This window comes from Carcharodon carcharias, chromosome 22 (genome assembly GCF_017639515.1).
Source record: "Carcharodon carcharias isolate sCarCar2 chromosome 22, sCarCar2.pri, whole genome shotgun sequence".
Classification (NCBI taxonomy): Eukaryota; Metazoa; Chordata; class Chondrichthyes; order Lamniformes; family Lamnidae; genus Carcharodon; species Carcharodon carcharias.
This window is the reverse complement of record NC_054488.1, coordinates 55,796,324-55,940,502: the sequence shown is the minus strand read 5'-3', so window position 1 is coordinate 55,940,502 and position 144,179 is coordinate 55,796,324. Positions and strand designations below refer to the sequence as shown.

Here is a 144,179-nt window from a genome sequence, read left to right as displayed (position 1 = left end):
ACCGAGAACCTTAAAGTTCAGTTCCATATTAAGCATTTCACATAACTCACTGACCCATTAAAGAAGTCTGTTTTGCCAGAGGGCACAACAAGATTATTAATTTATAAAGAACCTATTACATTGAGCCCTACACTTGAAGAGTAATTTTTTCACTTGTTGTGGTCAGAATATTACCAACAGAAACAAAACATGGAGCTGGTGAATGTATCAACCATGTCCTTCTACTTACTCTGATTTAGGTGGGAGATGGCAGATTAAGAATGTGCTTGGATTTGGAGTATTACAAGTGCAGGCTTGTGCCGCAGAATAATTTGACTGTTATTCCTCGTCTGCTGCACATATTTATAGTTTAATAAAGAAGAACATCTCATTGAAACATATAAAATTCTGACAGGGCGGCAGACTGAATACAGGGATGATGTTTCCTCTGGCTGGGGTGGGTGTCTAGAACAAGGGGTCACAGTCTCAGGATATGTGTAGACCATTTAGGACTGAGATGAGGAGAAACGTCTTCACTCAGAGGGTGGTGAACTTATGGAATTCTCTACCACAGAGGCTGTGGAGGCCAAGTCACTGAATGTATTTAAGAAGCAAATAGATTCCTAGACGCTAAAGGCGTCAAGGTAGAATGGGGAGAGAGCAGGAGTACGACTTTGAGATAGAGGATCAGCTATGATCATAACGAATGGCTGAGCAGGTTCAAAGGGCCGAATGACCTACTCCTGCTCCCAATTTCTATGATTCTAAGGAAGACTAACATTTGTACCATATCTTTCTCGTCTTCAAAACACTGAACAGCCAGTAAAGTATTTTTTGAAGTGTGTTCACTGTGTAGGAAACACAGTAGCCAATTTGCAGACAGCAAGATCCCACACAAACAGCAATGTGATAATGACCAGATAATCTGTTTTAGTGAAGTTGATTGAGGAACAAATATTGGGCAGGACACTGGATAGGACTGCCCCACTCTTCTTTGGTATGTCTACCTGAGAGAGCAGACAGGGCCTGGGTTTAACAATTCATCTGAGAGACGGCACCTCCAAACACACAGCACTCCCTTGGTACAGCGCAGGAGTGTCACTCTAGATTTTTGAAAGTGAGGCAGCTACCCACTAGACCAAGGCTGACACAGTGGGTGGAATTTGAGGTGAGTTTGGAGCAGGGGAGGGGGGCATTAAATTGAGCTAGAGGGTGCGTGGTGGAGACCCCACCACCTTCCCATCCCTGCCTCGATTAGGTCTGGAGTGGGAAGGTTTGTGGGCTGCCTTATCGACCTGCTGCCAATTGAGGCCCTTTAGTGGGTAATTGATGAGCCATGATGAAGGTGTCCTTCATTGTCAGGCGCTCAGTGCCTGATCGAGGGAGCCGGCATTGGGTGACGCTGACCGCAATAAGAAGCTGCCGACTTCTGATTGGATTCCTGCCCCTGGGGCCCTTGATTCCTCTGGCCACATAGGTGCCTGACTGGAATTTACTGTGGTGGGCCTTCCCCAATGAGTGTGCTTCTCACGGCTCTCCATTCAAAGGGCAAGAGCCCTGTTGCCTGGATTAAATTCCGCCCAGTATGTGGGTATCCTTGTTCAGAGATGATTGGTGCGTGAAGTGAAAAATCCTGCATTGACGGAATTAGCATTGCATTGTAGGGTGAGCCTGGATCATGTGCTTATAAAACACTGGGGTGGGACTTGAACCCACAGCTTCTGTCTCAAGAGGCGAAACAGAGAACATAACAGTATATTCAGCTTGAGTCATTGTGTTAACGGAACTGATTTGTTTTGAATGGAGCTTGTGATAAATCAGTCAGGAGAGGGGATTGAATCCAGCTGGTGATCCTTGTTGAGTTGCCAACACACTCATTCCTAACAATGTCTAGTGAAGAGAAATATTTAAAAGAGAGACTGACCGGCATGTCATAGAGGGCCGGGGCAGAAGTACGATGCTCGTCTTTTCTCTCTGAGCTCCATCAAGGTAGAGAAACGTCAGTGGTCTGGGTTCTCTCCCGGGGTCTTTAAAGAGCATTTTCCCCACCACGCACTTCTCCCATCGGTTTCCCAATTCCAACTTGTATTTATATAGTGCCTTTAACGTAATAAAATATGCTAAGGCACTTCAAAGAAACGTAATCAAACAAAATTTGACACTGACCCACATTGGGTGACTTTAGGGCTGATGGCAAAAGCTTGGCCAAAGAGGTGGGCCTTAAAGGAGGAGACAGAGGCCGGGATTTTCTGGCCTTGCCACGACGGGACCCACCGTGGGGAATATGGTGGGCTAGACAAAAATCCATTGCCTCTTGGCGGGACCAGAAGATGCAGACAGCAGGTGGGGCTGGAAAATCCCAGCCAGAGGGGCAGAGAGGATTCCAGAGTTTAGGGCCTAGGCAGACGAATGTACAGCCACCAATCGTGTAGCGATTAAAATTGCGGAGGCTCAAGAGGTCAGAATTAGAGGAGCACAGATATCTCGGAGGGTTGTGGGGCTGAAGGAGGTTACAGAGATACGGGGAGGGGGTGACAGTCCTGAGTTTTGCGGACATCAACTCTTTCAAACAAGGCACAAACAAGTTGGCATCTCATCGCCAACTTTTTCTAATGTTTGTCCTTAAACACAAGGCATTTTCTCAAGGGACAGTTCAGAATGGAAACCTTTCAAAACTTATCCCTTTAATTATTAATCACAGGAGCATAAATCAGCAGTGTATTCAGTCAAACCCCAGAGAATTCAAAGCACTTTCAGTGAGAATCTGCTGATGCAAATATTTTCTAGGGAATCATTTTGGATACAATAGGCAGTGAGGTGAATCCATTCTGCTGATCGGTGCCCTGAAGCTCTGGATCTCTCCCTGCTGGCTGAAAGGTCTCCCACTCTGGATCTTATTTCAATGTGATAGTAAGTCCAAAACTGTCTGTGCTCCACATATTCCTTATTCATTCACGGGATGTGGGCTTTGCTGGCTGTGCCAGCATTTATTGCCCATCCCTAATTGCCCTTGAGGAGGTGGCGGTGAGCTGCCTTCTTGAACCGCTGCAGCCATGTGGTATAGGTACACCCACAGTGCTGTTAGGGAGGGAGTTCCAGGATTTTGACCCAGTGACAGTGATATTTCCAAATCAGGATGATGAGTGGCTTGGAGGGGAACTTCCAAGTGGTGGTGTTCCCATCTATTTGCTGCCCTTGTCCTTTTAGATGGTAGTGGTCATGGGTTTGGAAGGTGCTGTCTAAGGAGCCTTGGTGAATCCCTGCAGTGCATCTTGTAGATGGTACACAATGCTGCTACTGTGCGTCGGTGGTGGAGGAAGTGAATATTTGTGGATGTGATGCCAATCAAGCCGGTGTCAAGCTTCTTGACTATTGTTGGAACTGCACTCATCCAGGGAAGTGGGGAATATTTCATCACACTCCTGACGTACCTTGTAGTTGGTTGCCAGGCTTTGGGGAGTCAGGAGGTGAGTTCCTTGTCGCAGGATTCCTAGCCTCTAACCTGCTTTTGTAGCCACAGTATTGCAGATTCACAGCCACTGTGTATGTGCAGTTGTGAAAATCTCCACGCCTCAGGAAATTTAAAATTCTCATCCTTGTGTCTAAATCCCTTCGGGAGCATCTTCACACCCGTGACCTCTACCACCGAGAAGGACAAGGGCAGCAGATGCACGGGAACACTATCATCTGCAAGTTCTCTTCCAAGCCACACACCATCCTGACTTGGAAGTATATCGTTGTCCCTTCACTGTCGCTGGGTCAAAATCCTGGAACTCCCTCCCTAACAGCACAGTGGGTGTACCTACACCACATGGACTGCAGTGGTTCAAGAAGGCAGCTCACCACCACCTTCTCAAGGGCAACTAGGGATGAACAATAATTGCTGGCCTAGCCAGCGACAACCAGATCCCTTGAACAAATAATAAAATAATGGATTGATTATTAATCAGTGTAAACCGATGAGGGAGGGACTGGAGGGAGCAGCACATTGTTCTTCAACCTGCTTGGTTTTGAAATATGCTTTGGATTTACTGCTCTGCCTGCTCCACATAAGGACTATCAACATGTGACTTAGAATACCCAGTAATCTAAGAGTACCCAGCAATCTAAGACAAGGAGCTTTGCTAACAAGAACCGCTGATAAGCATCAATAATTACGGCAATGCCTCGGTTTTTAAAATACCCATCCTTGTGTTTTAATCCCTCCGTGGCCATTCTCCCTCCCTATCTCTGTAATCACCTTTGACCCCACAACCTCTTGAGAACAGTTCCTCTGGCTCTTGAACATCTCTGATTTCCATCGCCCCACTATTGGTACCTGCGCCTCCAGCTGCCTTGGCCCAAAGTTCTGGAATTCCCTCTGGAAACCTCTTCTTCTGTCTTTCCTCGATGTTGCTTCTGAAAGCTACCTCTTTGACTTAGCTTTTGGTCGTCTCCTTATGGGGCTCGGTGTGAATTCTGTTTTTGATAACATTCCTGTAGAGCATTTTGGGATGTTTTGTTCAGGAACGGCGCTATATAAATATAAGTTATGCGAGTTGGCCTGGAGATCTGCTGAATCGTATGATTCATTATGACCACATTCAACGTGTGACTGAGGAGTAAATTGGAGCCCCCGCATGATTGGAGCATTTCCGAAGAAGCATCCAGCATCTCGATTAGTCACATCTTGCACTTGTGGCCTTGGCTTTCCTCTCACAGCCTCATTGCCTGGGTTTGAGATGTGCAGCCCTGTCAGTACATGTCGGTGTGAGGTAGCAATAGGTTGGGTACTGCCTGGTGTCTCTCCGCCCCCTCCTCTTCCTCTAACAGCAGGGTGAGACTGGCAGATTCCCTATGGGAAACCCACATGTGGAAGCGATGGAAGCCTATTTGAGTCCAAACCCCAGTAAGGCCGCATTCTAAACATCTGCGTACATGTGCATATGGATATCAGACAGCTGATGCCTGAGACAGACCAAGCTAGGTGGCACTGCATTGTCCATTCTCCTACACGGGCACTGCTATTGTCAGCGAGTTGGGTTGGGGGGGGGGGTGGTTAACAGCTTGGGTTGCCAACCCTCCAGGACTGGCCTAGCATCTCCAGAAACTGAAGATCAATCTCCAGGACACTGACACGTGCAACCCTGGAGAAAAGTCATCAGGACATTAAAAAAGGTACTTTTAAAAATATCTTTGAACATTTCTGTTTACCAGATATAAAAATATTGAAAATAGGGTGAGGGGTGGGGGGTGGGAAAGGCTGTTTGACTGAGAGTCAAGTATCATCCAAATGGGGTAATGAGTCTTTTTGCTTTCCGATTGACATAGGAAGGCAGTATGTCACAAAGATGGATGTGTTGGCCGACTAATGATGGGAGCTTGGGGGCAGAAATACCTTTAATCACAGTTGGCAACCCAATAAACTGCAGAGGCAGTAAGTATTGGAGTGGACCACCAGGATCTTATAGAACCTTCCTGATTTTCATTTCATTGAAATCAATTTTCCCCATTAAATCCCTTCCCCTCCCTGTGTTCCCTCAAGCAGTTTAGCTCATCCTGCGGCCTACAGTGATGGGTTTCTATGTCCAGCCGGACACCCAACTGCCAATGTTCAATGTCTTGTCCTGTTTCTCTCATTTGTTTGTGGGAAGTTATTCATCCGTCACCTGTATCCGCTCAGGAGCTGCAACCTGCAAAATAAATACTGAAGTGTTCAGCTGCTCCAGTGAGGAGTTCCTGTCTGACATGCACAGTCTCTGGGGCTCTCCCACTTGGGAGAACAGCTGTGAAGAACCTGAAGGAACAGGTTACAACATCAACAAGTGGGGGATCCCCTGGAGATTGTGCACCAGAGGACAAGCAGTGCTCACTGAGTGAAACCCAGCAAATCTCATCAACTTCAGGAATGAAGGTGTCTGTGTGTGTGTGTCTGTGTGTATATCTGTGTCTGTGCCTGCATGTGTGTGTGTCACTGCACATGTGTCTATGTTTGTGTATGTCTATGTCAGAGTGTGTGTGTTTGTGTGCGTGCATTTCTGTGTATTTGCATTTCCATACATGTGTGTTTCTGTGTGCATCTTTGTATGCATGTGTCTGTGCCTCTGTATGTGTCTGTGCGTAATAGGGTTGTCAACTTTTGTCGGGTGCATTGCAAGAGCTGTGAACACATCATTTCTGACTGCCCCACCTACACTTCCACCATTGACCACCCAACAACCCAACAAGCCTGTCCTCACAGTACTTGCCTCCGACCCAATCGGAAAGCAAACAGTCTCTTTATACACGATTGGATGATTCCTGACTGTCAGTCAAACAGCCCTTTCTTCCCACCGCCACCCCCCACCATCACCTCTATTTCTATAACCAATAAATTAAAGTGTTCAAAAAAAATGAAATTAAAAGCAATATTTTCTCAGCTGTATCCTGGAGATTAATCCTTTTATTCCTGGAGACCCCTGGACAATCAGGGTTGGCAACTTCTAAAAATAACCTTGATGTTCCGCCAACATTCATTTTCCAGTGAAACCCCACCACTGGGTGGAATACTCAACCCATTGAGTAATGACTGGCAGCCCTTCTGTGAACCACAGCCATTCCCAATTATGCAATTGGGAATGCCAGCTACATGTTTGGATATGTGGAGTTTCTCCCCAGATTTTCCATGTGTTCTGCAGTGGAGCGTAGGATATCTATAATCTGCCATTATTCACTCAGCTCACTATAACTCGTATTCAGTCATTGTGACTGAATGTTATGTAAACTCCAAGAGCCAATAAAAATCATTCATCAATTCTGTGTCTCGCACAATAAACAAGTCAATGGCCATCCTGTTCTTTGAAAGGAGTAATTTGAAGTGTTATGGATGATGAAAATAAGATTGAAAGTGTAACTTGTCATTCTGTGAATCAAAGCAATGAAATGTGCCAGCTGGAAAACAGGGTCTAGATTGTCTGCATACTAGGATCTAGGTCCTCTGTATAATAGATCCAGATGGTCTGTATAATAGGGTATAGGTTGCCTGTATAATAGGATCTAGGAGGTAAATATAATCAGATCTGGATTGTCTGTCCAATAGGGTCTAGGTGCTCTGTGTATTGGGATCTAGATGGTCTGTATAAAATTTGGACTGTCTGTATAATGAGGTTTGGACTGTCTGTGTAATGAGGTTTGGACTAACTGTATAATGGGGTTTGGACTGCCTGTGTAATGGGGTTTGGACTGTCTGTATAATGGGGTTTGGACTGTCTGTGTAATGGGGTTTGGACTGTCTGTATAATGGGGTTTGGACTGCCTGTATAACGGGGTTTGGACTGTCTGTGTAATGGGGTTTGGACTGTCTGTATAATGGGATTTGGACTGCCTGTATAACGGGGTTTGGACTGTCTGTGTAATGGGGTTTGGGCTGTCTATGTAATGGGGTTTGGACTGTCTGTAATGGGGTTTGGACTGTCTGTGTAATGGGGTTTGGACTGTCTGTGTAATGGGGTTTGGACTGACTGTATAAAAGGGTCTGTGTCTAGTGTCTGTATAACAGGGTCTGTGTATAGGGTCTGTATAATAAGGTCTGTATAAGAGGGTCTGTACAACAGGGTCTGTATGTAGGGTTTGTATAATAGGATCTTTATATATAGTCTGTATAATAGGGCCTGTGTATAGGTTCTGTGTATAGGGTTTGTATAATAGGGTCTGTATATAGGGTCTGTGTATAGGGTCTGTATAATAGAGTCTGTGTATAGGGTCTGTGTGTAGGGTCTGTACAATAGGGTCTGTGTATAGGGTGCGCTATGCTGATTATTCCTTTATCAGCTGAAGTAAGCATGACAGAATCACATCTCCTGAATATTGAAGCTATACCTTAAGCAATGTCACAACTAACACAAGGGTAACCTTGGACTGTACCCCTGAGAGAGATTATTTGCTGCTTGTTTCTCTTTTTCAGTTCCACAGGCTGTGCTAATCGTATCAAATGTCGTGGCCATATTTGAGGTTTTGACTTATCTTTGCCACTTACAGTGTTGGAGGAAACCTGATCAAACCTGCTAACTGTGACTAACTGAGAAACTGTTTCCCTTGTCAGGGGAGTGTGGTGGGAGACCAGAACTTGGGGCCATAAATCTAAGATAGTCACTAATAAATCCAACAGGGCATTCAGGAGAAACTTCTTTACCCAGGGAGTGGTGAGAAGGTGGAATTCACTACCAGAAGGAGCAGTTGGAGCGATTATATAGATGGAATTAAGGGAAAGCTAGATAAACACAGCAAGGAAAAAGGAATAGGAGGAGACTGAAATTCACCATAGTCCCAGAGGACCATAGGCTGCTCCCTCATTAGAGAGAAACGACTGGTGGTGAGTTTAACCTGAGGGTCACCGCACCTCAGGCAAGGGGCGAGGTTGAGAAGACAGGGTCTTCATGGTTGACCTCAGCCAATATGGGAATTGAAGATTACAAGATTTTATCTCCGGGTGTGATGTCCAGTAGAGGTGAAGGCGGTAAAGGTCTCGGTAAAGGTGGTGCTAAATGGCACCGGAAAGTTCTCCGAGATAGTATCCAGGGAATCACTAAACCCGCCATTCGCCACCTCGCTCGTCATGGGGGCGTTAAACGCATCTCCGGCCTCATTTACGAGGAAACTCGTGGGGTTCTCAAGGTTTTCTTGGAAAATATCAAGATGGGAAGAGAACCCGCACTGTTAGCATTGCTCTGCATTACAAACCAGCCATCCAGCCAACTGAGCTGAGGGTCAGGAGGCAGCATGGACTCTTTTCTCTGAATGACCTGCTCCTGGGCTGTAAATGCTTCATAATTCTGAGTAATATTGTCAAACTACCATCTCACCTCTACTAATTATTCCTGCCCAATAGGCTCACTGTGTCCATTAAACGAATTCACTGTGACCAACCTGGTTGGGTGTGCTTGTCATGCAAGCTGTGAAGGCAGTGATCACCCTAATTCTCCAAATTAATCCCTTTGTTTGTATAATGTGCAGTCCGGTTTCCGAGACTGGCTTGACCATTACCTCCATTCTTCGTTGCAGCTAGAATATTTTGGCCCAGCCAGTGAGAGGCTGTGCAAATAAAGATATCCAAATTCAAACTAAAATGAGTAACAATCCATGTTAAACTGGCCTATTGTCCGTTACATATTTTCTCCTGTGTTTACAGAAAATGTTACACTTTTTTCCTCAAAACGTTGAAGGTCCAACGAGTTTCAGACTGGGCGTAGAAGTACCAGTCATTCACCAAGAGGTTCAAAGTGAGCTGCTACTGTGGGATGGTGAGCTGCTTCAGACTGGAAACTGCTCAGACCCCATGTCAGTGATTTCACTGGAAAAGCATTTCATTGGCTGTACCCCATGCCAGGTGTGAAATAGAAAGACTTGCATTTCTATAGCCCCTTTCATGACCTCAGGATGCTCCAAAGTGCTCTGCAGCCAGTGATTTATTTTTCAAGTGTTGCCACTGCTGTAATGCAGGAACCGCGGCAACCAATTTGTGCACAGCAAGATCCCACAATGTTGTTGAATTAACAACAGAAAGTGCCGGAAGTGCTCAGTGGATCAGGCAGCTACATGTGGAGAGAGGAACCAAGTGAATGGGCAAGATTTTAACTCACTCAAAACTCAAGAGTTAAAATTGGGTCCAAAATATCAGGTCGGCGATCTTTCATCAAATCCCAAAGATAGTAGATAGTGGCTGGTGGGTATAAGAGTGACATGGGGGTGGGGATAGGGGTCTCTGAGGAAGAAGGTTTTTAGGCAGTGAATGGTAATGGTCAGAGCAGTGAACTGGAAACAACGGCATTCTTCATACTGTCATTGAACGTATTAACCCTAGCCCCTCCCCATTGGCTACAGGACAGGACTGAGATGATGATTGAAGGAGCGAGAGCTTGTAGATGAGGTATTCTCAGACTATGAATCAATTTAGGCCGGAACTCGCTGCCCATGAGGGTGGTGGAAGTGGAGATGATCAGTGAGAAATTGGCTGGGCACTTGAAGGAAATTAACTTCCAGGGCTACAGGTATAGAGCAGGGGAATGGGACTGACTGGATTGCCTGACAGAGAGAGCCAGTATGGACATGATGAACCGAATGGTCTCCCCTGCACCATAATGACTCTATGACTCTATAGCGGTTGGGAAAGTGGGGAGAGCTCCACTGCTTTTCTTCGAATAGTGTCAGTGGATCTTTCCCATCCTTCTGAGAGATTTAACAAGTTCTACAAGTGCAAGTTGGTTCTTTGGCTTTCACTTGGTAGCAGCAAAGATCGAAATGTGTGGCTGACTTGGTTGAGATTCTTCAGCGCAGAACCGTTCCCATACCTCCCCAGTGGCTAATGGGATAATGAATGGCTTTGCTGCTCAGAATAAAATGACAGCGTTATTGGCCATTAACTAAAGTAATAAAATTAAACAAATCAAAGAATCAGGGAGAAGAAAGATCAACATGCTATCCTGAGCAATGCTGATAGCCAGCAGGTAATATTCTCTGGCTGCAAGGCATCGGACTGCGTTCGGCAATACTGAAGAATTCATGTCCTGCTCTGAACCTACAGATTTCAATTATCATCATTTCTCCTTAATGTAAAAATGAACGGCCTAAATTGATTCATAGTCTGAGAATACCTCATCTACAAGCTCTCGCTCCTTCAATCATCATCTCAGTCCTGTCCTGTGGCCAATGGGGAAGGGCTAGGGTTAATACGTTCAGTGACAGTATGAAGAATGCCATTGTTTCCAGTTCACTGCTCTGACCATTAGCCTGAAAAAAGGCCTTTGGGTATATTAAGCACTTAGAGAGCCAGACTTTTAAATGACATCTGGAGCGCTCATGGATTTTAACACATTCTGCAGCTAATTAATGACATGGATAGTACTATAATTGGCAGGAGGGGGGAGGGAAGGAGAGGTAGATGTTGGGTGGATATTGTTGAGAGGCTGTTTCATCCTTTTAGGATTCCCTTGTGAGCGACATATAAGTGATTAGACCCTGTTCATCCTCTAAATCCCTTAGAGATTTCAATCTCTCTTTGACAGAGGTGGGGTGAGGGCTCAGAATTTAACCTGATGCTGCCAGTGTCTTCTAAATGGGTCAAATTTTGGATGCAATGTATCCTGGAGCTGGGGAAAGGGGCATTTTTCATTTCGGATGCTCCCAAAGTCAGATACAGCACAGCTGTTATCAGGGTAAAGCTCTCTGCCCCACATCCAACCTTCGAGCAGCATCCCAGTGGTATTTGCATTTCTCAGACCAGCCTCTCGTGTGAGATCTCTTAGGGGAGATTGAAAATTTGGCAGCAATTAACAGTAAAATTAGGGCAAGATTTTGAGTGCATACTTTTGTCCTCAGCTTATAATTGCAAAAAGCAAGTGTCACGAGAGTCGATCTAAAGATCAAATTAAAAATTCCAACCAATTTACAAGGTCTTGTGGTGCAGTAGGCAGTGTTCCTGCCTCTGAGTCAGAAGGTCTGTGTTCAAGTCTCACTCCAGGACTTGATGACCAAGGAAGGTATATTCATAACATGGCTAATAGGCTGAGTACAAACGTATAAATCCTTCCAGCACACACCAGTGGCAGACAGTAAGTAAGAGTGGGAGAGATTTATGGCCAGTCATGTGACGGAAAGAAAATTGGAGCCTCATCCATCACTATCTCTAGCTCTGGCCACAACATGCATGTAAAATTGTATGTTGCCATAGCAACTTGGATTCCTTGGTTGGGAGCTGGTTGACTCATGTGGCTGAATGACCAGTGTTGATAACATTGGTGCCAACAGCATGAGGCTCGATCGCTGTGCCAGCGGGGGTGGATTGGGCACCTGCCTTCTTGCCCTAACTGTGGTGGAGGTTGTGGTTCTGTGGGTCAGGCCTGCCTTTGGGCAGAGAACGGAAGAAGAAGAATCAATTTACATGAGTGGAAGAGAGATGGAAAATGCATTGACAGTAAGTTTCCACAAGAAGACTCAGGTATTGGATGTAGGATTTGTGTAGTGGTCAGTGCTGCATGACTCCATTTCCTCACAGCACATCACTGTGCTTTTCTAACGTTATTTTGTGACAAATGGTATGTTCTTTACACTGCATCGTACTCCCTGGACTTCTTCAGTTTGCTGCTGTCCTTCAGGGTCTTCTGTTACTGCTCTCTTGAGTGCACTTCCCATTAAAACCACAATCACAATCACACTTATTGTTTTGGGCTGTTTTTGGTTTAAGCTCCTGGTGAGCCAGGAGCCAATCCTTTGTTGAGTTGGAGGTAGACAGTTCTCCTGAGATACTGTGTCTACAAACATCTTGACTAGAGGGGGAAGGGAGGAAGAGGTAGGCAAATAGATAAGGTAATTTCAAATTCTTCCTCATTGTGTCGAAATCAAGGCCTGTCATACCATCTCCGACTCAATCTTGGCCAAAGATTTCAGACCCTTTACAATTCTTTTCCTGCTGGAATCTGCCGGCTTTTAAAACCCAGGCTTGGAGCCACCAAACCATCACCTCTGGATTTACACCTTCTTGCCCACTCTTTTGAAGCTTGATGTTACCCTTCAAAATGACGAATGTGCATCGTTTTAGCGCCTTTCACAACCTCAGAATGACCCAAAGTGCTTCGTCACAGCCAATACCAATACTTTTGTAGTCATTGTTATACTGCAGGAAACATGTTGCACAGCAAGATCCCACTAACAGCAATGAGATAATGACCGGCTCATCTGTCTTTTTTTGTCCACTGTTGCTTTGAGGGGTAGATATTGGCCAGGAGACCCCTGTTCTTCAAAACGGTGCCCTGGGATTGTATACATCTTGGCTCCTCAGCTAAAATTTGCAAATTTAAGAAAAACAAATGTCAGCAATTCCCAGCGTTTATTTTTGTTGTTTAGATTCAGAAGCCATTGCTATTTGATGGTGACATGGGTCACCCTCCTCCAGGCTTATAACGGTTCTAAACTGCAGGTTTAGGAAGAATGTTTTTTCAGAGCCGCAATTCCATTCCACTTCATGTGTGCTCTACCCAAAGGTGGGTTCTTGGCTCATTGTCTGCTGATATTTCACCCTGAGCTGCTTTTCTGCAGCAGGTTTTGTGTTTGGTGGTTTACCATTGCCTTCACTCTAGGGGGAAGGGTGAGAGCCAGGTCCCCAAATCTATCTTGGACAGAATGGGAATTGAACTCAAACCATTGGGATTATTCCAAACCACACATTAGCCATCTAGCCAACTGAGCTAACCAGACCACCCCCCTCCCCCTGGTAGCTCAGTTCATTTTGAGGATTCTTTTTATGCCTAAATGGTGTTGGTTAAAGTAATCCTCAGAGCACTGCTTCCAGGTAAGACAAAGGGAGATATAATTGGTGGAAGGTCCACTCAGGGTTGATGTTGGTAACATTTCTCTGGATGAAAGTCTAGGATGGCCTTCTGGATCGGGTGTTAGAAGGGGAAAGACCATAGATTCCTTCAAGATTCAGAGAGGTGACCTGAATTTGCAGATATTGGTACTTTGTTTTGAGATTGCTGAGCTAAGGTGACCAAAGTGGCTTAGTGGGTAACCCTGTCACCTCGAGTCAGATAGTCATGGGCCCAGAGACCTGAGCATGTCATCTAGACTGACACTCCAGTGCAGTAATGAGGGAGTGCTCCACTCTCAGAGGCAATGCCTTATGGATGTGATGTTAAACCGAAGCTCCGCCTGTCCTTTCAGGTGGAAATAAAGGATACTCTTTGAAGAAGAACAGGAGAGCCCTGGCCAACATCACAGAAGCAAGTTATCTGGTCATTCTCACATTGTTTGTGGGATTTTGCTTTCTGCAAGTTGCTGCTTTTCCTGCAGGACCACAATAACTAGACTTCAAATTGGTTGTAAAGTGCTTGGGATGTTTTGAAAGGCGCTATATAAATGTACATCTCCCATTATTCTGCAATATGTTGTAAACTCAGATTAATTGTTTCTGGTTCTCGGTGCTCAGAATCTTCTCTCCTTCATAAAGGAGATGCCTTTAGGAAGTTCAGAGGTGAGTTGCACCTCACAGGGAGGTACAGTCCATCTCAGACAGATATCAGCCCTAACCTGGGTGCCGGGTAAATCATTGTGTCCCCTGTGATGTGGAGCAAATGGAAAAGACTGAAGCAACAGGCTGGAAAACCATAGGATAAAATGCAGCATAACTATCATTAGATATCAACTTAAACATGCAGAGAGCACAGTTGTAATCATGAGCCATGTAGAAGCATTTAGAACCATTTATCACTTTAAGAATCCTAGGTGACTGTGTATAGGAATGTGATCTCATTTTTAATACCAGGGTAATATGGCATAACCTAAATTATTACAAATAAAGTTTCAGTTATGAACACACTGAATGTCATAAGGCCTCCAATAGCCCTTGAAGGACTCTGCCAGTGTCTCTATTGAATTATAATGTAATGAGCCTATTACAGTGGTTGCCATTAGTGAACATAGTACTGGAAGCAGGCTGCACAGTGGCATGCTTTCTACTGTGTGCATTAAGTTAGAATTTATATCCATTCCATTTGTAAATCTGAAAGAGCAGGATCTGTTCTCAACAAGTGGTCTGAGTTTCTTGCATGTTGCCATTTACTTACCCTTTGGTTGGAAGGAGTTTAGTGGGAGCTGCCTCAGTTATCTCAGTTTGTTCAGGCTCTCAGTGATGCAATCCTTCAGATCGTCAATACTCTCCACCTTGAGCAAGAGGGTAAGTTGCCATCCATTCATCACTGGGACCTGGGTTGACATATTGGATAGAGTGATGAGCTGATTGTAAAGTTGTAAAGGTTCCCCTGTGAGAGAAAGCCCAAAGTACAGAGAATAAAAAGGATTTACAAGCACAGGATATTCAGCTTCAACTGATCTCTTTTTTTTTTCATGGGACATGGGAGTCTGCCAAGGCCAGCATTTGTTGCCCATCCCTAATTGCCCTTGAACTGAGTAACTTGCTAGGCCATTTCAGAGGGCAGTTACATTGCTGTGGGTCTGGAGTCACATGTAGGCCAGACCAGGTAAGGCTGGCAGATTTCCTTCCCTAAAGTGTATCACTGAACTTGATGGGTTCTCACAACAATTGATGATAATTTCAATGTCACCATTACTGGGACTAGTTTTCCATTCCAGATTTCATTAATTGAAGCCACTATGGTGGGATTTGAACCCATGGCCCCTGGGGGTTAGGCTGAGCCTCTGGATTACTAGCCCAGTGATATTATTAATACCCCACCATCTCCATCACCGTTGGTGCTTATGTTCCACACGGAGCCTCGTCCCACTCTATCTCCCCCATTCAGCTTATGGCTCCAATCCTTTCACCTTCATCCAGCTTCCCTAAAGGACAAAACATTCTATAGTTTGACGGAAACTATTCCTGCTGAGTGTACGATGATGATTATTGTCAGAAATGGAAACAAAGTTATTATGTAGCAGGCAGGGTACTCTTCACAGATTGAGGTTAGGATTTGTTGCTGGAGCGGAGGACTTTGCACACATTTTATTTAACCTATAATTACCTTACGCTGGCTGTGTGTGCGGGTGCAAAGTGGAGAAGTCTTGCATTGTCATTCCTCCTTGATACGTCCAAAAACTACTGGAACGTAAAAGTGGCATTGATTCCAAGTGGGAAGAGGGCATAGTCTGAGCTAGTCCCAGGAACAGAAGTGATTAGATAGGTTGATTTAGCCCCGTGAGGATGAAGGATTGGCGATATAAGTCAGAATGCTGTGTGATTTGGAAGAGAACTTGGAGGCAATGGTGCCCCCATAGCATTGCTGCTTTTATTCTGCTTGGTGATAGCAGTCACAGGGGAGGGAGGTGCTGTCGAAGTAACCTTGGTGAGTTACCAAGAAAATGGTTCTGCCCGATACATCAGAGTTTAAGTGCAGACGCCACAGACTGTTGGTGTCAAGTGGTGGTCGCCAGCAAAATCTGATTGACGAGGCCCTGAAAGAAGACCATCAGCACAGGGAAATGAGATGACACTGGACATGACCAAAGTGAGGGATGTTCCATGATGCCTCTGTTCTCTCCTGAGCCCGGTATAGATCTACAAATAGCAGAGGAGATAGCCAGACCATTTACTGAGCGCACACTGCAAGAAGCAACAGGTATCGGAAACCCACTGGCATCCCAGGAGTTGTACAAAAGGCTGAAACAAACCAAAATGCTATTGTGGTTTCCAACATTTACTCAGTTTCTCATGTGTGGTCATAACATGGAGCAAAGGGGCTTGGCTTTTTCTTTTGTTGATGAAGGTAGTGAACAAAATTGTGTAATCGGGATCCCATTATATTATTTTCAATGATCTTTCCATGAAGTTGAAGGACAAAGCACTCTATTCCGGACTGTAATTCAATTAGTAAGACAACAAGCCTTTGGTGATCGGAGGTGAAAATACCAGTGGTGATTCATGCAATCTAACCTCAATTTGGTCCGTTTATAATGTGGTCTTTTCACATCCCTGCAAATGTCTCAGATGACAGTGCCTTTGCAAATGGTACATCCTGTCATTGTGGAAGATTGTTTTGATACATGGAGATGATGAGCTCTGCATGGCTCTGTACATTCAGAATAGACTCCGACATAATGATGACAACACCTTTTTATCCTGGTTATGATAACTGGGCCGTTCTTGGAACCAGAGGTAATTTTACAAGCCTGCCTTGAACTGTCTGCAGGTGTGGGGCTTTGGTTGCCCACCTTTGGGCTGCCAATTGGTGGGGGGGGTGGGGGTCATGCATCAGTCTGTGGGTGAGACTCCAGCCCAATGATACCGACCACAATTCAGGTTTTTTGCCATAATATCAACCAGCCTAACTCAGCAAGGGTGGGAAGGTCTTTGCAGCCTTGGTTCCCAAGCTGGGTTATTGCCTTGGGTTCAACATCACCACCCACTCCTGTATTCCAACATTACTATCCCTATGATCAGAAGAGGGCCAATATCTATCAATAGGCAGGTAACTGTAATGAGGCAACAGGGTCAAACTGGGAAACCTTGTCTCTGGACTCCAGTTTACTCAAATATATTAAGCACCACCCAGGAGAAAGAAGCATATATCATATTGTGGCTCAGGCAGTAAACCTACAAACACATTTATTTAACATTAAATAGATAAGTGAGCAGTTTTCAGCATTCTTACAATAAGTTACACATATTGCTTTTGGAACACCATGTACTCGGAGGTTTATAACAGTGGGGAAGAGTGTTCAGACCGGAAGTTTATTTATCCAGGCTTTTAAAATTTATTCAGCGAATGCAAATCCTCGAAGCCAAGCGTTAGCCTTTTCATTTGCTGAGTTTAAGACGATTAGTCTGCCACTTAGTCTGTAGAGGGAACACTCCTCGGCAATGTGCAACATTGTTGGTCCTTCCACAAGTACCTGAGGGATTTGCACTGAGACCTGAGCAGTGGAGGCTGGCTGCACAGGAGCCCTGGCCTGTCCTGAACCTAGTTAACAAGGAACACTGTTGCCATGGAAGTTCAAAGCCTGCCATTTGACAGATGGGGTTTGTCACCAGGAACTTGTTTGTGATTCCCCTTCCCCACCCTATCCCCTCACCCACCCTACCCCTTACCCATCCTACCCACTTACCTCGCCCATCTACCACCCACCCACCCCCCCCCACCCCCCGCCTTACCCCTTTACCTTCTCTCCGTAGCTTTTCAAAGCAGCTTTGGGACTTTAAACTTTTTACTTATCTGAATAGGATAGCTAGTGCCGTAAGAAGGTAGCATAGCCTCTGTGCTGATTCCCTTTGCTGATGTCTCTGAGGTTTCCTGCGCTGAGTCACTTTGGAAGGAAACTCTGTGGGAAGATTGTCCAGAAAAATCTGAGGAAGGTAAGTGTGTATATTTTTGTCCGATCAGGGTTGGAAACAGGGGTTCTGATCCTGATGAGAAGATTTGGGCCATTAAATACAATAAATACTTTTCCCTTTTCTTTTGAAAATCTCAAGGAAACCTGTCTGTTTGTGACTTTGGCAGTCCCAGCACATAAACAGTTAAACATTCATTGAATTGGCAAGCACATCCTTTTATAAAATACCCTGTTGTAGTCAAACAAGGAATGAGAAAGGAGAGGAGCCATGCTACCCCTCCCCTTTTCTTTTGTTCTTTCATGGGATGTGGGTGTTACTGACAAGACCAGCATTTGTTGCCCATCCCTAATTGCCCTGGAGTTGAGTGGCTTGCTAGGCCATTTCAAAGGGCAGTTAAGAGTCAACCACATTGCTATGGATCTGGAGTCACATACAGGCCAGACCAGGTAAGGACAGCAGATTTCCCTCCAGAAAAGGCATTAGTGAACCAGAGGGGTTTTTACAACAATTGATGATAGTTGTCATAGTCACCATTACTGAGACTTGGGCTTTCCATTCTAGGTTTTATTAACTGAGTTTAAATTCCACTAGCTGTCATAGTGGGATTTGAACCTGTGACCACAGAGCACTAGCCTAGGCTTCATAGACTCTATTGACATTACCACTACACCACCATCTTCCCCCACCTGGTTGTGACAGTACATAGATATATATAGGACATGTGCAAAATGCATAGGAATGTGTATTCCTGCCTAAGTACATTATCTGTGCATATGTGTACCTATGATTGGGCATGTCACTCCCTTTCCCATGACAATTAACATTTGAAAACTCAACAAATGGCTGATTATTAACTGGCATAGGTGGGCTATGAAGTGGTTCTTGCTATTGATGCCCACATTTCTGAGCGACCTCTCCTTCGACCTGTTGCTCTTGTGACCACATTAATGGTGTTTGTGAGACCTGTTATGTCTGAAATGGATTTTCTAATTACAGAGTCGGAGGAACAGCTGTCTTCAGAGAGCTGTTGACATAAGTTATTAGGAAACCTGATGTGATTTGGTTCAAAAACACAAACCCTGAGAATCAGGCACTGGCACAGGCTGCAGTCTGTTATCTGCACCATACCTTACAATAAACCTGTAGCACTGAGAACTCCAAATAATCCCAGATCATTCTGTTCTTAATGAAAACCCAGCCTCACATATAGTCATCCATCAGCTCAAAACTTTTGCAATGTACAGTTTTACAATATCATTTTTATCAGTAGTGAATTGGCTTGAAAGCAAAGGATTAGCACATTATCCTTCACCGAATCACAGGCTGAATACAGCACAGAAGAAGGCATTCAACCTGTTGGGTCTGTGCTGGTTCTCCGAAGGACATCCTGATACATCTGGGGGTCATTTCTGAAACTAGCCACAGGTTGATGGTGTAATTTTGCCTCGAACTGCCAATGTCACCCACCTCCTCAAAAACCAACCCTTGACCCCTCTATTCTTACAAACTACCATCCCATCTCCAACCTCCCTGAATGTGTTTCCATTTCCCAAATCTCTGCTATTTTCCTTCCTGGAGCTCCATGCTTGAACCTTTCGAATCAGGTTTCCATGCCTGCCACAGTACTGAAATGGTCCTTATCAAAGTCAGAAGTGACATCCTATGTGACTGTGAGCAGGCTAAATTATGCTCATGCTTCTCGATCTGTCTGCAGCTTTGACACAGCAGACTGCACCATCCTCCTCCAACACCTCATACTGTTGTCCACTGGGTAGGACTGCTCTCACCTGGTTCCATTCTTATCTATCTAATCATTGCCAGGAATATTCCTGCAACAGCTTCTCTTCCTGCTCCTGCACAGATACCCCTGGTAACTCTCAAGGATCTATCCATGGCCCCCTTCTATTTCTCGTCTACATGCTGCCCTTGCCGACCCCATCCAAAATCACAACTTCATGTTCCACATACGTACTGGTGACACCCAACTATCTTGCCATCAACTCCCTCGACTCCTGCATGGTGTCTCATCTGCCAGGTGCTGCTTGTCCAACCTCCAGTACTGAATGAGCATTAATCTCCATCAGCTAGATATTGGAAAGGCTGAAGCTGTTGTCTTTGGTCCCTGCCAGAAGTTCCGTTCCCTAGGCCCCGACTCCATCCCTTCCCCTGGCAGCTGTTAGAGAATTAACCAACCATTCACAATCTTGGTGTTCTATTGATCCTGAGATGAGCTTCTGACCCATTTGTCTCAATTCTATGACATTTGAGCTAATAAGTGTAAACTTTGAGACAAGGTGCTTCTTTGAGTGGCATGTTAAGCTGTGACAATTTGATGTGACAGGCATAGGTTACAAGGAAGACTTTTAGACTGATAGACTTCCAGTAGCCAGTCTCACTCTTCCCTCGCTCTATCCTTTGCTGCTAAGTTGGGAGGGACAATAAATAGTGCAGATAAGAGTAGGATGTTGCAAATGGTCATAGGCAACTTAACTGAGAGGGCAAGTCTGAAGGTCATCTGCTCTGGACCCAAGGAAACTGGAGCATTTTCTAAATGGTGAGAAACTGAAAATTGTTGAGGAACAAGGGAATTTATGGTTCCAAGTACACAAATCATTAAAAACTGATAACAAAAATCAATCAAAGCTTAGGAGGAGGTTAGTCTTTCTGTCAAGTGAGGTGGAATAGAAAGGGGAGGAAGTTATACTTCAGTTGTACAGAACATTGGTCAAATTCCATCTGGAGTAACCACTGTGCACCACACCTCAGGAAGGATATATTGAGCTTGGAGTGGGGGTGGAGAGAGAGTGAGGGGAGTGCAGATTCACCAGATGATATTGGGGTTTAAAGGATTAAATGATGAAGACAGGTTACATATACTTAGTTTGTATTCCCTTCAGCATAGAAGATCTAAGGGGGAATCTGATTGAGAAAAGGATTTGAGAGGGTCGATACTAATTAGGGTAATCAAGATCAAGGAGCTTAATCTTCAGAGCATTTGGTGGACTAGTAATCCAGAGGCCCAGGCTGATGCTCTGGGGATATGTGTTCAAATCCCACCATAGCAGCAGATGGAATTTAAATTCAATTAATAAATCTGGAATTGAAAGCTAGCCTCAGTGATGGTGACTATGGCAACTACCATTGACTCTTGTAAAGACCCATCTGGTCCACTAGATGTTCTTTAGGGAAAGAAATCTGCTGTTCTTACCTGGTCTGGCCTACATGTGACTCCAGACTCACAGTAATGTAGTTGACTCTTAACTGCCCTCTGATATGGTCAAACAATCAGGGATGGGCAACAAAATGCTGGCCTTGTCAGTGATGCCCACATCCCATGAAAAAAAATGGGTTAGCTCATTTAGGAGGGATATCGAGAAGTAAATTTTTTTTTACACAAAGGTTGTGGAAACCCAACAGGCGAGTTACAGATCAGCCATGGTGTAACAGATCAGCCACGGTGTAACTGAATGATAGAGCAGCCCTGAGGAGTTGAATGGTCTCCTTATATTTCTAAAGTCTCCATGGTGTCCATCCCTCTCCTCCCTCTCTTTTCCACTTCACTCTGGTCATGGTATGGTATGGTACGGTATGGCACATTGTGGGTGACAGAGCTACTGTGCGACCATGTGTTCCCCTGACAGGGGCTGCATTCTGATTGAGGAGTGATCCAGTCAGGGTTGCAGGTCTCCAGCTAGCAGGTTCAAGGTGTTGGCTACGAGGGTCCATGGGTTTGCTTAGGGTAGGAGCATGGGGAAGTGTTGTAGTCCAGTCTTGGTGCAGAGATCACGATTGGCGATGAGCTCTGGGTTCAGGTTCCCCGCTATGTGCTCCTGACGTATGAAACACCCTGCCGGCGGATCACAATTGTAAGACCTGAAATCTGTCTGCAAGACAGATCTATCTTCCAAGTATCAAAGTTCCTCCGTTGGAGACTGGAGAATTGAGACAGATCATGACAAAGAAAACATCCACAATTTCCCAGGATAATTTATGATCATTGCATCATCCCAGAGTGACCAACACCAACTCTTATGAAATAAAATAAGGGACACTTTAACTGGGAACCGGGGGGAGGGAATGGGTGCTAATGACTATGAGAGTGGGGGATTGAGGTGGCTATATGAGGGGATGGGAGGGGGAGCTGGGGGGGAGCGGGAGGGGGGTTAGAGGGTAGATGCGGTTTCTGGTGACCATAACTCCCCCCTGCTGCTCACAATAAGAGAACAAAGAGGCAAAGGCAAGAAGAGTCTCCCAGGCTCAATCTCCCACAGACTGTCCTAGAAATATTGGACAAAAGGCGCCTTTAAGGGACATGGGGACAGTCAAAATAAAGGAAAATCCCATACGACATGGGACAGTTGTCTGCCGGTATCATTCAGATGGGGCTTCCTGCAGCGGAATTAGTGAGGGAGGAGTCTCGGACATTGGAATTCCAGACTTGGATCAGAAAGGCATTTAGCTGAATTCCAGCTGAGAACGTTTTTCCTTCAGCCAGGAATAGGCTCCGTGCTAAATGGTTATCCTACACTGAAAAAGAGAGAGAGAGGGATGGAGCACAGATTTAAAATGCATAGAGGTCCAAGCACTTTCCAATAGTAACACAGCAACCAGCAATGTGAGTGAAAGAGAGAGAGAGAGGAGGAATGAAAGAAACAGAATATTTGCTCAGCTATGCTGCTGATATTTCTCCATTTATTTGGAGACCAAGTGTTTATGATACAAGTAATATATTTGCCATTGTCCGGAACCATTCCTAATATCTTTCCAAGTTACACAGTTACATGTCTCCTTTTGCAGAACGATTTATGTCAGTCGGTAATTGCACAAAGTGCGGTGTTTATACATGACTGGAATTTTAATTGCCACTTGCCATAACATTTCGACTTTCCGATATAAATAAAGCCCTTAGAAGAGAGGCATTATCATTTTAGTGATTCTAACTGGACCTTATTTTGACATAACCAGCATTCTCTGACTGAAGTTATTTGATCTAAGATATTGTCCAGATGCCTTTTGGATTTTCTTGCATTTTGTGTAAACTATACAGGTCAGGTAGCTCCTCCAGTGACTCATTTACTAATTGCACTAACATAATTTCCACTCGCCAGGATGCTTCCAGCTTTGTTCACTATCTGTGTTGTCAGGGCAGTGATAGGTGAGCTCTCAATAGTGCCACCCCTGGGCTAAAAACAAAGAAGGAAAAATCTGAAATAAAAACAGGAAATACTGGAAAAACTCAGCAGGTCTGGCAGCATCGATAAAGGGAGAAACAGAGTTAACGTTTTGAGTCTGTATGACTTCTTCAGAGGAAAAAAATCAACCTGGGTTCCTGCTCCTCATTATTTTCCTGTGACTACATCTTAAACACGTCTTGCTTGTTGTAACCATCCTTCCTGGTCGAATAGTCATTGCCCCTCTCTGTCCGGACGTGACACTTGTTGTACAGTAAGATACTAGAAGATGGTGGTGGCCAATCAGGATGCATCCACCTCCCCCCACACCCCATTCATGAGATAATGTTTCCTCCAGAGGAAGGCAGAGCAAACTACAACCTTCTCCATTCCCATTCCCACTCTGACCTCTCTACCCTCAGCCTGCTACGCTGCTCCAGTGAAGCTCAAAGCAAGCTCAAGGACCAGCACCTCATCTTTCAATTAGACACTTAACAGCCTTCCAGACCCAACATTGAATTCAACAATCTTAGATCAGAAGCACCGCTCCCATTTTCACAGACAGCTCCTCTTGGTGATGGTTCTGCTGGAACCATTTACAACCCCTCTAAACACATCATGGTTTTTATTCTTGTCCCATTACCATTTCATTTCGTCTTACCCCTTCATCCCTTTTGTCATTTAGTCCCTCCTGCTCTCCACCCTATCACAGATCTTCTCTTTTGTCCTCTCCTCCTGTCTCCACTCACTTCATTTCTGGACTTGCTTGAGCCTATTACATCTCTATCCTTTTCTAGTTCAGATGAAAAATCAGTGACTGGAACGTTGGGCAGAATCTCGAGAGGCTGGGAAGATGGTGAGATCCCCACGTCGCCTCTTTTTGAGAAAGCCTGCTGCATCTTGCTCCACTCAGGCACTTTGACAGGCCAGCGGTGGACCTTCCCCGGGATTGAGGACCCTGCGGGCGAAAGTTCCGGCTGCCGAGAGCTGCTGGCCAATCAGAAAGTGGCAGCTCTCCTGTACTCAGCAGCCGTTGCCTGTACTACGCCACCCGAGGTCTTGGGTTAAGGAGGGACCCAGGCACGGGTGAGTGATTGTGGGAGGGGAGGTTGCAGGGTGGGTGTCTCAGGGTGGGTGTCATTCGGGAAGGGGTTGGGGTGGGCAAGGGGGTTTAGCAGAAAGGATGGGGGGTATTATAAGTGGGTTGACCCCCTCTTCCCTCCATCAGGCACTGAGTGCCACTGGACCCCACTGGAAGCCTGCAAGCTAACACACCAGGGTTTGTACCCACATGGTGAGTACCCTGCCTGTCATTGGGTTAATACCAGCAGCTGCAGGTATTTATCGGCATTAATTGGCCACTTAAGAGCATCAGTTGCTGGTGGGGGTTGGATGGACATCCAGGGGCCTTCCCACCCCAGACTTAATTTGGGGGGGGAAGTGGGAATGTGGTGAGGTCCCCGCCCTCCCACCTGATGGTGACCCTCTATTATCAAACGCACCACGGCGGAGAGCGTAAGATTCTGCCTGGTAAATCTGTTTTTCTCACCCCTGCTGCTGCCTGACCTGCTGAGTATTTACACAGCCAAGGACAGGAAGGTCAGAGTGGGAGCAAGGTGGAGAATTGCAGACTGGACAGCGGGTGCTTTGCAAAGCGGTCACCCCCTAGTCTGTATTTGGTCTCCCCAATGTAGAAGGGACCACATTGTGAACAGTGAATACAGTATACTAAATTGAAAGAGGTTCAAGTAAATTGCTGTTTTGCTTGGAAAGAATGTTTGTGGCCTTGGATGATGGGGAGGGAGGAGGTAAAAAGGGCACATGTTGCATTTCCTGAGCTTGTATGGAAAGGTGCAGTAGGAAAGGGTTGGAGGTGATTGAGGAATGGACCAGGACATCGCAGAGAGAACGATCCTTTGGGAATGCTGAAAGGAGAGGGAAGGGAAGATGTATTGGGTGGTGGCATCACACTGGTGACCATATCAGGCAATTTATTTAAGCATGTGGGCCCTTTAACTATTGTTGGGTAGCTGCCCATGCAGTAGCTTAAAGAGCCCATCGTGTGTGCCGACCCGTGAGAACATTTGAGTTACTTTGAGGGAACGTTGACGCTGGGAGCTTTAAAATGGAAACGTGGCTGCCATTTTTGTGACTCTTTCCATTTTTTACCCCATTTCATTGTGAGGGCCTGAGGGAGGTGTTAACACCCAAATCCCCACGTTGGCCCAGCTTTCTAGCGCACTTTGTGCTTTCTGAAACTGTTAATGTCATATGACCATTAAACCGTACACGAGCTGGAAGGGATGAAATGAGAATCTGGGCACCATGCTCCCATTGTTTATTCTCGGTTTAAGCAATGGGTTCATCAGAGAAAACAACCATCTCTCTGTGAGTTTAGAAGGCAGACCTAAGATGCTTTAAGAACCTTGTGACCCTGAGGTTGTAAGCCTGAACCTTCGGAAGACCATAACCAGATTTTGACCAACTGTTTTCAGTAGCATAAATCAAGGGGAACCTCAAGGCAATGTCAGGTGAGGCACATTCATTGCAACAGCTTAAATGGAGAAAAAAAGCCACAGAACAAGCTGCGAGTTGCTGACCTCGGAGAAAGAAAAGGCAGCTTCATCCAGAAAGGCAGTCCTGGAAACAGATGAACAGTTTTATTCCTTGTTTAATGTTGTTTGTGGGGGTCTTGCTGTGTGGATGCAAACATCAGTCTCTACTTCACAAAGCAGTTCAGTTTAGGTGAACCACTTTGAGGCAATTTCTGGGGCAAATCAATATCAATACAAGTCTGTTTCCTCTTCATTCAGAAGCTGGATCTGCTCTCCTTAGGGCAGAGAAGATTCGGGGGAGATTTAATTGACATTTGGAAAGTTATGAAGGGTTTTGATAGACTAAATAAAGAGAAACTATTTCCAGTGCAGAAGGGTCAGAAACCAAAAGGCAAATATTTTTAAAAACTGGCAAAAAAAAGGAACAGAGGGACATGAGTATTGTTTTTTCGGACAGCAAGAGATGCTGATCAGGAATGCACAGCCTGAAAGGGTGGTGGAAGCAGATACTTTAATCACTTTTAAAGGAGAGTGATATATCCACTTTGAAAGGAGACATTTGTAGGGCTACGAAAGAACTGGAACATGGGACAAATTGGATAGCTCTTTCAAAGAGCTGGCACAGACATGATGGGCCAAATGGCCTCCTTCTGTGCTGTATGATTCTGCGAGAATCCTTCACATTCACCCTCTGACCAACTTTTGCTCTACACCTGCTATAGATTCTGCTTTTTGCCCTTTTGTTTTAGATTTTTAGCATTTCTGATCTTTTTCCACTGCGACCTTTTCCTGTTCCTCTCTGGGCCATTGAGAAAGCCAGGATGATCGACGATGGGCCAATGAAAAAGTCAGGATGATCAACCATGGGCCAATGAGAGAGCCAGGATGATCAACGATGGGCAAAAAAAAAAAAAAATAAGGGGCACTTAGTTGTGTTCGGGCGTGTTGGCGATTCAATGTGAGCATGGGATGGGGAGTATGTGAGACTGCGGGGGTGGGGAGTTGGTGAGACTGTGGGTGTGTGGGGGTGGGGAGTTGGTAAGACTGTGGGGGTGTGGATGTGGGGAGTTGGTGAGACTGTGGGTGTGTGGGGATGGGGAGTTGGTGAGGCTGTGAAGGTGGATAGTTGGTGAGACTGTGGGGGTGGGGAGTTGGTGAGACTGTGGGTATGTGTGGGGGTGGGGAGTTGGTGAGACTGTGGGTGTGTGGGGGTGGGGAGTTGGTGAGACTGTGGGTGTGTGGGGGTGGGGAGTTGGTGAGACTGTGGGTGTGTGGGGATGGGGAGTTGGTGAGACTGTGGGTGTGTGGGGGTGGGGAGTTGGTGAGAGTGTGAGGGTGGGGAGTTGGTGAGACTGTGGGTATGTGTGGGGGTGGGGAGTTGGTGAGACTGTGGGTGTGTGGGGGTGGGGAGTTGGTGAGACTGTGGGTGTGTGGGGGTGGGGAGTTGGTGAGACTGTGGGTGTGTGGGGATGGGGAGTTGGTGAGACTGTGGGTGTGTGGGGGTGGGGAGTTGGTGAGAGTGTGAGGGTGGGGAGTTGGTGAGAGTGTGGGGCTGGAGAGTTGGTGAGACTGTGGGTGTGTGGGGGTGGGGAGTTGGTGAGACTGTGGGTGTGTGGGGGTGGGGAGTTGGTGAGACTGGGGGTGTGTGGGGGTGGGGAGTTGGTGAGACTGTGGGTGTGTGTGGGGGTGGGGAGTTGGTGAGACTGTGGGTGTGTGGGGACGGGGAGTTGGTGAGACTGTGGGTGTGTGGGGGTGGGGAGTTGGTGAGACTGTGGGTGTGTGGGGGTGGGGAGTTGGTGAGACTGTGGGTGTGTGGGGGTGGGGAGTTGGTGAGACCGTGGGTGTGTGTGGGGGTGGGGAGTTGGTGAGACTGTTGGTGTGTGGGGACGGGGAGTTGGTGAGACTGTGGGTGTGTGGGGGTGGGGAGTTGGTGAGACTGTGGGGGTGGGGAGTTGATGAGACTGTGGGTGTGTGGGGTTGCAGAGTTGGTGAGACTGTGGGTGTGTGGGGATGGGGAGTTGGTGAGACTGTGGGGGTGGGGAGTTGGTGAGACTGTGGTGGTGGGGAGTTGGTGAGACTGTGGGTGTGTGGGGACAGGGAGTTGGTGAGACTGTGGGTGTGTGGGGATGGGGAGTTGGTGAGACTGTGGGGGTGGGGAGTTGGTGAGACTGTGGGGGTGGGGAGTTGGTGAGACTGTGGGTGTGTGGGGGTGGGGAGTTGGTGAGACTGTGGGTGTGTGGGGGTGGGGAGTTGGTGAGACTATGGGTGTGTGGGGACGGGGAGTTGGTGAGACTGTGGGTGTGTGGGGGTGGGGAGTTGGTGAGACTGTGGGTGTGTGGGGGTGGGGAGTTGGTGAGACTGTGGGTGTGTGAGGGGATGGGGAGTTGGTGAGACTGTTGGTGTGTGGGGACGGGGAGTTGGTGAGACTGTGGGTGTGTGGGGGTGGGGAGTTGGTGAGACAGTGGGGGTGGGGAGTTGGTGAGAATGTGGGTGTGTGGGGTTGCAGAGTTGGTGAGACTGTGGGTGTGTGGGGATGGGGAGTTGGTGAGACTGTGGGGGTGGGGAGTTGGTGAGACTGTGGTGGTGGGGAGTTGGTGAGACTGTGGGTGTGTGGGGACAGGGAGTTGGTGAGACTGTGGGTGTGTGGGGGTGGGGAGTTGGTGAGACTGTGGGGGTGGGGAGTTGGTGAGACTGTGGGGGTGGGGAGTTGGTGAGACTGTGGATGTGTGGGGGTGGGGAGTTGGTGAGACTGTGGGTGTGTGGGGACGGGGTGTTGGTGAGACTGTGGGTGTGTGGGGGTGGGGAGTTGGTGAGACTGTGGGTGTGTAGGGGTGGGGAGTTGGTGAGACTGTGGGTGTGTGGGGGTGGAGAGTTGGTGAGACTGTGGGTGTGTGGGGACGGGGAGTTGGTGAGACTGTGGGTGTGTGGGGGTGGAGAGTTGGTGAGACTGTGGGTGTGTGGGGGTGGGGAGTTGGTGAGACTGTGGGTGTGTGGGGGTGGGGAGTTGGTGAGACTGTGGGTGTGTGGGGATGGGGAGTTGGTGAGAATGTGGGTGTGTGGTGGTGGGGAGTTGGGGAGACTGTGGGGGTGGGGAGTTGGTGAGACTGTGGGTGTGTGGGGGTGGGGAGTTGGTGAGACTGTGGGGGTGGGGAGTTGGTGAGACTGTGGGTGTGTGGGGACGGGGAGTTGGTGAGACTGTGGGGGTGGGGAGTTGGTGAGACTGTGGGTGTGTGGGGGTGGGGAGTTCGTGAGACTGTGGGGGTGGGGAGTTGGTGAGACTGTGGTTGTGTGGGGGTGGGGAGTTGGTGAGACTGTGGGTGTGTGGGGGTGGGGAGTTGGTGAGACTGTGGGTGTGTGGGTGTGGGGAGTTGGTGAGACTGTGGGTGTGTGGGGGTGGAGAGTTGGTGAGACTGTGGGTGTGTGGGGGTGGGGAGTTGGTGAGACTGTGGGTGTGTGGGGGTGGAGAGTTGGTGAGACTGTGGGTGTGTGGGGGTGGGGAGTTGGTGAGACTGTGGGTGTGTGGGTGTGGGGAGTTGGTGAGACTGTGGGTGTGTAGGGGTGGGGAGTTGGTGAGACTGTGGGTGTGTGGGGGTGGAGAGTTGGTGAGACTGTGGGTGTGTGGGGGTGGAGAGTTGGTGAGACTGTGGGTGTGTGGGGACGGGGAGTTGGTGAGACTGTGGGTGTGTGGGTGTGGGGAGTTGGTGAGACTGTGGGTGTGTGGGGGTGGAGAGTTGGTGAGACTGTGGGTGTGTGGGGGTGGGGAGTTGGTGAGACTGTGGGTGTGTTGGGGTGGGGAGTTGGTGAGACTGTGGGTGTGTTGGGGTGGGGAGTTGGTGAGACTGTGGGTGTGTGGGGACGGGGAGTTGGTGAGACTGTGGGTGTGTGGGGGTGGAGAGTTGGTGAGACTGTGGGTGTGTGGGGACGGGGTGTTGGTGAGACTGTGGGTGTGTGGGGGTGGGGAGTTGGTGAGACTGTGGGTGTGTGGGGGTGGAGAGTTGGTGAGACTGTGGGTGTGTGGGGACGGGGAGTTGGTGAGACTGTGGGTGTGTGGGGGTGGGGAGTTGGTGAGACTGTGGGTGTGTGGGGACGGGGAGTTGGTGAGACTGTGGGTGTGTGGGGGTGGGGAGTTGGTGAGACTGTGGGGACGGGGAGTTGGTGAGACTGTGGGTGTGTGGTGGTGGGGAGTTGGTGAGACTGTGGGGACGGGGAGTTGGTGAGACTGTGGGTGTGTGTGGTGGTGGGGAGTTGGTGAGACTGTGGGTGTGTGGTGGTGGGGAGTTGGTGACACTGTGGGGGTGGGAAGTTGGCGAGACTGTGGGGGTGTGGGGGTGGGGAGTTGGTGAGACTGTGGGGGTGGGGAGTTGGTGAGACTGTGGGGACGGGGAGTTGGTGAGACTGTGGATGTGTAGGGGTGGGGAGTTGGTGAGACTGTGGGTGTGTGGGGGTGGGGAGTTGGTGAGACTGTGGGTGTGTTGGGGTGGGGAGTTGGTGAGACTGTGGGTGTGTGGGGGTGGAGAGTTGGTGAGACTGTGGGTGTGTGGGGACGGGGTGTTGGTGAGACTGTGGGTGTGTGGGGACGGGGTGTTGGTGAGACTGTGGGTGTGTGGGGACGGGGTGTTGGTGAGACTGTGGGTGTGTGGGGGTGGGGAGTTGGTGAGACTGTGGGTGTGTGGGGGTGGGGAGTTGGTGAGACTGTGGGTGTGTGGGGGAGGGGAGTTGGTGAGACTGTGGGTGTGTGGGGGTGGGGAGTTGGTCAGACTGTGGGTGTGTTGGGGTGGGGAGTTGGTGAGACTGTGGGTGTGTTGGGGTGGGGAGTTGGTGAGACTGTGGGTGTGTGGGGACGGTGTGTTGGTGAGACTGTGGGTGTGTGGGGGTGGAGAGTTGGTGAGACTGTGGGTGTGTGGGGACGGGGTGTTGGTGAGACTGTGGGTGTGTGGGGGTGGGGAGTTGGTGAGACTGTGGGTGTGTGGGGGTGGGGAGTTGGTGAGACTGTGGGTGTGTGGGGGAGGGGAGTTGGTGAGACTGTGGGTGTGTGGGGGTGGGGAGTTGGTGAGACTGTGGGTGTGTGGGGGTGGAGAGTTGGTGAGACTGTGGGTGTGTGGGGACAGGGAGTTGGTGAGACTGTGGGTGTGTGGGGGTGGGGAGTTGGTGAGACTGTGGGTGTGTGGGGACGGGGAGTTGGTGAGATTGTGGGTGTGTGGGGGTGGGGAGTTGGTGAGACTGTGGGGACGGGGAGTTGGTGAGACTGTGGGTGTGTGGTGGTGGGGAGTTGGTGAGACTGTGGGGACGGGGAGTTGGTGAGACTGTGGGGGTGTGGGGGTGGGGAGTTGGTGAGACTGTGGGGACGGGGAGTTGGTGAGACTGTGGGTGTGTAGGGGTGGGGAGTTGGTGAGACTGTGGGTGTGTGGGTGGTGGAGAGTTGGGAGACTGTGGGTGTGTGGGGGTGGGGAGTTGGTGAGACTGTTGGTGTGTGGGGACGGGGAGTTGGTGAGACTGTGGGTGTGTAGGGGTGGAGAGTTGGTGAGACTGTGGGTGTGTGGGGACGGGGAGTTGGTCAGACTGTGGGTGTGTGGGGGTGGGGAGTTGGTGAGACTGTGGGTGTGTTGGGGTGGGGAGTTGGTGAGACTGTGGGTGTGTGGGGACGGTGTGTTGGTGAGACTGTGGGTGTGTGGGGGTGGAGAGTTGGTGAGACTGTGGGTGTGTGGGGATGGGGTGTTGGTGAGACTGTGGGTGTGTGGGGGTGGAGAGTTGGTGAGACTGTGGGTGTGTGGGGACGGGGTGTTGGTGAGACTGTGGGTGTGTGGGGGTGGGGAGTTGGTGAGACTGTGGGTGTGTGGGGGTGGGGAGTTGGTGAGACTGTGGGTGTGTGGGGGTGGGGAGTTGGTAAGACTGTGGGGGTGTGGATGTGGGGAGTTGGTGAGACTGTGGGTGTGTGGGGATGGGGAGTTGGTGAGGCTGTGAAGGTGGATAGTTGGTGAGACTGTGGGGGTGGGGAGTTGGTGAGACTGTGGGTATGTGTGGGGGTGGGGAGTTGGTGAGACTGTGGGTGTGTGGGGGTGGGGAGTTGGTGAGACTGTGGGTGTGTGGGGGTGGGGAGTTGGTGAGACTGTGGGTGTGTGGGGATGGGGAGTTGGTGAGACTGTGGGTGTGTGGGGGTGGGGAGTTGGTGAGAGTGTGAGGGTGGGGAGTTGGTGAGACTGTGGGTATGTGTGGGGGTGGGGAGTTGGTGAGACTGTGGGTGTGTGGGGGTGGGGAGTTGGTGAGACTGTGGGTGTGTGGGGGTGGGGAGTTGGTGAGACTGTGGGTGTGTGGGGATGGGGAGTTGGTGAGACTGTGGGTGTGTGGGGGTGGGGAGTTGGTGAGAGTGTGAGGGTGGGGAGTTGGTGAGAGTGTGGGGCTGGAGAGTTGGTGAGACTGTGGGTGTGTGGGGGTGGGGAGTTGGTGAGACTGTGGGTGTGTGGGGGTGGGGAGTTGGTGAGACTGGGGGTGTGTGGGGGTGGGGAGTTGGTGAGACTGTGGGTGTGTGTGGGGGTGGGGAGTTGGTGAGACTGTGGGTGTGTGGGGACGGGGAGTTGGTGAGACTGTGGGTGTGTGGGGGTGGGGAGTTGGTGAGACTGTGGGTGTGTGGGGGTGGGGAGTTGGTGAGACTGTGGGTGTGTGGGGGTGGGGAGTTGGTGAGACCGTGGGTGTGTGTGGGGGTGGGGAGTTGGTGAGACTGTTGGTGTGTGGGGACGGGGAGTTGGTGAGACTGTGGGTGTGTGGGGGTGGGGAGTTGGTGAGACTGTGGGGGTGGGGAGTTGATGAGACTGTGGGTGTGTGGGGTTGCAGAGTTGGTGAGACTGTGGGTGTGTGGGGATGGGGAGTTGGTGAGACTGTGGGGGTGGGGAGTTGGTGAGACTGTGGTGGTGGGGAGTTGGTGAGACTGTGGGTGTGTGGGGACAGGGAGTTGGTGAGACTGTGGGTGTGTGGGGATGGGGAGTTGGTGAGACTGTGGGGGTGGGGAGTTGGTGAGACTGTGGGGGTGGGGAGTTGGTGAGACTGTGGGTGTGTGGGGGTGGGGAGTTGGTGAGACTGTGGGTGTGTGGGGGTGGGGAGTTGGTGAGACTATGGGTGTGTGGGGACGGGGAGTTGGTGAGACTGTGGGTGTGTGGGGGTGGGGAGTTGGTGAGACTGTGGGTGTGTGGGGGTGGGGAGTTGGTGAGACTGTGGGTGTGTGAGGGGATGGGGAGTTGGTGAGACTGTTGGTGTGTGGGGACGGGGAGTTGGTGAGACTGTGGGTGTGTGGGGGTGGGGAGTTGGTGAGACAGTGGGGGTGGGGAGTTGGTGAGAATGTGGGTGTGTGGGGTTGCAGAGTTGGTGAGACTGTGGGTGTGTGGGGATGGGGAGTTGGTGAGACTGTGGGGGTGGGGAGTTGGTGAGACTGTGGTGGTGGGGAGTTGGTGAGACTGTGGGTGTGTGGGGACAGGGAGTTGGTGAGACTGTGGGTGTGTGGGGGTGGGGAGTTGGTGAGACTGTGGGGGTGGGGAGTTGGTGAGACTGTGGGGGTGGGGAGTTGGTGAGACTGTGGATGTGTGGGGGTGGGGAGTTGGTGAGACTGTGGGTGTGTGGGGACGGGGTGTTGGTGAGACTGTGGGTGTGTGGGGGTGGGGAGTTGGTGAGACTGTGGGTGTGTAGGGGTGGGGAGTTGGTGAGACTGTGGGTGTGTGGGGGTGGAGAGTTGGTGAGACTGTGGGTGTGTGGGGACGGGGAGTTGGTGAGACTGTGGGTGTGTGGGGGTGGAGAGTTGGTGAGACTGTGGGTGTGTGCGGGTGGGGAGTTGGTGAGACTGTGGGTGTGTGGGGGTGGGGAGTTGGTGAGACTGTGGGTGTGTGGGGATGGGGAGTTGGTGAGAATGTGGGTGTGTGGTGGTGGGGAGTTGGGGAGACTGTGGGGGTGGGGAGTTGGTGAGACTGTGGGTGTGTGGGGGTGGGGAGTTGGTGAGACTGTGGGGGTGGGGAGTTGGTGAGACTGTGGGTGTGTGGGGACGGGGAGTTGGTGAGACTGTGGGGGTGGGGAGTTGGTGAGACTGTGGGTGTGTGGGGGTGGGGAGTTCGTGAGACTGTGGGGGTGGGGAGTTGGTGAGACTGTGGTTGTGTGGGGGTGGGGAGTTGGTGAGACTGTGGGTGTGTGGGGGTGGGGAGTTGGTGAGACTGTGGGTGTGTGGGTGTGGGGAGTTGGTGAGACTGTGGGTGTGTGGGGGTGGAGAGTTGGTGAGACTGTGGGTGTGTGGGGGTGGGGAGTTGGTGAGACTGTGGGTGTGTGGGGGTGGAGAGTTGGTGAGACTGTGGGTGTGTGGGGGTGGGGAGTTGGTGAGACTGTGGGTGTGTGGGTGTGGGGAGTTGGTGAGACTGTGGGTGTGTAGGGGTGGGGAGTTGGTGAGACTGTGGGTGTGTGGGGGTGGAGAGTTGGTGAGACTGTGGGTGTGTGGGGGTGGAGAGTTGGTGAGACTGTGGGTGTGTGGGGACGGGGAGTTGGTGAGACTGTGGGTGTGTGGGTGTGGGGAGTTGGTGAGACTGTGGGTGTGTGGGGGTGGAGAGTTGGTGAGACTGTGGGTGTGTGAGGGTGGGGAGTTGGTGAGACTGTGGGTGTGTTGGGGTGGGGAGTTGGTGAGACTGTGGGTGTGTTGGGGTGGGGAGTTGGTGAGACTGTGGGTGTGTGGGGACGGGGAGTTGGTGAGACTGTGGGTGTGTGGGGGTGGAGAGTTGGTGAGACTGTGGGTGTGTGGGGACGGGGTGTTGGTGAGACTGTGGGTGTGTGGGGGTGGGGAGTTTGTGAGACTGTGGGTGTGTGGGGGTGGAGAGTTGGTGAGACTGTGGGTGTGTGGGGACGGGGAGTTGGTGAGACTGTGGGTGTGTGGGGGTGGGGAGTTGGTGAGACTGTGGGTGTGTGGGGACGGGGAGTTGGTGAGACTGTGGGTGTGTGGGGGTGGGGAGTTGGTGAGACTGTGGGGACGGGGAGTTGGTGAGACTGTGGGTGTGTGGTGGTGGGGAGTTGGTGAGACTGTGGGGACGGGGAGTTGGTGAGACTGTGGGTGTGTGTGGTGGTGGGGAGTTGGTGAGACTGTGGGTGTGTGGTGGTGGGGAGTTGGTGACACTGTGGGGGTGGGAAGTTGGCGAGACTGTGGGGGTGTGGGGGTGGGGAGTTGGTGAGACTGTGGGGGTGGGGAGTTGGTGAGACTGTGGGGACGGGGAGTTGGTGAGACTGTGGATGTGTAGGGGTGGGGAGTTGGTGAGACTGTGGGTGTGTGGGGGTGGGGAGTTGGTGAGACTGTGGGTGTGTTGGGGTGGGGAGTTGGTGAGACTGTGGGTGTGTGGGGGTGGAGAGTTGGTGAGACTGTGGGTGTGTGGGGACGGGGTGTTGGTGAGACTGTGGGTGTGTGGGGACGGGGTGTTGGTGAGACTGTGGGTGTGTGGGGACGGGGTGTTGGTGAGACTGTGGGTGTGTGGGGGTGGGGAGTTGGTGAGACTGTGGGTGTGTGGGGGTGGGGAGTTGGTGAGACTGTGGGTGTGTGGGGGAGGGGAGTTGGTGAGACTGTGGGTGTGTGGGGGTGGGGAGTTGGTCAGACTGTGGGTGTGTTGGGGTGGGGAGTTGGTGAGACTGTGGGTGTGTTGGGGTGGGGAGTTGGTGAGACTGTGGGTGTGTGGGGACGGTGTGTTGGTGAGACTGTGGGTGTGTGGGGGTGGAGAGTTGGTGAGACTGTGGGTGTGTGGGGACGGGGTGTTGGTGAGACTGTGGGTGTGTGGGGGTGGGGAGTTGGTGAGACTGTGGGTGTGTGGGGGTGGGGAGTTGGTGAGACTGTGGGTGTGTGGGGGAGGGGAGTTGGTGAGACTGTGGGTGTGTGGGGGTGGAGAGTTGGTGAGACTGTGGGTGTGTGGGGGTGGAGAGTTGGTGAGACTGTGGGTGTGTGGGGACAGGGAGTTGGTGAGACTGTGGGTGTGTGGGGGTGGGGAGTTGGTGAGACTGTGGGTGTGTGGGGACGGGGAGTTGGTGAGACTGTGGGTGTGTGGGGGTGGGGAGTTGGTGAGACTGTGGGGACGGGGAGTTGGTGAGACTGTGGGTGTGTGGTGGTGGGGAGTTGGTGAGACTGTGGGGACGGGGAGTTGGTGAGACTGTGGGGGTGTGGGGGTGGGGAGTTGGTGAGACTGTGGGGACGGGGAGTTGGTGAGACTGTGGGTGTGTAGGGGTGGGGAGTTGGTGAGACTGTGGGTGTGTGGGTGGTGGAGAGTTGGGAGACTGTGGGTGTGTGGGGGTGGGGAGTTGGTGAGACTGTTGGTGTGTGGGGACGGGGAGTTGGTGAGACTGTGGGTGTGTAGGGGTGGAGAGTTGGTGAGACTGTGGGTGTGTGGGGACGGGGAGTTGGTCAGACTGTGGGTGTGTGGGGGTGGGGAGTTGGTGAGACTGTGGGTGTGTTGGGGTGGGGAGTTGGTGAGACTGTGGGTGTGTGGGGACGGTGTGTTGGTGAGACTGTGGGTGTGTGGGGGTGGAGAGTTGGTGAGACTGTGGGTGTGTGGGGATGGGGTGTTGGTGAGACTGTGGGTGTGTGGGGGTGGAGAGTTGGTGAGACTGTGGGTGTGTGGGGACGGGGTGTTGGTGAGACTGTGGGTGTGTGGGGGTGGGGAGTTGGTGAGACTGTGGGTGTGTGGGGGTGGGGAGTTGGTGAGACTGTGGGTGTGCGGGGGAGGGGAGTTGGTGAGACTGTGGGTGTGTGGGGGTGGGGAGTTGGTCAGACTGTGGGTGTGTTGGGGTGGGGAGTTGGTGAGACTGTGGGTGTGTTGGGGTGGGGAGTTGGTGAGACTGTGGGTGTGTGGGGACGGTGTGTTGGTGAGACTGTGGGTGTGTGGGGGTGGAGAGTTGGTGAGACTGTGGGTGTGTGGGGACGGGGTGTTGGTGAGACTGTGGGTGTGTGGGGGTGGAGAGTTGGTGAGACTGTGGGTGTGTGGGGACGGGGTGTTGATGAGACTGTGGGTGTGTGGGGGTGGGGAGTTGGTGAGACTGTGGGTGTGTGGGGGTGGGGAGTTGGTGAGACTGTGGGTGTGTGGGGGAGGGGAGTTGGTGAGACTGTGGGTGTGTGGGGGTGGGGAGTTGGTGAGACTGTGGGTGTGTTGGGGTGGGGAGTTGGTGAGACTGTGGGTGTGTTGGGGTGGGGAGTTGGTGAGACTGTGGGTGTGTAGGGGTGGGGAGTTGGTGAGACTGTGGGTGTGTGGGTGGTGGAGAGTTGGGAGACTGTGGGTGTGTGGGGGTGGGGAGTTGGTGAGACTGTTGGTGTGTGGGGACGGGGAGTTGGTGAGACTGTGGGTGTGTAGGGGTGGAGAGTTGGTGAGACTGTGGGTGTGTGGGGACGGGGAGTTGGTCAGACTGTGGGTGTGTGGGGGTGGGGAGTTGGTGAGAGTGTGAGGGTGGGGAGTTGGTGAGACTGTGGGGGTGGGGAGTTGGTGAGACTGTGGGTGTGTAGGGGTGGAGAGTTGGTGAGACTGTGGGTGTGTGGGGACGGGGAGTTGGTGAGACTGTGGGTGTGTGGGGGTGGGGAGTTGGTGAGACTGTGGGTGTGTGGGTGTGGGGAGTTGGTGAGACTGTGGGTGTGTAGGGGTGGGGAGTTGGTGAGACTGTGGGTGTGTGGGGGTGGAGAGTTGGTGAGACTGTGGGTGTGTGGGGGTGGAGAGTTGGTGAGACTGTGGGTGTGTGGGGGGTGGAGAGTTGGTGAGACTGTGGGTGTGTGGGGGTGGAGAGTTGGTGAGACTGTGGGTGTGTAGGGGTGGAGAGTTGGTGAGACTGTGGGTGTGTGGGGACGGGGAGTTGGTCAGACTGTGGGTGTGTGGGGGTGGGGAGTTGGTGAGAGTGTGAGGGTGGGGAGTTGGTGAGACTGTGGGGGTGGGGAGTTGGTGAGACTGTGGGTATGTGGGAGTGGAGAGTTGGTGAGACTTTGGGTGTGTGGGGGTGGAGAGTTGGTGAGACTGTGGGTGTGTAGGGGTGGAGAGTTGGTGAGACTGTGGGTGTGTGGGGACGGGGAGTTGGTGAGACTGTGGGTGTGTGGGGGTTGGGAGTTGGTGAGAGTGTGAGGGTGGGGAGTTGGTGAGACTGTGGGGGTGGGGAGTTGGTGAGACTGTGGGTGTGTGGGGGTGGAGAGTTGGTGAGACTGTGGGTGTGTAGGGGTGGAGATTTGGTGAGACTGTGGGTGTGTGGGGACGGGGAGTTGGTCAGACTGTGGGTGTGTGGGGGTGGGGAGTTGGTGAGAGTGTGAGGGTGGGGAGTTGGTGAGACTGTGGGGGTGGGGAGTTGGTGAGACTGTGGGTGTGTGGGAGTGGAGAGTTGGTGAGACTTTGGGTGTGTGGGGGTGGAGAGTTGGTGAGACTGTGGGTGTGTAGGGGTGGAGAGTTGGTGAGACTGTGGGTGTGTGGGGACGGGGAGTTGGTGAGACTGTGGGTGTGTGGGGGTTGGGAGTTGGTGAGAGTGTGAGGGTGGGGAGTTGGTGAGACTGTGGGGGTGGGGAGTTGGTGAGACTGTGGGTGTGTGGGGGTGGAGAGTTGGTGAGACTGTGGGTGTGTGGGGGTGGGGAGTTGGTGAGACTGTGGGTGTGTGGGGGTGGAGAGTTGGTGAGACTGTGGGGGTGTGGGGGTGGGGAGTTGATGAGACTGTGGGTGTCTGAGGGTGGGGCGTTGGTGAGACTGTGTGTGTGTGGGTGTGGGGAGCTGGTGAGACTGTGGGTGTGTGGGGTTGGAGAGTTGGTGAGACTGTGGGTGTGTGGGGGTGGGGAGTTGGTGAGACTGTGGGTGTGTGGGGGTGGAGAGTTGGTGAGACTGTGGGTGTGTGGGGACAGGGAGTTGGTGAGACTGTGGGTGTGTGGGGGTGGGGAGTTGATGAGACTGTGGGTGTGTGGGGGTGGAGAGTTGGTGAGACTGTGGGTGTGTGGGGGGTGGAGAGTTGGTGAGACTGTGGGTGTGTGGGGGTGGAGAGTTGGTGAGACTGTGGGTGTGTGGGGACAGGGAGTTGGTGAGACTGTGGGTGTGTGGGGGTGGGGAGTTGGTGAGACTGTGGGTGTGTAGGTGTGGAGAGTTGGTGAGACTGTGGGTGTGTGGGGTTGGAGAGTTGGTGTGACTGTGGGTGTGTGGGGGTGGAGAGTTGGTGAGACTGTGGGTGTATGAGGACCGGGAGTTGGTGAAACTGTGGGGGTAGGGAGAAGGGGGACACGCTTGGACAGCCCCAAACACAAACCACCAAATTGCCATGTCTGATACATGTACGGACACAACACCTGCAGAAACAGAACCAACCTGGGCTGAATTACGGAACAGTTCCAGAAAATCCAGAAAAATTAGTTTGGGGAAAGCATGGAGTTTTAGGGAATTTGGATTGAGGGATCATCTACTCGGCACGTCTGACTGAAGATTGTTGTAAATTCTTCAGCCTTATATTTTGCACTGATGTGCTGGGCTCCTCCATCATTGAGGATGGGGATATTTTTGAAGCCTCCTTCTCCAGTGAGTTGTTTAATTGTCCACCACCATTCACAACTGGATGTGGCAGGACTGCAGAGTTTACATCTGATCTGTTGGTTATGGAATCGCTTAGCTCTGTCTATCACTTGCTGCTTATGCTGTCTGGCTTGCAAGTAACCCTGTGTTATAGCTTCACCAGGTTGACACCTCATTTTTAAATATTCCTGGTGCTGCTCCTGACATGCCCTCCTGCACTCTTCATTGAACCAGGGTTGATCCCCTGGCTTGATGGTAATGGTGGAGTTGGGGATATGCCGGGGCCATGAGGTTACAGATTGTGGTTGAGCACAATTCTGCCCACATAGCCTCATGGCTGCCCAGACTTGAGTTGCTAGATCTGTTTGAAATCTATCCCATTTAGCACAGTGGAGCAAATCCTCAATGTGAAGACTGGACTTCGTCTCCACAAGGACTGTGCGGTGATCACTCCTACCGATACTGTCATGGACAAGATGCATCTGCGGCAGGCAGGTTGGTGAGGATGAGGTCAGGTATGTTTTTCCCTCTTGGTGGTTTCCTCACCACTTACCGCAGACCCAGTCTAGCAGCTGTGTCCTTTAGGACTCGGCCAGCTTGATCTGCAGTGGTGCGACCGAGCCAATCATGGTTTTCAGTAAGGGGTTGGGCAGCAATGTGGAGTTGAGGTAGAAGATTAGCCATGAGCTTGTTGAATGGTAGAATAGGCTCAAGGGCTGAATGGCCTACTGGTCCCCCCTTTTTTAGGTTCTCCCACAGACCCTGTGCAATCTCTGTTACTGTAAACTATATGCAGCCCATTTCATGTTCTTCCACAATAATTGCACCTATGATGAACTCGATCCTGCCACCTCATATCCAGTTAGCCATTCAGCGCTACATCTTCAGTTCAAACTTCAGCCCCTGCTCCCCAGGCAACATTTTTCACTGTCCTACTCAGAGTGACGTGAACCCAGGCATCTGTACTTCATGTGATCTGTGCACTTTCCATATCCCGCAGCAAGAATAGCAGCTCTTGGAATGCAGGCTGAGATTAAGACAGAATGGGCTGATTGAGAGACATTATGAAGGTGCCAGATAATTGAATCTTAAAGGGGCTTTTGCAGGTCACTTGGTTGGTAGCAGGCATGGTTAGATTTTGAGATTAATTGTCATGTTCCATACGTATAGTGCCTGATGACTGGGCAGTGGCAGCATGGGTATGGATTTGGCTAAGAGACAGAAAGCAGAATGCTGTAGTTTGTCTTCAGGAGGACCTGGACTAGGGAAATAGGTGGTTGTAGTTTAACACAGAATGGTATGAAGTGCTGGATTTTGGTAGGAAGAAGGAGAGAGGAAATATGAACTAAATGATATAATTTTAAAATGGATGCTTGTAGTAATTATGGTTTTACTTAGTGTGTAATGTATCTTTAAGAAGAATATTTGTTAAGGAAGATCACATGATCTATATTAACCAATGGGAGAGTAGCGCAGGCTTCCTCAGCTGGAGTTGGAGTTGAAAGCACCCGTGTAGTTGCTGCTGAGTATATTGTAAATAAACTTAACATTTCCACCCAAGAAGTGTCTGTAGATCAACTCTAGCATTAACAGCACAACTCTGCCACCCTACAACAAACTGGCAATGAGGATAAAACAGGATTGAACAGAAGAAATCAAGTTAAAAAGAAATTGGCACTGTACCTCGCCCAGTGATTGTGAATAGCAAACTCCATTTAAATTGAAGAAGTTATCCCCTAACAAAATACCACAGTTTGGGAGAATTGATCCTTTTGAACCAGCCACAGTCGATTGATCTCAATACATAAAACACCTCACGTTCTTTTTTTCAAGCAAACGAGATTATGGAGGAAGAGAAGAGGTGAGTGATCCCCTTAAGTACTTATGGGAGCAAAACCTACAGTTTGATTCGAGTTTGACAGCACCCAGTGCCCCAGATTCGAAGAATTTTGATGAATTGGTGGACCTCATGAAGAGTCATTTTCAACCCAAGCCCTCAGTCACGATGCGGAGGTTCAGGGTTAATTCATGAAATAGAGCCCCGGGTAAGACAATTGCGATGTTACCAATTTGAAGCAGCTAATAGAACATTATAAGTTCGGTACGACTCTGAACGACGTGCTCAGAGATCGTTTAGTGTGTGGTATGAAAAAAGACACTATTCAGAAAAGATTATTGTCCGAAGTGAATCTCGATGTCAAGAAGTTGCTAGAGATAGTGCTGGCCATGGAGAGCACAGTAAGAGGTTCAAAAGCAACACAAGGTGTGCAAAATGGAGCTGTCCTCCACATTGGGAGGGGAGCCTCAGCTGAAAGACACACAAAAAAGCAAGACCCCGCCGGGAAGCAGGAAACAGCCCCCGCTAGCTGAAGAATAAAGAAAAATAACTTAGCAGCGAAATTGAAAAATAATTTTAATCGAGGTGGAAACAATCAGTCTTTTAGCGATTGGCAGTTTAAAAAAATTGAATGCTACTATTGTTACAGAAATGGACATATAATGAGGCAGTGCAAGGAAAGATTCAAGCAGGCTTGTAAACAAAAGAAGAAACCCAATGAAATCTACAATGTAGAAGAGTCTGAAACAACAAATTCAGACACTTACTCATTTAATCTGAAAGTTGGAAAGACAGAACCAATATTTGTCACAGTGAAAGTAAATGGCAAGCCTGTTAGAATGGAAGTGGACACGGGAACTTCCACTACAGTAATTGGGGAACATACCTTCAGATATTTGAATAATGGTGAACATCAATTAAGTTTAGAAGAAACAGCCACCAAGCTAAAAACATATATGGGTGAAGCCATTCAAGTAAAAGGCATAAGCAGAGTAATTGTCCATCATGGAAGCCAATTGACAAAGCTGATGGTGGTAGCAGGTGAAGGGCCAAGCTTCCTGAAGTGAAATTGGTTAAAGGAGTTTAAGTTAGAATGGGCTGAAATTTTCCAGTTGAGAGCAAGTGGGCTACCAGAGCTACTTAGAAAGCATACCACCATCTTCAAGGATGAACTGGGGAAAATCCAGGGCCTGCAGGCCAAGATTTATGTGGATCCGGAAGCAACTCCTCGCCTCATGAAGGTGAGATCGGTGCCATATGCCCTGCGAGAAAAGGTTGACATTGAACTGAATAGACTAGAGAAGCTGGGCATTATACAGCCTGTTCAGTTCTCAGAATGGGCAGCACCCATTGTCCCCATCCTTAAACCCAACCAAAGCATCCGAATTTATGGAAACTACAAACTGACAGTTGATAAAGTATCTAAGCTAGACAGACACCCCATTCCAAAAATCGAAGACCTGTATGTCAAGCTGGCAGGAGGGACAATTACACAAAGCTTGACATGAATCATGTTTATCAACGACTAGAGTTGGATAATGCCACCCAGGAATTTGTCACAATTAATACCCACAAGTCATTGTACCAATATACATGATTGCCTTTTGGTGTCTCCTCCGCTTGTGCCATCTTTCAGAGAACAACAGAAAGCTTACTGCAGGGACTGCCCCAGGTTGTAGTCTATTTAGACAATGATTCATGACAGGATTAATTTGGCAAAAAAAGTATTTGGCAAACTTAGAAGAAGTCTTAAAATGTTTCTTGCAAGCTGGAGTGCGTTTAAAAAAAGAAAACTGCCTGTTCCAAGTGAGAGAGGTAATCTATTTGGGTCACCAGGTAGATTCACAGGGACTCCATCCGACTGAGGAGAAAGTGGGAGCCATAAGAGAGGCACCTGCACCAAAGAACTCCTCAGAGCTCAAATCGTTCCTAGGAATGATCAACTTTTATGGGCAGTTCTTACCCAATTTGTCTACAGTGCTGGCCCCCCTGTCTTCTCTACTCAAACAGAACCAACGTTGGTCTTGGGAGGCACCTCATAAAGGGGAAACAATTGTTGCACTCATCCAATCTATTGCATTATGACCAGTCGAAAGAATTAATGCTGACATGTGATGCACTTCCCTACGGAGTGGGAGCAGTGCTCTCTCATCGGATGGACAACGACACAGAATGGCCAATAGGTTATGTATCAAGAACGCTCACCACAGCAGAAAAGGGTTACTCACAGATAGAAAAAAAAGGCTTGTCCATCATGTTTGGTGTCAAGTTTCACCAGTATGTACACGGCTGCCATTTTACAATTATTTCAGAGCACAAACCATTGCTGGGATTATTTAGTGAGGACAAGGCTATACCACCCATAGCCTCAGCAATAATACAACAATGGGCTTTAATTCTGGCAGCATACAAATGCACTTTCATACATAGGCCTGGCAAATGCCAACGCCCTTAGTCATTTGCCTTTACAAGAAAATGATGAGCACGTCCCAGTTCCACAGGAACTTGTTTTACTGTTAAATTTCTTAGTTGGCTAACCGGTATATGCTCGGCAGACCAGAGACTGGACAAGTTGGGACCCAGTCCCTTCTCAAGTACAAGAGCAAGTGCCAAATGGTTGGTCACAGGAGCCCGTATCTGACAAAATTAAACAGAAGACATGAAATAACCAGCCAGGATGGCATCTTATTGTGGGGAGCATGAGTTCCTTCAAAGGGAAGGGAGTCACTTTTAATGGAACTACACAGTGCCCATCCAAGATAGCACACAGCTATCTATGGTGGCCAGGGATGGATAGTGAAATAGAGAGTTTAGTAAAGCACTGTGTGCAATGTCAGCAACTGCAAAAGTTGCCAGTGACAGCTCCGTTACACCCATGGGAGTGGTCAGGTAGACCCTGGGTGTGGTTACACATTGACTACATTGGGCCTTTCCTAGGAACAATGTTTCTGCTCATTCAAAACAGTTGGACGTATATGAGGTGAAGTCACCAACGTCGGCTGCTACCATTGAGAAGCTACGTCAGAGTTTTGCCATTCATGGACTACCAGAAGGAGTCATTTCTGATAACGGCACAGCATTTATGAGTGCTGAGTTTCAACGGTTTATCAGCCTCAACGGGTATCACTCATGTGAAAGCCGCACTGTCCCACCTTTCCTCAAATGGACTGGCCAAAAGAGTGGTTCAAACGTTCAAGGCAGGCATGAAAAAGCTAACTGGCGATTCCTTGGCAACCAAGCTAGCAGGCTTTCTTTTTCATTACAGGACTACCCCTCATATGACAACAGGTGTCACACCTGCGGAGTTATTAATGAAATGCCGTCCCAGAACGAGATTGAGCTTAATAATGCCGAATTTAGAGGGGAAGGAGGAAAGGAGTCAGGGAAGCCAGAAAAGTAGACATGACCGGCATAGTCATGAGAGGAAATTTACAGTGGGAGAGCAGGTATACGCAAATAACTTTGGGGAAGGACCAAAGTGGTACCTGAGTGAATTAAGTACAGTGACTGGGCCTCTATCTTACCACATGGAGGTGGAAGGGCGGATCATCTATAAACCATGTGGATAATTTAAGGAAGAGAGAGACAAATCACCAAGATTTGGTTCCACCAATGACCATGACCAAGTCTAAGTTTCCTGTTCAGCGTACTCAACCCAATACAGACATGGCTGATTTTCCTGTAAGAGTTGAGGATACAGAACTGCAAGTGCCCCACTGAAGCACCTGATGTTCAGGAAACTCCGGAAAAAAAGGTTCCTGACAAAGAATCTGAAGTTGTGGAGCTGTGACGTTCACACGTATCAGGAAACTACCCGAAAGACTGAACTTCTAAATTCCTTACCCAGTGTAAATATTATGCCTTGAAAAATATGTCCTTGTAAATATAATATGTGTAACCAAGTTAAAGGGGGAGGAATGTAGAAATTAAGGTTTTATTTAGTGTAATGTACCGTTAAGAATAACACTTGTTAAGGAAGATCACATGATCTATATTAACCAATAGGAGAGTAGCACGGGCTACCTCAGCAGTCAGTGTAGAGATAGAAAACAAAAACAGAATTACCTGGAAAAACTCAGCAGGTCTGGCAGCATCGGCGGAGAAGAAAAGAGTTGACGTTTCGAGTCCTCATGACCCTTCGACAGAACTTGAGTTCGAGTCCAGGAAAGAGCTGAAATATAAGCTGGTTTAAGGTGTGTGTGTGGGGGGCGGAGAGATAGAGAGACAGAGAGGTGGAGGGGGTTGGTGTGGTTGTAGCGACAAACAAGCAGTGATAGAAGCAGAATATCAAAAGATGTCAACAACAATAGTACAATAGAACACATAGGTGTTAAAGATAAAGTTGGTGATATTATCTAAACGAATGTGCTAATTAAGAATGGATGGTAGGGCACTCAAGGTATAGCTCTAGTGGGTTTTTGAAAGGAGATATGGCTGTGAAAGCGGGTTTTAGTAAACACCTTGTCAAACACTAGGAGAGAAAGAGATAGAGTTGGAGTTGAAAGCACAGGTGTAGTTGCTGCTGAGTATATTGCAAATAAACTTAATATTTCCACCCAAAAAGTGTCTGCAGATCAACTCTATCATTAATAGTATAACTCAGCCACCCTACAACAATGCTGAAATAGATATTATTTGGATATATATCTATGAAGGTGGCAGAACAAGTTGAGAGGGCTAATAAAATACATGTGGGACACTGCTTTAGAAAAACAGGCTACTAAAGCAAATAAATTATGGTAAACCTTCATAAGACACCAGTTAGACCCCCAGCTGGTGTATTGTGTTCAATTCTAGGCACCACAACTTAGGAAGGATAGTTAGGCAATAGAAAGGGTGCAAGAGGAGATTTACTCGACTGGTACCAGGGATGAGGGACTTCGGTTATGGGCAGACTGGAAAGGCAAAGAGGTTTAAGGAGGGAATTCCAGAACCTAGAGCCCCAGCAGCAGAAGGCAAATCAGCCAATGGTGCAGCGATTAAAATTGTGGATGTGCATGAGGCCAGAACTGGATGAGTGCAGAGCGATCTGGGAGGGTGTGCGGCTGGAGGAGATTACAGAGAAAGGGAGGGGTGGTGAGGCCTTGGAGGGATTTGAAAATAAGCACGAGAGTTTTAAAATTGAGTTGCTCCTGGACTGGAAGTCAGTGAGTACAGGGAGTGTTGGGTGCACAGGTTGTGAATTCAGAACAAGAACCCTCCCTGGCCCATGACCAATTAAAGGGAACTATCACACCCTCACAGCTAAAGCCTGGCTGGGATAAAGCTACTTAGCACAGGCTGTGAATCCACCCTGAGGCCTCCTTGTTATAGGCTCAGAATCCACAGCTGGTCATCTTTTAATGAAAAAATAATCCGGCCTGAATATTTTCACTCCATCGTTCACCAGAGAAATTTTCATCCTTGCGAAGATTCACTAACTGAAACATTAAAAGCTCCAGAACCTTCTGCTTGACTTAGATGGTTAAGGAGGTGAGATGCATGAGGATCGGAGATTTAGCTTTTTACACCTCTTGGCTAAAAGCTTTTAGTGAACAACTTGTCAATGTTAGAAACCCGCAGACACAGAGTGTTATCCTAAGCTTTTAGCTACTTGTTGACTTCACAGCTCCTGGGATTTCATTCTGACTCAGAAAAATATTTCCTGCCCAGCGCTATTTGCTAAACTGTACTTTAATTTTTTCCTAGGTACCAAGTATCATCTCCTCTCAGTCCCAATTCTCGAATGTTGAATTTCAGCGGGTGCCAGCAAGCTTTTAATCCCAGAGGAAGAGAGTAGAGTTTCAACCTTGGAGTCACCAGACTTGGGCCTGTTCCTGTCCTCATCCACCTACAGGCATGTGCCTTCCGACTGGAATTCCCAATTCCTTCAGGATTGCCCCAACATAGACAGGAATTGAAAATTAATTCTCCGGTCACCTTTGTGAGTGGCCCCGGGGAAAAAAATAATCGGGGCATTACATTTATTTCAATTCTTTTCAACTCTTTTGTTTATTAGTTACAAAATGCATTGGACATGGAGGAAGAATCTGTCTGACTGGACAGGGCAGTTGGAAATGGGTGGTTATGCTATGAACCTCCAGGAATATATCCAGCAGAGGTGGCATCCCCACTGTTACAATCAGAAAGCCAATTTGTGAAAGATAGTACTGGATCCAGTCTTTACTCAGTCTGAAATTTATTTACAGAGAGAAAGGTCACAAGCATACACCTCCTAACTCAATCACCCCACAGTTTCTGTAAGTGCCCCTCTATACTCTTATTGTAAAACAAAAAACAAATATATGCTAATTAACCAATTGAAAGCCTCTTAAAAGGGGCACAGTAATAAACATGAAAACTTTCAAAAGGAAACTTAAGATGTTAAGTTAAAATGTCATTTCCGGGGATGATTTTGTTCTCCAGCCCCTGCAGCACCTCCCAGCCACAAGTGTCCCTTTATAGTTTATTCTCTTCTGAGTTATGATCTCATGATGATGGGGATTGTGCATGTGTGATATTAATCTCTAATTTCATTGGCTTATCAAACACGTATTGAACTGTTTACAAAGGGCCTTCAAAAAGCAAGCAAAGAGGCACTCGACTCCAGCCACCCATCCTGCCCACCTCCAACTTGCCCACTTCCAGTTTTAACAGGAGGGCGAGGGGGTGACTAATCTGCTCACAGGAGGTGGGTCCAACATTCAAATCCATTGTGGTGGTTGTGGGCCTCAGCTGTAACAGGTTTTAATTTTTAACTAATGCCATCAGTTTTCCAGGGGCTAAGAGGAGGTTAGAAGGGTGGATTCCATGGGGAAAGTGCCTTTAACGCTCTGTTTGTGGCCGAGGGGGAGCAGGAATATCTCCTCCCCACTCAACAAACTTACCTCTGAATCCCCCACCTCCATGACCTCTGAGTACCTGTCCCCACCATCCTGCTGACCGAGCACTCCGTCATGACCTCTGACAACCCCACAGCTCACCTCTCTGCTGATCTACGATCACCCAGTGATCTCCGACACCTCTCACACTCCGCCCTCCGCCACCATCCACCCTGCCCCTGCCTTCTCCCCACAACCCCCCCCACCCCCCACCTCAGTATTGATCTCAAACTTCCCTCCTCGATGGTCTGAGTTCTTTCCCCACCTGACTTGCCTGGCATCGGCCCCCTAGCTGCTTTCCTGCTGCAAATCGGCTGCGACTAAGTTGTGTGCACTTTTGTCTCTGAGTCAGAAGGCTGGGAGGTCAAATTCTGCTTCAGGGCTCGCTCGAGCACAAAAATCAGGCTGACGCTCCCGGCGCCAGACTGAAAGAGTGCTACACTGTTGGAGGTTCTGCCTTTCAGATGAGACATTAAACCGAGGTCCTGTTTGCCTTCAGGTGGGTGTAAAAGATTCTGGGACACTCCTTTTTTTGAAGACGAGGAGGGGAGTCCTCCCTGAAACCCTTGATAGTCATCACTGTAACAACTTATCAGGTCATTATTACAGTTTGTAGGATCTTGCTGTGTGCAAATTGGCTGTTGTGTTTCCCACATGACGTTGGCGATTGTACTTCAAAAGTATTTAATTGGGTGTAAAACCCTTTGGAATGTCCTGAAGCTATGAAAGGTGCTATATAAATGCAAGTCTTTCTTTCTCTTTCTATTCGATCAGGCTGGCTGGCAGGAATTGTCCTGGAAAAATGTAAAAGATGGTCCTGTGGTTAATTCCTATAGGATGCTCTGGAAACCTTTACTTCTGTGGTTCTGCTCTGAAAATCACCCCCACCCCTATCCCCACCATCTCTTGAGCATATACTAGGTCTAATTGTTCAGACCTGCACTGAATACAATTAGCTGACTTGCCAATCCTCACAAATTCATCACCAGAGACACAGTTTCAGAGTGTCACTAGTGATCTTGTGCTCATTGAGGCTTTTAAATCTCATGTTTTTTTTTGTAAGTGGAGCCACAAGGTGAAAGCAGAGTAATGGAGCTAGGAGCTGGATCAGAGCATGCTCGATAGCCTCGAACAGGGTGAGTGAGTGTCCGACTGAGATGAGGGGTGGTGTATATTTTATATCTCAGATCAGTGCAGTGATGACACTAGTTTTTAATGTGTGTAACAGGTTTTAGTCACAGTGCTTTAAAATGTCTACTCCATGTTTCAGGCCTGGCTTCCAGCTCTTTCTCCAGTTTCGTTTACTTTATTCTGAGTCCACACCCAGGCTTAACCCATCAAGCACAGTGAGTATCAATAGTAAACAGACTCACATAGTGAAACAAACGGGACAATTGAACGTTACAAGGGGCAGGAGCTGATTATTGCAGCTAATAGATGCTGTGAAAAGCGGCCGCATGATTCAGACAGAATGTTCTGGTGCTATTCCCCATATCCCTTGATTCCCTGAGAGACCAAAAGTCTGTCTATTTCAGCCTTAAATATACTCAATGATGAAGCATCCACACTCTGGGATAGAGAATTCCAAGATTCACAACCCTTTTGAATGCAGAAAATCCTTCTCATCTCAGTCCTAAAAATCAGCCCCTTATACTGAGACAGTGCTGCCTGTGTTCTATATTCTCTGACCTGGGGAAACAATCTCCCAGCGCCTGTCCTGTCAATCCTTTCGAGAATCCTGCGAGTTTCAAAGAGATCACCTCTCCAGTTCAAAAACAGAATTACCTGGAAAAACTCAGCAGGTCTGGCAGCATCGGCGGAGAAGAAAAGAGTTGTTGTCTCCCCAAAGCCCTGTACAGTTGTTGCAAGACTGCACTCCAATCCCCTTGCAATAAAGGGAATTTGCCTTTCTAATTGCTTGCTGGACCAGCATGTTAACTTTCTGCATTCCTTGTACCCGCACACCCAAGTTTCTCTGAACACTGACATTTAGAGATTTTGCACCTTTTAAAAGTATTCTGCTCTCCGGTTCTTTTGACCAAAGTGAGTAGCACCTCACACTTTCCCCACAAAAGTACAAGGGGGAAGAAGAGAATTTTAGGAGGTTTTTAGCTGCAAACTTGTCAAAGAAAATAGAATATCCCCAGAAACCTGCCTCGTTCATTAACTCCATAAACCAGAGATACTAGACGGTAAACATGACTGTTGATGCAGAAAGCATAACTGATAACAGGTAGGATCTTTTTGGGAGTTTTTTTGTAAAGCATTTTCAGAGGTAGCAATATAGTTTTTGCAAAGAGTTGTTCGAAGTTAAATAAGCCACTTATAAGAGGCTTATAAATCAGCTGTCAATCTATAATGGCTAACGTTTGATAAAAATAGCAACTCATGACTTTTAATGCAAATCTCTTTGATTTTCACCAGTGTGTCTCTTGATCTTTGAGATGGTGGGGTTGCCATGTCTGAATTACTGACTGAGTCAGACACAAAGCTCTTGTTGATACATATTTACTGTCTCACTGAGATAACCACCCTGTCCCCTCACAGTATCTCACAGAGCCAAGCTTCAATTTATTCTGATGTTTATTTACTCAATTCAGGCTACTCTTTCAAAAGTCTGTCCCGTCTGTCAGTTCTGGAAGTGAGACAGATGGGATTTACTGTGTCTAAATAGTTCTCAAGTTCACATTTACTTTGTCTTTTTATTTACCTGTGGAGCTGGGGGCGGGTTTAACCAGGGTTCCAATGCACACACTGTAGACCTTACCCCGAAACTTGAAAAAAACAACCAGAACTTAGCTGTGCAGAAGTCTGTGACTCTTCTGTACCAGGTTGCTGACAGGGTAGATGTGGAGAGGATGTTTCCTCTTGTGGTAGAATCCCGTACTAGGGACCACTGTCTGAAAAGAAGGAATCGCCCATTTAGGACAGAGATGAGGAGACACTTTTTCTCTCAGAGAGTTGACAGTCTTTGGAATTCTCTTCCTCAAAAGGTGGTGGAAGCAGAGTCTTTGAACATTTTTAAGACAGAGTGCGATAGATTCTTGATAAGTGAGGGGGTGAAAGGTTATCAGGGATAGGCGGGAATGTGGAGTTGAGGTTACAATCAGATCAACTATGATCTCATTGAGCAGGCTCGAAGGGGTGATTGGCTTACTCCTGCTCCTAATTTGTACGTTCATATGTTCATGCACTGTCTTGTTTAGGCACTGGACTGAGCTTGGTAAACCAACATCATTAGACAAAGTGGGCTGATCAGAGTGATAGCATAATTAGAATTTCACTGGTGCATGCCTCATCTCAATGGCAGAGAGGGCCCTGTTTTACCCCTTCCAGATCTCTGTGCTCTTCAGTCTGGTCTCTTGCACATCCCCAATTATTGCTCTACCATTGAATGCCATGCATTCAGTTAATATGCTGAACCCCCCTCTCTAAACCTCTCTCTCTCTCTCTCTCCCTTCTTTAAGTTGCTCCTTAAAACTGATCTCTCCTACCTGACATTTGTTCACCTGTACTAATAACTCTTTACTTTTTAATTTGTTCATGGGGGATATGAGCATCACTGGCAAGGCCAATAGTTGTTGCTAAATCCTAATTGGCCTTGAGAAGGAGGTTGTGAGTTCCAGTGTCAAATTTTGTCTGATAATGCCCTTGTGAAGCACCTTGGGATATTTTACCATATTAAAGGTGCTATATAAATGCAAGTTGTGTAGGTTTCTGATGTTCCCTTACTTAATTCATGGCCATCTGGGGGTGGGGTGGCAGAAGATGCAGTGGGGAAGTGGAGGAGGTTATTAAGTATCCAGTCCCAATGCTCCAGTCACCATAAGCTTAGGGCAGACTCAGTGGAGCTGCTGACTGGGGGAATTTTTAGGTGTTTGGGTGTAGATCCTTATTCAGTGATCCAAACATGGATTGAGGTTTGTTCTGGAAGCGTGGAGACAAAAAAGCAGCAACTGGTGCCCCTTTAATTCACACCCACTCTCCCTGTGCTGTTATTGTGGCGTGTTTAGTCATAGTCTCTGAGGGCACTGCGCCTCAGGAAGGATATATGGATGTTTGCCTCAAGGGAGGATAGCTCAGATTCACCAGAATGTTACTGGGGCTTAAAGAGTTAAGTGGTGAGCACAAGGCTTGTATGTCCTTGAGTGCAGATGAAGAGGTGATCTAACTGAGGTGGTTTAATTGAGGTGATCTAATCGAGGTGTTTACAGTGGTTAATGGAGTTGATAGGGTATAGAGAGAAACTATTTCTTCAGGTGAGAGAGTCTAGAACAACTGGGGACATAACATTAAAATTAGAGCTAGGCCCTGCAGGGGTGGTGACTGTGGGGGAGGGGAGGGGGGGGGGGTGGTGGTTTGAGGGGGGGTGGTGGTTCGGGGGAGAGGTGGTGTTGCCAATTGAAAATTTCAAAACAGTGATCAAATGAGATTTATTCTATCTGATCCCCCTTGGTTGAGGGGTCTGTAATGAGTGGGCCTAGATTTAGGGAGGGGAGTCAAGGGGAACTTCCTTCATTCACAGGATGTGGAACTCACTGCCTGAAAGTGTGGGTGGAGGCAGAAACCCTCATCACATTTAAAAAGTAGTTGGATATGCACTTGAAGTGCCATAGCCTACAAGACGATGGACAAAGAGTGGAACGTGGGATTAAGCTGGATGGCCACTAGTCAGCTGGCATGGGCACAATGGCCAGAATGACCTCCTATGTGCTGTAAATGTCTATGATTCTATGAAACACTTGTTAGGCCAGGGTATTACTGTGAAAGAATCCAACTATAATTAAAGAGTTATAAGATTAAAAAGAATGATTCTCCTATGAAATAGGGATTAAAAATTAAAAGCAGAGTTTGTCTGCTGGACAAAGGTTTTAAAAGTTTATAAACATGCCTTGGCATAATTTTCTGCTCAAGGACAACAACATCCTGTGGCATAGAATATGGCATATCCTCTAACACAAGGCAGTCCTGAAAGCCAGCAACTGGCCTCAACATCACCTTAGCAAGGCATTGATATATTATAATACAATAATCTAACAGTGGATAACCTTAAGGATGACTCTGAATAACTTGTCAACTGATTCTGAGAACTGAGTGTAGTAACCATTGTCTACACCTCTTAGTATCCTGTTTACTTGAAGGATGTTGATGAAAACAAAGGAAGCTGTCCAGCATGTGTGCTCAACACACTTCCTGATGGTTCAGTTCTTTTATGGTCGAAATATTGGAGCCACACAGTAGGATTTTTAAATTTGTTGGATTCATTCCAGCATCTCTCAAGGTAAAATCATAGCGCCTATAGTGTAGTGATGATAGTTCTCCCCTTAATTGTGATGGAGGTATCTCGCTGGAATCTATAGCTTTGTACTCAGGGATTTAAGGTAAATAGTACTTTAAATATTGATAGATATCTTAAATATCTCTCTGTAACATTAACAAACTTGGATTCTCTATTAGAAACAAGATTATACTTGCCTTTCCTAGAACTATCAAAGTTGTGATTACTATCAAGTGAATTGGATGTTCAGTTCTTTAACAAACTTTTATATAATTTAGAAAGTATACTGTCTCATATAGTCTTCCGTACCCAAACTGCATGTCTATGGGGTCTACACAGCCTATGGAAGGAAAGAGGACTGATGCCTTTTCAGACAGACTCCTCCAGGACGTGTTGAGTGAATTGAAATAAGAAAAGGCCCGCTGGTCTTGGTTTGGTGAAGCATTCACCTCAGCAGGCACCTGGCCAAGCCAGAGTCTTTATGAAGTGAAGGCAGAGGAGCTGAAGATGGGGGTTCTGTCGTGTGCTGGACTAGATTCACAAGAGGCCATTCACAAGGAGTTTGTCATGTAAGCATGCATTGTCATTCTCCCTTGTTACTGTTCTATGTCAAGGCAACACCATGCACTCTGACCTCCGCCATCTGCAGCCTCATACAGAGTGCTTGGTCATCTGAATATCAAAGCCTTGGAGAGGAGATTTACCAGACGGTAAGAGGGATAAGGGATTTCAGTTATGTGGAGAAACAGGAGAAGCTGAGAGGGTTAAGGGGAAATTCAGTAGAGGTGATCAGAACTATGTGGGGTTTTGATGGTTAGAGAGGGAGCAGAAAGTTTAATAACTGGACATCACAGATTCAAGGTAATTGGTGAAAAACTCAGAAACTGGAACATGTATAGTCTATGCTGACTCTCCAGTGAGGTACTGAGGGAGTCGTTGTGCTTTGAGATGCCACCTTTCAGCTGAGACATTAAACTGAGGGTCTGTCTGCTCTATCATGTTTGAATATGAGCAGGGGAGCTCTCTCCCGTGTCCTGGCCAATATTTATCCCTCAACCAACATCACTAAATCAGATTGTCGGCTCATTATCTCATTGCTCTTCTTGTGATCTTGCTGTGCACAAACTTTCTCTTTACTGCACTTTAAAGAAAAACTTCATCGAGTGTAAAGCACTCTGGGGGTGCCCTGAGGTTGTGAAAGGTGCTATATAAATGCAAGCTTGCTGTTCAATGAGACCAATGCAGTTGGAACACAAAACAGACGACTCTCAGGTCAATCATGACCAGTAAAAGCTCTGTTCTTTTTTTATTTTCACAAACATGGTACAAGGGACTAAACACGACATGTCTTGGTCTGTCTCTCTCTTATTTCTTGGTTTGTTTAAACGGCAAGTAGACAACAAATGAACTTGAATCAGTTCACATGAACTGGTAGGACATCAGCAAATGAAAGAGAAACAGGAGAGGGCCTGAGAGAGAAGGGATGGAGTCCTCCAACACCAGACGCCCATCTTGTAAATATTGCCAGCCAAAGATATCTAAGGGTGGGCTAAGTGCAAGGCATTGGAACATCAAACGCAGGCCAAGCTGGTGAACACGCTGGTGAAGCGATCTCCCGCAAAATTTACAACATACATTCAGGAGGACCATGTCAGATCCACAACCAGCCCCAGAACTTCATTCAGAGTCCGGGCTAGCCAGGTCTGTTCAATGTGAGGAGGGCAGTGCAACCACCAGCAATAATACAACTCTACTGGATGAGAAAGTCTGCCTGAGAGTATCACATACAAAAGTATTTATGTCATATATATATGTACAGCTATTTACATGTTTATATAAATTAAATTGTGCAAATAGGCTTTAACAATTCATAGATTTTGTGTTATTTTATACGCACATCTCCAAAATCCAGCCGATTCGGAATTCATTGCACATTTAATACACTTGAGCATTTGCCGTACAACTTTAAAACCAAAATAAACTGACATTAAACTATCTATAGTGGCCCACTTTGTTATCAGGTGGGGCTACCTGTGTTGCTAAACATCGTACCTGACCTCAATATACAAAACATGTAACAAATTCAGCCATTAATTGAAGCAAGACAGCTACATGTGGCACTATGCAAGGCGTTGTAATGAAAAAGTGTGTGGGGATGTGAAGGGTGACTGCTTATAGCCCATGTTCTCCTCTCCCCCCACCCCACTCCCCAAAGGCATGCATTGCAGTTAAAAATAATAACCTTACAGTCCAATTCATAAATCTACAGATTAAAGACAAAACATTGGAATATAAGGATAAGCAAAAGGTTTTCCAGGATTGAGTTGCTCCTAAAAGGGATAATTACAGTTAGCTTTCATTTGCTTCCTGAAGCTTTCCTGTTTAATCAAATGCTAACCCATCCTTTATAAAGGGTATTGCACAGAGGAATCCTCTGTCTAATCTCCACACACCTCTGAAGAACTGGTTCACCACTTGCTGATTGGATTTAATTCTGCATTTGATGGGGAGGGAGGGAGGGGGGAGGGGGATGGTGGTCATCAGGCACATGCGTCATTGAGAAAGCCAAGCGTTCTTGCTAGGCTGTGCAAGGTGAGCTTCTCAATTCAGACCCCGTCTCAGTCCCCGCTGATATAACTCTGTTCAACTTTCTGCCCAGCAGCATGGCCCACTCGTTCACTGATCTGGGTTTCGAAACAAAAAGTGCACGGGCTCGAAATTCCAAAGTCACCTCCCAGGTTCCCTGACCTGTGGGACATTCCTGGGGAAAGCCACCTTTCTGTTCAATATGCTCTTGCTACACCTACCCTCCCCCTCAACCCCCTTGCCCCTTCCTGCCACTCCCCCCCTATCTCCTGCTTCTTGCTGAGGTCCAGCTGCACACAAGCAGTTGATCCTCACGTGTGCTAAATCAGCCAAAGGAGGCCTTGTGGCTCCTCAGAGGATCCATCTCCACAAGGAGCCATTGGGCAGCAATCAGGAGTTTGAAACCTCGGTTGTTTAGCTAAGGAATGGCAAGGCAACTCTGCACCAAGGCTTCAGCCCTCTAACTGTGGAACCTGTTACCTTCCTCAATCTTCCCTGCTCCTATAAGTTCAGACTTTAAAAATCCAAAACTCGGCATCGCTAATTTACCTCATCTCCTTTATGGTTTCCACAAAGGTCTTTCACTAGGGATGAAACTGGCCAACTGCAGCAGGCGGAAACCTGAACCTCCAGGATTATATGGCTCAGTTCCCATGGAAACTCTGCTGAGCCACCACCTGATAGAGTTATTTATGGCACAGAAAGAGGCCATTCAGCCCATCGAGTCTATGCGGCTCCCTGTGGAGCAACCCAGTGGCTCCCACTCCCAGCTCAGCCCCCATAGCTCTGCAACTTTATTTGATCATTACTATTAACTTCTGAACCCTCTTCCGGACCACCCGCAGTTTACGATGGTCTGGGGACAGTGTCTGACTGTGAAGCTTGTTCTTAGGAGACTCAACTCCAACCAGGGGGAGTGGGAAACAGCACAGAAGATTAGGAACTGCTGAATGGTCTACAACAGCCCTGGTTAGATGCAGGATTCCAAATCCCGGAGTTACTATTAAACATTGTTATCAGGTTGGAGTGCGGGTAAAATCCTGTGAGGGTGCAGAATGCCAACGTATGTTATAATCCACGTCTGATTTTTAAACTATAGCTACTGGAAAGCAAAATTGAGCAGGGTGTATGAGGGAGGGTTGACCCATCCCTACGCCATCACTGATGTCAAATCTTAACTCCAAGGAGTCAAAGAATGTTGAAGCAAGGATGAGATCCTGGGTCAATAACTTGCTCTGTTAAGTGACATCTGTTAGTCAGTCACTGCTCTTTATATTCAATTATTTGAGTGGCTGCCCAGTTTGGACACACTGGGGAGGGGAGGGGAGGGGTGGGGGGTGGAGGTTGTGGGATCTTAAGTTGATGGGGTAAGGAATCGCCACTAAAGGAGGGTTAGGCTGGCATTTTGGGCCTAGCTTTGCTTTCCTTTGAATTCAATAAAAAGGATTTTCATGCAGTCATTATACTGAGCCCTCAGCCCACAATACCAGTGCCACATTGGGAGATCACCCACACTTGACACCTATGCCCCTCATGACCATGTATTTTTCTTTAACATCTCAATACAATTTTTCTCAGATTCTGCTTGTTTCTTGCAATAGGCTATTTGTCACTGGTTAGGTTGTTGCTGGTGGAACAGCAGAAGGCTTGTTTCAGCCCCTTCATTTTCCTAGAATTTTACACCACAGAAGGGGGCCATTTGGCCCAGTGTACCCATGCTGGCTCTTTGAAGGAGCTGTCCAATTATTCCTATTCCCCCTGCTTTTTCTACACAACCCTGCAAATGTTCTCCTTTTCAAATATATATCCAGCTCTGTTTTGAACGTTCCTATTCCATAATCTCTTCAGGCAGTGCATTCCAGATCATTATCAACTTGCTGTGTAAAACATTTCTCCTTATCTCGTATAACAATCACACCCCCATCCTCTCCACTCCCCACCTTGCACTGTGGTCCTTTTGTCAATTATCTTAAATCCCTGTTCTCTGTTGACTGGTCCTCATGCCAATGGAGACAGTTTTGCTGTATCCACTTGTGTCAAAATCTTTTATAATCTTTAACCACCTCTAGACACATGGGAACATCACCACCTGGAAGTTCCCCTCCAAGCCACTCACCGTCCTGACTCTGCAACTATATCACCGCCCTTCACCATCGCTGGGTCAAAATCCTGGAACTCCCTCCCTAACAGCACTGTGGGTGTACCTACACTACATAGATTGCAGCGGTTCAAGAAGGCAGCTCACCACCACCTTCTCAAGGGCAATTAGGGATGGGTAATAGCAATGCCCACATCCCACAAACGAATAAAAAAAGCTCTTCTGTTTAATAACTTGTTATTTGATCATCTGTACCACTAGGCTTCCACTCTTAATGTCTGGGAATCTAGGCATTGAAATTACACATAAGAACCTAATGTGTTTATGTGTGTGCGTTTGTGTGTGTTGTGCATGTGTTTGTGTGTACGTGATAAATATTTTTGTACTAATATCCCACATATCCTAACTTCAAAGACATGTGTCTTACTCTTCATTGGTTTTAGTGAGAAACTTGCTTTACAGCCAGGCTGCTTTCTCACTGAAGACAATGAACGTTACAACCTCTTGGAGTTTTAAGGAGCTGGACATGGAATAACTGGAACGAGCAGTGCAAATTTCATCAATCCTCAAATCACCCATCACCAAGAAATCTTCAATATCTTCATATTCAATGAAGATTTGTTGGATTTCTTTTAAGACAGGTAGACTTTGTTGCATTGTAATATTACAATGTAAAAGTTTTGTTTTCAGTTTTAAGAAATTGCCAGGGTGGGGGTGGTGGGGGTCAATATTGAAGAGGAACATTCACAGTTGGAATGGGGGTGGTGGAGGTCTTTAGTGAAGAGGACTATTCACAGTTGGGATGGGTGTGGTGGAGGTCATTAGTGAAGAGGAACATTCACAGTTGGAATGGGGGTGATGGAGGTCATTAGTGAAGAGGAACATTCACAGTTGGGGTGGGGGTCATTAGTGAAGAGGACTATTCACAGTTGGAATGGGTGTGGTGGGGGTCATTAGTGAAGAGGACTATTCACAGTTGGAATGGGGGTGGTGGAGGTCATTAGTGAAGAGGAACATTCACAGTTGGGGTGGGGGTGGTGGGGGTCATTAGTGAAGAAGAATATTCACAGTTGGGATGGGGTGGTGGGGGTCATTAGTGAAGAGGAATATTCACAGTTGGGATGGGGGTGGTGGGGGTCATTAGTGAAGAAGAATATTCACAGTTGGGATGGGGTGGTGGGGGTCATTAGTGAAGAAGAATATTCACAGTTGGGGTGGGGGTCATTAGTGAAGAGGACTATTCACAGTTGGAATGGGGGTGGTGGGGGTCATTAGTGAAGAAGAATATTCACAGTTGGGATGGGGGTGGTGGGGGTCATTAGTGAAGAAGAATATTCACAGTTGGGATGGGGGTGGTGGGGGTCATTAGTGAAGAGGAATATTCACAGTTGGGAGTGGAGTCTTTTTGCACATGTGTAGAGGTTCAGATATAATTCCATGTGCATGTCAGCTCTGCTATACTTCAGCACGTTAAATAGAAGCAAAGTTCAACTCTAACCCTATGTATCTTCCTATGTCACCCATACATAAAGGCCAAACCACATCGAACACCTTGTTCATATGAAGCTGACTTGTTGGTCAGTAACACACATGCATACACACACACACAAACACATAAACAAACAACACCTGTAGATTTAGCCAAGGCTTGGACAGTTAGCATTACAGCATTAGGTTAAGGGAAATCTGTGCATCAAGGTTAAAGTGGTTCCTCTGTGTCCTTGTTGTAGCCACTCCCTGTCTAGTTCCACCCTAGGCTACCAAATAACTTAAATACCACAGTCCTTTTCTTTGAGAGGTGGTAGGGATTTTAAAGGTCAATTAGAATCCATCTTCCTCTTCAGCCATCAGTGCTCTGTAAAGTGCCATCTTAAAGCCATCCACCATTACCCGTTAGGCAGATATCGCTTTTGATCACCATTGCCTGAATTGTTTTATTAATGCAACATTTTTTCAAAAAAAATAGAGTTGTGAACTTCAGCCACGCAGCCTGTCTCACACACACAGCAGAAAGATTGTTCAGGAAACAAGGTGAAGTCAAAAGGTACGTGCCCAAGTTTCCTTGAGGTTTGTCATCAAGCATTCCACGTGATGAAAATCGGTGAGCTCCTCTCTGCTTTTCATTAAAAATGACATGATTTCCAAAGTCTTGTCTTGGGCTCACAGTCAGATCCTCCTCGTGAATGTGGTCATGGTGTGTCTACCCTTTTAGCAATTACTCTCCACCAAGCACAAGGTCTTGTGGTTTGTTTCTTCAGGGAATTCGTAGCAATGTAGTTTCTCCTTCAGGGTTATTTGTTCAGAGGATGGCTCCACCTTTTCATTGTAAGGAGGCGCAGGTTCCACAGTATGGTTGGATTCACCGGTCCCATTGTGATAGTTGCTGACCAGCTTGTGTTTCTCCAGGTTGGCACTCCCGTTCCTTGTGTGCGGAGGCTGACTGTATGTGTGCCTGTACTCTTCTTCAATGTCTTGCCCCAACTTCCACCTTTTCCATTTTTTGAGGAGTTCCGACTGCACCTACGATTGGGGTGATCAAAGCAAGCGAGAAGTAATATTGGGTTAGGAACAGGAGAAATACCAAGAGAGAAAACTGCGCGGGAGTGAGGTGTCAACTACCGAGAGAGGAGACTGCGCGGGAGTGAGGTGTCAACTACCGAGAGAGGAGACTGCGCGGGAGTGAGGTGTCAACTACCGAGAGAGGAGACTGCGCGGGAGTGAGGTGTCAACTACCGAGAGAGGAGACTGCGCGGGAGTGAGGTGTCAACTACCGAGAGAGGAGACTGCGCGGGAGTGAGGTGTCAACTACCGAGAGAGGAGACTGCGCGGGAGTGAGGTGTCAACTACCGAGAGAGGAGACTGCGCGGGAGTGAGGTGTCAACTACCGAGAGAGGAGACTGCGCGGGAGTGAGGTGTCAACTACCGAGAGAGGAGACTGCGCGGGAGTGAGGTGTCAACTGAAGGAGGGCAACTAGTCAAAGAAGAATGGACATCCATCAGACAACATGAGACCCACAAGAGTAAGGGCGTACACATAGAACTTTCCTCAATTTGCCTTCCAGCTTAATGTAATGTAGAGTATTAGCTATTGAATAACAGGAGTTTATTCACCCCCCCAACCCTTCAGTGTCTCAATCTCTACTTTCCTGCTGCAATTGGTCCCTTGCAGCCAGACACCTCCATTTCTGGACCAATATAAGACGTTTTATGAATCAGTAAAGACTCCCCATCATTTTAGTTGCTCACACTCTCAAACATCAGCTCCTCTGGGTACACCGTGCATCTGATTCACAATGTACATCTAGGAGTTGGCACTGGAAACACACATAAGCCAAAACTGTGTGTCATTCAGACTCATAAGGCTCTCAGCCTCAGTTCAGTTGCAGAGCACACTTTTTTAAATTCATTTATGGGATGTGGCCATTGCTGGCTGGGCCAGCATTTATTGCTCACCCCTAATTGCTCCACAGAAGGTGGTGGTGAGCCGCCTTCTTGAACCACTGCAGTCCATGTGGCGTAGGTACACTCACAGTGCTATTAAGGAGGGAGTTCCAAGATTTTAACCCCGTGACAGTGAAGGAACGGCGATATATTTCCAAGTCAGGATGATGAGTGGCTTGGAGGGGAACTTCCAGGTGGTGGTGTTCCCATGTGCCTGCTGTCCTTGTCCTTTCAGATGGTAGCGGTCATGGGTTTGGAAGATGTTGTCTATAGAGCCTTGGTGAGTTCCTGCAGTGCATCTTGTAGATGGTACACACTACTGCTACTGTGCATCAGTGGTGGAGAGAGTGAATGTTTGTGGAAGGGGTGCCAATCAGGCGGGCTGCTTTGTCCTGGATGGTGTTGAACTTCTTGAGTGTTGTTGGAACTTCAGTCATCCGAGCAAGTGGGGAGTATTCCATCACACTCCTGACTTGTGCCTTGTAAATGGTGAACAGGCTTTGGGAGTCCGGAGTTCAGTTACTCACCACAGAATTCCTAGCCTCTGACCTGCTCTTGTAGTCACAGTTTTTATGTGGCTGGTCCAGTTCAGTTTCTGGCCAATGGTAACCCCCAGGATGTTGATAGTGGGGTTTCAGTGATGGTAATGCCATTGAACGTCAAGGGGTGATGATTAGATTCTCTCTTCTTGGAGATGGCCATTACCTGGCACTTGTTTGGCACGAATGTTACTTGCCACCCCAAGCCTAGATATTGTTTAGGTCTTGCTGCGTTTGGACATGGACTGCTTCGGTGTCTGAGGAGTGGCAAATGGTGCTGAACATTGTGCAATCATCAACGAACACCCAACTCTTGCCTCTGAATCAGAAGGTGATGGGTTCAAGTCTCACTTCAGGGATTTGAGCACAAGACAGATACACCAGTGCAGGACTAAAGGAGTGTTGCACTGTTGAAAGTACTGCTCCCCTGGATCAGATTTTAAGCTGAGATGCTGCCTGCACTCCTAGATGGATGTAAATATCCCATAGCACTATTCTGAGAACAGGGGGAATACAACCAAATCAACACCACTAACACTGAATATTCGATCGTTTATCTCATTGCTATTTATGGGATCTGCCTGTACACAAATTGGCTGCCACATTCCCCTCCAGTTCTGCTTCATAGAACATTATGGGATGTTTGAGGGCACGCAGGGTGCTATAGAAAAGCAGACTCTTTCTTTGTTTATCTCACATTGAGGATAAGAAAGCCTCTGCCTGGGGTATATTCTGCCTCCTTGTTTTCTTGGCCAAACTCATGCCATATACCACGCCGGGTAAGAGGGATGGTAGCAAACAAGATACCTCACTGACAACCAACCTCACCCCTCTCCCCATTCCCCACTCCCACCCTCTCCATGGGAGGTACACTTGACCTCAGTTCAACAATCCTTGACAAAGCTACTGGGCAACTGAATGCCATTGAGTTTGAGAAAGCTCACCTTCCAGAACCTATCTAAATTGACAATAGCGCATAAAGGCCATCTTACCTCCCTGTTGACGAAACAGTACAATATGGCAACCAGCATACCCTGCAAGGGAAGAAGGAAGGTTGTGATCAATATCTTTGCTAATCCTGCTCAATTGTATAGTGACAAATATATTCAAAGTGTAGGCTGTCTTGCTGGTGTAATGGCCAACTGTGTAATCTGAAGTAGTATAGGGTGGGAAAAGGCTTGTGTGCATCATAAACCCTGGTGTAATTGTGTGGATGCCATGTTCCTGTGCTGTAAATTCAATGTAAATCTATGTATTTGCTGTGACTAAATCTATTTCTACAGAAGATTGATAGGTCTTACAAATCTACACAGAGGTGGAGTTTAGATGAATGAGAGACGATCTCATTGAAACCTGCAAAATTCTGAAGGGGCTTGATAGGGTGGGCGTTGAGAGATTGTTTCCGCTGGTCGGGGAGTCTAAAACACAGGGGCACAGTCTGAGGATAAGGGGCGGGTCAATTAGGACTGAGATGAGGAGAAATTACTTCACTCAAAGCGTTGTGAATCTTTGGAATTCTCTACCCCAGAGAGTTGTGGATACTCCATTGTCGAATACATTTAACACTGGGATAGACAGATTTTTGGTCTCTCAGGGAATTAAGGGATATGGGGAGTGAATGGGAACATGGAGTTGAAGCCCAAGGTCAGCCATGGTTGTATTGGATGGTGGAGCAGGCTTGATGGGCCGTGTGGTTAATTCCAGCTCCTATTTCTTTGTGAGGGGTCATTGTTGAGTAACTTCTCTCGAAAGAATCTGACATTGCTGCCCTCATCCAGACAGATTTGGCAATGAGGGGAATACTGCCTTTCTCATGCCATTGTGGCTCTCCTTAAATTTTGAACTTGGACAGTGAACACAAAACTAGGATATGCAGGATAAAAATGAGCAAGCCTCAAACGAGAGCTCAAGGTGAAAAGAAACTGTTTCAATAATGTATGGATTAGGAAACAGGCCCCAATGAGGCCTGGGGTAACAGCAGACTCAAGGGACTGAATCACATTCAGTCCGAGTTCCCGCCCCCAATTGTTTGGAAGGCTCTTTGTTGGAAGTGCAGGCATGTGGACATGAGCTAAGGACATGACTCATTTGCTTATGAGGCAATGCTACATTAATGAGGCTTGGCAACTTGGGTTAGGTACTGGACAACTGCTGGCTAAAGAGAAGCTGCACCATAGAATAAACCACAGAATCATGCAGCACAGAAGACCACCATTCGGCCCATTGTGTCTGTGCTGGCTCTTTGAAAGAGCTATCCAATTGAAAGAGAACCATTCTCCATGGGAAACGAGGAGGAAACAGCAAGGAATAGACCTGGGGTAAAGCTGCCACGTCACGTGATAGCCTACCTTTAGATTAAAGGGGCCAATGGGCCCGTTACACACAATAACTCATCCAACCAAATCTCCTCATGCGATTGTCACAGAAACTGTTTAAAGAGAAAGAGGTTGAATAACTGGACCAGATTCTGATCCTGTATCCATTAGGTGGTCTTGTGGTGCAGCAGATCATGTCCCGAGCCAGGAGCTCCCGGTTCAAGTTCCACCTCAGGACTTGATGGCCAAGGAGGGCACATTCATAACGTGGCTAAACAGGTTGAGTAACAACTTATAAATCCTTCCAATGCACACTTATGGCAGACAGTGAGAGCAGGAGAGATTCTGGGTCAACCACGTGATGGAAAGAAAGTTGGAGCCTCTATTGGTCACTATTGATAGCTCCAGACTACAACATGCATGTAAAAGTACCCGTTGCCACAGCAACTCGGACTCCGAGTGAACTGCGACACTCCAACGCCCATTAGTCAGAAAGGAAAAACAAGCAAATCACAGGTGATTCTAAAGAAGTAACAATACCTGAAAGGAATTTAAAAACAGATCAAAGAAAAGCTTGACATGTCGAAGTGTACCCTGGGCATGCTCGTCTGTGATAAAGGCAAACACCACCTCGTGAATCCCCAGCAAAGGAATCAGGGTTAGCGTAGACTTAGCCAGTCTGGGAAGAAAGAGGAAGTAGGTTAGACAATCAATGAGTGTGTTGAGCAGAAGATCAAACTAAGCTGAAGTGGGATTCCCATCTCCTCCACAATGGGTTTTATTTTTGAATATCTTCGTACACACTTTTCTCCCTTTGGGGAGTAGTGGGGGAGGTGGTGGAAGGATCCCTGGCTGATTATCTGCCCTGGAACCAAACCATAAACGCTCCTTCGGTAGCCAATCAGTCCTGGAGTGAGACTTGAACCCAGAGCTCAGAGGGAGCAATGCTACCGACCGCACCACAAGATCTCCTTTTCCCACAATGAGAATCCCGGGATGTGACATGTTATTCAAGTCATCAGCCTTGCTGCAACGGGTCTTAACTTTGCTCTCCACTGTAACCCGGGATCTCAACCCATACTTAAAAATGCTCCATCTCGTTTGGTATCGCACCCGTGGAAGGTTAAAGCCTCCCACAGATCAAGCTTTACTGTAGCGGGCATCCTGCTTACTGCACTTGGGCATAAATGATCAGCGATCACAGAGGAAAATTGGATGGAAAGGATTGCACATCTGTACCGGAGCCCGAACATCTGTACCAGTGACATCACCGCTCGAAAAAAATCAGGTTAAACTTTCTGTTACAGCATGGGAGGGAAGGGGAGGGAAGGGAAAGGAGCAGGAGGAGGGAGAGAGGAAGGAAAAAGGGGAAAAAAGAGAGGAGGAGAGAGATGGATGAGAGAGAGAAACCATAATGGAAGGGAGGGCCGAAGAGGGGGTGGGTCGAGGAGGAGGGTGGGACGAGGAGGGAGTGAGGGAAAGAGAAGGAAGGAAGGAACATGATGGTTGAGTGGAGGGTGGAGATGGGAAAGGGGGTGAACATTAAAAGAGATGAGACACTGGGGAAGAAGCTTACCTGAATTTGTAATCTGTGTACCTCATCTGGTGAGCTCGAAGTTTGGAAACTAAGATATGAATAATTCGGATAAAAATGAAGAAATTGATCTGAAAAATAAGAGAACAGAACACCACAAGAATTAATGTTGTTTTGACTTTTGAATTTTTACAAAGTAACTTGTGACGAGTGGTCAAATGTTGTCCACAGTACCAGTATAGACAGCAAGATGGGAGAGCGGATAATCCACCAGTAGGCCATGTTTTCATTTGTTGTCCAACACCTAGAGATAAACAAAGTGCTGGTGAACTTTAACATCAGAACTTTACCAAACAGGAAACATTTGTGTCCTCTCCAGAAACACCTTAAACCAGCTTCCCTACTCCCACCACCAACTAGGTCATCAACTCCACTTCTCACAGTTTCTTCCACTCCAGCTGGGGGTAGATGAAGCTTTGAACTCAAACTCAAATGATTGTTTGATTCCCTGCATTAGTTTGGTGTCTTTTTCTATAGGGCTGATACTTTGAACAAATGGTAAAGATCAGCGCTTGCAGTGGGCACATTGGGTGGGAGATCAAGGTGCTGCAGACCCTAAATTCTCCGTGATTTTCACACACTGGTCCCCACAAGTGTCAATCCTTTCCAGAATGTTCTGATCAAGGATCAATCCCCTCATTGTCAATGTCCTATTAATCACATTGTTAAGGTTTAATGGCAATTATATTGTTAAACAGGTGATGGGTATTTGTACACCTCCGACATGCCTTGGTGTGCCCTATTGCCATCCGGCAGCGGGGGTCCCCAATGGAGGCAGGAGTCCTCCCCCTTACAATCCTGCACAAGCATAGGTTGCGTCGGTTCATAGGCTCCCAAGATACCTGCGTTTTTTGTGGTCTTATGGAGTCCGTGGACCTGGTGTATATTGGGTGTCATAGGCTGCACTTCCTTTTCAGTCATGTAAAAAATTTACCACTTAATGTTTGGCTGCACTGCAGTCCCACGCTCCTAATCTTTGGGTACCTGGTGCAGAGAGGGAGGAGGATCTCCTCGTGAACCTGCTTCTGGGGCTGGCCAAGCTGGCCATCAACAGGTCCAGGCAGCGGGTGATTGAGGGAGTTGTCCGGCCCGACTGTCTGTCCCTCCTCCATGGCTACGTTTGCGGCCGGGTGTCCCTGGAGAGGGAGCACGCGGTGTCTTCTGGCACGTTACAGGCTTTCTGTGACCAGTAGGCACCCGGGGACTCGTTTTGGTTTGACCATTATAAGTTCCTTTGCAGTTTTGTCTTTTGTTGCAGTTTCTCTTTAAGGGGTTCCCCCTTTTATTTGTTCATTTAATTTTTCGCTAATTTGTTAATTTGTTATTTTAAAATGCCTATAAATGGGGATAGCTGGGACACTGGCGGGTTGGAGTGGTGTTGACTATGAACTAAGTCAAGAAACTGTATCCGGCAAAGAAAGCTGCTGTGTCTTAGTTTTAAATTCACCAACTGGTGTGGATCCAGTTAACACTCATTCCTTTTTTTGGAGGGGGGTAACCAGTAATTGTGGCACTGGATACATTTGAGGGGAAGAAGAAGGAGAATGGAATGGAAGGATATGTTGATAGGGTTAGATTTAGAGAGGTGGGAGGAAGCTTATATGGAGCATTAAGATCAGCATGGAGCTGTTGGACTAAATGGCCTGTTTCTGTGCTGTAAAAGTTGTGTAATGCTCGTAAGAAGATGGCAAAACTATAATTGATGTTTCTGTCCATGTCATGAAATGGAGTTGAGGTCAATACAACCAACCTCGCAGCCTCTATACACCCTCCAACCCCACATGATTGGGTCTGTAACATTTACTGAAAGTGTGAAGGTAAACCTCTCCTATAATGACCAGTAGGTATAAACACAGTGGGCGGGTGCACATTCTGCCCTTTCACATCTAGGCCCAGGGTTCAGATTCTACCTCTCCTGCTAGGATGAGAGGCTCCATCGCTCTCCCTCTGATGACCATCACAGGTCCTGAGTGAAACTTCGATTCCCCTCAGCGCCCCACGTTAATCGTATCTAGTTTCATATGGAAAGATCAAGATTGAGTTGTCTGCAGGAAACAGGTGACCATTTGTAGACACATGGTCCCGGAATGTACACTCGTGTCATGGGTCAACTTACCCGGTATTTTCATATAAATACTTGACGACCACCCAAGGTACAACGAATAACACTGGTGCTCCTGGAAACCAACATAAAATAGTAGAACCTGGGTTATTGTAGAATCAAACCAAGAATGTTTTGAAAGAGAGTGTGTTAGGTTAACCTGTTCTCTCTATCTGGTCTTAGAAGATGATCACTCATGCTTATATCCACTTAATCCTTCATTTGCAAGAATGGGCAGTGATTGTCAACAGGTGATGGACAGGCATTCAGTGGCAACCCCAAATCTGATCTCGCCTGATGCCCAAACACCTGTACTTTCCAGATGGGTATTTGGCTGGCGATTGTGAGCGGTTGTCCTAGCTGATTTTTCCTCTCACTAACCTGGGAGCACCGAAGCCAGTAATGATCCCTCCCCTGCTCTTTGGCTCAGGTCCGCTACTCAACCACAGGCTGGAATGAACCCCAGATCTCCCCAGTCAAGAGGTGCATTTACTGAGCCATAAGGACAACCCATGGTGGACATTGCTATCTCCGCCATTGGTTCCTGGAAACAGAGGGTTCAGGAAAGTGAGGCGCTTGCTCTTGGGGGCTTGGCAGTGCTGATATTCACAAGGCATTCCCTTAGAATGAAACAGAGCTGAAGTCATCCACCCTAGGTATGGGGAATTGCAAATTCCAACTAGTCAGCTGGTGGAGAGAAACGTGAATGTAAGGATCAAGAATCCAGGGACATAACATCGGTTCACTTTGAAGTTCTGAAAGTAACTCCGGAATTGGTCCCGATAAAGCAATCTGACTGGTGAACTGTTAATGGCTACCCCCGACCCCACCCCTCACAACCTCCCCACCCCACCTAAACATCCTCAGATAACAATACTGTAAACAAGAATGAACTGAACACCCACCCCAACCAATGCATAAATAAATATTGAAGTAGCTCTTTTCAGAGAAGACTGCAATCACCAGCAGATTGTGTAAGTAAATCCCTTCGATCAACAGCCAGTAGTAATTGGCCCCAATGCAATACTGCATGAGCACTTGAGCTGTTCTGCATCCTGCTGCAGTCTGTTTGAAGGAAAGAAACATGGATGAGAAATTACAGAATGGGTGTGTAATAGTAAAATGTCGACTGAACTTCAATTTAGATAAATGTGAAATAACACATTTTGCCAAGAGACGAAGGAGACCAAACAATCCTTGGAAAATAAACCTCTAAATGGGGTAGAGGAGCAAAGGGATGTGGGAGTACACTAAAAGTGGCAACATAAAGATATCAATCAAAACACAGGGGTTCATTTCTCGAGGGATAGAATTGAAAAGCAGAGAAGTGATATCAAACTTGCATAGAATCTTATTTAGACCACACTTGAACTGTGAGCACTTCTGGTCTCCATACTAGAAATAAGAAGCACTTGAGAAAATGCAAAACAGATTTACAAGAGTGTTACAAAGCTGAGAGGTTATATCAATCAGGAATAGATTGTGCAGACTGGGGCTCTTTTCTGTAGAAAAGAGGAAACTGAGGGCTGACCAAATAGAGGTCTTAAAGATTAAGAAAGAGTTTGATTGGGTAACAAAGAAAGGGTGTTTCCACCTGTTGGGGAGACCAAGATTATGGGACATAAATAGGAGACAGTGACTAACAAATCCAAAAGGGAATTCTAGAGAAATTTCTTTACCCTGGGTGTGGTTTGAGTGCAAAACTCGATATTACAAAGAGTAGTTAAGGCAGCAAAGGTCAAACAACAATTCATTCAAGGGGTGGGACGAGGCTTGTGTGGAGCATAAATACCAGTGCAGCTGAACGTTCTGTTTCCCTCCAGTCTCCTCCCCAAAACTGGCCCAGCTCCAGCCTCAGAAGACCTACTGCAAAATTATGACATTTTCCAATACCCACACCAGCTATCTCACTGGCTTTCCTTAGGGAATTCAGTGCCAACTGCGAACTACACCACAGACAGTTTTAAGCTTCAGGTCAATGGAAGGAGAGATTCGCCCTGTCAGTCTGGACTAACCCAGCTCTGAGAAGTGATAGGAGTGTACTGACCATCAGCATCAACCCTTCTCCATGCTCATTTACTGTCAATAAATTAGATCACTTTGTAGGCCAATTCATCTCAACAATGGAGTCACCTCTTTAAGATATCATTATACTCTCCATTTACTTATTACACTGGGGGGCAGGGTTTGGAGCTGTTTCATATTTTCCTGCAATCAGAGTGAATCAGGTTCCACCATCATTTCTATGAATAATGGTCCCAAACCTGCTGGGAAAATGATAGCGAGTTCAGGGGACTGATCCAGCACAACTTGTGAATCTCCAGAACCTGCTGGTAGATTTATGCTGCTCAGCCATTTGTTTTACACAAACTGTCTCCTCCTCGACCTCCCTGTTATTTCTAAGGACATGATGAAGTTCCACATCAGTTGTCCAGTAAACACATCTCAGAAACTTAGCTCATAGTTAGCAGGATTAATACATTTTTAACGTGACAATTGTTAATGCATTTAACAAATCTCCACTCCAGAAAGGGAACATCTCAGACTGTGGAATCTCATTCCTGCATGTGGTAAATTTTTCTTGGAGAATTTTAAAATGTCTTACCTTTCCTTTCTGTCATTTTTCTCTCTATCTCTATATCTCTCTTAGTCCAATCTTTCATTCCCTCTTTTTATTTCTCTTTCTGTACCTGATTTGACTAAATCACCCTCCTTAAAATAAGAACATAAGAAGTAGGAGCAGGAGGAGGCCATTCAGCCCTTCAAACCCTCTCCGCCATTCAATGCGATGGTGGCTGATCCTCTACTTCAACACCATTTCCCTGCACTATCCCTTGATGTTTTTAATATGTAGAAATCTATCGATCTCAGTCCTGAACATGCTCAATGCCTGAGCCTCCACAGCCCTCTGGGGTAGAGAATTGCGAAGATTCTCTTCTCTGAAGATTCTTCTCTGCTGTTCTTATTCTTTCTCATTGGTTAAGGGGATATTTATTCAGTTATTTTGTCATTTGAATCACTGGATGTCGATGAATTCTGTTGTGGTTAAAATGACAACACACTGTAGCTAAATATTTCCATTTGATTTCAAAACCCCTTCCAATGACCAATGCACAGCTCTTCATTTGTCAGAACATTGGAACGAAACATCCTTTAAGTGTTATTATAAACGTTGATGGGACTCCTCACTGCCCAAAAAGAGATGACAATAAATAACATTTTCTCAAAATGACACAGCAGTTCTTTAAAGCTGCTAAACAGTTTCTAAAATAAAAAGGAAGAACTTGCACAACATCAGGACATCCCAAAATACTGACATGGCAATCAAGTACTTTTCGGAAGTGTAGCCACTGTTGTAAGTGTGGCAGTGTCTTCACACACAACGAGCTCCCACCAACAGTTACATGATGATGACCTGATAATCTGTTTTACTGATTTTGGTTGAGGGATAGATGTTGACCAGAAAACGTGGAGGACTCCCCACCTCTTCTTCAAAATGGTGCTTCCACCTCAAAGAGCAGCGAGGCCTCAAGTTAACACCTCATCCAAAAGGCAGCAGCTCTAAGGCTTTCCAATTAGAACTTGGGGGGGCAGTGACAAAACCCAACGACACAGGTTTTGAGGTTGTGCCACCACCGATTTAGGAGCCTGTGTGAATTTACAACAGTTACCAAGTAGCTCTGTTTCTGTTTAGCCCACCCAGATTAACGGCCCTGACTGAATTGGAGAGGATATTTAATCCAGGCAGTCTGTTTGTTGTCGTGTTTATTTATAAAAAGGCATAAAGTTACATCCAATATCTATTTGCCAGCAGTGTGAAAACAGATGAATGAAATATTATAAAGGATGTGATATCAATGGGGGGGGCGAATAAAGTCCAGTAAATTGCGGAAACTAAATCCAGCTCAACAGATTGGCCGCTAGTGATGGATTAGAATTATTTTGGCATGCATCGTGACGGAAAGAAACAATCTTCGACGTTTTCTTAGCATGTTCTGTGTAAACCCTTTCAGGATTACAGCCACCCTGACCTAAAATGGGAGGAGAGTTTGGTGGAATAGGGAGAAAAAGGGAAGCAAACAACATTCCTCACAGCTGATCACTAAGCAGCTTTGGCAGCACAACTAAGAGCCTTGTGCTCTCCGGGTACCTCTGGAGATTACCGCCAATTGTACAATCTTTTTTTCCATAACGAGTGTTTGGCTTGGTCAAACTGAGGACCGTCAGTGCAGTGAAAACTGGTCCACAATTTCCAAATTTGATCATCCAATATCAGCATTGAGCAATTCAGGTCTGTGACAGTGTGGTTTTAAACACAAGGGGTAAATTGGATAAATCTATGCTCCGAGGTTCTGGCTGGTAAATCCTGCAATTGTTTCGTTCTTGAATTCCTAATGTGTTGTCCATGTATGTGAAGCTCTGCTTGAGGAATGCAAATTCATCAAGGGGGAGGGGATAGCTTTATCCTAACAACACCAAACCCCCAGCCAGACGGGTATCCCCTGGGATCTGGTGAATCGTTGGTTTTATGCTCCACCCAATACCCATTATTGCTGACCTCAATGGGGAGTAAAACCTGGCAGGGTGTAAAACTTGAATTGTGTCCGATTCCTGACGGGTGTAATAGGTTAAAATTACTGCCAGTAAACCTACCCTGTAACCTTCTCTGCACCAACAACATGTAACAAACTAGGAAAACACTGGCCAATTGCGTCAGTGTGACATTCTAGATCCCACACCCAGCCATCCTTTTGACCTTCTTCCATGAGATTGCCAATTTGATGTCAATTTAAGGACAGTCTCTCGCTATGGACTTTTGTTTATTTAAACTGGATGGAAGAATGCCCAACATCACTTCAGGCAGGGCCCTGATGGTCAGAGGCACTCTAAGTTAATTCACACCCCGAAATGCAAGGAGATACCTTACTACCTTGACAATAGGAGTTCTATTGGGCAGCTTTAGTAAGAGTTCTCCAGCACTTTAATGGTCTGTCATTATATCTCAGTACACGGGAAACAGAGTTCAAGCAGACTGTGTTTCATTCCTTCATTATGGATGTACTGGGACTGAACTTTTCAAGTAATCCTGTATTAAGCATATGGTTTTGTTTGTTAATCATTATTTTCTTAGGCTAACCACACAGGATCATTGTGAAAGGGATTTGAAGAGCAGGAAAGTATTTTATCTGGTTAATGAGTCCTTTTATTTTTCTTCTATCCCCTTTCTCTAAGCATTGATGGCAGAAAGAGGTCATTGGGACTAGAGGTGCATTGGCCAATTTATAATATTGCTTTGGATAATTTTCCCCATTTTCTCCCATCTCCTCCTTCTGAATGTTGGGATTCAGAGGATGCTTTCATCTATGCTGGTAGCCCATTGGCACCTTATCCAAGTAGACTTTGTTCCTGCGTCATAACTAAGTCCATCTTCACCCAAAATCCATGCCTGTGCACTTCCTAGCAGGTATCATTGGGACAATGATCGGGGACAGTGGGAATGCTGGCTGCTCTACCTCTTCCTAGCTCAGGGAACGGCTGATGTTAATTGAGGTCTGCTGCATTCCGATTCCACATGGTCTGGACATCGAACGGGGGACTACATTGGTCACATGACTCAGGAGCAGGCTGTTGTTGCAGTTAACCACTATGTAGAATTGACTGGGCCATGGGCAGGAATGGGGTAAGATTAAATACTTGGTCTTGTAGAGGTTAAAACCAGATATCACATACTGTCACAATAAACTGACAAAGAAAATCCTACAAAATAAATCAAGGTCTTGCCTCTGGTACAAAGCCATAGGGGGTGATGCATGCTCAAGGAACAGCACCTCATCTTTCTCATGGGCATGTTCCAGCCTTCTAAACTCAACACTGAGTTTAACAACTTTCACAGAACCTCTACCTCCATTATGTTTTATGTGTCTTTTTGCTGGTTTGCTTTATCCCCTTTAGTTTCTTTCTTAATCTCTTTTCATGAGCCGCTGCTATCCTGACATTCACACCTCATCTAGACACATCTTTTGTTTCTTTACCTGTTCTATTACCACTCCTTTTGGCCTTCCACCATGAAACCTTCTGCCATTTCATCTCTCCTGCCCTCCACTCAACTGGAGGCCTTCCCTTTTATTCTTCTTCCCCCCACTCTGCCTCCCCCCCACCACCCCCCCCCCAACACCCCCATCCCCCACTTCGCCTCGCTCCCACCTTTCACTTGCTCAAAAACATATTACATTCCTATCTTTTCTCAGGTCTAATGAAAGGCCACAGGCCTGAAACATTAGCATGATTGACGTTCCAAACATTACAAAGTGATATTGCTTCCTCTAACCGCAGTGCAAAATCTTCATCTTACATTAACTCTCAACTCTGCTTCTCTCTCCACAGATGCTGCCTGATCTTTTGAGTATTTTCAGCATTTTCTGTTTTCGTTTCAGATTTCCAGCATCTGCAGTATTTTGCTTTGAATCAGTTCTCTGTCCCATAATCCAATACTGAATACTATGAGGGTTAAGTTAACCTTTGGCCATAGTGTACAGTGGGTGACACTGGATTGTTTCACATCACTTCTGATGTTCCTTTCTGTCAACCTCACTGCAAGGAGGATGGGGAGAAATGTAATGTAGGCGGCTGTCCCAATATTGCCAATGTTGCTGGGTATTGGAGTAATCCCCAGTGACTGTAGCATCCTGTCATTGTGAACAGCCTCCACCTGTCGTGCCACATGACACACATCTGACAACTTAAACAGGTCCCAATTCCAAACTCTAACTTGCCGAATGATTTTCTGGCTTTGCTATTTACAGTAAAAAATAACCCAGTAGACTGTGTCATTCCCAGGGCCTTATACATCACAGTATGATGACCAAACATCTGTCTAGAGGGCTCATTACAAGAGAAAGTTTCCTTCCCTTATTCCAACAAATCAGCAGGGACCTACCTCATTGTTAAACCAGACTTTAATGTCAACATCCTCCGTGATTTGCTTGTACTGTGTTTTAAAAAGCGCGTCTTTAATGAGGATCGAGATGGCCCGGAGGATGAACGAGGCAAACAGGTTCATGTGGATGTAGTTCCTCATACAGTGAAGTTTCCTGCAAGAAAGAAATGGAATATTAACAACAATGTCAGGTAGGAATTGTTCAGCCATCAAAAGGATAAGTTTTAGATTAGGCCGAAGGGACAGATTCTTTTGGCGACCTTTGTGTGAACAAAGGTTAATTATGTTTGTGATGGGAACTGAACACTGTCCCATTTTTGTGAAGACTGTGCTTCCATTAAGGATGCCAGGATTAAGTGTAGGACAATTAGATGCAGAGTAAGAGTGCCTTTGCACTAACCCCAACACCAGAACATGCTCTACTGCACAATGTGATATTCTCCTATTAACCACACCTCTCTTGGAGTCATCTGGCTGCTCAATGCTGAATTGCTGTGCCCTCATATGCATATGGTCATTTAGACTCTTACAGTTAGCAGAGAGAAACTTTGACCGTAGCCCTCTGGCCTGGGTAGAGATCTATGTACTAGAGGTGAAGGGTCAGTGTACTAGAGGTGAAAGGTCAGCATTAGGGGTAAAAGGTCAGTCTACTTCAGGTGTGATATTTGAGTCCATCACCAAACTCTAACAATGTCGGTTAGGGATCTATACCTTACTTTGGACAATAATTAACAGGGTTTTAATGAAAGTGTGAGCCAGTTCTTACCCAAATCCCACCAGAATTCCCAAGGCCAACACCAGGGTTCCTAGGGACAGTGAATATCCCACCGTGTACATAATCTTGAAGCCATGCAAAATCTTCCCCTGCTCCTGCTGAAAAATGACAAAAATATCGATTACTAAAGGCATGAAGGGGGAGCAGAGGAAATTGCCAATTCCAGAATAGGCCTGACACAGTTAAGGGGGAGTAAGTGGGGAAGATGTCCCCTTTAATAATTACAATGAAATGGATTACAGATTACTGTCGATATCATGATGGATAGGTACCAGAGGATACCTGAGGAACCTCAGGTAGAGAAAGCAAGAAATACATTTCAGATAAATTAACCAAATCTTTTGCAGAGAGATGGGAGCGGAATCTAAAGAATACAACACAGGATGGTACGGGGAGGAGGCCATTCAGCCCATCATGCCACTGTTGGCTCTTTGAAAAACCAATCCAATTGGTCCAACTCTACCCTGCCCCATCCCCTTGACCAGAAATGAGACTGTTCCTTTAAAATATGATTGGGTAGAAATTTGGCTCTAAACTGGTAGTTTCTCACTGAACACCTGTTTATAGTCCTGGCCCAATACTTGGTCCCATTAATGTCAATACATGAAGACCGGGCCGGGATTATGTCCATCTTGTGCTGCCTCCCAAGGTGAATTGCTGCCCCTGTGCACCCTTGAGAACATGCTACGATTCCTATAATTGTCCAATTATTCCAACAGGTACCCAGTGCCAGGATTTTGTGCTGTTCCCACCTGAGCACGGTCGTCCTTGGGATCATCTTTACATTGGCTACTGTCCCTCCAGGGCTGTTTAATGGAGTCCATCACCCAGTGGCCATCAGGCCCACACTTCCGGAACACAAAGCCACCCTGCACTGTAAGAGAGAGAAATTAGTCATCGTCTCTTCATTAAAGTCTAGTGACGGAACACTGACGGGTGTGGGCTGGAAGGCTGCAAACACTTAGAAGGACTGTTTCAATGATGAACTCGTCTTTCATTTGCAAATGCCTAGAGCGTGTTGTAAGTTTTAAAGTTCAGGAGTCACAGATTACCCAAAATAGGCAGTCAAGGATTTTGAGGTAGCTTATTAAGAAGCACCGTTTGGATATGCTGCATAGACTAAATAGACAGGAAACCCCCGACAGGTGGGAGCAGTTCACTGAGCCCAGAGTACAAATAGACAGATGGTGCAGAGCCAGGGTTGATCCTTAGCTTGTGGTGTAAGCCTTCTGCTCCTTAGCCAAAGTGTTTGGAAACTCTTCCCCCCCGTCCTCCTCAATCTTCTCTTGTCTTCCTCCAGCTGCCTGACAGGGACTACCCCAGCCTCCGAGCACCTGTTAACACACTTTATCTCTAGGGGCTGGTTGTTTACCCGATATCAATCGTTCTAAAAGTTCTGGGCAATAACTGCAGGGCAGGTACCCAAGGTGTCACCAACACCACCCCACCCCCTCCATCCATCACTTTAGTTCAAGGTCATCTTTTTGTTTATCTCATGCTGGGATCCATTGGCTAGCCGTTACCAGACACTGGTATGGATAAGAAGGTACCAGGTGGCATCCCACTGGTTTTGGAATGTCAGTATGGAAACCTGAACCAGGCGACCTCAAGACTTCTAGGGACTGTTTCTCTAGATGGAGAAGAAAAAATACTTTTCTTCCAGATGGTCTCATTCAATGCTGACCGTAAGAATTCTACATCACTCTGAAAAGCACCATTTCTTACAGTGTGAATGGAAAGGGGAGGCTGAAAAGGTTCGATTAGCCCATTTTATTTCTTTGGTTGATATAGCCTGGGGTGTCACTGCTCCAAGTTTATCCGACTTCCATCCAAGGGCTACGTATGAAAGCTCTCAGTGAAAGGCTGTTACCTGTGTTATACCACGGCAAGTACCAGGGACAGGAAACATTCACAATCGTATTTGGGAGACCATCAGGCCAACAGGCGTACTTATCAAAGGTCCGGTTACACACGACACCTGCGGAAGAAAGATAAGAGACTTGCTCAGGGAAGGTTAGTGGAGATTAAAAGAAACTGATATTAGCCGTAGCTCAGTTGGTCGCCCTCTTATGCCTGAGTCAGAAGGTGTGGGTCCAAGTCTCACTCTAGAAACTTAAACGCAAAATCTAGGCTGCCACTGCAGTGCAGCGTTGAGGGGGTGCTGCACTGTTCAAAGCACAATCTTCGGGATGACATGATAATCCAAGGCCTGGCCTGCCCTCTCAGGTGGATGTAAAAGATTCCATGGCACTGATCAAAGAAGAGAAACAGGGCATCCTCCCTGGTAACCCGGTCAATATTTATCCCACAACATCACAAACATGATAATAGCCAACGTCTGGTCATTATCACATTACAGTTTAGTGGGAGTTTGCAAAATGGCTGCCACATTCCCTACATTAAACCAGTGATTCCATTTCAAAAAAAGACTTCATTCAGTAAAGGTCTTTAGGATATCCCAAGATTATGAAAACATAATGTATAATTGTAATTTGTCCTTTCTTTGAATAGGCACCAAAGAGCTTGCAGTTTAATCATCTGACACATGGGCTTCTCCCAGTCCCAGCCTCAAACTCATCCATTTCCATTCATTCCCACTGTTTAGCATCCATACCGCACAGCTTGTTATTATTCCATTCTCCATTCATTGGGATTCAATGGGACAATGTGCTGATGGTGTGAATTGGACTCCCAATTCCCTGGATTACTGGACCAGCAACATACCAACAGCAGCAACTTGCCAAGGGTCCTTCATCAGCACCTTCCAAACACATGACCTCTACCACCTAGGCCAAGTGCAGCAAACACATGGGAATATCACCCCCTGCAAGTTCCCCTCCAACCCACTCACCATCCTGACTTGGAAATATATCAGCCATTCCTTCATGGTCACTGGGTCAAAACCCTGACACTCCGTCCCTAACAGCACTGTGCGTGTACCTACACCACATGGACTGCAGCGGTTCAAGAAGGCAGCTCACCACCACCTTCTCAAGGGCAATTAGGGATGGGCAATAAATCCTGGCCCGGCAATGTCCACATCTCATGAACAAATGAAAACGAGAACAATACACTAATCATTATCATCCTTGGCAACAATAGACACAAGCAATGCCAATAACAGAAGAGGACAGGCATTCATGGAAACGGGGAGTGTAATTGATGCAGGGGACATGCATGCTCTTAACTACCATGGCCCTGATTTCAAGGAACTGGAAACTGCAAAACTATCCAAGGTAGCAGGACAGCTTAACCCTTTAAGCTGCCCTGGGTATTGGAATTCTGCAACAGCAAGAAATTCCCCCTCCTTCCACTCTCACCTCCCCTCATATTATGAGGCCCAGGAAAACTGACAGGAGCACAACCCAAGTGTTTAACTAGCGGTGACTCCAGCAACTTCACTGCAGCTAACCACAGGTCATTGAGAAGAAGGTGGCCGGTGTACAGAGATGAAAAACTGGGTCCTCTTACCCCCCCGAGAACTCAAATGGCATCACCAAGCAAATCCCCCTTTGTACGGGGTTTGGTGGGGGGGGGGGGGCGGTGTGTGTGTGTGTGGTGCGGGGTGGGGTGGTGTTGGGGGTGGTGGCGACTTTCCTACCTTTTGGCTGAGAGGCCCGGGACATGTTTCTCAAACATTCATCAGAATATCTTTGCCACTTTTCCACGGTGTTCTCCAGAACTTCAACTGATGCCCTCTGCAAGAAAGAAATTAGAGAAGATTGCAAATGCTTCCAAGATGGTGTCTGGATGTAGAAACGAGGACTGGCTTGTAGGACAAATGGAGTGGGGTACACAGTAACACGAGGCACCATTGATAGACTGAACCCAGTGCGAACATGGACTTCCTAAAGGCCATTCTCATTCTTCCCCAACGCTCTCATTCCCAGCGTAAGCCCTGCTCCCAAGGAACATTCCAACTAGATCCATTGTTCAGCACTCTCAGTCTCAGCACAAGGTTCCTGTGGTGATATGAAGGAGAGAAGGAGAGCAATTGGCAGGTTGGAGGCAGGCAATCAGAAGAGGCAGCAATCTGAACCCATGAATTTAGCCTTGGAAGCAAAGCCTACACAGGTTGCCAGCAAGCAGTAAGGAGCCAGTGCCTGTGGGGATGTACAATGACACTGGCCCAGTCTCTGGAACTGTACCCCACTGTGAACCACAATTATAACGTGGTAATCCTAGGAATTATCATATATGCTCATAATAAAGTCAACCTCATGTAAAAATCAACCCAATGATTTTTGACCTTAAAAAACAAATTTTTCATATACCTCTTGTAAAAGTTCACTTTAGAGTTTCAGGAACCAAGATCAGAAATTGCAGAACCAAAGTATAATCCTGGAGATATTCCATGTAAATGAATAAATACTAATAAAAATAATTTAAAAAAACAGTAAGTGCCACTTGAAACATTTATATGTTTACATTCTGTTTTTATTTATTCAAATTCTTAAACTGATCAGATTATGAATGATAATTAATATGAATTCTTTAGTGGTGCTGGTTTGTACTTTATTCCATTGCAATGACCTTCTTGAGATTTCACTTGGACATTGCATCAAGAACACACGCTAACCTCTCAAAAATATTATCCATGTAAAAGTCGACCCCATGACCTTTGGCCTAAAAAACTGGTCTCAAAGATTCGATGTTTACATGAGTAAATACGGTACACCCCTTGTGAGCCAGTGGCGGTGGGACTGTACCCACCACCCCCCCACCCTCCGACCCCCCGCACACTCCATCATGGGTAGCGCCGGTGGGTGTGTTCCATAAAACCCATGAACCCTAAGGAGTGACCTGGCACCAATTCCAAGGTTTGTCCTTTCCCCCTTTCCACTGTGCATCTCCCATGAATTGCGAACAGAATAACAGAATGGTAGAATTCGCCTACACCCCTCTGCCCAAAGGGCCATATCACAGGCACAATTCAGAGCATGAATTTGAGAAAATCCCACACAATTGATAATGGCGCTAATAATATATTTTGCTGGTAAATTACTATCATTTTGAGCTTCGAGATTCTCATTAACATCCGTGTCATCTGCTCAGGCTGGTAATAGATGACCCAGGATGAGTGAACAATGTCAGCCACACAGGAGGACTTGGAGTCAATCCGTGGCTGCGATAGGAGTTCACCAGGAGGGATTTTAATGTTCTGTATCTCTGCTGACCTAGCTCATCATAAGGCGACAGTAGAAACAGCCTTTTCAATATTTGGAGGCCAATATTTGGAGATCAGGGCAGCCACTCGTTAGCTATCCTGACTGTGGTGTTTTGGGGTTTTTAAAAAAAATTTCTTTCTCTATGGGAAGGATTTGGGAAAAGAGTTACTTTCAATGCTGGGTAATTAAAGGCCACGGGGGCTGTATTTTAATGTTTGCATTTGTTGCTAACACTGTCCTACTGTCTTATTCCATTACGCCATTGTGAGCGACAGAACAGGCAGCTGCCAGGACCAAAAATGGCGCTGCTCATATCATCACGGCTATATGGTGGCGGTGGGTGCGAGGATTGTCATCAGATGCCTGGGGGAAAGTGACAGTGACCTCGGGGGCAGTACATGTGGAGAAGATGGTGACGTCTGGGGTCAGAGGTTCTGACTCCAAGGATTTGCCTGCAGACTGACTGCCTATAGGCTGTCTGTTTGCAATGAACTATTGCCAATTTTTCTTATCAGCTGAGACACAGATCCCAGGGTGGGGATGGAGGGGTTGGGAGGGATTTCCAGGTGACAGGGGTGGTTAGGGTGGTGTGATTTTAAGCCTAGTCATTCATTAGGATCTTGAAGGGATATTTGGCGTTCCTTCACTGTCACTGGGTCAGAATCCTGGAACTCCCTCCCTAACAGCACTGTGGGTGTACCTACACCACAGGGACTGCAGCAGTTCAAGAAGGCAGCTCACCACCACCTTCTCAAGGGCAGTTAGGGATGGGCAATAAATGCTGGCCTAGCTAGCGAAGCCCACATCTCGTGAAAGAGGAAAAAGATACAGCACCAGTTTTACACTAGGATTGAATTTCCTGCTCAGTTTACACATGCGCTATTCTGTACAAAGGAGAAATATCGAGTTTTGTTTCAAGGGATTGGTTACACACAGGCTGCATCTGCTGTCCCACAGCAACTCATTTAGATGATGCTGGATTACAAAGCCCCCTTTCCCTGCCATGCATTTTCTCTCTGTTTGAACCTCACTGAGTCTCCTGTAATTAAAGGGCTAAACTGTTCTCTTTTACTGTCACTATTCTTGCTTAGTCTACTAGCAGCAGGAGACAGGCACCACCTGGGGCAGACTGGGAGAAACACAGTGAGGCCGCTTCCAGGACATTACTGACATTCTGATGAGGAGAACCAGTGCACACAGTGAAATGGTTTTAGTCCCTCTCAGCCAACAGAGGATTAATATTTCAGACTAATCCACGATATATTGTACGCTGTCTAAATATTTTAAACAACATCACCTCACAATTGTGAACACTTACACCTTGCCTGAGCGACACAGGACACTCTCAGAATAAAGATGTTAATTATAGTGGGTAGCCTTCCCTTTCAGTCAGAACGTTCAAGAAACAATGCAGATAATGAACATGTGTTGGTTCATCAACCTGCAATATTAACTCTGCTTCCCTCTGCACAGATGCTGCCTGAACTGCTGAACAATTTCCAGTGTTTTCTATTATTATTTCAGCTTTCCAGCAGTATTTTGCTTTTGTGATGGGCATATAATCCAGGCAGGCAATTCAATGTAGTACCAGGGGAATGCTGCACTGTCGGAGGCGCTGCATCTCGGATATGGCTTTAAACCATGGCCCTGTCCACTCAGTTGCGTGGACTTCAAAAATTGCGCGATGGTATTTTGAGGAAACCCAAGCCCACATCAGTAAGCAAAAAAATGATCGTGATCACATTGCTGTTCATGGGATCTTACTGTGCACAATTTGGTGCATGGCAACAACTACAGTTCAGAGAAAGTACTGCATGGGGGCAGGGGGCGGAGGTGGGGTGTTGGTTTACTGAAACCCTGACCATTTCTTACTTCACCACCAAAAACAGGTTGATTGATCACTATTCTCATCTGTTAATGGTGGGATCTTGCTGTGCATAGACTGACTGTCGTATTTGCCCACACTTCAAAAGTACCTCGCCAGCTGTAAAGCGGCTTGGAGTGTTCTGAGATTGTGAATGATGCTATAAATGCAAGTTTGCTCTTCCATCTTAGTTAACAACACCTGTGTCAAGAGCTACCTGATCCATGTCGGTGACATTTAACATGTTCAAACGCTTTTCCTCTGTCCACCAGGTTAACATGGGTGTACGTTCCATCAATTTGGGAAGGCCTAATTCACTCATAAAATGGCAAAAAGAGGAATTTCGAACAAAAGAGTTAAGCCAACTTCACCAACGCTTCTAGGATTTTGATGTCTGACCTATCCAACCACTGCATTATATGGCTGTGGTTTTATAATCCAGCCGAATTTTGGTTGCTTTCCAGCAACAGAAAATTACAGACTTTGCAACAATATTTCTGATAACGCAAATCAGAGTTTTGACTAAGAAGTCAATTAGACTTGCAGTCGCTTGGCAGTACGTAGTTTAAATATGGATGAAGGGAGAGACATGTTGCAGAAGCTGTTCATCTTCCACTTATCAGGACAAACACAAGAAACCGAATTTCAAATGATCGCAATTTTTACTGCGGGGGTGAAAGGTGCTGATTGGATTGGCCAACCAATCAGCAACCTTTTTTCCCTGTGGTATACATTGTTGTGATTGTTTGAAATTTGGCATTCCTGTGTTTGTCCTGATGAGTACAAGATGAGTAGCTTCAGCCGACATGTCTCTCTTTTCGGCCTTATTCAATTAAACTTACTATTGTGCATCTCCTTTTGCCATTTTTAGATCTATCCTCAGTTCCATTTTAATTCTTCTATGTGTATCTGTATCCCTGGGCTCCAAGGTATAGATGACTTGTGCTATATGACAACAAACCTCTCGGGACACTGATAGCACTGGTCTCAGGTGCCAATTGAGTCAGGTTGCCAACCCTCCAGGATTGGCCTGGAGACTATAGAAAAGGAAGATTCATTTCCTGGACACAGCTGCAAGCAAAACCCAGAAGACAGATCATTGGATGGTCAAATAAACAGTGCATATTTTTTTCATTTTCTTTGCACATATATGTTTATTGTGGCAAAAGGGCTGTTTGATTGACAGTTGAAAATCGTCCAGTTGGGGTAATGAAGACTTTCTTTGTTTTCCAATTAACCGTGGGAAGGAGGGGCCCTATGAGCATCCGTATGTTGGGTGTGGGGGCGTGGCTTGGAGACAGGAAGTCATCTGTTGAAACAGCCAGGAACTTGGCCAACTAAAGTTGGTGAGCCTACCACTGGAATCCTGGGATAGATCCATACTGGTGGTGACAAAAGTGGCAAAGGATATCTTTTGAATATGGAGGCTGGTGGGGTGGAAAGTGAAGACAAAGGGAAGCCAATCTCTGGCCACAGATTTGACTGCTAGGCTTCTGTTCATCTGTGTGGACATCTGAGGGAGTGGAACAATGCTATCTTTGTTGTCCTGAGAGAAGGCAAGATCCTCAGAGCCAGGAGAAGGTGGCCAACCACTAGCAGCATCACCATCTTCTCAAGGGCCAACTAGGGATTGGTTGGATCCACTGTATAATCAAACTCCTTCCTCCCATGGTTCACGACGATATACTTCAAGTCAGCAGGAGACATTAGATGTTGGAGTGTAATGAACAGGCTTTATTCATATACAACACAGGTGATCAGTCTCCAGCTATACTGACAGTAGCATTTAGACCCCCCGGTCTTTCGCGCTCTCTAACTTATTCCAGAAAATGACACTCCTTTGTACACCCTAGTTTGCTTACACCAAAGATACGGGTCACAGGTAAGATCTCATGATGTATCAGTTCCTGAATCCTTTGAAAACAGTCCATTTACATAAAGAGTCTTAAAGTTTTACTTCAAAGATACTTCCCTCAACCATATCCTTGACCAATCAGTTCTTCAATCCTTTGATGAGTAGTTATATTAATAGCTTATCTTCCTCAATATCTTGTCTATGTAATAGTGAATGGATCCCTCTGCCTGTTTTTATTATAATAGCCACTAAAATTATACTTCAATTGCTCCCAGCCGATATTGTCACCATCATTTTTTCCCAGCTGAGGCATGTACACTTTACCTGTCTCTAGGACACAGGAAAGCGACAAGAGCAGGAGGCCATTCAGCCCCTCCATCCTGTTCTGCCATTCAATAAGAATCATGGTTAACCTGTGACCTAACTCCATATACCTTCGCTCAATATCCCTTGATTTAGCATCAAATACCATTTGTGGAAGAGAGTTCCAAATTTCCATCACCCATTTGTGTGTAGAAGTGTTTCCTAATTTCACTCCAGAAAGGTGCGGCTCGAATTTTAGACCAAACCCCCCGACCCCCCCTCCCCCCGTCCTGGGCTTCCTAACTTGGGGGGGCTATAGGCTGCAGTTTTCCAGTCTCAGGAAATCCTGGCCACAGTTTCTGTCAATCTGTCCCCCTTAATATCCTGAAAATGTTGATCCATTCACCTTCCAAGTTTCAGCGAATGCAACTCTGTGTAATCTTGCCTCCTAATTTAACCCTTGCAGTGCAGGCTCTTAGGAAATGTTTTGCTCTAGGTTTGGTTATAATTCTCCAGGTCAGTTTGATTATTCTCGCTCAGGTCTCCAAGATGCTGAAGATAAATGCCAGTCTTGCCAGTGATTCAAGAATGAATATTAAAAAAAAATCCATTGACAGGGGCTCTGGTTGCACGTTAGTACATTGATACATACACGTTAGCCGGCACTGGAGGAACACTGTCAGACAGAGTTCACTCATCACAGACCAAAGCCACAGGTAAATAGCAAGGATTTGCTTTCAAGTACCATCAATTTAGATGTACGAACATATGAACTAGGGGCAGAAGTAGGACATTCGACCTCTCAAGCCTGTGGCTGATCTGTTTGTGTTTCGATTTCCACATTCCCATCTACCTCTGATAACCTTTGATTCCCTTGCCTAACAAGAATCTATCTCCCTCTGCCTTAAAAATATTCAGTGACCCCACCTCCATCACCTTCTGAGGCAGAGAGTTCCAAAGTCACACAACCCTCCGAGAGAAAAAACTTCTCCTCATCTCTGTCCTAAAAGGGTGACCCCTAATTCTAAAACAGTGCCCCCCCCCACCACCTAGTTCTGGACTCACCCACAAGAGGAAACATCCTTTCGATGTCCACCTTGTCAAGGCCGTTCAGGATCTTGTATATTTCAATCAAATCACCCCTCACTCTTCTAAATTCCAGTGGAAACAAGCCCAGTCTGTCCAACCTTTCCTCATAAGACAACCCACTCATTCCAGGTGTCAGTCTAGCAAACCTCCTCTGAACCTTCTCCAACACATTAACAAGCATGCTTGCCTAACCAGCCTGGGCTGTTTAGGAAGAAGATGGTGTTCTTACCTGAAAATTCATGGACAATGCTACAAGGAGAATAAGGAATCGAGCCTGTGACATGCCTCTGCGGTGCTGCCAAAAACCATCGGTGCGTCTGGGACCTCCTGCAAGGTTCAGTGCTCACATGGAGTGGCCGGGAGTACGATGGCTTTTAGCACAGCCTCCTGAAACAAAAGGGGTCGTAAGTCAACCAATCAATCACAGGCAAACTCTATCTGTAGAGGATACCAGGAGCAACCAGCCATGGTGACAGACTTATACTGTGCTGCAACACACGGTGAGCAAAGTATTAAATTTACTAAATTTTAGTAATTCTTTAACTTTTCTTGATGAAGATCGAGTCCTCCATCTGAGTGCCACACTGAAGGGGAGGTGTGATCCATACATGAGGGAGGGAGAAGGGTATAGGGTGTCAATTATAGAATCATAGCGCAGCTTAGAAGGAGGCCATTTAGCCCATTGAATCTGTGCTCGCTCTTTCAAAGAGAAGTCCGGTTAGTTCCTGCTCTTTCCCTATAATCCCCTCAATTGTTTCCCCTTCCCCAAGACTCAGGTTTAGAAGACTTCCTGTGTCTGTGGAGGCATGAGGCAGATAAAGCACATGCTTATGTCTGCCTTCCATAGCTTGTTTTTTTTCCCAGAACGGGGTCACTAACCTAAAGCTATAGCCTGAAGGGCGCCACCCTACATCAAACCCAGGAGACTCCCCTGCTCATACTGCCAGCTACTGGCATGTTGGAAGGATTTACAGGTTCACAATCAACCCTGTTTGGCCACATTATGGGGAAAAGGCAGGAAAGTAATCAGATCTGCCATGGTCTCATTGAATGGCAGAGCAGACTCAATGGGCTGAATGGCCTACTTCTGCTCCTACGTCTTATGGCAATGAAGACGCCTTCTTGACCATCAAATCCCGGAGTGGGACTCGAACCCGGTGCTTTTGGAGCAGAGGCAGGGATGATACTCACAGTGCCACCAGACCTGCTCTCCCCTTCAAGCATTTAACCAATTTCCTTTTGGAAGTTACTATTGAATCTGAGTCCACCACCATTCTTGGCAGCTGATTCCTGAGCACAGCAGCTCAGTGTGGGGAGGTATGTTTTCCCCATGTCGGTTATGATTCTTTTGCCAATCACCTTAAAGTGGTAATTAGAGGAGGAGGAGGTATTTGTAGATGATAAACAGTGGCGCAGACCAGTTGGGCTCAATGTCTGTTTCAGTGCTGCAGATTCTAACTCACTGAACCAGAGTCCAAGTTTTAATGTGGTAATGACACTTTAGTTAACTTACAATATTTTTACGTGGTGTAATCTACACCCCTGTTATTCCTCCCCCACTTTGGTCTTATATGGATTGGACCTCACCCACCCTACCACACCACCCCCCCAACCATCCCCCACATCATGATCAGGGGCAATAAGTTAATTAAGTGAACCAAGCGAATTCATGCGCCTTAGAGAGACCCCCACACTCTGGAGAAAATGGGATGGAGAGAGATCATAAACACAAAAGTTAATTAAAGATTTTCTGAATGCACGTTTTCATTTTCAGTTGGCACATTACCATCAGCAGGAACATCCTGTGATCTCATCAACGATACACTAACAGGTTACAGCTCTCCCAAATGACCGAATGTGTTCAAACAGGCAGAGCCTGTGCATCATCCCGTTGGGCTATAATCAGGCATCACTTGACCTGCATGGGGCCCACTGGTTAATGGGGACCCCTGGCCCGGACAGCTACAATTGTTCCATCGCTTTACGAGTCATTGAGATGATCCTGTTTCAATGTATTAATGGCTTACAGATACAAAGGTGTGTGTGTGTGTTGGGGTGGGGGGGTGGGGGGGGGGGTGGGGGTGGCGGAGTGTAGGGGGGCAGTGGAGTGTGGGGCGGTGCAGGGGGAATGGTGGTTGTGGTGGTGGAACACATCACCTATGAGGAATGCCTGCTGGAAGCCTGAGCAACAGACAATGTAAAGCTGCTAAAAAACCTGCAGTCCCTTTAAACACATCTGTAATAAAACTAATAGAGTCTGAAGTGAGCTCTTGCCTCCTTCATGACAACCGTGACTCCATTTCAAAAGTAATTCATCAGCTGGAAGGTGCTTTGAGATGTCCCGAGGCCATGAAAGGTGCTATAGAAATGCAAGTCCTTTATTCATGTAATTGCTTCACTTTGACAGTACAAGCTGCCACCAGTATTGGGGAGCGGCTGTGACCCCATGAAGCCCATGGTGATCGGAGACATCCGTCTCCAGGGAATTCCGCATTCAGCGGCAAAACTGCAATACGGGAAGAGAGCAGGCTTGCCGCTTTCTGCTGGAAACATTTAGATATCCTTCAGCTGTAACGCAGTCTCGACCTCCCGCTGTACAGCCACCTCCTCTCGCCTGCGAGGCTGCAGACACAGCGCACATTCCGGCAAAACTGCTGTGCTGCGCCAATCACTGGTAAGTGGGTCCTTAATTAGCCTGATTGCATTCCCACCTCTGCCAGGTAGGTTACTAACACCCCTGTGTGTTAACATGATCCAAGCCAAGTTGGCAAAGTCAAAATCAAGACACGGAGCTTTTCTTTATTGAGAGAGTTTATTGTCTTGTTCAATCTCACAGCTCATCTCCGATTCCACCCAGTGTCCCAGCTGTCCCCTATTTATATGCTCTTTTAATATCTCATAAAATTAATGAATGATTTAATCAACTAATTGAAAGCCACTTACAGGGGGCGCCGTACCAAATAAACAAAACTTTAAACGGAGTCTTAATAAATGAAATGAGAATGTTGTTACAGAGAAAGCTTGCCATCTGATGGGAGGCCCTCTATGGAGGTGTCCTCCCCCTTTCTATCAGGGACCTGGGTTGGAGGGTGTTGTCCCTTATAACCGTAGGATGCACAGGTTCACGGACTCCCAGGACACCTGCCTTTTTTGCGGTCTTGTGGAGTCTGTGGACCATGCATATATAGGGTGTTGTAGGCTGCATTCCCTTTTTAGTTACCTGAAAAACCTGTTATTAATGTTTTGTTTGCACTTCAGCCCCACGCTCCTGATCTATGGGCACCCGGTGTGGAAGGGGGTTGGGAAGGAGGAGGACCTCCTCGTGAACCTGCTCCTGGGCCTGGCCAAGTTGGCTATTAACAGGTCCAGGCAGCGGGCAATCGACGGGGGAATCCCGCCTGATTGTTTGTCCCTCTTCCGCGGCTACGTTTGCGGCCGGGTGTCCCTGGAGAGGGAGCACATGGTGTCTGCCGGCACTCTCGAGGCCTTCCATGCTCGGTGGGCACCGCGGGAACTGGGGTGTTTTATTGACCCCTTTAATCACATTTTGGTTTAAAGTTGTAAGTTTCCTTTAAACTTTGTTTTTGGTTTTACAGCTGACCTGAATTAGGGGCTGTGCCTGATTTATCCCTAATTTTGTTAATTTAGTTTAATTGTTTTAACTCGAAAAGAGTTACAGAGAAAGCAAGAGGAGGCGAGGGCACATTAGGCAGCCAGTCAAAGTTTTTAGTGCAACATCCTCCCCCATCACCACCCCCCCCATCCCCCCCCACCCCCACCCCACCCCCACACCCCCACCCACCCACACCCCCATCCCCACCCACACCCCCACCCACACCGCCACCTCCATTGCTGCCTCCGCAGGGCTGGGAAAATTCTGTGCATTAATTGTAGTTACAGTACTCATTCCCTTGATGAATAGAACACTCAATCTAACTGCTCGGTGTTAGACAGGGACTGACAATTACTTCTTGAAAAATATTACTTCAGTAACAATCTAACAAGACTTGTTCACCTTCCCTGCTACCATCAGTCCAAGATGCCAAGCTTCCTTTCCTCATTTGACCTGTCTTATCACTGATAAAGACTCACATCTGAAATATTTCCTAATCGTTCTCTTTCAGATGCTGGTTCCATACCTTTCCTGCTTTCTGTTTTCAGTTGCTGATTTCCAACATCACTGGTCTGGCCCTAGCTGGAATATTGGGTTCAAGCCTCTCAGCAGGTACACATCAGGAGACGACATGGGGAGGGGGAGGAAGGGGAGTTTACTGGACTGGGAGCAAGGATGAGGAGCTCCTGTCATTTGGGGAGATTGAAGAAGCTGGGGTGGGGGTGGGAGATTGTTCTCCTTCCAGCACAGAACATTAAGGGCAATTTGTTAGAGGTGTTCAAAATCATGAAGGTTTTTGCTGGGATGAATGAGGAGAGATTGTTTCCAGGAACAGAAGAGTTGGTAACCAGTGGGCACAGATTTAAGAGAATTGCCAAAAAAAAAATCAGCAGCGCCACGAGGAGAAATGGTTTTATTCAGGGCCTTGGTACAATCTGGAACGTGCTACCTAGAAGGGTGGTGGAATCAGATTCAACAATAGCTTTCAGAAAAGAATTGGATAAATACTTGACGGAGGAAATATTAGCAGGGCTGTGGTGAAAGGTGGTGGTGGGGTGGGGGGGAACTAATTGGATAGCTCTTTCCAAGAGTCAGCATAGGAATGATGGGCTGAGTGGCCTCTCTCCGTGCTCTTTGAGAAATAGAAGCAGGTGTAGGCCATACAGGCCCTTGAGTCAGCTCTGCCATTCAATATAATAGCTGGACTTCTACATTAACTCCACTTTCGCACCCTATCCCCATATCCCTTGATCTCCTTAGTGTCCAAACATCTACTGAGCTTTGGGTGGGATCTTCCAGCCCTGCCCCATCACTAGGATCATCCGGTCCCGCTGAAAGTCAATGGGCCTTTGGCTGGGCTGTCGAATCTCTTGCAGTGGCTCCCACCATGATGGGGCCGGAAAGTCTCGGCCTTAGTCTTGACTATATTCAACGACTGAGCATCCACAGTCCTCTGGGGTAGAGAATTCCAAAGGTTCCCCACCCTCTGAGTGAAGAAACTTCTTTTCAACTCCGTCCTAAACGGCCAGCCCCTTATTGAGACTGTGAATGTGTATTCTAGACTCTGCAGCCATAGGAAACAGCCTTGCAGCATCCACTCTGTTCTGTTAAGCATCTCTAAGAATCATATACATTTCAATGAGATAAAAACAAAAAACTGCGGATGCTGGAAATCCAAAACAGAAACAGAAACAGAAATAGCTGGAAAAACTCAGCAGGTCTGGCAGCATCGGCGGAGAAGAGCACAGTTGATGTTTCGAGTCCTCATGACCCTTGTTTACATTTCAATGAGATCGCCTCTCATTCTTCTAAACTACAGAGTATAGGCCCATCCAACTCAAATTCTTCCCATAGGGCAACCCTGTCATCCCAAGAATTAATCAAACGAATCGACTGTTGCACTCCCTCTAAGACAAGTATATCTTTCCACAGTTGCCCACAGTACTCCAGGTGAGGTCTCACTAAAGCCCTGTACAATTGCAGCAAGAATTCCTTGTACTAATCCCCTTGTAATAAAGCTAAAACACCACGTGGTTTCCTAGTTGCTTACTGTACGTGTACGTTAGCCTCCTATGGTTCATATACATGGGCAATTAAATCCCTCTGAATTCCAACATTTACTAACCCATCACCTTTTAAAACACCATCTTCTTTTCCATCCCTCCCACTAAAGTCGATAATATCTCACTTCCCCGCAGCGTTTTACATCTGCCACCTGCTTGGGCAGACACATAGCCAGTGTATATCCTTTGTTTCCTCTGTGGCCTTAAATAAACCAATAAAAGTACCTCAACAGTGTTAGTCGTGTAATTAAGATGTCCTCAATATGTAATCAAGCAGATGCCAATTGCTGCAATCACTACTGTCTCTGTTGTTCCCTGCACTGCCAGCATGCTTTCCTACAGGTAGTTTAGTCATTTAGCCATCTTTCAATTAAAATGCTTAACTGCAGAGAGGGAACAGATGGAGCCTGCTCCCAGGCCAAGCTGTTTCTTGCTGGAAAACTCATGGTCTGACTTAACTGCAGAAGCACGGGTCATTTCATTTCTGCTGCTAGCCAAACTTCAAGCCCCGCTCTCAGTCACTGTTTAGTGTCTGTAACGCGTACGCTTTGTCCCCTGCTGTTTATTTGTTGCAATTTCCTCACTGTGCAGCTGCCTGTCTGGCCAAACTTGTATCTTCCATCTTTCCAGCCAAATTTCCGGGCCACAGGCACAGTTAGCTGGTGACATTTGGCTCCACCATCAAATGGCAGGAAAAGAAAGATTAAAGTTTACAAGACTGGGGGGGGTCAAGGAAGTATAGTTTGACTATCTGATATGAAGAGGACAGATTATTAAACTGTTATAGCAGCTTATAATGGACAGAAGCGTGTTCTATATATTCATGCAGGCTGAAGTGAGATGCAGGCTCAGGACTGTTAACATACAGAACAAAGCAAACAGGCGATTGCTTACTAAAAGAACGATACTCATTACATAGAAGATTTAAAAATAAAATTCTTGGGATGTGAACGTCACTGGCCAGGCTGGCATCTATTGTCCATCCCTTCTTGCCCTGAGAGGCTGGTGTTGGGTTGCTTCATTCTGCAAACTGCTGAAAGGTAGGTTCAGATTGATAGAATTGACTGCCTTGCACTTAAACCAGGGTATGCTAAACAAGGGATAAATGTTGGTTGAGTTAGACTAAACAGAGGATTATGCATCATTTGAATGCATTCCTCACAGACCAATGCAGTAGCACATCAAAGAGTTCGGATGAGGTTAGAAAGATTACCCAGCTGTCCAAATTTATAACTATTTCTTCTCATTTTCTGCTCAGGCAATAAGCAGTTGCATCCATGTCAGGAAATGATCCCATTCATGCTTCAGGAATAGAAAATGCCCTTGAGTCCACCACGTAAATTAAATAGTGTGTTAGGGGGTGGGGTTGGTGGGAGATGGGGGTAACGTTATAGTCTTTGAGGATAGATAAACCGAGTGGTTAAAAGGCTTTTCTCATCTTGGGTGTGACTGTAAGAGAGTTACCTCATATTGGAATTCAGATATAGGGCAAGAGTCACAAGAGCGGAGACAAAAGAAAGTTACTGTTGACAAATCTTGGAGAAGGCTCAAAGTCCACAATAGAGCGTGCCAGCCAAGATTACGGTGTGGGACTCAACCAAGGATTATAGTGTTGGACATTCCCAAGACTTAGGGTTTGAAGCACTTGCAAGGTTTATATGGCATGTGGCGCTGTCCACGCCTATAGTGTGTGGCGCTGTCGACGCCTATAGCGTGTGGCGCTGTCCACGCCTAAAGCGTGTGGCGCTGTCGATGCCTATAGCATGTGGCGCTGTCCACACCTATAGTGTGTGGTGCTGTCGACGCCTATAGCGTGTGGCGCTGTCCACGCCTATAGCGTGTGGCGCTGTCGACGCCTATAGCGTGTGGCGCTGTCGACGCCTATAGCGTGTGGCGCTGTCGACGCCTATAGCGTGTGGTGCTGTCGACGCCTATAGCGTGTGGCGCTGTCGATGCCTATAGCGTATGGCGCTGTCCACACCTATAGCGTGTGGCGCTGTCGACGCCTATAGCGTGTGGCGCTGTCCATGCCTATAGTGTGTGCCGTTGTCAATGCCTATAGCGCGTGACACTGTCAATGTCTATAGTGTGTGGCACAGTCAATGTCTAAAGTCTGGGGCATTGACAAGGCGCAGAGATTTTTTTTGTCTAGAAACAATGTTAAAATTGATTACTTTAAGATTGGAAATAGGAGGAATACGAGCAAAGGCCAAAGTACAATAAGAGACATAAATAAGACAAATCTGGATAACAGTAAAGGAATTAATAATATACCCAATGTAAAAATAATACGTGTGGAAAAACAAGGAAAAGTGTGAGAAGTTAAGAATTGTCAGAAAAACAACCTGTGCAAAGGGCAGAGCAGAGATTGGTAATTAAATCCTAATCCTCTGTAAAACCTGTGTGGCATTAGGAATAAAGCAAGTGAATTAGAAGCAGAAATTCAGCTCAAAGGTTACCATGCACATTTACAGAGTCCTGGCTACAAGCTGGGCATGAATAGCAGCTTTAATGTTCCACACTATAGGGTGTTTAGAAAGAACAGGGAAATGGAGGAAGGAGGGGGAGCAGCAACATTGCTAAAGGGCATAGCAGTTAAAAGCAAGTATGTCAACATGGGTGAGCAGGCATTGAAAACACTGGGTCGAATTAAGAAACAGCAAAGGATTCAAGAATCTGGTGAGAGATTGTCTACAGATCCTGTGACAGCAGCACTGTAGGAGCCAGGTGCATAGATATATAGATCAGAAAAGTTTGTAGCAAAGGCAAAATGGTTACAGTGGGGGATTTTAATTTTCACAAGGCTGGTGGATGAATGGCACCATCTCGATTCAGAAAGGGAATGAGTTTCTCGAGTGTTTCCAGAGCAGTTTTCTCAAGCAATGGGTTTTAGAAGTGACATTTGAGTCAGGCCATACTAGATTTGGTAATCAGTAACCAGCTAGAATGAATTAGTGATCTAACAGTGAGGGAGCATCTGGCAAACAGGGACCATAACATGATAGAGTTCGATGTTAAATTTGAGGAGGAGAAAGACTGCCTACAAACAAAGGTTATAAAGTTAAGTGAGGCTGACTTTGAAGGAATATGACATGAGCTGAACATGTTAAGCTGAGCTGAGCTGTTAAGTAAACCTACAGAGGAAACAGCAGGAGGTATTCAAAGAAATATTGAGTACAATCCATATAGCCTTTAAGTGCAAAATCTTTACTTGTACAGTCAAGCTATACATGACCAACAGAGGAGGGAAGAGGCTGTATAAGTAGTGGCTCACAGAAATGCCTCACAAGGAAAGTGGTTATCCAGTGAAGTGGGAGAAATATAGAAAGAATAAAGGGGTATAAGGTATATTAGAACCACAAAAAGGAATATGAAAAATGTACAAGTAATATAAATACTAGTTTTATACATTTTTAAAAGTAAGAAACTGACTGAGGGAGAAATGAGCCCTTTAGAGACAGATGCAGATGGTGTGATAGATAAAAATGTAATGGCAGGAACAAGCACTTTGTATCCATTTTCACAGTAGAAGAGGGTAAATTACCGTTGATATTTGGAAAAGTTGAAGGTAATATCAAGAGGAGGAACCAACTGGATTCAACATTTAGGATTTCGGAATGGGCAACAAATGCTGGCCTTGCCAGTGATGCTCACATCCCACAAAAAGGATTTTTAAAAAATATCTGAAAAAAAAGCAACAGAGGATAATGGGACTTAGGATAGATAAATATCCAGGAGCTGGGTGCTGCTGCATCAGCTGTAGTCAGAAGGGTCTGGGTTCAAGCTCCACTCCAGGCATTGAGGCACAATCAAAGCCCATTCAGTAACTGCACTTCACATGAATTGGAGCAAAGGGCTTTGGGTTGATTCCGATACATGATATTAATACAGGTCCCTCAAGGATAGGATTTTTAGGTCAGTGGACAAACATGATTGGTAGGGCAGGGAAGGACAGGGATTGGACTGCCAGCCGTGATCACGATGTCGCACTGGCTGGTCATTAATCGGCTAGCCAGAGTGAAACACGCGCTGAGAATCTCAGCACTGCCAGGGGTGGGGGGCAGGAAGAGGGCGGGCACTGGTGTCAACGCGGGCACAGACGTAGGCGAACACTGACAGAAAGTCCCCTGAAGGCAGAGAGCTGTCGCCTCAGGGAGCTGAAGACCTGAAAAGCGTTAAATAAAGTTTTAAAAATCAGGAAAAAATATGTGCAAGTATCACAATCAGTCACCTGATAAAATCACACTTGATAAAAATGCTGTCCATAGATATTTATTTTTCTTTTATTTAATAATGGAAACCTCATCCCGCCCGTGGATGAACTTCCATAAAAAATGTACAGGCCGCCTGGCTGATTCACCCACCCGCCAACCATAAGATTGGGTGGACCATGAAAAATCCGAGACAATTGCTCCGTTAATGGGCTCACTTGCCCTCTTAATTGTCGGGGGGGGGGGGGGGGGGGGGGTGGGGGCTGCACTTCCGGCTGAAATATCCTGCGAGTGCGGGATGACTTTGGGATGCTCACCTAACGTCATCTCGCGCGATTTCATATCCAATCAGGTCGGGCGCATGCCCACACGCCAAGCTAAAAAGTCTGCCCTAATATGTAGTTTTAAGCCACCCAAATCCTATGGTGGACACAAACAGGTATCCTCTGCATCATAATAATAAAGCTTTAACAGGAGTGAAGCGTGTGGCGTGGCCAATAACTGTTGCTTAAAATGAAATAATTTAGTCAATCCAACATAGCAATGGAGTAAGCATTGACTTCACAGCAGGACAGTCAATGCCAATATTGTACCAATCGTTCACCATTGCAAAGTTATATGAGACACCCAGACAATAAAAGAGTTCTCAAGCTCCTATTAATTTGTGGCATTTGAATTCAGTCAATGAAAGCTTATAGCTTGTTCTTCAATAGTAATGATGTGAAATAACAGGCATTGAATTTGATTGTCATTTCAGAATCATAACTTGTTCTGACAGCAATCACCATGCTGCTTCACTCTAAAACTGTCAGACCGCTAATACAATATCTCAAGAAAAGCTTAACATCTTTGTTTTTGATTTGCAGGGAAATGTTGGCATTTCAATTAAAGAATAAGATTCTCCCACCAAGTGCGAGCATTGGGAATTCTGGTACCGTTTCAACAGCTCTCATCCTGAGATTTTCCAACCTCAGGAAATCCTGTAAAGGTCACTGGTTTCTGTACCCAACCTCCTGATGTACCCTCCTTGTGCATGTAGCTCTGGCTGGAAGCCAAATTTGGAAAGTGACCCCTTAAATGTCTACATCTGGAACAGACCACTGGGGAAGACATTTTGCTACATCCTGCTAACTGGAAACAGAGGCTTTACCACTCTCCTCTGTCTGGCTGAACTTGTTCTCTCAGTGAACAATTTCTCCTTAGCTTCCTCCAAATAAAAGGTATGGCTATGGGTACCCACATGGGCCCTAGTTATACCTGTCTCTTTATGGGGTATGTGGAACATTGCTTGTTCCAGTCCTTCTCAGGCCTCCTCCCACAACTCTTTCTCCGATACATCGATGACTGCTTCGGTGCTGCTTCATACTATTGTCTGAACCTGGAAAAATTTATTAATTTCCAAATATCCAATTTCCACCTCTCCATCATTTTCACGTGGTCCATCACTGACAGTTCCCTTCCCTTCCTTGACCTCTCTGTCTCAATTTCTGGTGATAGACTGTCCACCAATATTCATTACAAGCCTACCGACTCCCACAGCTACCTTGACTACAGCTCCTCACATTCCGCTTCCTGTAAGGACTCCATCCCATTCTCTCAGTTCCTTCGCCTCCGTCACATCTGTTCGGATGATGCCACTTTCCAAAACAGATCTTCTGACATGTCCTCCTTCTTCCTTAACCGAGGATTTCCACCCACAGTGGTTGACAGGGCCCTCAACCGTGTCCGGCCCATCTCCCGCGCATCCGCCCTCACACCTTCCTCTCCCTTCCAGAAACATGATAGGGTCCCCCTTGTCCTCACTTATCACCCCACCAGCCTCTGCATTCAAAGGATCATCCACCGCCATTTCCACAGGGATTGTTCCCTCCGGGACACCTTGGTCCACTCCTCCATCACCCCCTACAGCTCAACCCCCTCCCACGGCACTTTCCCATGCAACTGCAGAAGGTGCAACACTTGCCCCTTTACTTCCCCACTCCTCACCAAGGGCCCAAGCACTCCTTTCAAGTGAAGCAGCATTTCACTTGCACTTCCCTCAATTTAGTCTACTGCATTCGCTGCTCCCAATGCGGTCTCCTCTACATTGGAGAGGCCAAACGCAGACTGGGTGACCGTTTTTGCAGAACACCTTCAGTCTGTCCGCAAGCATTACCCAGACCTCGCTGTCGCTTGTCATTTCAACACTCCACCCTGCTCTCATGCCCACATGTCTGTCCTTGGCCTGCTGCAATGTTCCAACACAAACTGGAGGAACAGCACCTCATCTTCCGACTAGGCACCTTGCAGCCTTCCAGGCTGAATATTAAATTCAACAATTTTAGATCATAAACTCTCTCCTCCACCCCCACCCCCTTTCCGATCCCCCTTTTTTCGAATAATTATTATATTTTTAAAATATATTTTTATTTTCCCACCTATTTCTATTATTATTTTAAAATTTATTTCCAGCCATTGTTCTATCTCCACCTTTTAGCCTATTTTGATCCCTTCCCCCCACTCCAGCCCCACTAGGGCTATCTGCCACTTGCTCATCCTGCTTTCTACCCTTAATGTCACCATTAGCACATTCCTTAGCTAATATCACCACCATCAACACCCCCTTGTCCTTCTGTCTGTGACATCTTAGGCAATCTCTCCTTTGCCTCCATCTATCACTGGCCCTCTATCCAGCTCTACACCGGCCCCCCACCCCCACCACCACCCTTCAACCAGCTTATATTTTACCACATTTCTATCCCTCTTTAGTTCTGATGAAGAGTCATACGGACTCGAAACATTAACTGTGTTCCTCTCCGCAGATGCTGTCAGACCTGCTGAGTTTTTCCAGCTTTTTTTGTTCTGGTTTCAGATTTTGCTTTTATCTTTATTCCATTGGCTGCATATTCCATTGGAAGCAGAGGTGTAGTGGTATTGTCACTGGGCTAGTAATCCAGAGGCCCAGGGGAATGCTGTGGGGAACAAAAACAGAAAACGCTGGAAAAACGCAACAGGTCTCTCCAGCATCTGTGGAGAGAGAAACAGGGTTAACGTTTCGAGTCCGTATGACCCTTCTTCAGAGTTCATGACCATCGTGCTAAATGGGATAGATTTCAAACAGATCTAGCAACTCGAAACTGGGCAGCCATGAGGTGCTGTGGGCCACCAACAACCACAGAATTGTACTCAACCACAATCTATAACCGCATGGCCAGGCATATCCCCAACTCTAGCATTCCCATCAAGCCCAGTGAATCAACCCTGGTTCAATGAAGAGTGCAGGAGGGCATGTCAGGAGCAGCACCAGGCATACCTAAAAATGAGGTGTCAACTTAGTACAGCTACAACACAGGACTACTTGCATACCAAACAGCATAAGCAGCAAGCGATAGGCAGAGCTAAGAGATCCCACAACCAACAGATCAGATCTAAGCTCTGCAGTCCTGCCACATCCAGTTGTGAATGGTGGTGGACAATTAAATGACTTACTGGAGGAGGAGGCTCCATAAATATTCCCATCCACAATGATGGGGGAGCCCAGCACATCAGTGCAAAAGAAAAGGCTGGAACCTTTGCTACAATCTTCAGGCAGAAGTGCCAAGTGGATGATCCATCTCGTCCTCCTCTGGAGGTCCCCAACATCACAGATGCCAGTCTTCAGCCAATTCGATTCACTCTACGTGATATCAAGAAGCGGCTGAAGGCCCTGGATACTGCAAAAGCTATGGGCCCTGACAATATTCCAGCAATAGTACTGAAGACTTGTGTTCCAGAACTTGCCACACCCCTAGCTAAGCTGTTCCAGTACAGCTACAACACTGGCATCTACCCGGCTATGTGGAAAATTGCCCAGGTATGTCCTATACACAAAAAGCAGGACAACTCCAACCCGGCCAATTACCACCCCATCAGTCTACTCTCAGTCATCAGTAAAGTGATGGAAGGGGTCAACAACAGTGCTATCAAACAGCACTTGTTGGAGGTCAATCATCTCAGTTCCAGGACATCACTAGAGGAGTTCCTCAGGGTAGTGTCCTGGGCCCAACCATCTTCAGCTGCTTCATCAATGACCTTCCTCCCATCATAAGGTCAGAAGTTCAGCACCATTCACGACTCCTCAGATACTGAAGCAGTCCATGTCCTAATGCAGTAAGACCTAGACAATATTCAGGCTTGGGCTGACAAGTAGCAAGTAACATTTGCAACACACATTGCAAGGCAAATAACCATCTCCAACAATAGACAATCTAACCATTGTACCTTGATGTTCAACGCCATTACCATAACTGAATCCCCCACTATCAACATCCTGGGGTTACCATTGACCAAAAACTGAACTGGATGAGCCATATAAATACTGTGGCTACAAGAGCAGGTCAGAGGCTAGGAATCCTGTGGGGTGAGTAACTCACCTCCTGACTCCCCAAAGCCTGTGCACCATCTACCCGATGGAATACTCCTCACTTGCCTGGGTGAGTGCAGATCCAACAACATTCAAGAAGCTGGACACTATCCAGGACAAAGCAGCCCACTTGATGGGCACCACATCCACAAACATTCACTCCCTCTGCCACCGATGCACAGAGGCAGCCGTGTGTGTACCATCTACAAGATGCATTGCAGAAACTCACCAAGGCTCCTTCGACAGCACCGTACAAACCTATGCCCACTACCATCAAGAAGGACAAGGGCAGGAGACACATGGGAACACCATCACCTGGAGGTTCCTCTCCAAGCCACTCACTATCCTGACTTGGAAATATATGGCCGTTCCTTCACTGTCGCTGGGTCAAATCTTGGAACTCCCTCCCTAACAGCACTGTGGGTGTACCTACATCACATGGACTGCAGCGGTTCAAGAAGGCAGCTCACCACCACCTTCTCGAGGGCATTTAGGGATGGGCAATAAATGCTGTCCCTTCGGCCCATTGAGTCTGCACCTACACGTGAGAAACATCTGGCCAACTACTTAATCCTATTTACCAGCATTTGGCCCACAGCCTTGAATGTTATGATGTGCCAACTGCTCATCCAGGTACTTTTTAAAGGATGTGAGGCAATTTGCCTCCACCACCCTCCCAGGCAGCGCATTCCAGACCGTCACCACCCTCTGGGTAAAAAACTTTTTCCTCACATCCCCCCTAAACCTCCTGCCCCTCACCTTGAACTTATGTCCCCTCATGACTGACCCTTCAATTAAGGGGAACAGCTGCTCCCTATCCACCCTGTCCATGCCCCTAATAATCTTGTACACCTCGATCAGGTCACCCCTCAGTCTTCTCTGCTCCAAAGAAAACAACGTCTGCACTCCCTGGAGGAACCAGCACCCTCATCAGCCTCCAAAATGGAATACTGATTTGCGAGCGGGACCCCAAGGGACTCCTGAACTGCCTGCCTATTTCTCTTGGACTTCCTGGTGGTCACCCATTCCCTTCCTTCCTCAAGTCCCTTCATCTGTGGTGTGACCACCTCTCTAAACGTGCTATCCACGATGTTCTCAGACTCGCGGATACTCCACAGTGTCCCCAGCTGCCGTTCTAACTCTGAAATCCGAGCTTCCAGGAACGGCAGCTGGACACACTTCCTGCACACATGCTGGTCCCGGGCACTGGAAATGTTCCTGGCTTCCCACATGGACGGCGAGGAGCACACCACGGCTTCGAGCTCTCCTGCCATGACTTATCCCTTTAAATTAAACCTTTTAAAGTCAATTACTCTAGGCCCTTCTTTCCTGATCCTCATTTCTACATAATATACAAACTATAAACCACAAAAAGACCTTAAACTATAAGCAATAAAAGTAGTAAATAGTTACTCGACCTTACCCACTACTTACCAGTCATTTCTCTCCCTTGTAGCCTCTACTGCTGCAGCAGGGCAAGGCCACTCTGAAGATTTAAGTAGTTGGATAGCAAAGAAAAAATGCAAAGAGCACCTCTTCCCCTCTGCACCGAATTCCTACTGTGCATCCAAATTGCCATTACCCACACTCACTGTGGCTGTGCCTCACTCAGGATGAGCTCTCTCCCCTGCTCGTATGCAAGCTCACTGTAGCAGAGCAGAAGAGTTCTCCTCTGTGCCCTGGCCAATATTTATCCCTCAAGCAACATCACTAAAAATATTATCTGATTATTATCACAGTGCTGTTTGTGGAAGTTTGCTGAACACACATTGGCTGCTTTGTTTTCTACATTACAACAGTGACTTCATTGGCTGGGATGTCCTGAGGTTCTGAAAATTGTTACAAAACTGTGAGTTCTTTCAAAAGGCTGTGGATACTCAAACAATTAGATCTTTCAAGGCTGAGATTGACATATCTTTATAGGGCACAGACATCAAGGGATATGGAACATGGGCATGTCATTGAAGTTGAGCTACAGATCAGCCATGATCTACTTGAGTTGAAGAGCAGGCACAAGGAGCTGAATGGCCTCCGCTTCTTATGTAAACTGTATTGTGTACTCACTCAACAATCACCTTACAACAGAACCCTCATTTAACAGTCAGGATTTCACCCTCTCTCTAGTCTAGGAGTAATGAGATCACAATCCCCCCTCCCTCTACCCCATGGACAATGATTGTTCCTTTGCCAACTCTTAGAGTATCAGACCCTTGGGAGATTGCACACTGAATTCATGGTCTTCCCTGAACTTCAAGCTGTCATTCTCCAGCGCGCTTAACTAACTGAGCCCTTTGGGCTGACTCCTGTTCTGTTCAATAGATTTGGCTGAGTCAAGTGGAGTAGGTTTCTTATTGTAAGAGAAACAAAGTGGCAATTGATGGCTGTGTTAAGTTGTGTACATTACTGTATTGCATTTCAACAGTATTAAGTGCAGTCTCCGAGTGCAAAGCAGTGTGCTTGTCAAATAAATCCACTTGTTTGTGACATTTAAGTCTACTGGCAGGAGAAGATGTGCCAAGTGAAAATGAGAGGTAACTTTTGCCTGTGCTGTGTGTGTTTTCTGGGGCCAGTGAGGTGCTAAGTGTTAAAGAGAAAGCATGCTGATGATGGATTACGGCCCACTTTCTTTTCAAAACAGCCCCTACCTTTTAAAGAAGAGAAGATAATCAGCGGCCAGATCAGTGAGCTGTCTGTCTGTAGGCCTCAGCTGGAATCCACCTCTGCTTTATATCGTGAAGGGGGATGGTAGGCAGCGAGTGTGAGTGGGGGATGGGGCTCGGGGTGGGAGGTGGGGGCTTGGTGCTGGGTGAACCTAAAGAAAGGAAGGAACGTCCTTCAATTAAAACAAAAGGAGAGGGAGGGAGGAGGAACCAAGTTGTACCAAAGAGAAGTTGAACCCAAATCCTGAGGAAGGATCTAGAATCTACCAAGGACCCTGTGAAGATGCGCATGTTAACACCCACCAAAGACTTAAGACAAACCAATTCAGTGAGGAGCCAGCTCAGTGACGGTGATAAGTAGAAGGTCTCCTGTCAAAGGGCCGAATGAAGATCAAACTCAATGTCAACCCTAACCATACCCGATTCTCCATAGCTGGTTAACCCCTTCAAGAGCCAATGGTATAATCAGAAAGAATATATTATATACTTTATATATAATCAAAGCTCCTGTTCTGACAGTCTATCATAGAAACATAGAATGATTACAGCACAAAAGGAGGCCATTTGGCCCATCAAGTCCGTGCTAGCTCTCTTCTCTGCAAGAGTAACCCACCTAATCCTACTCCCCCACCTTTTCCCCGTAACACTGCAATTTTTTTCTCTTCAGACAATTATCCAGTCCCCTTTCGAGCCACAAGTGAATCTGCCTCCACCACACTCTCAGGCAGGGCATTCCAGATTCTAAACACTCGCTGCACAGAAAGTTTTTCTTCATGTCGCCATTGCTTCTTTTGCCACTTACCTTAAATGGGTGCCCTCAGGTTCTCCACCCTACTGCCAATGGGAACCGTTTCTCCTTTCCTACCCTGTCCAGACCCCTCAGGACTTTGAACGCCTCTCTCATATTTCCTCTCAACCTTCTCTTCTCTGAGGATAACAGCTCCATCTTCTCCAATCTATCCTTGTAACTGAAACCTCTCATTCACTTAATCATACAGTGTCCCTTCCTCTCAGCCAGAAGCTCTGGTTTTGAGGCCTACTCCGGGGCTTGATGGTCAAGGCAGGTGTATTTGTATCGTGGCCAAACAGGTTAACTATCAACCTGTAAATCCTTCCAACACATGACAGTGAGAGGTGGTAAGAGCAGGAGAGATTTTTGATCAGCTATGTGATGGAAAGAATGTTGAAGCCCCTACCATCACTATCCATAGCTCCAGACGACAACATGCATGTAAAAGTGCACGTTGCCACAGCAACTTGGACTTAGGGTTGCCAACTGTGATTAAATGTATTTCTGAGGGTTTCATCATTTGATTGCTCCACGCTCCAGCCATTAGTTGGCCAACACATCCATCTTATGTGACATACGGCTTTCCTACACCAACTGGGAAACAAAAGGACTCTGCCCAATTGGATGATGCTTGACTGTCAGCCAAACAGCCTTTTTTCCTATTTTCAATATTTTTATATCTGGTAAGGAGAAGTGTTCAAAGAAAATGAAAGAAAAAAAATCTTCAAGAAAAACCATGCTTTTGAATGTCCCAATGATTTTTCTCCAGGGTTGCACACAGCAGGGTCCTGGAGATTGATCTTCAGTTCCTGGAGACTCCAGGCCAATCCTGGAGAGTTGGCAACCCTACTTGGACTTCCTGATTGAATTGTAACACACACACACACACACACACACACCGTCTTACACTTATGACTGTTGCTTTTTGGAATTTAATGATATCTTTTGCTTTGAATAGGTAAATTAACAGTACTCAATAAAAAACATATATTTACTCTAAGTATAGCCTTTCCTTTCTTCTCCTTGAAGCATGAAAATGAGAAAGACGCATGTGGTGCACCGCCTCTTGGTATAAAGCTGAACTCTGAACTAAGGTTACTCATTATTTACATGGAGAAACACAGCTTTGGGAACCAGGCTGCGTTTATAGTTGCCGCAACACTAGGGGGAGTACTTCCTGCACATGTGCAGATGCAGTCCACAGCCAGTGATATCCTGCCTGGCTCTCTAATTCTTTATTGATAAAATGAGAAGAAAATGCGGCACCTTAGGGAGAAATGAGAGTGCAGCAGAATTTACACTTAAACGTAAATAATGAAGTAAGAAAGCTATTTAAAAATCAATAACAAATGAATGTTGGAATAGATCCAGACTGATACCAGCAAAGAGGCATCTTGACCTCATACTTCCAATTTATAATCTTTTAACGAGTTGGTAAGAATCAATATGAATGTATTTTGAATCAAATGTTATATAAAAAAAAAGCCTATTGCCCAACGCGGGGCTCAAAACTATAACCCTGAGATCAGGAGCACCATTATTTATTGACAGCCACTAGTCAGGCTAGCGTAGGAACTCACTGCACTCTGCTTTACTGACTTGTTCACCAACTATACACACCCTGCAGTTAGACAAGTCAACTCTATGTACCAGTCCCGTGCTCGGAAAGTGGTGAAAGCGATGCTATTCTTTCCCTTGGCGAATTTCAGAGCTCAAGTGTCCGTGTAGTTGAGCTGTTAAGAGGCAGAGAGGACCAACTTTCAACCAGGACACCCAATAAATCTGAAGGAGAGAGCTGCTTAAAGCCCAACTGTTGACATGCCATTTAATGTGGTTAAAGTCGCTCGGAACCATCTTGGTGGGAGAAGCTGCGCGTGTGCTGGTGGATCCAATGCAGGCAGAATGTGCATATGCAACCGCTCCTGGCACCTGGTCTGACGGCATCAGGAGTTACATTGATAGAAATACTGCTCACTTCAGTATCTGCTGGCTTCAGGCGGATTGCTGACTCACTGAAAGTCAATATAGAGATACCTCATTCCAAATCCTTTGCTGATAAACTGAGACAAAGGGCATTAGATGATCATATCGATCATGATTACATTAACAGCCATTCACAGGTTTGCAATTAAATGGGATTTTCACCCACACACATGCAGTTACAACGAAATTCAAATCCATCCGTTCACCTAGATCCGATCAAAATGTCAAGCAAATCGAACGGAATGAAATCTAAAGAGTACCAAGAAATTCTTCTGAAGTATATAAACCCAGTGAGTTTTGATGATCTGGAATGCGCTGCCTGAAAGGGCAGTAGAAGCAGATTCAATAGTAACTTTCAGAAGGGAATTGGAAAAAATACTTGTAAAGGAAACATTTGCAGGGAAAGAGGAGCAGAGTGGGACTAATTGGTTAGCTCTTTCAAAAAGTCAGCACAGACAATGAAGGGCCAAATGGCCTCCTCCTTGCTGTGTAATTCTGTGGAGTGATCCTTCTGGATCCCAACTGTAAAAGCTTGTAAAAGCAGCTGGCAGGATCCACTATTAACCTTCTGTGTACTGTGAGCAGCAAGAAGGAATCCAATAATCTAATTAGATCAACAATGCTTCATTTTTGTGTCACATATGCAACCAGGTTCACAATAAAAACAGAATTACCTGGAAAAACTCAGCAGGTCTGGCAGCATCGGCGGAGAAGAAAAGAGTTGACGTTTCAAGTCCTCATGACCCTTCGACAGAGTTTGGAAAAACTCAGCAGGCCTGGCAGCATCAGCGGAGAAGAAAAGAGTTGACGTTTCGAGTCCTCATGACCCTTCGACAGAACTCTGTCGAAGGGTCATGAGGACTCGAAACGTCAACTCTTCTTCTCTGCCGATGCTGCCAAACCTGCTGAGTTTTTCCAGGTAATTCTGTTTTTGTTTTGGATTTCCAGCATCCGCAGTTTTTTTGTTTTTATCTCTAGGTTCACAATGGATCAAGTATCCTGTGTAAGCAATGTCTGTGATGGGAAAATAAAAATTGTGAGATAAATGTTTCTTTCTGGCCACTAAGTCCCAGTTGTTTACATTCCCTACAGCTCAAAACTTTGCCTGCACAACTAAGACCCACTTCTGGGAGCTCACGTTCAAGTGAGACAGTCACTTGTTGAAATATACTATATTATCTTTTATCTAACTATTTTCCAGACACAATATATAATAAGTTGTGTATATGCAGTTAATAATGGAGGAACTAATGATACAGAACTATATGGCTGAGAAATCTGACGATTGATTGTATCATTCACACCAGCGAATGGCATAATTATTCCTCTCAGTCAAATGACTCAAAGCAGCAAGCCCATTTGATCTCTAATTAAGTGAAGCAGGCAGCACATGATGGCACTGTACCCCATTTCGCTGCAGAGACCAATGTAGTAATTTAATGCGTTAGTGTTCATAAAATGTCAAAATTCTCATGCTTTGTTCTCAATTTCCTCCAAGCCTTGTACCCCTTATCATATCAAGCCTGTCACGTCCTCCACCCTTAAACCCTGCGAGATCTCTATGCTTTTCTAATTCCGGCCACTTGAGCATCCCCAATTTTCACTGCTCCACCTTTGGTTGCCATGCCTTCAGCTGCCTGGGTCCCACACTCTGGAATTCCCTCCCGAAACCTCTCTGCCTCCTTATCCTTTCTACACCTCTTTTAGATTCCCCGTAAGACCTGTTTGGTGACTGGTCCTTATGTGGTTTGGTATGAAATTGTGTTTGCTGATGCTCCAGTGAAGCGTCTTGGGACATTTTGCAACTTTGAAAGTGCTGTATAATTTCAACTAGCTGCTGATGTTGTAGGTCACCTGCCTGAAGTTGTAAAGATTAATAAGGTGTAAAACTTTACTCTAGACCAAAGAAATTATCTTAATAAAATCGACCTAATGTGCTTCTAATGGTGCTCTGCTTAGCCCCATTAGCTGAATAAGGGAAAAGTTTTAACAAAAACGGAAAATGCTGGAAAAACTCAGCAGGGCTGACAGCGTCTGTGGAGAGAGAAAGAGAGTTGACGTTTTGAGTCCGTATGCCCTTCTACAGAGTGTCATATGGGCTCAAAACATTAACTCTGTTTCTCTCTCCACAGATGCTGTCAGGCCTGCTGAGTTTTTCCAACATTTTCCGTTTTTGTATCAGATTTCTGGTATTCACAGTATTTTTCTTTTATCTAAGGGAAAACTTTACCACAGGCTTTAATCTGTTTCAACAGCAAATAAAACAGCTAGCATTTTATGTGTGGTTTCTGTCTCCTTTGGTGTTAAAAATGTTACAGTCTGATTATGTTAACATTTCATCCAATAGATTCAAAACTTTTAAAGGACCAACCACTTCTACACAGTTTACAAACGCAGGCAGCAAAAAGATCTTGTACATTGGGAGCAGTCTGTGCCTCACTCCACGGCTTGTGTCTCATTCTACCTCCCAGGCTTCCTTCATACAACAAAACACAATCATATTCTTTTAAGACTATTTTTGCTTCAAACAGCAGCTTTTTTGACATGGGAAAAAAAATTCCCTTTTACGTTTGCAAGATGTTTGACAACATCGTCAGCCCTTGTTAAAATCTGCATGGGAGGATAAACAATAAATTAGTTATTGATATAAAGCTCATCAATCATTGGCTACTTTGTCATTCCAAGTTTCTAACTCTATATTTAGTCAAAGCATTTTGGAACACAGTGAAGAAGCCCAGAAGCTTGAGGCTGACGATCTTAACCCTTTAATCAACCACTACTATATGAGAAAGATCTCCAAACATCTCTTTCCCAGTCTCCATGGTTCTCCCACTCTCCCCTCCCACCCCTTCCCCACTCCCACCATCCCTCTCCAAGAGCTGAAGATGATAAAACAGAGAAATGCTCCTTAGATTGCCAATCTTTCTCTAATTGACACCCCCCATTCCCAGCCTTCTGGCTTGGTTTTTTTGATGTTTGGATTGTTGGTCCACCTCTACCCCTTCCTCCTCCCGTCATTCTAATCACTAAATATGACACCCGAGTCAACTCCTCATCCTCTCTGATTCCTCACTGTGCTGAAATAATCACTCATCGCAGTGCTCCTACTCCAAGCTACAGTCTCCCAACTTTGCACCTCACTCAGTCTCTCCTACTTGCTAAGATCTGTAGATTTTAAAAACTCACCCACAGTGTAATGTAAGCAGCTTCTCTTTTACACTTCCCAACCTACAGGCCTTAACTCTTCAATCCGATTGGATTTTTTGAGTTAACAGAGATAATTGTAATGCAGTAGGTGTAATTTATCTGGATTTTCAAAAGGCCTTTGATAAGGCACCTCATAATAGATTAATGAATAAGGTCAGAGAATGTGGAGTCAGGGGACAAAGGGCAGAATGGATTGCTGGCTGGCTTGAAGACAGAAAGCAGAGATCGGGAGTAAAGGGGAGTTATTCAGAGTGGCAGAAGGTGGAAGTGGAGTTCCACAAGGATCAGTGCTGGAACCACTGCTGTTCACAATTTACAGTAACAATTTGGACTGTGGAGTCAAAACTACATTTTCTAAATTTGCAGACGACTCCAAATTGGGGGTGGGTGTGAGGGGGCGGGGGAGGTAGTGGTAGTGAAATAGTCAATACTGAGGAGGACTGCAACAAATCACAGGAGGAATTAATAAACTTGCGGAATGAGTAAATAATGGACAAATGAAGTTGGACACAGATAAATGAGAGGGAGTACATTTTGGTGGGAAGAATGGGGCATTGCTTATTTCTTGGAGGGTGAGAGTCTGGGTGGAGTTCAGGGACAAAGGGATCTCGGAGTAGAAATACATCAAATTGTTGTACCACAGCTTAGCAAGATCAAAAAAAGCAAACTAAATACTCAGTTGTATTTCTGGATAAAATTGAAAACAGTAAGGAGTGACCCTCAGTTAGATCACACATCAAATACTGTGTGCAGTTCCGATCAGCGTATTATTAAAAGGATATCGAGGCATTGGAGAGGGGTTTTACAAGGGCAATATTAGAAATGCCTGGGGCAAAAATGTGAGGAAAGGATGACAGGCTGGGCCTCTCTTCTTTTCAAAAAGAATGGCTGAGGGGAGACCTAATAGAGGTCTTTAAAAATGATGCACGGCTTTGATAGAGTGGATACAGAGAGAATGTTTCCTCTTGTGAGGAAGAGTATAACTAGAGGCCGTCAGTATAAGATAGTCACCAAGAAATGCCGTTCAGAAGAAACTTATTCACCCAAGGGATTGATGAGAATCTGACAGAATGGCTGAAACGATTAGCTTAGATACATTAAGGGGAAGTTAAACAAGCATTTGAGGGAGAAGGGATTAGAAGGTTATGATGATTGATTTAAATGAGGAAAAATGGGAGGAGTCTTGAAAGGAGCTGAAACACTGGCATGGACAGGTAGGGTTGAATGGCCTGTTTCTGTGCCATATATTCTATGTAATCCTATGCAAATTTTTATCCATAACTCTGCTACCCATATCCTAACTCATACCAAACCCCATTCACTCCAGTACTTGCTGACCTACATTGTATCCCTATCTGGCAACGCCTTGATTTTAAAATTCTCATCTTGTTTTCAAATCCCTTCATGGTCTCATCTCTCCCTATCCCTGTAATCTCCTACAGACCCACAACCCTCTGAATTATCTGCACTCCTCCCATTGTGACCTCCTGCTCATCTGAGAATTTAATCACTCTGCCATTGGTGGCTCTGCCTTCAGCTGCCTGGGCCCTAAGCTTTGAAGTTCCCTCCTAAATCTCTCCGCCTCTCTCTCCTCCTTTAAGAGACTCCTTAAAACTATCGCTTTGGCCAAGCTTTTGGCCACCTATCCTAATTTTTCCAGAAGTAGCTCGATGTCAATTCTCTGCCCTGTGATGCTTGTTGGGAATGTTCTACTATGTTAAAGTGCTATATAAATGCAAGTTGTTGCTGTAATGGAACAAGAATGAGTTTGAGATTATGGGAAAGGTCTTCATTCGGTAATGAAAAGAGCATAAGAAATAGAAGCAGGAGTAGGCCATTCGGCCCCTCAAGCCTGCCCTGCCATTCAATAAGATCATGGCTGATCTGCCCCAGGCCTCAACTCCTCTTTCATGCCAGCTCTTCATAGCCCTTAACTCCCTGATATTTCAAAAATCTATCTGCCTCCTCTTTAAATACTTTAAAAAGTCGGCCACGTTCCACTGAGCAAGCACCAGGGCTTGGCATTGAGGTAATAGCTGAAGAATTAAACACAACCCACCAGAGAATGGATTTGCTTGCATTGCACTTTAGCCCAAATTGTAACGGTGCTTTTGAAAGAAAGTAAATAAACCTCTAAGTTCACTTATGGGAACCAGTATGATCTTGTGGCTCGATTAACACAGGTTTGTAAAAGACAATTTATACTTAACAAATTTAACAGAATTCTTTGAGGCAACAAGAGCGTATTGCTAAAGGAAGTGACGAGGATATCATGTAAATGTATTTCAGAAGGGAGTACCACAAGGTATCTCACAGGACACTTGTTAATAAACTTATGGCATGTGTCATTAAAGGGAATGTGACAACCTAGACAGGAATTTGGTTAAAAGACAGAAAACTGGTTAGTGGTTAATGGTTGTGTTTTGGAGGAGAGTGATGTAGACAGAGAAATCCCCAGGGACCATGTAGGGACCACTGCATTTCTCAATATTTAAATGATCTCGAGTTTGGCCATTTCAGATGTCACAAAGATAGGGACTGTCTGTTGTAAGGAACTGCAGGAGATGGAAACAGGAGTTATAATTGGCCCTTAAAAGGGAAGTCGATGCATATTTAAGAAAGAAACATTTGTAAGAATAAAGGGAACTGAACTATGCGGATGACTCTTTCGGAATGTTGGCACCTGTATGATGGGAAGAATGGCCTCCTTCAGAGAATCATAGAAAATCACAGCACAGAAGGAGGCCATTTAGCCCATCATTCCTGTGCTGGCTCTTTGAAAGTTCAGCTTTGCTTAGGCCCATAACCCTGCAAGTTCCTCATCCTCAGGTATCTATTTAACAATTATGGAATCTGCTTCCACACTGTCTTATCAGGTCAAGCATTCCAGATACCGGAAACCCTCTGAGCAAAAAAGAAATTCTCCCTACCTCCCATCCAACTCTTTTGCCACAGATTTTAAACACATCCTGTCCTGTGATACTTTTATTTATATAGAATCGTAAAGTATTTCTCAAGTTGTGTGCACCTTTCCTTCTTTAGTCATTCCCAGGCCGTGGACATCATTGGTAAGACACTTCTAGCTTATCCCAAATTTCCCTCAATCTGACCACAACTGAGTGACGTGCGAGGCCACTTCAGGGGATAGTGTAGAGTCAACCACCATGGTCTGGCACTGAAGTGGTATAAAGGCCAGACAAGGTAAGGGTGGCAGGTTTCCTTCTCTACAGGGCAGCAGTGAGACAGTAAAGTTTTTATGAAAATTTGAAAGTTTTACAAGTCTATCGTGTGATTCCGTTGATGTAATTTTAAAACCATAATTCTTAGGATGTGAGCATTGCTTATAGGCCAAGAATTATTGCCCATCCCTAATTGCCCCTGAGAAGGTGCTAGTGAGCCACCTTCTTGACCTGTGGCAGTTTGTGTGGTGAAGGTGCTGTCACAGGTAGGGAATGGTGAGCTATGTCCTAGTCGGGGTTGTGTGTGCGTGTGCCCGTGTGTGAGAGAGAGAGACTTGGAGTGTCACTTGAAGGTGGTGGTGCTCCCCCCGTGCCTGCTGTAGGATAATTGGCCTGGCACAGTTTGGATGGCTTCATTCTTTTTAAAGAACGTTCTGCCTTGGACACTTGTGGAGGGTGGACATGGTCACCTGCCTCCAGCCAATGATGCAAAACTGCACGGCCAGCGAGAGAAAAGGACTTTAAAAATGAAGGAGAAATGACATGATCTTACTTCAAAGCAGTGACAGAGGCACCAAGACACCGGACAGGAATTGGAAGCAGGAATGTCCAATGTTCGAAAATCTAGAACTGCGCTTTTTAAACTATTTCATCCATGGGCCAGTTAGGTAGGACATAAGGCCTTGTGGACAGCTAGTGGTCTGAACCCAGCTGGCCTTGTTTGACACCACAAAAAAACTCTTGATAATTAACAGGAACCTACAGAATCGATAAATATTCTGCTGCTTTTTTGCTATTAAATGAAATAAAAATACACTCATTTTATATTAAATATCATAAGTAAATTATTAATTCATGCCAAAAACAAACATATTGACATTTTTGTATAATAAACATTAATACTACAAGATCATGCATTTATTTGAAACATTCAAATTTGTGTTATAAAATCATCACGACAATCTTCTTCTGAGAAATTAATACTTATCTTACATTTATATTAATCAAACAAAATCAACAGGAACATAAACCTTGCTTATAAAACTATACTGTTGTCGCTCGCGCTTATGATGATCACTGTCGGACACACGGGTGCCGGTCTGGTTATGTGACATCCCGTGAATGGTGGGGATTACAAAAAACGAGCAGAAGTCGGCCATTCAGCCCCTCGAGCCTGCTCCGCCATTCATTAAGATCATGGCTGCTCTGTTTGTGTTTCAATTTCCACATTCCCATCTACTCCTGATAACCTTTGATTCCCTTGCCTGACAAGAATCTCTCTACCTCTGCCTTAAAAATATTCAGTGACCCCACCTCCACCACCTTCTGAGGCAAAGAGTTCCAAAGTCGCACAACCCTCCGAGAGAACAAATTTCTCCTCATCTCTGCCCTAAAAAGGTAACCCCTAATTTTGAAACAGTGCCCTCCAGTTCTGGTCTCACCCACAAAAGGAAACATCCTTTCCACGTCCACCTTGTTAATACCATTTAGGATCTTATATACTTCAATCAAGTCACCCCTGACTCTTCCAAACTCCAATGGAAACAAGCCCAGTCTGTCCAACCTTTCCTCATAAGACAAACCTCCTCTGAACCTCCTCCAAAACATTTACATCCTTCCTTAAATAAGGAGAACAAAACTGTACACAATATTTGAGATGCGATCTCACTGATGTCCTGCATAACTAAAGTATAATATCCTTACTTTTATGTTCAGTTCCTCTTGCAATAAAGGATAGCATTCCATTAGCTTTCTTAATTAATTGCTGTACCTGCATACTAACTTTTTGTTCTAGTAACATACTAGAACACCTAGAGCCCTCTGCACCTCAGAATTCTGCAGTCATTCTCTGTGTAAGTAATACTCTGCTTTTTTTATTCTTCCTGCCAAAGTGAACAACCTCATATTTTCCCATATTATGCTCCATCTGCCAGATTTTTGCCCACTTACTCAACCTATCTATTTCCATCTGCAACCTCCTCATGTTCTCTTCACAACGTATTTTCCTACCTATCTTTGTGTCATGTGCAAATTTAGCCACTATACTTTCACTCCCCTCATCTAAGTCATTGATATAAATTGTAAAAAGTTGAGGCCCCAACAGAGACCCCTGCAGGACTACACTTGTTACATCCTGCCAGTCAGAAAAAAACCATTTATGCATACTCTCTGCATACCAGCCAGCCAATCTTCTATCCATGCGAATATATTATTCTCTACACCATGAGCTTTTATTTCCGCAATAACCTTTGATGGGGCACATTATCAAATGCCTTCTGGAAATCCAAGTACAGTACGTTTACAGGCTCCCCTTTATCCACAGCACGTTACTCCTTCTAAAAACTCCAATAAATTGGTTAAATGTGATTTTCCTTTCACAAAACCATGCTGACTCTTCCCGATTACTTTGAGTTTCCCCAAGTGCCCAGCTATAACCTCCTTAATGATCGATTCTAACACTTTCCCCACGACAGAATTTCTCTTGCCTGGCCTCAGCTGTGGCATTGCATGTCAGTGACTTGCCCCTTGGTCCAGCCCTCAGGCCGCCTGGAGGACCTCTACGGACAACCGGTGGTCCACGGGCCCCACTTTGAGAAACACTGGTTTAGGATTAGTTCATTGCCGACTTTTCTTTGGTTAGATAGGTAGGTAGGTCAGGTGTTTCTCACGTGTTGGTGCAGACTCGATGGGCCGAAGGGCCTCTTCTGCACTGCGTGATTCTGCGATAGGTGACAGGCAATCTTTGCACCATGGACTGCAAAGTAGACCCAATTCTCGCCACGCTGCAGCAAACAATTTAGCCAGCTGATAGCAAGGGATGATCATATTCACACAAGGACAGGGCTCATACATGAAAATAAGGTGGTCTTCTATTAGCAGAGCATTCAGGAAGTGGCTAATCTAGATTCTCGATACCCTGTAGTTGGGAATGGGATGGAAAGATTGAGGGAGGGAGGTAACTAAAGGACTCCATGGTTTGAGAGAGAATGGGTTAGAGTTGGAGATGGTGTGAAGAGTACAAGGAGCTCTGTAATTGATTTATGTAATTGATTTATGAATAACAAGTGCTCAGAGTGAATCTCCAAAAATTGAATATACAGAGGCTGACAAAATAAAGGCAAGGGGGTGATAGACCGAAGGTCAGAGGTGAGGGAAGGGTCATTTATTGGACACCAAGCTTCATCTCATGTCCTATCCAGGGAGTCAGTAGTGGAATTCCCACGTGGATATATTCGGCCCTTTGGGAGGTGCGGAGTTATTGAGGGCTGGCCCGTTCTTATCTCATGGGAAAAGGAAGTTTTGTTGCTGAGCAACAGTGGCAGGTAAATGCACGGGGAGACCGGCAACAATCATATTCACAACAATCAGATGTGGAACTAAGGTGCTTCCAAAGCCTGATGATGCCTTCAGCTACTATAACAAATTAGAGGGACAACATTTATCACCTAATCGGGTACCACTCTGCGCGGCGGCATGAGCAGGCCTTAATGTTAATGAGCACAGATCAAGCAGAACCAGTCACGTGGGAGTCTATTTGCTGTTGTGTTATCACACAGTGCAAAATATGTAGACAACAGTAATATTGCCCAGAGTGACGGAGGAAGAATGCCAATTGTCCCACGAGAACTTGTCTTTCCATCACTCTCTCATTCAATCTCATCCCTCTCATAATCTCACTCACCCATCAGCGCTCCCCTGCTCACCACCAGAACTGTTTCTTGCAGTTGATGCAAGTTCAAGTCCCACCCAGGGCTTGAGCACAAAAATCATGGCTAAAGTACTGAGGGAGCCCTACACTGTCAGGGGTGACATCTTTCAGGTGAGACATTAAACCAAGGTCCCATCTTCTTGTTACGGTGGATGTAAATGATCCCATGGGCACTATTCCAAAGAGGAGCAGGGGAGTTCTCCCCAAGGTCCTTAACATCACAAGACCCAGGGCATTATCACATTGTCGTTTGTGGGAGCTTGCTGTGTGCAAATTGGCTGCTGCATTTCCTACATTACAATAGTGTCCGCACTTCAAAAATACTTAATTAGCTATAAAGTGCTTTGTGACATCTGGTACTCGTGAAACGCTCCATATAAATGAAAGCCTTTCTTTTTATATTCTGTTTGGAAATCTTCCAGCTAACGTTAAGACAACATTCAAGGTGATTATTTTAAAAATTAATTGTTATTTACTGCCCATTTGGATTGAAAGTAGCATTAAGCACACTGACCCCTGGTGGCGAAGTGGTAATGTCACTGGGCTAGTAATCCAGAGGCCCCAGGCTAATGAGCTGGGGACATGGGTTCAAATCCTTTCAATTCAATTAATAAAAACTGGAATTAAAAAGTTAGTAATGATGACCATGAAACTACTGATGATTGTTGTAAAAAACCCATTTGGATCATAAATACCCTTTAGGGAAGGAAATCTGCCATCTTTACCTGGTCTGGCCTACATGTGACTCAGAGCAATGTGGTTCACCCTTACCTGCCCTCTCAAATGATGCAGTAAGTCACTTGGTTCAAAGGCAATTAGGGATGGGCAACAAATGCTGGCCTTGCCAGTGACGCCCACATTCCATGAAAGAATAAAAGTGGAAAAAAATCCCAAAGCTGAGCTCCTGCCACATGATGTTCTGAGCCGGAAGCTTTAATTCCAATAATTTTCCCATTAGACAGAATTGGAATAAGGGATAGGAGGAGAGTATTCCATGTGGAATGCACATGTTGCTATATTGTCCCATTCCTAGTCTAAAGGAAGATTTCGTGATCAAGCCTGGATCTGTCTTCAGCTCGTTAATCTTGGCTAAATCATGGCTACAATTGGCCTCAGCACCCTGGAGTTGAGGAATTACCAAGGGCTCGGTCTCCCAACTGAGACCCAGCTATAAGGTTCACACATGGAGACGGAGTGGGAATAGGATGGAGCTGGACTTCATAGTCAAACAGCTTGCTGCTACTCATTCACAAACTTTAGTGTGGGGTCCTAGACACTACAGGGGGCGAGAGCGAGGACTGGAGGGAAGAACCGGGGTGGGGGGTGCAGGGGGGTGGGGGCATGGGAAGGAAATCTAATCAAAAATGTGCAAGAATGGGGGTAATAGCAGCAACATGATCATTTAGCACCAACTTCCACCTAATGACAGAACTATCTGTGCTGTATCGTCCCTCCTGCCCTGTGATAGTTTACCTTTCCCCCCTTCAGAACCCATGTGTAAATAAAGGTCAGACACAGTTGGAAGGACAATTATCAAACACAGTTCATTTGTTTTTAAAAAGTTCAAATTCCACATTTCAAAACAAGGACCCTCTGCCAGTCAACAGGAGACATTATGAACAATAAGCTCTGGTTTAAAGTTACCAGTGGCTGTATTTTGGGGTTAATATCGTTTGTTGTCACTGCAGGCGGAGGAGTCTCTAATTCTTATATTAAAGTAGATAATGCTCGCCCACACCCTGTTCCCATCTCACAATGATGCAGGAGCACTCTGGACCATAGAGCTGTATGCTGAGCAACAACACAATCAGCCAGAAGGCTGCACTGCAACATCAGGAGTTGGGACCAGCACACGGGATCCTTGGATCAGGAGACAACTGAGATCTAAACATTTGGAGTAAGGTCTGTACCCAAACTATCTCATCCTGACAGCCTCCCATTGCTCCTTTACCTCTCAATCTTTGTTTCCAAGCCACCTAGGCTTTAGATCTCTTTATAACTCAAGGAAATCAGCTCTCGTCCAGTTTCTTGTCTCTTTTCATATCTATTCTAAACTTAATAATATTGTGATTGCTGTTCCCTTATTTTCTCATTGAATCATGTTCATTTACCAATGATCCCACTCCTACTTACAGACCAAATATCCTAGGCCAATAAGCTTGACCCTTCCAAATGAGGAGCTACTCCTTACCCAATAAGCTAGCTCCTTCTGGTTAACTAGGTATTCTTGGCCCAATGAGCTTATTCCTTCTAACAGACAAGATTTCCATTCCAGTGAGTTGGCTCCTTCTAATTGACTAGATTATCCCAGCCCAGTGTGCTAACTCCTTCTACTTGACTAGATGATGCTGGTCCAATGAGCTGGCTCCTTCTAGCTGACTAGATGATGCTGGTCCAATGAGCTGGCTCCTTCTAGCTGACTAGATGGAGCTGGTCCAATGAGCTGGCTCCTTCTGGCTGATCAGGTAATTCTGGCCCTGGGAACTGTTCATTCTGCAGATCAGGCATTTTTGTAACTCTCTGAGAGAAGCGCAGGTAGAATCTTCAGGAAAGGAAAATTCAAGGAGAGTTCCCAAATTCTTCACACCCCTTCCCCAAACCTACAAAGGGCCTGAAACTTACTTAATGACACAAAATAACTTTAAAATAAAACTTTAAAGCTTGTTGTAATACAGGCACAGACCATTGATCTTAAAGGTAACAGGAGCAAGGAGGGAAATCAAGGGCAATTTTTTCATTGAAACTGTACGATGGCTGAATAAAGTTATAGAGGAGATTATTTCTGCTGATGGCATACATTGGTTCAAGAGGCGTCAGAACATGCTTCTGCTGAGGGCAAAGACTGAGGGATATGGATGAGAGGGTGGGTTTATTTACCAAGAAAGAATGAGCTTAAGACCTTCAATAGATGCACTGCCTATGCAATACTGAGCAACACAGATCTGGGGGAAAGGTTCCAGGTTTGCTCCTTGTCTGACCTGTGTTAGTTGATCTAGGGATGCAGAGCTGATGTTAGATTTGGGTTGGGAAGGAGGGCAGAGAAAGAGTAAGCCAAGATTCCTGGTTGTTCACTGGCTGTTCAGCTCAGAAGGAGGCTATTTGACCCATCATGTCTGTGCCAGCTCTGAAATAGCTATCCAATTGGCCCCATCTGCTGATCTTCCGTGATAGTGGTACATATTTTCTCTCCTTCGAGTATTTATCCGATTCCCTTTTGAAGCTATTGTATTTTCTATCCCACTGATTGCCAGTGTCAGTGTCTCAAGCAGTGGGGGAGATGCCCTCCCATTCATTCCCCAGTGGCAGAGCATCCTATATCACAACGGAAAACTCACTAACAATGAAATGGAAAAAAAGACATTTCTACAAATAAACAATCCGAAGGTTGCCTTGCATGGAAGGACTTCATTATTTGACTTGGTGCTTATCCAGCTGACGAATACAAGAATGTAAAGGATCGGGTCCTTTTATTGTCTCAGATGAGAGCCCTGAACTCTGCTAACATCGATTAGCTGATATGTTTGCTGACAAGCTAAGCGCACTCCACCAAATAGTGTGTGCAAACAAAGGGCTCCATTCTGTGTACACATGTTCTAAAAGTCAGAACACGCACACTTAGTGCAGTTTAGGCCTGTCCTTTCAAACAGTGTGTTAAACAACTCACCGTCTGAAAATAAACCCTCTTCTCATCTTCCCTGGAACTTTTCCCAATTATCCAGGCCTGGCATCAAATAACAAATATTTCTTGACTCGCTTTGTCTTCTGTTTCTGTTAATCCTTCACCATACCTTTCAAAATGGCTTCTCGGTAACACGAAACCTTTTCAGATGCACTGACCCTTGTAGGTTGCTCCAAATTCGGGTCTAACTGGATGGTACTTAACCTCAAAATCTTGAAGGATTGTTGTGCCTGTTTAGTTGCCAGTCAACAGCCAAGCACACCTTTATTTTAAGTAATTCTAGGGGCATGGGCATCCCAATGCCAGCATTTATCACTCACCCCTGGTTGCCTTGGGACGGAGATTGTGAGCTACCTTGTTGAACCTGCAGCCCGTGTTGTTTTGCATTTATTCTTTGACGGGATGTGGGCGTCACTGACAAGACCAGCATTTGCTGCCTGTCCCCAATTTCCCCTTGAACAGAGTGGCTTAGGCCAATTCAGAGGGCAGTTAACAGTCGACCACATTGCTGTGGATCTGGAGTCTCACGTAGGCCAGACCAGGTAAAGATGGCAGATTTCCTTCCCTAAAGGACATTAGTGAACCAGGTAGGGTTTTTATAACCATCGGTGATAGTTCTGTGGTCACCATCACTGACTAAACTTCAATTCCAGATTTTAATAGTTGAATTCAAATCCCACCAGCTGCCATGATGGGTTTTGAACCCATGGCTCCACAGCATTAGCCTGGGCCTCTGGATTATTCATCCAGTGTCTCCCCATGTGATGAAAGGGCTACCACAGTATTGTTAGGATGGGAGTTTCAGGATTTTGACTCAGTGACCATGGAGGATGGTCAATGTAAGTCCAATTTAGGATGATGTGTGAGCCGGAGGGAAACTTGGAGGCAGTGGTGTTCTCATGGGCCTGCTACCCTTGCTCAAGATGCTGTCGAAAGAGCCTTGGCAAGTTGCTGGGGTGCATCTTGTGGATGTTACACACTGCTGCTATGGTGGGCTGGTGGTGGAAGGAGCAGGTCTTCTAAACCAGAGTCAACATTAGCACTCTCAAGTTCTCATCTTAATACCATTAATTACAAGGGAGGTCACTTATTGGCTCTGTGCCTCAAGACCAAAAGAACACTTTGAACAATACCCTATGTCACCCTTTCCTGTGTAAATAGCCTGTCAACGACCATGGGGCATATTTTTTATAAAACTAAAACAAAATTAGAAACCAACTAATCAAACCCTCAATGACTGACACACTGACATCTGTATGACCCAACTGAGCCATGACTGACACACTGACATCTGTATGACCCAACTGAGCCATGACTGATACACTTGACATCTGTATGACCCAACTGAGCCATGACTGACACACTGACATCTGTATGACCCAAGGAATAGAACCTGGGATATTAAATTAAATGGAAAAACAAGGAAAGGAGGGGGAAGATGAGGAGACTATTTTTTTTTAATGCAGTGACTATTATGCTCTGGAATAGACTATTGGAAAGGCTGCTTTTAGTGGCTTCAATAGTGATTTTCAAAAAGGAACTAGATAAATATCTGAAAAGGAAAGTTTTGAAAGACCAGGAGACTGAGACTAATTGGACAGCTCTTTCAAAGAGCTGGCATACCCCTGATGGGTCGAATGGCCTCCTCCTGTATCATAGCAATATATAGCAATAATGTATAATATATTTATCATTTTATTTTAAGTGGAAATGGTGTTAAGTAAGCTAATCCTTCCAGATTTTTATCGGATGATACAGGAGGAGGCCATTCGACCCATCAGGGGTATGCCAGCTCTTTGAAAGAGCTGTCCAATTAGTCTCAGTCTCCTGGTCTTTCAAAACTTTTCTTTTCAGATATTTATCCAGTTCCTTTTTGAAAATCACTATTGAAGCCACTTAAAGCAGCCTTTCCAGTAGTCTATTCCAGAGCATAATAGTCACTGCATTAAAAAAAATAGTCTCCTCATCTTCCCCCTCCTTTCCTTGTTTTTCCATTTAATTTAATATCCCAGGTTCTATTCCTTGGGTCATACAGATTGTCAGTGTGTCAGTCATGGCTCAGTTGGGTCATACAGATGTCAGTGTGTCAGTCATGGCTCAGTTGGGTCATACAGATGTCAAGTGTGTCAGTCATGGCTCATTTGGTAGCAATTTTGTCATAAGGTTCAGGTTTCAAGTCTCCAGGGCTTGAGTACAAAATTCAAGGCTGACACTCCAGTGCAGAACTGAAGGAGTGCTGCAGTGTCACAGGTACTGTCTCTCAGATGATATTTTAAGCTAAGGCCTCGATCGTCTGTCTGCTTGGTGGGTGTAAAAGACTCTGCGGCGCTATTTTGAAGAAGGGCACGGGAGTTATCCACAGTACCCTGGCCAATATGCTTCCCTCAATCAACATCACACAAACAGATTAACCGCTCTTTAGTACTGCTGAAAAAAGAGACATGTTGAAGCTGTTCATCTTGCACTCATCAGGATGCTTTGCAAGAATACCAATATCAGGGAAAAACAGATCTGAAGAAGAGTCATAAGGACCTGAAACGTTAACTCTGTTTTTATTCTCTCTCCACAGATGCTGTTAGACCTGCTGAGTTTTTCCAGCATTTTCTATTTTTGTTTGTGAACGGTTTATACTGTATGTGAAGAGAATGCTGATTGGTTGGCAAGTGGACACTGATTGGAGTGGGGTTGCCATTGTAACAGCACGACAATGACTACACTTCAAAAAGTACATCACTGGCTATAAACCAGTGGCTGTGAATGGCACTATATAAATGCAAGTCTTTCTTATTTTATTACAAAGAGCAAGCCAAGACGTTTACGCCGACTGTCATTACAGCTACAGGAGTAGCTGTCACAGTCTGTCCGGCAATGAAAATCACAGGACAATAATATTTATTAGTCAGACTGGTCATGCACGTAGCATCTTTGAGTGGTTAAGAAATTCTCTGAACTTTCACCTCTGCTGATTCACTGGGTCAACAATCGCCCAAATGATACCAGCGTTCTGCCTCAAATCTTTTATCATTCCGCAGCTTTTAAAGTTTCCTTGTCACATATTTATTTACCATTCTTACTAAGGCCCCGTGTGTTTGTGGAATTGTTTCTGTGTGAACACTTGCTATTAATGATTACTGGTCCGGCCTTTTTATTTTTAAAGCATTAGCTCATTATCGGGGATTTTGTTTTTTAATCCAGTGTCAAATTTGACCTTTGACGTGGCAATGTTTTCTGGTTTTCGCAAGTGCTGTTTGAACACATGTTCTGCAAAGGACATACTGAAAAAGCAAATTAATCAGGCACCTTGTCTAAGTTCTCTCCATCGGCCAGTTGCCATACTGCCCCGGTAAGCACCTAAGGATGTTTTGCACCCTAAATGGGCAAACTTGCAACACATGGTGCACTGTTGAAGTGATCCCTTTCATTACTGTCTTCCCCTTTTAATTAGTTTGAATATTCATCGCCATTCCTTAATCCTCTCATCGAGGCTCTGCGTGCTCACATAGTAAGCCTGCCTGGTTCAAAAGCAATCATGAGGAATTGGGCTCTCAGTTATAGAGACAACAAAAGCAACTTGTATTTATATAGCACCTTTAACAGAATGACCCGTCCCAAGGTGCTTCACAGGAACATTATATAACAAAGAAAGACCCCGAGCCACATAAGGAGATATTTGTTCAGATGACCAAAAGCTTGATCAAAGAGGTAGGTTTTAAGAAGTGCCTTAAAATGAGGAAAGAGTGATATCAAGTCTCCGTAGTCCCAGAGGACCATAGGCTGCTCCCTCATTAGAGAGAGACGACTGGTGGTGAGTTTAACTCGAAGGTCATCACACCTCAGGTGAGGTTGAGAAGGGGGGGGCCTTCATGGATGACCTCAGCTGGTACAGGAGTTAAACCCACGCTGTTGGCATCGCTCTGCATCACAAACCAGCCATCCAGCCAACTGAGCTACCTGACCCCCAAAAAGGGAGATAGAGAGGTGCAGGGAGGGAATTCCAGAGCTTGAGGCCTAGGCAGCTGAAGGCACGCCCACCAATGGTGGGACAATTATGATTCAAAATGCACAAGAGATCAGAATTAGAGATGCGCAGGGATCTCGGAGGGTTGTGAGGCTGGTGGAGATTACAGAGATGGCAGGGAGCGGAGCCATGGAGGGATATGAAACCAAGGAGGAGAATTTTAAAATCCAATCATTGCTTGGCCGGTAGCCAATGAAGATCAGGAAGCACGAGGAAAGGGGCTTGCTGTGACTTAGGACTTGAGCAGCTGAGTTTTGGATGACCTCAAGTTTACAGAATTGTACTTCTCATGGAGGAAGGAAGATTGGGGGAGGGGGGAAGGGTGATATGATTCAGATCTTTATAGCGCTGAAAGGCAGATATTATTTGTCAATGGATGCTGTGTAGTTTAACACGAATGGGCTTGATAATTAATTGTTCATAAATGGGACTAGGGTTTAGACAGATGGGCATTGACTGAGATGATTCCATATAATATGAGACACAACAGCCTCTGTGCCTTTAGTGACTTCTAAGCAATCCACTTTCTGTTCACACCCATTATGTAGAGTTCCAATAGATCAGTCCACCTCCTGTTCAAACCCACCTTATCTGCACACTGACAACTTTCTATCAAGTTGGCAACTTTGTTTTATAATTTTGTTTACAATATGTATTTGTGTTGAAGCAGTTAGTGCTCAGGGAAGACACTTCAAATGAGCAATGTCCAAAGTATTCCACCCGGCAATACTGTCATCTTGCAATCTGTTCAGCAGAAAAATTTATCCAAAAAATATTAAAGTGAAATATACTCCAGATAAAATGGTTCTATTTTATGCTACTCAACTCCCTTGATGTGCCAAGAAGTAAGATGTCCCGAAAGCACTCTGACAATTGAAACAATGACGATTGGCATCATTTTTACTCCCTGACCCCAGGCCAATCAGTCAGCTATTTTACTTCATTGGCTGTTGTGAAAGGTGCTATATAAATGCAAGTCTTTCTTTGTCTTTCACAACTCAGTGCTGTGACCACTGAAACCAAAGTGCCAATGAAATTGTTGACTAAGTCATTTATGCTTTCTTTAAAATGTTTCGTAGAGGGATAAATAACATGCAGGAAAATGCCTCCACTCTTCTTTGAATAACGCAATGGTATCTTTTATGTTCACCTGAGAGGACAGACAGTTTAACATCTCACCTGAAAAACAGTGCCTCTGAGAATGCAGCACTCCCTCAGTACTGAGCATCAGCTTATATTACAGGCTCAAGTCTCTGGAGGGGTCTTGAACCCACAACCTTTAGACTCAAAGGCAAGAACATTACTCAGTGATCCACAGTCATCACTGAAGAAATGTTAATACATGGTGTCAGAAAAATTGAAAACAGGGAGGGTATTTTGGGGTTGATGACTGAAACGGCTACACAAGGAATACAATCACTTTGACAGCTACAATGTCAAACTGGATATCTGGCTCACAACCCAAAGACATCTGAACAGCTTCCAAAAGAAAGTTAATTACCAATTAGGGGTAATATTTTAAGGTGATTGGCAAAAGAACCAGTGGTGAGATGAGGAGATTTTTTTATGCAGTAAGTTGTTATGATCTGGAACAGACTGAAAGGCTGGTTCAAGCAACTAGTAACCTTGGGGATAAAGTTGAACAGACGAGTGCGAATAATTGGATAGCTCTTTCAGAGGGCCAGCACAGACATGATGGGCTGATTGGCCTTCTTCTGTACTGTATCATCCGATTCAAAGCCAGCAGAATCAATGGGGAAAGTTTTCAAATCTCCGATCCTTTAAGAGACTACTTCATTTACATGGCTTTAATCTCGCCCCTTACTTGCCTTCATTATGTGGTTCTATTCCAACCCTCTACCTTGTCAGACATTATGTTGCAATATGCTTCATATTGTGGCAAACCAAACACTTGCCACCAACATGCTGGGATTCCCTGTTCTCCTGGCCCCCAGCTGAGGTAGAAAGTTTCCCAGCCACACTGACTATCCTTCTCAATCCACATTGAATAAAGGAAGCGATTACATAGACACATAGGAATTGCCAGGTGTGAAGAACATTTTTTTTTCTTAGACTGTGGCTTTAAGATTGGACTGTGGCTTTAAAAACTATCACGGCTGCAGTTTAAAAGAGATGTTCACTGGAGCAGGAAAAATAAAATCTACAATGTTGCCATCTCCTGGAACAGTGTGCACCAAGTTGGACAGAATGGTGTTGGAAAGGAGACCTGGTTTAAGAGGGAACTGCCTGGTGATGGTGTTTTGATTGGCTCTTGACCGAGTGAAGATAGTGCAGTGGATCAGCTCCTAGCCTGAAAAGGAGAAAGACCTGAAACCTCTCTCTCCTGTGTTTTGTGAGACTCCAGTAATCTTGCTATGGTAGCTAGCTGACTATTCCTCACATCGCTGTATCCTGCTTTGTTTGAGAAACCCGTCTCAGGAGGAAAAGGGGAAAAATCATTAGTAGAGACATTAAAAGCAAGTTTCAACCAGAGAACCACAGACTGCAAGAGCCAGGAGACCACCTCGTGTAAGCCACAACGACCTGCTGGGAATCTGGAAGAAAGCAATCCAAGTCAACCCATTTAATCCTGAACTCCGGATTGGTGCTATCGAACTGTTTTATCTCACCCTTAAAATCCATGTTTTTTATCTTATATGTGTGTTTGTGTATAGGGGTTTAAGAAGGGGTGGAGTTTAAGTTATAGAGTTAAAGGTTAGCAGTTGATATTTCTTTCTTTTGCCACTGGTTACAGACAAGTTGTTTAATAAACAGTTATTTTCTTGTTAAGTTTACAAACCTGGTGCTTGTATTCTTTTAACCTAAATTAAACAGTTAGGCAGAACTGGAGCAATTTGGTGGTCTGATTAAGCCTTTCACAATTGTCTCGGCTCGGGGAGCAGTGGGGCTCGAAACTAGAGTGCACTGTCCCCAGCGAGTCGTGACACTGGCAAGAAAAAAAGATTTATCTGATTCACCTTCTACCATCCTAGCAGCCACATAATACAATGATAATGGAGTTACTGTCTAACCGGAGCAATTAATCACTGTCAATGAGACTAGAAGGGGTTGTGCTCTGTCCTTGTTTTACTTGAGAAACAAGCTTGAAACTGAGCAGTCAGTTCAGGCAAATCCTGGGCCATTTCGTGCTGTGGATTTGGTTCCATTGAGAACTTAGCTGAGATAGACTCAAATGGATCCACCTCTGGATTTTAATCACCATCAGGCAGGTGAGAGGGAGGTCCTGTGGCACAGTGGATAGTGTCCCTGCCTCTGAGCCAGACGGTCCAGGTTTAAGTCCCACTCCAGGACTTGTTGGCCAAGGAAGGTGCTTTCATGGCGTGACCAAACAGGATGAGTACCAATCTGTAAATCCTTCCAACAGCAGGTGGTCAAAGCGGCAAAGACTCCTGGTCAGCTATGTGACAACTGAAGCCTCTGCCATCACTATCCATAGCTCTAGGCTACAACATAAATGTAAATGTGCATGTTGCCACAGCAACTTGGAAACCTGGAGGAACGGTTCACGTGAGTCAGGGTGGATCTGGGACCTGCCCTACCTGCAAAGGGGGTTGTGGTGGTGTGTGTCAGAGCTGTCTTTGGGCAGAGCACTCAAGGAGGAGACAGCAGCTGAGGCACATTGCCCTATCTGTTTAGACTTGATTCGGACAAGATTTCCGAGGTGACAAATGATCAGAGGCAGCGCATGTCAAATCCTTGCTAATCCCAAGTTTTTAGTAAAACCATTTCACCTCATGGCACAGAGAGGGAGAAAGATTACTATTGGAAGTCAAGGGTGACGTAGGTTCTAATATGGTTACTTGACCCTGAAACCAAAGAACACGGAATAAAAAGTTTTTGATCAGATTAGGGATTGGAATTTTTCAAAATAAATTAGTTGATCTCCTATGGTTCTTCTACATGGACAATATCTATTTTTAATCACAGAATCTTTACGGGGCAGAAGGAGGCCATTCGGCCCATCAAGTTCCTCTGAAAAAGCATTCTACGTAGTCGCACTCCCCTGCCTTATCCCTGTAACTTTGCACATAATTATCAAACTCTTCCTGTGTTGTTTTTCCCTGTTTGCATTTTGACACTTGAAAGTTGGAATCTTCTACACAATGAAAAATTTTTGGAGTCAAGATAATTTCCAGGTCCCATCCCCGGAGGGGTCAATGCTGAGCTGAATTTTCCGGGAGGCAGCTAATTGAGACGGACCTGCACATTTACTATACAGTTAAAGATGGTATCAGGTTCTTGGGACAGAAACAGTTATATATTCATCCAGAGACATTTAGAATTAGACTGCATACGCTGTTAAACATGGATCATCTTTTATTTATTATTCTCTTCCTAGCAGACTCCCTCTGCTGGTACATGTGTGTATGGTAGCCTCAAGTAGACAAAATGCTCAATGCAATTTTCAATACAATCCAAATGGTGGGTGGGTTCCCAAAGTGGGAAGCCCAATCAGATGGCTCGAAGCTCTGGCTGGCCAAAAGCCCCTCCAGGAGAGGTGGGTGTCTCTGAAGGAGGCAGGAGACCATGAGGGCACCTCAGAATGGAAGAGTCCCCTGAAACATTCAGAACCAGTAGAAATAAACAGTGGCCACAGCTGTCATGCCATCACTGTGGAGAGGGACACCTTCATCGAATTAATTGTGACCATGACTGGGGCTTTCTCACCACAGCAGCTCCTTTGTTAGGTCGGGGAAGGGGGGATGGAGTTTGAGAGAAGTATCAATGGCCACCTAGCACCAACAGATCACCACCGGGGGGGGGGGGGTGCTTGTCTACTGACTGTGCCATTGTCATGCCCCAGTTGGCCCCAGTTTGCCCCTTAAGGGCCTAATTGGCTACCCAATGCTGCCAGGGCAGGTAGCCACTGCCATGTTGACCCCATCTCCGGCAAGGTCGCTCGGAGCAGGGAATACACTGGGGAGCCAAGCTGATGTGCCATTTTTGATCCAAAGCCACTTCAGCAGGACCAGGAAGATTCTGCCCAAAGTCTTTCCATTTCGCTCTGTTTGCATTCCATTCTTTCAGCCTCGCTATTCTTTCTTCTTTACGAGTTGCTCAAACTGGCCAAGTGCGGCCGTTATCTTTCTTTGTCTCCGACTTTATACCTCCCTTATTCCATCATTTAACATCTTCCTTCTGTCTCCTCTCTCCTCTCCACTGCTGTCCCATTACCTCAGTATATATCGTTGTACCATTTTTCTCTCTTTTTCTTCTGTATCCCTCCTTTCCTGAACGACACTCTCGTTTTTCCTCCTGCCCCTTTAATAGAGTGCAGGTTATCTCAGGCCTCGACTGCAGTGGGCCAAAGGGTAGTTGTGCCGCAGGAACCTTGTTTTGAATTCTCAGATATATATTTTAAATCTGGCATATTTATCTTTTTGTTTACTCTTATCCAGTAGTATGATTCATAATCTGCCTTGTTTTTTCTGGAAAGTGAAAGTAACTAGTCATAAATCTGCCTTTTTTCTGCCACATTAATCCCACTACAAATAGCTACTGTACAATGTGGCTGCCGATAGAACCCAGCATGTCTTACCCACTCCAAGGCACCGCAGTGACACAAATAGCAAAGGACCTCAGAAACCCCATCTGTTGCTAACTGGTGCTTGTTTTAATATCCCACTATAAAACCCACAGTGGCACAACAAACATGCTCCATTCTATTCATCCACTCCCCCTCATCAAAACATATTGACTAAAGCAAGTTCAAATCCCACCCTTTCCTCCTACTCCTCGCCAAATATTATTGTTCCTTTTGGAACCACAATTCCTCTATTTTTCCTCAACTTGTTTCCGGAATTTATCGCAGAATGTCAAAAGAAAGAACTCGCATATATATAGCACTTTGCAGCCAGTGAGGCGCTTTTCATGTGTCGACACTGTTATAATGTAGGAAACGCGACAGCCAATTTGCACACAGCAAGATTCCACAAACCGCAGTACGATAACGATCAGAGAATCTGTTTTGGTGATGTTGATAGAGGGATTAACATCGGCCAGGGCACAGGGATAACTCTCCTGCTCTTCTTCAAAATAGTAGCGTGGGACCTTTTACATCCACCTGAGAGTGCAGACAGGGCCTTGATGCAACATCCCATCTGAAAGATGGCATCTCCAACCATGTAGTACTCGCTCAGTGTCCAAGTATCCAGAGTGGCTAAATTAAATGAATTGTTGCTGTTTGCTTGTTTTCCTTGTGACACTTAAGCGGCATCTTAGGGAAGCCACTTTCACACTGAAAAGACAATCGATATTTCACTTAAAGTGAATAGACAGGAGAGGGACAGTATTGGCATCAGTGCAAGGAGGAGTCAGCTAGCAACTCCACTGAATACCTTGTAGATTGTCAGGGAACTCCCGAATAGCTACTGGGAGATGTCCGGTAGCAGCCTTCGGACTTGGCAGTAAGGTAGCCTGAAGGCAAACACATATGTATCATTTGTACTTTCTCCTCTAAAAAGGTGAAAGGAAAGGGCAGTAAACAAGCACTTTCCCCTAGAAATGTCTCCCTCGCTGCTGCTCTTAATGCCATTAATTAAAAATGTTACATACACTTAACTTACAAAAATGATTTTCTGATGTCAGGGGCTCATGTTAGGCTGCCACCATTTAATTTGCTGTTGTCACGGTGATGAAGGTCTGCAAGTTACCATAAGCAATGTAACTGTGAATGGAATTTTGCCCACTTTAAAATTAATCGCTGGTCGGGACTTTTACGGGATCAGTCCCACTCCTGCTGGTTTGCCTCTTTAGGTTAATTCTAAAGGAACTCTATCATGCAGCAGATCCTAAACTGTCCAGCTCCCTCTTAAATGGAGGATTCAGGGCCACAGCAAATGCTGGGCCACAGAAACATATTCCAGAGACTTGAGCACATACCCCAGGATGATACTTGTGCAGTACTGAGGAAGTGCTGCACTGTCAGAGGTACCATCTTTCAGATGAGACATGGAACTGAGGTGCTGTCTGCCCTCTCTTGGCACTATTTTTAAGAAGAGCAGGGAAGTCTCCCTAATGTCCTGTCCAACATTAAAAAGGATTACATTGGCAGAGAAATAGGTCATTTAGCCCAACCAGTCTATGCTGGGGTTTATACTCCACTTGAGCCTCTTCCCATTTTCCCTCATTTAAATCTAACATTCTCTATTTCATTCTTCCTCAGATTAGTCTAGCTTCCCCTTGAATGCATCTACACTATTCATCTTAACCACTCCCTATGGTAGCAAATGACACATTCTCACAACTCTCTGGGTGAAGAAGTTTATTCTGAATTCCCTATCGAATTTCTTGCTGACTGTCTTATATTGACGGCCTCTAGTTATGCTCTTCCCCACAAGAGGAAACATTCTCTCTGTATCCACTCAATCCTCTGTCACTACACTTTATTATGGTGATTTTTAAGAAAAAGTAGCAATGCCTCTGTTATCTTTTCCCTGGGTTATTTTAAAATATGTGGATGCAATCCATCTGGACCAGGGGATTTATCCTCTGAGTTTGGTTAGTTTATTCAATACATCCCTTTTTTATTTTAAATGTACTTATCTCATTGCTCACTCATCATTCGATGGCATGTCTGTATCTCCCTGCGAAATACTGAAGCATGTTGGTTATTTAATATTTCTGCCATCTCGCTATTGTTAGCTGTGGTATTATCCTTCCTATTCTCATCACTGCCTTCCTTTCTTATTGTGTGCCTGTAAAATATTTCACTATTTTGTTTTTTGCTCCATGCCATGTTCTTCTTTGCCTTCCTAATTGTTTTTTAGATCCCTCTCTTAATCTCTTCCTATTCTCCCTCCTGAGAGGCGGCTTGGGACATTTCATTACGCTAAAGGCACAATATAAATACAAAGTGTGGTCATCATGCATCTCTCATGCAATACAACCAAAACTGATTATCTGGTCATTATCGCATTGCTGTTTCTGGGATCATGCTGTGCACAAACTGGCTCCTGCGTTTCCCACACTGCAATAGCACCTGTAGTGTTCCAAAGAAGAGTCATATTCGACTGGAAACATTAACTCTGTTTCTCTCGCCACGGATGCTAGAGACCTGCTGAGTTTTCCCAGCACGTTGTTTCTATTTCGGGTCTCCAGTATTTTGCTTTTATTACACCTGCAGTGTTTAATTGTTCTGTGTTTGATTATGTGTCTGTTTACTACTGATGCTCACTGTGCTCAATTGGTTTAGCTTGACCCACAGAAAAGTAAACAAACTGCTGAAAGAGCTGGAAGCCAGAGTTGAAGCATGAAGCAGGCATTTTAAAGCACTGAATAAAATCTGTAGCATACAGGGAGACTAGCATCATCTCTGCATAGCTCTGAGATATAAACTGTACCATAGCATCTATACCACCAAAACATTACGTGGCCTTATAAAATGCTTTGGTAGGTCCCAAGATTGTGAATGGCGCTACATAAATGTATGTCCTTTCTATCAGGATCCCGGTTCCCAGACACACGCACCCCCCTCCTCTAGCTGCTACAGTCACATACTGACTTGGGGATACCTCCGTTCTAGCCACTCAAAATATTGGATTGTTTCCCTTCCAAAGATGCGGGAACCCCGCCCCCACCCCATTCAGATTACAGTCTAGGAGGGACCATCCCATACCATTAAAATGTGTTCCTTCCTTTTCGTGTATTTCAAACTTCTCTTGCTCATTTCGCAATTGGTGACATTTGAAGCACTGGATCCTTCAGTGTGTTCCCTGGACTCAGATCACCATCCACCACTTACAGTGTAAATATTATCCTGTGGTTTCCAGGCGAAATGTCTCTAGACAGAGACAGGGGGGAAACGGCTCTCACTCTGCTTCAGAGGGTGAGAACATACAGCACGCGTATCTTGGGGCAAATTAACCGCAGTTATGAGTTATTTGAGAAAGAGTCACGCAGACTCGAAACGTTAACTCTGTTTCTCTCTCCACAGATGCTGTCAGACCTGCTGAGAGTGTTTCCAGCATTTTCTGTTTTCATTTCAGATTTGCAGCATCCGCAGTATTTTGCTTTTATATGAATTATTTGTGAGTGTTGGGAGGGGGTGCGAAGGAATTGGGGGGGGGGGGGGGGTGACATTTGGACTCGCAGGAGAATCATCCCGCCCCCACTTAATCCTTTTTGGGAACATTAATACTGAGAGTGTCAGTGTAGTTCCAGCTCATACCCTCAGAACTGCACAAAGCGACTCACAGCCAGCGGAGGGCTGATTTAGTGCAAAGCCAGACTGAGAGAGCAGCAGGCAGGAACTCAGAGTGGAATCCGGCCCCGGCGGGGGTCACTCTGCGGCTCATCTGCAGTTTGCTGTAAGCGAGCCGCCGGAGTTTAAAGTGTAACCTGGAGTTACCTATTAAAGCTGCCTGAGTGGAACAACATAAACCGGTCACCCCAACACAGCAGGAGGGATTTCACCGAGGCTGCTCAATATCCAGCTGCCAATACTAAAGGGGAGAGAGGGGGTGCTGACAAGAGGGCAGGGTCTGGGACTGGGAGGGGGTCTGGAATGTGGGGAAAACAAAAACAGAATTACCTGGAAAAACTCAGCAGGTCCGGCAGCATCGTTTCTCGAAACGTCAACTCTTTTCTTTTCCGCCGATGCTGCCAGACCTGCTGAGTTTTTCCAGGTAATTCTGTTTTTGTTTTGGATTTCTAGCATCCGCAGTTTTTTGTTTTTATCTTTTTGTTTTTATCTCTGGAATGTGGGGGTTGGGTCTATGGGGTGGGGAGTGTGGGTCTGGGGCTGGGTCTGGGAGGTGGGGGTGGGTCTGGGACTGGGTCTGGGAGGTGGGGGTGGGTCTGGGGCTGGGTCTGGTAGGTGGGGGGCGGATCTGGATCTGGGAGGTGGGGGTGAGTCTGAGACTGGGTCTGGGAGATGGGGGTGGGTCTGGAATTGGGTCTGGGAGGTGGGGGTGAGTCTGGGATTGGGTCTGGGAGGTGGGGGGTGGATCTGGATCTGGGAGGTGGGGGTGAGTCTGGGATTGGGTCTGGGAGGTGGGGGGCGGATCTGGATCTGGGAGGTGGGGGTGAGTCTGGGATTGGGTCTGGGAGGTGGGGGGTGGATCTGGATCTGGGAGGTGGGGGTGACTCTGGGACTGGGTCTGGGAGGTGGGGGAGGGTCTCGAATTGGGTCTGGGAGGTGGGGTTGAGTCTGGAATTGGGTCTGGGAGGTGGGGGTGCGTCTGGGATTGGGTCTGGGAGGTGGGGGTGAGTCTGGGTCTGGGTCTGGGAGGTGGGGGTGAGTCTGGGATTGGGTCTGGGGGGTGGGGAGTGGGTCTGGGCGGGGACTGGGGGGTGGGGGGTGGGTCTGGGCGGGGACTGGGGGGTGGGGAGTGGGTCTGGGTCTGGAAGGTGGGGGTTGGGTTTGGGCGGGGACTGGGGGGTGGGGAGTGGGTCTGGGCGGGTACTGGGGGGTGGGGAGTGGGTCTGGGTGGGGTCTGGGGGGTGGGGGGTGGGTCTGGGTCTGGAAGGTGGGGGTTGGGTCTGGGTCTGGAAGGTGGGGGGTGGGTTTGGGCGGGGTCTGGGGGGGTGGGGAGTGGGTTTGGGCGGGGACTGGGGGGTGGGGAGTGGGTTTGGGCGGGGACTGGGGGGTGGGGTTACAGAGCTTGGGAGCGAGCAGGAGAAGTTTAAAATTCAGGCATCGCTGGAGCGGGAGTTTCTGCAGCCCCTGGGCAGACAGTGGGGGGCAGACAGTGGGGGGGCAGACAGTGGGGGGGGGGGGGCAGACAGTGGGGGCAGACAGTGGGGGGCAGACAGTGGGGGGGCAGACAGTGGGGGGGCAGACAGTGGGGGGGGGGGGGCAGACAGTGGGGGCAGACAGTGCATCTCTGTGTAATCGATTCACGGAAAATCGCGCCGGTTTTCCCCAAATGGCGCGAACTGGTCCTTTCAGACTTAATTTTTAAAAAAAAACTAAAAAATGAGGGACTCGATCTTTAAGTGAGGCGACGGAGGGGGAGAGAAAGGGAGAAAAGGACGGTTCAGGCAGGAGGTGAGCGGCCAGAGCTGGAGAAATTGTTTCATTTAAAACCTCGGGAAGTGACAGAACCGGGAACCATCGGGAGGAGCATTTCCAGCTTCAGCCTACCTGGAGGAGAGTTTAAATCCTCCGAACTCAGTCTCAACCCAGTCACATTTTAACACGCGGGCCAAACTCAGGGCAAACTATTGCTTTTCTGTCTAGCTGAGTGTGGGAAATGCAATAAAGTCAGTGAGGCTGAAGGGAGTTTTGAAACTGTGGTGATCAAGACAACATTCCCCCGCCCTCCTGGCGAATCTGCCTGTTTTGGCCCACGCAGAGTCAGCCTGAGAGCATTCACACTGCCGCCTTCTAACCCCTGGCGGACCAGGACTTTGGGGGAGCAGCCCAGCCGGTTATAAACTGGGGGAAACCTGACTCCCCCGACCCTCCCCAAACCCCCAGCCCCGGGGTCTCAGCCAATCAGCTGTCAGCACACAACAACAATTCAAAAGCATCTTGACGAACTCCGCCAGAGCGATCAGTTTTTCTAGTTCTGATTCACAAGTTGAGACTGACCCAGAGAGAAACACGCGGATTGCGATGGTCTGTGCTCCCCTGGTCTCTATACGCAGCTCTCCACACCCCACAACCTCCCGAAACGGAAAAAATAAAACCGTGTATTTATTTCAATAAATGATGTTTGAAGAATAAACATTGACCAAGGCAGTGAAGAGAACTGCCCCCTCTTATTTTTTTGAAATGCTTTCCTGACGTTGCGTGTCCACCTGAGAGGACAGAATGCCTAACACCTCAGACAGTGCGGCACTCCCGCACTGAGAGGCTCACCCTGGATTGCGCGCTCAACTCACTGCAGTGGGACACTGAGCCTTGTGACCGGGGAGGGGGAATATACTACACGCCGTCACTTATAAGGAGGGGGCTGGTGTGAGCAAGTTGGCGACTGAGGGATTCTGGCAAATTCCACTCAATCCCTGTTCCCGGACTTTGCTGCCCTGGAAACCGTGTTAATATCAGTGCCTCATCTCACTTTCTCTGTCCCTGGGATAGATTCATCACTCAGTTACTACACTGTCCCTGGGAATAGATTAATGACTGAGTTTTTACAGTCTCCCTGGGATAGTACTATCACTGAGCTACTACACTGTCCCTGGGATAGATCCATCACTGAGTTACTAAATCGTCAGCTCTAACCCTCACTTGAACAAACCGTATCCAGGCTTTATTATAAAATTCAATGTGACAGCGTGGGCGAACAGTTACTGAACCATTGGAGTAGTCAGTCTCCCATTTTAACAGCTTAAAATGAAACTGTAATAACTTGTAACCAGCTGAGATCAACTTTATCGCCGTTGGTACGAGGGGGAGATGCCAGTTTAACACCTCTGCTTAGTCCCCCATCCCATCCGGGGTAATATCTCTGACATCGCAAAACGGAGTATCAAACCCCCTTGATATTCAACTCCCAGTGGAACTGGAATAGAGCAAAACCCGGTTTAGGGAGAGGGATAGAGGGACTGAATGAGATTCCACACTCCACATTAGGTCCCCTTACACCCCCGTTACCTTCATCCAGCCACCACATGGGCCCTTCTGTAACTTGTCACCAAATCTCTGCTTGTTCTGACCCAGCTGCACCCTCAGCTACTTCGGATTTCCGATTAAGCCGTCACCCTGCGCATGGTGTCATCTCACTGAAACTGATACCTGCTCTTCCTCTGGCTCTGGGCCTAAGGACATTCTCCAGCTCCTGTCCTTCACAACGTAGATAAAGACCTTTCACTGGGCTCGCTGTCACCTACCCTACCCGCTCCCCTGCCCTGCTCACCCCGGTGCCCCACTCTGTACCTCCTGCTCCCTCACACCCTCTCCCACTGTTGCTAACATTTCCCATGGAGAGTGTTTCTCTTGTTCAAGAATAATCCAGTTTACTCTCCGCCGATTATTGGGAGATACTTTCAGACTCCCAGAGCTTTATGGTTGGCTGCTGGTTAATATTACATCACCCAGCAACTGACTCTATCCCCCCAGTGAATCTACCCGCCCACTCAATCCTCCCCGTCAACTAATTGTAACCCCCAAACTCTAACCCGCAACCTATAAACCCCCTCAAACTATAAACCCCACTGTCCCTAACTCCCCCAACCGACTCTAAGCCCCCTCATTGATCCTAACCCCCTCCCCATTGACTCTAACCCCTCTCACTGATCCTAACCCACTCCCCATTGATTCTAACCCCCCTCACTGACCCTAAACCCCTCCCCATTGACTCTAACCCCCCTCACTGACCCTAAACCCCTCTCCATCGACTCTAACCCCCCTCATTGATCCTAAACCCCTCCCCATTGACTCTAACCCCCCTCACTGACCCTAAACCCCTCCCCATTGACTCTAACCCCCCCCCCTCACTGATCCTAACCCCTCCCCATTGACTCTAACCCCCCTCACTGACCCTAAACCCCTCCCCATTGACTCTAACCCCCCCCCCCACTGGCCCCAATCTTCCTCTCCCCCACTTTAATCCATTACTGAAACTCCACATGGACTCCCTCCCTCCCACGACCCTCATACCGACACCCCAAACGTCTATGAAAAATTGGACTCCCGGGAATGGGACACACTGTACTGAAAGCTGGAATAGCTAGGAATGGGAGCAGACCCCCAGCCCTGCAGAGCGCCTCTCCAACTGGCCCAACGAGGACGAAGCTGGCGCCAGGGCAATGCACAGACAAGCCCAGCGCGCACCCAAAAGCTGCATTCACTCCCTTGGAGAATCAAGGCGATGGGGTTATTCCGGACTGGAGTCTCTGATAATCTGATCTGCCCCCACCCACCCTCCCTCCCTCCCATCCTGCATACCAATCAAATCCGAGGGAGAAGAGAAGGGGACTGCGAGGTGTCCCCTTTGCCCAGCAGCAAGTACACCCCCCACCTCCACCTCCCCCCCCCCCCCCCCCCCACCACCACCACCCACCATACACCCGGCTCCAGTGCAACCCTAGTCCAGCGGACGGGTTCCAGGTGTCCCGGGGTCTGACTCGGCGACACTTGGTCAAGAGGCATCACCAGCAACGAACAACACATCAGCGGGGAGCAGGAGACCAGGGAAAGTTCAAACCTACCGTCCAGCCAGGTATCCCCGAGAGAGGCTGTCAGTAACATCTTCCTCCTGCAGGTCAGTCTGAATCTCCCTCTGCCTAATCTTCCCAATAATCCCAGTGTGGCCGCTTTCAAAGTGAAAACCCAGAAGTTTGCCGAGAGTCCTGCAGCCGGAGACGGGGCTGAGATGTCTTCAGATTATTTTTTTTCCCTTTTGGTCCCCTATTCCCCCCCCACCCACCCCTCCCCCTTCACCACTGTTGAATCTGTGTCTCTCTGACTTTGGTTGAAAGGTTGGAGATGAGCAATGTTAGCTCACCAGCTCTGAGCAGAGGGGAGGAGGAGGGGCCGCATGCGCAGCAATCCAGCAACCCCCCCCCCCCCACATCACTCATTAACATAAAAGCACAGAATGAGGCCATTCGGCCCAGCTGGCTCTTCCAAAGAGCTGGCTAATCTGCCCCACTGCCCCTTCCACCCAGTCCTGTCATTTTTTTTTTGTTCCAGTTCAAGGATTTGTCCAATTTTCTGTTGAAAGTGATTATTTATCCTGCTTGCACCGACCTTTGTAAAAGCAGCGACTCGCTGCATATACAAAAAAAAACAGTTTCAACTCCGGTCCTTCACCAACTACCTGTGCTCTCTTGTTACTGACCCTCTGCCTCAGTGGAAACAGTTTCTCCTTACTTACTCTGTCGAAACCCTTCCTAAATTTGAATGCCTCCACCAAACCTTCCAGAAACCTTCTGGGCGTGATGAGCAATCCCAGCTTCTCCAGTCTCTCCAATCGAACTGAAGTTCCACTCCGGGGTTTATGCCAGTCAATCTCCTGTACCTTCATATCTTTCCTAGCCTGCGCAGCCCGGAATTGGAGACAATACTCCAGTTACGGGGTTTAGTCAATGGTTTATAAAGATTTAGAATAACTTCCTTGATCGAAGCTTCTATAAAGCCAAGGAATCTGTAGGTTTTTTTAAAAAAAAGTTTCTCAACATGTCTTTCCAACTTGCAGCAACTGTACGTGTGTGCACCAGCAGCTCTGGCTTCTTGTGCGCCGCATTTAAATTGTACCACCTAGTTTATATTTGCATCTCCACGTTCGGCTTACTAAAATGAACCATTTCACACTTTTCTGTGTTAAACTTCATCTGTCACATAACTGCCCAATTCACTCCTGTAATGGACATAGATCATTCCCAGTAATTAACACACACTGTCCTGTAATGGACATAGATCACTCCCAGTAATTAACACACACTGTCCTGTAATGGACATAGATCACTCCCAATAATTAACACACACTGTCCTGTAATGGACATAGATCACTCCCAGTAATTAACACACACTGTCCTGTAATGGACATAGATCACTCCCAATAATTAACACACACTGTCCTGTAATGGACGCAGATCACTCCCAGTAATTAACACACACTGTTTTGGAAGGTTGATCCCTCGCGGTTTCACTTAGTGTGTTTTTAAGTTCGCTCCTACTGTCATCCCTCTGTAAACCATGGGACTAACGAGTCTGTTCAGCGGGGAGCCGACCCTGGAATCATAATAATCAATTAGGGGCTTGGGGACTGATTGAAAAATAATTGATTTTCAGTTCAATAATATCTCGCTTTCCTACCGGTTGTTAACTCCAACCAGCAGTGATTAAACTCCATGTTATGTAGAATGTAGCTTTTTTGTGCAGTTCACGGTGGGGGGTTTGTTAATGTAGTGCCCAGAAGGTTTGTCTTAATCCTATCAGTTCTATTTCTGGGGAAGAGTCGCTGAGTTTGAGTGAGAGCCATGGGACAGATTCCCACTGCTGAGCGTTTGGGAGCAGTTATGTTTTCTTAAGGTTTAGTCTATTTATGATTTATGCACATCATTTACACTAACACAGGGTGCACTGGTCACACTACAGGTGTCTCTCGCGATTCTTCTTCCCGCTGTTACATCGGTCTTTGCAATCTCACCCCGTCTTATTCGCAAACAGATATTTCAATGTAAATATTTGCTGATTCGAGTCAAAAGGTCGACAGAGAGGGGTCGAGAAACTTAAGGCCACGGGCGGGTTCGAGAAGTGTCCAGTTCCAGGCAACTGCGGGTGGGAGATTGAATAAATAAGTCACTGGTAAACAATGCTGGCAGGTGTGAGGAGAAGAACCGGGCAGAGCTGAGAGAAGTGTGTGGGCGGTCTCCCTTAATTGGCATTTTTGCATGTTGGGAACTGAGATTAATTTTGAGATGTGCCCGGCTCTTGTCTATTTCTGCCTGTCAGCCTCGCCCCAGAGATAGAAGGTTCACTCCGGAGACTTGAGAGCAACATCCAGCCTGGTTGTATAGTGGACATAGATCACTCCCAGTAACTAAAACACACTGTCCTATAATGGACATAGACCACTCCCAGTAATTAACACACACTGTCCTGTAATAGACATAGATCACGCTCAGTAATTAACACACACTGTCCTGTAATGGACATAGATCACGCTCAGTAATGAACACACTGTCCTGTAATGGACATAGATCACTCCCAGTAACTAATACACACTGTCCTGTAATGGACATAGATCACTCCCAGTAATTAACACCCATTGTCCTGTAATGGACATAGATCACTCCCAGTAATTAACACACACTGTCCTGTAATGGACATAGATCACGGTCAGTAACTAACACACACTGTTTTATTTACACTGAGTACCACAGCCTGGTATTCCCAGGGCAGTTACTGAGGGAGTGCTGCACTGTCAGCAGTGCACTGTTCCCCATGAGGACATCAGGCCATGGCGCTATTTCCAAGAAAACTAGGGGAGTTATCCCCAGAATCTTGGCCAATATTTATTCCTCAAGCAACATCCCTAGCAGTAAAACAGATTATTTGCTCATGATCACATTTCCGTTTTGTGGGATTTTGACCTGGATAATTTACACATTTCTTATTTTAGAAGTGATTAGATTTCAAAAGTATTTTCTGGGTTTCCAAGAGCTGAAGGGAGCATTAGCACACCCCAGGGGAATAAAAAAAACTCCACAACCTTCAACAAAAAGTATAGAAAGAAAAATGATACAAATTGCAGGGGTCAAGGGAAGAAGCAGGGGAGTGGGATTAACTGAATATCTCTACTGGAGCTAGTGCAGGTACAATGGGCTAAATCACCTCCTTCCATACTGTCTCATTCTGTCATTCTGTGGTTCATCCAGATGCATTTTTTCTGACCTTGATATATTCCAGCTTTTGGCAAGTAGATAAGCCAATCAACTGCCTAGAAGACGTTTCCAACAGCTGTAATTAACGTTAACTTGACCTTTTATTTAGAGCAATCGTTGCCGGGAATGGAAACTTGAGCTGTGACCTAAAAGTGAAAATTGGGGTCAGTTTGTGCTCAAGAGCCTAAGCTACTGATGAGCAACATCACAGGAGATTATCTTGAGTGGAAAGTGTTACAATTAGATTTTATGAAAAATCAATAAGACCAATATCGCTCCTCACCCTTTATCCCTAAGGTCTACTACTTGCTGATGGGACCTTGGACATGGTACATTTATGCCTTGTGTACCAACTTCAACCTTTTCTGGATGTGGAATCGGTCACAAGAATCTTGGCAGGAACATTGAGACATGTTGTGACTGAGCCAGATGTTGCTTCACCATCAGGAACACCTTGGCATTCAGGAGTTGTTTTAGTCTGCACGCTGTCAGCATTACCTCAATAACCATGTCAGATCAGGTTACCTGTTAGAAGGCTATAATCAGGAGTTGATAACTAATACACATGGATCGGGGGGTTATCAAGAGATTATTGTTGGCCCACACCATGTTCTGATTCCGATCTGATATAAATACATTCCCTGCACGCTTCTGTTTCAAGTCATTGGTTACCCAGTCTTCATCCCATTCCTGAGGACAGAAATGATTATCTGTTGTACTTACCCACCTTAACCTGACCTCATACAGCATCCAATTTCCTAACTGTCTCCCCATTCTGATGAGGACAAGCCCTAAGTTATAAACCCAACCACAGTTAAACTGCAATAGTGCCTGTCCTTACCCATGAGGTGACAGCAATGAGGATAAAATAGCTACAGAAAATAAAGCCCACTACAAGGACTAAAATAAGGACAGATGGATTGAGAAGGCAGTCATCTCTCAATGTCCATTCTCATCCCAATCCAGCTCCTAGAGTGGTACCTGCGAATACCTGTAACCTGGATGGTGAGCTAATATTCACTGAATTTTCTGGTTGACACCCAATGGAATGAAAGAATACTACTAGATTTAACTGGTCCCAATGAATATAGTCCCAATGGACTGGTAACACTCCCAAAATCCCAGTAGACTGGGGACATTCCCAAAATCCCAATAGACTGGGGACATTCTATAATCCCAACAGACTGGTGGCATTCCCAAAATCTCAACAGACAGGGAAGATTCCAATAATCCCAACAGACTGAGGACATTTCATAATCCCAATGGACTGGCAACATTCTCAAAATCCCAGTGACGTTCCTATAATCCCAATGGACTGGCAATACTCCCAAAATCCCAATGGACTGGGGACATTCCCATAATCCCAATAGATTGGCAACACTCCCAAAATCATAATGGACTGGCAACACTTCCAAAATCTCAATGGACTGGGGACATTCCCATAAGCCCAATAGATTAGCAACACTCCCAAAATCATAATGGACTGGCAACACTTCCAAAATCTCAATGGACTGGGGACATTCCCATAATCCCAATAGATTGGCAACACTCCCAAAATCATAATGGACTGGCAACACTTCCAAAATCTCAATGGACTGGGGACATTCCCATAATCCCAATGGACTGGTGATATTGCCATGGTCCCAGAGTTCTGGTGATATTGCCACGGTCCCAGAGTTCTGGTGATATTGCCATGATCCTAGAGTTCTGATGATATTGCCACGGTCCTAGAGTTCTGATGATATTGCCATGTTCCTAGAGTTCTGGTGATATTGCCAAGGTGCCAGAGTTCTGGTGATATTGCTACGGTCTCAGAGTTCTGGTGATATTGCCATGGTCCCAGAGTTCTGATGATATTGCCACGGTCCCAGAGTTCTGGTGATATTGCCATGGTCCCAGAGTTCTGGTGATATTGCCATGATCCTAGAGTTCTGATGATATTGCCATGGTCCCAGAGTTCTGGTGATATTGCCACGGTCCCAGAGTTCTGGTGATATTGCCATGGTGCCAGAGTTCTGGTGATATTGCCATGGTGCCAGAGTTCTGGTGATATTGCCATGGTCCCAGAGTTCTGGTGATATTGCCATGATCCTAGAGTTCTGATGATATTGCCATGGCGCCAGCAGACTGCTGGGTTTTCACACTCACAATGAACTGTTCCCATACAGCCATCCAACCCGTGCAGCAATCCTCATCCTACAATTGTGTTTGAACTCAGCTGGGAGTCATTCCAAATGCAAGACCTAGTGGGAGGTGCGCAGGGAGAGTTCGAGCAGAGGAAACTTCAGTATCTTCAAACCTGGTGTAGCCCACAGACAAGAGACATGAACCATTTCATTTCTTTCCCCTAAGGGTGCAATAGGAAAGATCACAATCCATTTCTGGATTAGTATTCATGGCAGATGGGTGAACATATGATGTGACCGTGGCTCAAATCATAGAATCTTACAGCACAGAAGGAAGCCGTTTGCTTCATTGTGCCCGTGGAGATTCTCTGAAAGAGGAAGTCCCACCTTCCTAATCTTTCTTCATTGTCCTGCAAATATTTTCCCTTCAAGTATGTGTCAAATAGCCTTTTGAAAGTTACCACCTTCATCTGTTTCCATCGCCCCTTCAGACTGTGCATTCCCTCTCGTTAAAGCTCAGTTGATCACTGAGGTCCTGGAACTAGTCCATAATAGGAAAACACTGTTTAAAAAAAACCTCCCTGTGTGAGGATTTGAGAACCTGTGTGGGACATTTAAGGATATGGGCTATTTTTTTTTTTGCTGCTGACATTCAGTCTGTTGCATGTAACCAACATTGAGTTTTTCCAGAACAATTTTATTTTGAAACTTGTCTTTCTTTGTATTTTCAAGACAAATTAAAAGGGGGACTGAGATGTTGATAACTATCCTACTGCTCTGCTCTCTCCATATAGCCCATGTAACACGCCTGCATTGAATATTTATCCAATTTCCCCTTTAAAAAGTTGACATCTTCCTTAACTTTTCCCTGAGCTAAAACATCCCATACTCTACATTCAAAACTCTCTGTGAAGAAATCTCTTGTAACCTGCCTCCTCACATTTAGAGTTAACATGAAGCGACCCTCCTTCTCACTGACTCACCAACCAGAGCCTGCCTGTCTCAACTTTGCTTTAACTTATATCTTTGCAAAGATTTCCCTTACTCAAATCTGTTGGTCTTAATTTCTGAATGTCTCCCAAGTATTTTTAAAAATGATCTCTGGAGTTTCCTCCTCAGAGTCCTGCAGTCTACAATCTGCCATTAAGTCAGCCAAGAATTGAGGGGCCTCTTGCCCAGTAATGGGGTCACCAAGTTTGGTCTGTCTGCCAACCTACAGTGAAATGAATGTGTGGTTTCTTTTCGAATTTTCAAGACTGTTCTTCTCAGAGGAGAGAAGGCTGAGAGGAGATTTGGGAGAGATATTCAAGATCATGAGGGCCTGGACAGAGTAGACAGGGGGAAACTGTTTGCACTCGTGAAAGGATCGAGAACAAGGGGGCACAGATTTAAAGTAATTGGCAAAAGGAGCAAAAATGACACGAGGGAAAACATTTGCACAGGGCGTGTGGTTAGGGTCTGGAATGCACAGCCTGAGAGTGGGGTGGAGGCAGGTGCATTCGAAACATTCAAAGGGGAACTAGACTGTTATCTGAAAAGGATGAATGTGCAGGGTTATGTGGAGAAGGCAGGAGAATGGCACTCAGCGAAAAGCTCATTCAGAGAGCCGATG

General features: G+C 46.4%; 1 protein-coding gene across 1 annotated transcript; it reads right to left on the bottom strand.

The window, feature by feature from the left end:
• Positions 1–59,742: 59,742 nt before the first annotated feature.
• On the bottom strand, positions 59,743–137,419 carry gcgra (glucagon receptor a). Its single transcript, XM_041216587.1, has 14 exons — positions 137,262–137,419; positions 85,877–86,034; positions 78,970–79,066; positions 77,239–77,346; positions 76,121–76,242; positions 75,360–75,457; positions 74,594–74,747; positions 68,562–68,721; positions 67,672–67,732; positions 65,730–65,799; positions 65,538–65,626; positions 64,502–64,640; positions 62,639–62,680; positions 59,743–60,186 (listed from the first exon to the last, which is right to left on the bottom strand). The coding sequence occupies exons 2-14, from the start codon at positions 85,928–85,930 to the stop codon at positions 59,875–59,877; spliced, it is 1,506 nt and encodes a 501-aa protein (XP_041072521.1). The 5' UTR covers positions 85,931–86,034; positions 137,262–137,419; the 3' UTR covers positions 59,743–59,874.
• Between the last annotated feature and the right edge of the window lie 6,760 nt (positions 137,420–144,179).

Coding starts and splice junctions, on each gene's coding strand:
- gcgra (XM_041216587.1), bottom strand. CDS start 85,930: ATGTCACAGGCTCGATTCCTTATTCTCCTTGTAGCATTGTCCATGAAT. Junction 67,733..68,561: donor TTATTTATGCATTGGTTGGG/GTGGGTGTTCAG, acceptor GTTGGTTTCCAG/GAGCACCAGTGTTATTCGTT. Junction 65,800..67,671: donor TATTTATATGAAAATACCGG/GTAAGTTGACCC, acceptor GTTTATCTCTAG/GTGTTGGACAACAAATGAAA.